Source organism: Martes martes (assembly GCF_963455335.1).
Source record: "Martes martes genome assembly, chromosome: 14".
NCBI lineage: Eukaryota > Metazoa > Chordata > Mammalia > Carnivora > Mustelidae > Martes > Martes martes.
The window spans coordinates 66,490,906-66,614,325 of record NC_137902.1 but is presented as its reverse complement, the minus strand read 5'-3'; the positions used below and the strand labels follow the sequence as shown (position 1 = coordinate 66,614,325).

Below are 123,420 nucleotides of genomic sequence, written 5' to 3'. Positions count from 1 at the left end.
TTGCATTGTGTGCTGGTCTCACATGAACTTATTCAATGTAGTTTTTTTTTTTTTTAAGATCTTATTTTATTCATTTGACAGAGAGAGAGAGAGAGAGAGAGAGCACAAGCAGGTGGAAAGACAGGGAGAGGAAGAGGGAGAAGTAGACTCTCCACTGAGCAGAGCCTGACGTGGGGCTCAATCCCAGGACCCTGGGATCATGACCTGAGCTGAAGGCAGGTGCTTAACTGACTGAGCCACCCAGTCAGTTAATGTAGTTCTTCTTGACTTCTTGACTGACCCAGTCAGTCAATGTAGTTCTTCTTGACCAATCCTGACTACCCTCTGGCACCATCATTCATCATTCCCAACCAATGCTCTGGAATCAGCTCCATACCAGACTGCTTTCTCTTCTTGGAATGGCTCTACACACCTTTTTTCTTTTTTCTGGATAAAACCAGTTTCTTCAAGAATCAAAGAATTATTTCAGATATTGCCTCCTCTGGGGGGTGATGGAGGCATCTTTAGCCCTTCGTTTAGGATTAGGTGCCCCTTCTTTGCAGCCCACAGGACTATGCTTATTTTTTGTTCAAGTCCTTATTATACTCATTATAAAACTTTTCATTTAGCCTATAAACTCTTCTGTCTCTCTGCTATCTAACATTTGTTGAGTGAGTATATGAATCAACAAATAAATGCATGACACCATTAAGTACCAGAAACTATGGTAGACACGAGGAAGTGGAGAGGGGATGTAATAAGAAGGTATGTTCTTAAAGAGTTCACAGTCCAGGCAATTCATAAGTGGTATTATCAATGGCTGAGGATGAAGGGAGAAGGAGTAAGGGGAACTGAACTGTAGGAACCATTGGCTGACACTGGAGGGAGGAGACAATAAAGGAAATATATTTGTTTGTCCCCAGTACCTACTAACACAAAAACTGAGAGCTGGTAGACCCATGGCCAAAAGAGAAACAGGCAGTTTTTATTTGTTTCTTCAAGCTAACATTAAAAAGTCAGAAGATTTTATATAATAAGATGGATTTCTGCCTCATTTGAATAACTTGGTAACATGGAACACATTTTTCAGATGTGAGGAACAGCTGGGTTTTTGGGGGGAAGGGCATTAACTCTCATTTAACATTTTTTTTGTTAAACTTATTTCAGTTAAGAAATGTGTGATTGGCAGGGGGAGCTAAGATGGTGGCATAGTAGGAGGACCCTAGGTTTGCCTTCTCCCTTGAACACAGCTAGATTAACTATCAAATCATTCTGAATACCCAAGAAATTGATGTGAGGACTGACAAAACAAACTGCACAAATAGAAGGAGAAAAGATGCTACATCAAAGAAAGTAGAAAGTGCAGAGACATGGTTTGGGAGAGAAACAGATCTTGGGTGCTGCAGAGGAAATGGAGCACTGGTTGCAGAGAAAGGTGAGTGAGTAGAATGCACAAGGGTATGCACAAAGATAACACTCCCCCAAAGCCACTAGCTGGGAAATCAAGAGGGGCTGATTTTTGTGAGTTTTTGTAACCAGCTGGGCTCAAAGACTGGAGATTAGAGGTCAAGGGTTTGGTTGGGATAGAGCCCTGAATGTACTGTCCTGCTCTTGGAGAGAAGGCACACAAGCAACCCTGGGGCAGATGACACTATCTGAAAATAGCCTAAGGCATGAAGAGAATATTAGCTCTTCTTGGAGCACATATATGAGATGTGCTGGTCACAGAGTTCCCTCTCTTGGAACAAAGGAGCCAGAAGGTGCCATTTCCCTCCCCTGCACCTCAACATGGGCACAAAAACATCTGCTAAGGGTGGCTAACCTGGACACTGGTTGTTTAGCCTGCTTTGCTCCATATCCCACTCTCCTATATCCTGATGCCACTCCCCTTCTTGGTCAAACCTGCATCAGTCCCAGCGTGGCAAGACCATCCACCAGAAGACCAGCACAGGACCCTGACTATACCACATCCCTAAAGTCTGGAGTTGTGAAAGTTAGCAGGCTTGGCTGGAATACAACCCAAAGTGTACTGTGCTGCTCCAGGCAGACAAGCAACCCAGAGACAGACAACATGAAAACAGCGGTCAAAAAAACACTTGAACACACAAGGGGAAATTATTTGTTTCTCTGGGAGCACATCCCTTAAAGCAGCAAGCATGAGATCCCCTCTCTGGGGACAAAGGAGCTGACTGGTACAATTTTTCTCCCCCATCCCTCAGTGTAAACCAACTTTAATAAACATCACAGCACCCATACTGCTGCCTAACCTGCTTATACCAAGTCCCACCCAAACCTATGCTCTCCTGATACTGCTTTTCTCAGGCAAGTGTGTCTTAGGACCAGCATAGCAGGCTCATTCCCCAGGAGACCAGCACAAACCCCTATATACATCATGTCTGCCAACCACAGAGTTCTGCAAGGCTTCAGTTCTGACAGAAGTAGCATCAGGTCTCATTTAACAAGCAAAACATCGTACCTAGTTAAAACTCACCATACTCTAGACAAGGTCCAAACACTGCCTTCTACTGGCAAGGAGAACTTCTGCAGACAAATGACCTGAGGGATATAGCAGCCAAAACACAGTAGCAGTGTCATGCAGTACACACTGGAGACACTCCCTGAAGCTCCAGGCCCTGGACATTATATGACCTCTTCATAAAGCCATTACTTTCCAGAGCAGGAAACATAACAAGATTCTCCAACACAGAGAAAAAGACAAAGACCTAGACAAAATGCCAAGCCAGAGGAATTCATTCAAAAACAGTAAGAAAAGGTTACAACTGGAGATAAAATCAAAATAGATATAATGTAATACGTCTGATGGGGAATTTAAAGCAACAATCATAAAGATACTCACTGAGCTTGAGAAAAGCATGGAAGATATCAGGGAGTCCCTTACTGTGGAAATAAAAGAGTAAAAAAAAATTAGGTCGAAATGAAGAAAATGTAATAACTGAGATTTGAAATAAACTGGATGCAATGACCAAAAGTATGGAAGAAACAGAGCAATGAATAAGTGATATAGAAGATAGAATTATGAAAGTAATGAAGCTGAACAAAGGAGAGAAAGAATTATGGATCATGAGAGTAAACTTAGGGAACTCAGTGACTCCAACAAACACAGTAACATTCATATCATAGGAGTCCCAGAAGAAGAGAGAGAAGGGAGCAGAAGGTTTATTTGAGAAATAATAGCTGAAAACTTCCCTAATCTGGAGAACGAAACAGGCATATAAATCCAGGAGGCACAGAGAACTCCCATAAAAATCAATTAAGCAGACCAACACCAAGACATATTGTAGTTAAATTTGCAAAATATAGTGGTGAAAAAATCCTAAAAGTGGCAAGACAAAAGCCCCTACTTACAAGGGAAGAACATAAGGCAAACTGCAGATCTCTACACAGAAAGTAGGCAATTTGGAAAAAAAAAATGGCATGGTTTATTCAATGTGCTGAATGGGGAAAACCTGCAGCCTATAATATTCTACCCAGTGAGGCTATCAGTTAGAATACAAGGAGAGATAAAGAATTTCCCAGACAAACAAAAGCTAAAAGAGTTTATGCCCATGAAACCAGCTCTGTAAGAAAAATAAAAGGGGACTCTTTGAGTGGGAAAGAAAGACCAAAAGAGAAAAACATTAGAAAGGAATAAGGAAATCTCCAGAAAAAATATTTAACAGAAGTACATATCTATCAATAATCACTCAAATGTACATGGTGACAAAGTGACAAAGACTAAAGAGGAACAGAAAAAATCTCCAGAAACAATGACTTAATTAATAAAATGACACTAAATACATACCTATCAATAATCACTGTGAATGCAAATGGACTAAATGCTCAAATCAAAAAACACAGGATGTCAGATTGGATTTAAAACAAAACCCATCTATATGCTGCCTACAAGAGACTTACTTTAGGCCTAAAGACAACTGCAGATTGAAACTGAGGTATGGTGAATCATTTATCAAGCAAATGGATGTCAAAAGAAAGCCTGAGTAGCAATATGTATAACCGACAAACTAGGTTTTAAACCAAAGGCTCTAATGAGAGATGAAGAACAGCCCTGTATTATAATAAAGGGGACTATCCAACAAGAAGATCTAACAACTGTAAATATTTACACCCCCAACATGAGAGCACCCAAATATATAAAACAATAACAAACATAAAGGAACTCTGATAATATTACAATAATAGTAGGGGACTATAACATGCGCCATACATAAATGGACACATCATCTAAGTAGAAAATCAATGAGGAAACAATGGTTTTGAATGACACACTGGACCAGATGGACTTAACAGATATATTCAGAACATGTCAACTTAAAACAACAGAATACACACTCTTTTCAAGTGCACGTGGGACATTCTGAGAATAGATCACATACCAGGTCACAAATCATGCCTCAAGTACAAAAAAGTTGAGATCATACCATGCATCTTTCAGACCACAATGGTATGAAACTTGAAGTCAACCATAAGAAAAATTCTGGAAGGACCACAAATACATGGAGGTTAAACAACATGTTAGTGAAGAATGAATAGGTCAACCGGGAACTCAAAGAAGAAATTTAAAAAATACATGGACCCCAATGAAAATGAAAACAGGTATGCAGTAAAACCTTTAGGATGCAGTAAAAATGGTCATAAGAGCAATACAGACCTACCTCAAGAAGCGATAAAAACCTCAAATACACAACCTAACCTTACACCTGTGGGAGCTGGAAAAAGAACAACAAATGAAGCCTAAAGCCAGTAGAAGAAGTGAAATAAAGATTAGAGCAGAAATAAATGATATAGAAACTAAAAAAACAAAAAACAAAAACAAAAACAAAAAAAACCAGGAGGACAGATCAATGAAACCAGGAGATGGTTTTTTGAAAAAATTAATAAAATTGATAAATCCCTATCCAGACGAATCAAAAAGAAAAGAGAAAGGACCCAAATACATAAAATCACAAATTAGAGAAGAGAAATAACAACAATACCACAGAAACAGAAAAATAATAAGAGAATACTATGAAAAATTATATGTCAACAAATTAGGCAACCTAGACGAAATGGGTAAATTACTAGAAACACATAAACTACTAAAACTGAAACAGGAAGAAATAGGAAACTTGAGCATACTGATAATCAATGAAGAAATTGAATCAGTAATCAAAAATATCCCAACAAACAAAAGTCCAGGGCCAGACAGCTTACAGGAGAATTCTACCAAACATTTTTTTTTTCCTTAAGGATTTATTTATTTATCTGAGAGAGAGAGTGAGAGAGCACACCTGCATGTGTGCAAGTGCAGGGGAGAGGGGCAGACAGAGAGGGAGAGAGAATTTTTTTTTTAAGATTTTATTTATTTATTGGACAGAGAGACAGACATCACAAGTAGGCAGAGCAGCAGGCAGAGAGAGAGGGGGAAGCAGGCTCCCTGCTGAGCAGAGAGCCCGAAGTGGGGCTCAATCCCAAGACCCTGAGATCAAGACCTGAGCCAAAGGCAGAGGCTTAACCCACTGAGCCACCCAGGTATCCCAAGAAAAATTTTTTTTTTTTTCCCAAGAGAAAATCTTTTAAGGAGAATACTCACTGAGTGTTGAGCCTGATGAGGAGCTTGATCTTAGAACTCTGAGATCACCACCTAAGCCAAAATCAAGAGTCAGCCACTTAACCCACTGTACAACCCAAGCCCTCCTCTATCAAACATTTAAAGAAGAGTTAATACATATGTTCTCAAAATATTCCAAAAAATAGAAATGGAAGGAAAACTCCCAAACTCATTCTATGAGGCCAGCATTACCCTGATTCTGAAATCAAAGACTCCACTAAAAAGGAGGACTACAGCCCAATATCCTTGAAAAACATGGATACAAAAATTCTTAACAAAACACTAACAAACCGAATTCAGTAGTACCTTAACAGAATCATTCACCAAGACCAAGTGCAATTCATTCCTGGGCTGCAAGAGTGATTCAATATTCACAAATCAATCAACATGCTATACCACATTAATAAAAGAAAAATGACATTTACATGCTCCAAGAGCCAATATAAACTGGAGGTGTCTTGGGCTCCTTCTCTCAGGGGAATAAGTTTGTGATTTGCCTATCTCTAGAGAGGTTGGCAAACTATTGCCCATGGGCCAAAACTGACTCACTGTTTGTTTCTGAAGATAAAATTTTATAAGAATACAACCACAGGGCGGTGCAATTCCATTGGGCAAAGACACTTGAGAAACACTGCAACAGGCCCCTCCCCCAGAAGATCAGCAAGAACTTCCAGCCAAGACTAAGTTCACCCATCAATGAGAACCATGGAACTCTAGAGCTAGGGGAAAGCAATGCATAGAATTCATAGCTTTTTCCCCATGATCCCTTAGTCTTGCAAAGTTAAATTTTAAAAATTTGTGTTCTTATTCTATTTTTTAAAAATTTTCCTCTTTCCTCTTTTAACGTTTTTAAACTATTTTATCTTAATACCTTTTTAAGGAAAAAATCTTAAAATTTTCATTGTTATAGTCATATTTTATCCCTTCATTGTATTTAACCTTATTTTTGGTATACATATAGTTTTTTTTTTCTTTAAAATTTTGGAATACAATTTCTTCTAATAGATCAAAATATACCTTAAATATGGCACATGGCTTTCTTCTAGTCTCTAGCCTGCTCATTCTCTCCTCTTTTTTTTTCTTTTCCAACCAACTTATCAATTCCTTTCTTAGAGTCTTTTTAAAATTTTCATCTTTACATATTCCATCCCTTCATTGTGTTTAACTTTATTTTTGTATATATATACGTTTTGTATATATATATAAATTTTTCTTTCTTTAAAATGTTGGGAGGTAATTTCTTCTAAGAGACCAGAATACATTCAAAATCAAGTGATGGCTCTGTTCTATTCACCAGTCTAAAAGTATATATATATATATATTTATATATATATTTATATGTGTGTGTATATATATATATTTATATATGTGTGTGTATATATATATACACATATATATACACATATATGTGTGTGTGTATATGTATATATACACACATATATATATTTTTAAATTTTTTTAATTTTAATTTTTATTTTTTTTAAATTTTTAAATTTTTAATTTAATTTTAATTTTTTAATTTTTAATTTAATTTTAATTTTTTTAATTTTTTAATTTTTAATTTTTAATTTTTTTAATTTTTTAGTTTTATTTTCCCTCCTTTCTTCTCCCCCCAGTCTCAGGTCTCTTCTCATTTGGTTAGTATATATTTTCTGGGGTCTTTGCCACACTTTTAGTATTTTATTCTCTTGTTCATATATTCTTCTCTGAATAAAATAACAAAGCAGAAAAACTCACCACAAAAAAAAGAACAAGAGGCAGTACCGACAGCTAGGGACCTAATCAATATGAACATTGGTAATATGTCAGAACCAGAGTTCAGAATGACCATTATCAAGGTGCTAGCTGGGCTCAAAAAAGGCATGGAAGATGTTAGAAAATCCCTTTCTGGAGAAATAAAAGAGTGAAAACCTAACCAAGTTGAAATCAAAAGAGCTATTAATGAGGTGCAAACAAAAATGGAGGCTCTTACTGCTAGGATAAATGAGGCAGAAGAGAGAATCAGTGAAGACCAAATGATGGAGAATAAAGAAGCTGAGTAAAAGAAAGCCAAACAACTACTGGACTGTAAGGGGAGAATCCAAGAGATAAGTGATACCATAAGATGAAACAATATTAGAATAATTGGGATCCCAGGTGTGTAGGAGTCAAGATGGCGGAGAAGTAGCAGGCTGAGATGACATTGGGTAACAGGAGATCAGCTAGATAGCTTATCTAACCATTGTGAACACCTACAAATCCAACGGGAAATCAAAGAGAAGAAGAGCAACAATTCTAGAAACAGAAAATCGATCACTTTCTGAAAGGTAGGACCTGCAGAGAAGTGAATCCAAAGTGATGGGAAGATAGACCCTGGGGGGAGGGGCCGGCTCCCGGCAAGCGGCAGAGCAATGGAGCACAAAATCGGGACTTATAAAAGTCGGCTCCACTGGGAAACATCGCTCCAGAGGCTAAACCGGGGGGAAACCCAGGCGGGGTCAGCATAACCCCAGGTCCCGTGGGGTCACAGAAGGACTGGGGGTGTCTGAGTGCCGCAGAGCTCGCAGGTATTAGAGCAGGGAAGCCGGCTAAAGCGACAAAGCCGAGAAGCGAGCTCTAAGCCCGGGGTTACCTTGTGCCAGTCACAGGCTGGGTGGGCTCAGAGCGCGGCTGGAGGCCGTGGAGACAGAAGTGACCCGGGGCTTTTCTCCGGCTCCAGCAATTGACTGCTTTCCTCAAGGTGCGACCGCAGGCCAGAGAGGCGGGGCGGTTGGGCGCTTTGCTCTGAGAGCGCACTGAGGAGCGGAACCACAAGCTCTCAGCTCCTCTGGGCCGAGAGATTGGGAGGCCGCCATCTTCATTCCCGTCCTCCAGAACTCTACGGAAAGCCCTCAGGGAACAAAAGCTCCCTAAAGAAAACCCGAGCGGATTACTTAGCCCGGCCCCTGGCAAGGGCGGTGCAATTCCACCTGTGGCAAAGACACTTGAGAATCACTACAACAGCCCCTCCCCCAGAAGATCAACAAGAAACCCAGCCAAGACCAACTTCACTCACCAAGAACAGCGGAATTCCACAGCAGGAGAAAGCAAATCCTACCTGGACAAAATGACAAGGCAGAAAAACTCACCTCAAAAAAAAGAACAAGAGGCCGTACCAAAAGCTGGAGACCTAATCAATACGGACATTGGTAACATGACAGATCTAGAGTTCAGAATGACAATTCTCAAGGTTCTAGCCGGGCTTGAAAAAGGCATAGGAGATATTAAAGAAACCCTCTCCAGAGAGATAAAAGCCCTTTCTGGAGAAATAAAAGAACTAAAATCTAACCAAGTTGAAATCCAAAAAGCTATTAATGAGGTGCAATCAAAAATGGAAGCTCTCACTGCTAGGATAAATGAGGCAGAAGAAAGAATTAGTGACATAGAAGACCAAATGACAGAGAATAAAGAAGCTGAGCAAAAGAGAGACAAACAAATACTGGACCATGAAGAGAGAATTTGAGAGATAAGCGACACCATAAGACGACACAACATTAGAATAATTGGGATTCCAGAAGAAGAAGAAAGAGAGAGGGGAGCAGAAGGTATATTGGAGACAATTATTGGAGAGAATTTCCCTAATATGGCAAAGGGAACAAACATCAAATTCCAGGAGATGCTAAGAACGCCCCTCAAAATCAATAAAAATAGGTCCACACCTCGTCACCTGAGAGTAAAATTTACAAGTCTTAGCGACAAAGAGAAAATCCTGAAAGCAGCCCGGGAAAAGAAGTCTGTAACATACAAGGGTAAAAACATTAGATTGGCAGCGGACCTATCCACAGAGACCTGGCAGGCCAGAAAGAACTGGCATGATATAGTCAGAGCACTAAATGAGAAAAACATGCAGCCAAGAATACTAGAATAATTGGGATCCCAGAAGAAGAAGAAAGAGAGAAGGTCAGAAGGTATATTGGAGCAAATTATAGTAGAGAATTTCCCTAATTGGGGAAATTCCCTAATATGGCAAAGGGAACAAGCATCAAAATTCAGGAGGCACAAAGAACCCCCCTCAAAATCAATAAAAATAAATCCACATCCTGTCATCTAATAGTAAAACTTATAAGTATTCGTGACAAAGAGAAAATCCTGAAAGCAGCTCAGGACAGGAAGTCTGTAGTATACAATGGTAGAAATATTAAATTAAAGCAGACTTATCCACAGAGACCTGGTAGGCCAGAAAGAACTGGCATGATATATTCAGAGCACTAAATGAGAAAAATATGCAGCCAAGAATAATATATCCAGTGAGGCTGTCATTGAAAATAAAGGGGAGATAAAAAGCTTCCAGGACAAACAAAATTTAAACACCAAACCAGCCCTACAGAAAATATTGAAAGGAGTCCTCTAAGCAAAGAGAGAGCCTAAAAGTAGTAAACCAGAAAGGAACAGACAATATCAGTAATAGTCATCTTACAGACAATATAATGGCACTAAATTAATATCTTTCAATAGTTATCCTGAATGTAAATGGGCTAAATGCCTCCAATCAAAAGACATAGAGTATCAGAATGGATAAAAAAAAAACAAGATCCATCGATATGCTATCTACAAGAAAGTCATTTAGGACCCAAAGACACCTCCAGATTGAAAGTGAGGGTGTGGAAAACAATTTACCATGCTAATGGACATCAAAAGAAAGCTGGGGTGGCAATCCTTATACCAGATAAATTAGATTTTAAGAAAAAGACTATAAGAAGAGATGAGGAAGGACATTATATCATACTTAAATGGTCTTTCCAACAAGAAGATCTAACAACTTTAAATATCTATGCCCCTAACATGGGAGCAGCCAATTATATAAACCAATTAATAACAAAATCAAAGAAACACATTGATAATAATACAATAATAGTAGGGCACCTTAACACCCTACTTAGTGAAATGGGCAGGTCATCTAAGCAAAAGATCAACAAGGAAATAAAGGCTTTAAATGATATGCTGGACTAGACAGACAACACAATATATTCAGAACATTCCATCCCAAAGCAACAGAATAACATTCTTCTCTAGTTCACATGGAATATTCTCCAGAATAAATCACATCCTGGGTCACAGATCAGGTCTCAACTGGTACCAAAAGACTGGGATCATTCCCTGCATATTTTCAGACCACAGTTCTCTAATACTAGAACGCAATCACAAGAGGAAAGCTGGAAAGAACTCAAATACATGGAAGCTAAAGAGCATCCTACTAAAGAATGAATGGGTCAACCAGGAAATTTAAAAAGGATTAAAAAAATACATGGGGTGCCTGGGTGGCTCGGTGGGTTAAGCCTCTGCCTTCAGCTCAGGTCATGATCTCAGGGTCCTGGGATCGAATTTCGCATCAGGCTCTCTGCTAGGCAGAGAGCCTGCTTCCTCCTCTCTTTCTCTCTGCCTGCCTCTCTGCCTACTTGTGTTCTCTCTATGTCAAATAAATAAATAAAGTATTAAAAAAATACATGGAAACAAATGAAAATGAAAACGCAACTGTTCAAAATCTTTAGGACACAGCGAAGGTGGTCAAGAGAGGAACGTATATAGCAATACAAGCCTTTCTCAAGAAACAAGAAAGGTCTCAAGTACACAACCTAACCCTACACTTAAAGGAGCTGGAGAAAGAACAGCAAAGTAAGCCTAAAACTAGCAGAAGAGAAAACATGAAGATCAGAGCAGAAATCAACAAAATAGAAACCAAAAGATCAGTAGAACAAATCAACAAAACTAGGAGCTGGCTTTTGAAAGAATTAATACAATTGATAAACCCCTGGCCAGACTTATCAAAAAGAAGGAGAAAGGACCCAAATAAATAAAATCATGAATGAAAGAGGAGAGATCACAACCAACATCAAAGAAATACAAACAAGTATAAGAACATATTATGAGCAACTATACACAAGCAAAATTGACAATCTGGAAGAAATGGATGCATTCCTAGAGACATATAAACTACTAAAAGTGAGCCAGAAAGAAATAGAAAACCTGAACAGACCCATAACCAGTAAGGAGATTGAAGCAGTCATCAAAAACCTCCCCCAAAATAGAACCTAGGGCCAGACAGCTTCCCAGGGGAATTCTACCAAACATTTAAAGAAGAATTAATACCTCTTCTCCTGAAACTGTTCCAAAAAATAGAAATGGAAGGAAAACTTCCAAACTCATTTTATGAGGCCAACATTACCTTGATCCCAAAACCAGACAAAGACCCCATCAAAAAGGAGAATTACAGACCAATATCCTTGATGAACACGGATACAAAAATTCTCAACAAAATACTAGCCAATAGGATCCAACAGTACTTTAAAAGGATTATTCACCATGACCAACTGGGTTTTATTCCTGGGATGCAAGGTTGGTTCGACATCTGCAAATCAATCAATGTGATACAATACATTAATAAAACAAAGAACAAGGATCATATGATACTATCAGTAGATGCTGAAAAAGGATTTGACAAAGTACAGCATCCTTTCTTGATCAAAACTCTTCACAGTATAGGGAGAGAGGGTACATACCTCAATATCATCAAAGCCATCTATGAAAAATCCACAGTAAATATCATTCTCAATGGGGAAAAATTGAGAGCTTCTCCCCTAAGCTTAGGAACACGGCAGGGATGTCCTCTATCACCACTGCTATTCAACATAGTAGTAGAAGTCCTAGCCTCAGAAATCAAATAACAAAAAGAAATAAAAGGCATCTGAAATAGGAAAGAAGTCAAACTCTCACTCTTTGCAGATGCCATGATACTTTATTTGGAAAACCCAAAAGACTCCACTCCAAAACTTCTAGAACTCATACAGGAATTCAGTTAAGTGTCAGGATATAAAATCAATGCACAGAAATTAGTTGCATTTCTATACACAAACAGCAAGACAGAAGAAAGAGAAATTAAGGAGTCGATCCCATTTACAACTGCACCCAAACCATAAGATATCTAGGAATGAACCTAACCAAGGAGACAAAGGATCTGTACTCAGATAATAATAAAAAATAAAATAAAAAATTTTCAAAAGTAGAAAAATAAACAAAAAGTACTCATGAAAGAAATGGAGGAAGACATAAAGAGATGGAAAAATGTTCCATACTCATGCATTGGAAGAAAAAATATTGTGGAAATGTCTATGCTACCTAAAGCAATCTATACATTTAATGCAATCCCTATCAAAATACTATCAATTTTTTTCCAAAGAAATGGAACAAAGAATCCTAAAGTTTATATGGAACCAGAAAAGACCCTGAATAGCCAGAGGAATGTTGAAAAAGAAAGCCAAAGTTGGTGGCATCACAATTCCAGACTTCAAGCTCTATTACAAAGCTGTAAGCATTAAGACAGTATGGTATTGGCACAAAAACAGACACATAGTTCAATGGAACAGAAAAGAGAACCAAGAAATGGATCCTCAACTCTGTGGTCAACTAATCTTTGAGAGACTTCATCAAGATCACAGCACAGCAAAGGAAACAGTCAAAAAAACCAAAAGATAACTGACAAAATGGGAGAAGATATTTGCAAATAACATATCAGATAAAGGGCTAATATCCAAAATCTATAAAGAACTTATCAAACTCAACATCCAACAAATAATCCAATCAGAAAATGGGCAGAGGACATGAACAGACATTTCTGCAAAGAAAACATCCAGATGGCCAACAGACACATGAAAAAGTGCTCAACATCCCTCAGCCCCAGGGAAATACAAACTAAACCACAATGAGATACCACCTCACACCAGTCAGAATGGCTAAAATTAACAGTCAGGAAATGATAGATGTTGATGAGGATGCAGAGAAAGAGGAACCCTCATACACTGTTGGTGGGAATGCAAGCTGGTGTAGCCACTCTGGAAAACAGCATGGAGGTTCCTCAAAAAGTTGAAAATAGAGCTACCCTATGATCCAGCAATCACACTACTGGGTATTTTACCCTCAAGATACAAATGTAGGGAACAAAAGGGGCCTGTGCACCTCAATGTTTAGAGCAGCAATGTCCACAATAGCCAAACTATGGAAAAAAACTAGATGTCCATCAATAGATGAATGGATAAGATGTGATAAATATATATACAATACAATACTATGCAGTCTTAAGAGAAATGAAATCTTGCCATTTGCAGTCATGTGGATGGAACTAGAGGGTATTATGCTGAGCGAAATAAGTCAGTCAGATAAAGACAATTATCATATGATATCCCTGATATGAGGAATTTGAGGGGCAGGTTGGGGATTTGGGAGGTAGGGAAGGAAAAAATGAAGGAAGATGGGATCAGGAGGGAGATAAACCATAAGAGACTCTTAATCTCACAAAACAAACTGAGGGTTGCTGGGGGGTGGGGGAGTAGGGAGAGGTTGGTTGGGTTATGGACATTGGCGATGGTATGTGTTATGGTGAGTGTTGTGAAGTGTGTAAGCCTGACGATTCACAGACCTGTACCCCTGGGGCAAATAGTACATTATATGTTAATAAAAATAATTAAAAAAATAAAAGAAAGATGAGAAGTATATGATCCTCTCAATAGAGGCAGAAAAAACATTTGACAAAATAAAATATCCCTTCATTATTAAAAAAAAAAAAACCCTAACAAAGAAGATTTAAAGAGAACACACCTCAACATAATAAAGGTCATATACAAGAAACCCACAGCTAATATCAGCCTTAATGGGAAAAATCTAAGAACTTTTCCTCTATGGTCAGGAGTACGACAGATATGTCTACTCTAACCACTGTTATTATACTACTGGATGTCCTAACCTCAGCAATAAGACAACAAACAGAAGTAAAAGGCATACAAATCGGTAAGGAAGAAGTAAAACTTTCACTATTTGCAGATGACATGCTACTCTGTATGGAAAACCCAAAAGACTCCACCAAAATATTGCTGGAACTGATAAAGGAATTCAGCAAAGTAACAGGATATAAAATTAATGTACAGAAATCTGTTGCATTTCTATACACCAAAAATGAAACAGCAGAAAGTGAAATCAAGAACTCAGTTCCATTTATAATTGCATCAAAAGCTATAAGATACCTAGGAATAAACCTAACCAAAGAGGTAGAATATCTGTACTCTGAAAACTATAAAACACACATTAAAAAAAATTGAAAATGACTCAAAGAAATGAAAAGACATTCCATGCTCATGGACTGGAAGAACAAATATAGTTAAAATGTCTATACTACCCAAAGCAATCTACACATTTAATTCAATCCCTATCAAAATACCCACAGCATTTTTCACAGAGTTAGAACAAACAATCCTAAACTTTGTATAGAACCATAAAAGACACAGAATAGCTACTGGCACAAAAACAATAGAACAGAATAAACCCAGACACATACCACAACTATAATCTCTGACAAAAAAAGGGAAAGAATATCCAAAGGAAAAAATTCTCTTCAACAAATAGTGTTGGGAAAACTGGACAGCAATGGGCAAAGGAATGAAACCAGACCACTGTCTTACACCATACACAAAAATAATTTTTAAATGGATGAAAGACCTAAATGTGAGACAGGAAAGTATCAAAATCCTGGAGGAGAATATAGGTGGTAACTTTTCTGACACTTCTTGCTAGATATGTCTCTTGTCACAAGGAAAACAAAGCAAAAATAAACTATTAGAATTCCATCAAGTTCAAAATTCCACCAGTATTTTTCAAAGAGCTGGAGCAAATAATCCTAAAATTTGTATGGAATCAGAAGAGACCCCGAATTGCTAAGGAAATGTTGAAAAACAAAAATAAAACTGGCGGCATCACGTTACCTGATTTCAAGCTTTACTACAAAGCTGTGATCACCAAGACAGCATGGTACTGGCATAAAAACAGACACATGGACCAGTGGAACAGAGTAGAGAGCCCAGATATGGACCCTCAACTCTATGGTCAAATAATCTTAGACAAAACAAGAAAAAATATCCAGTGGAAAAAAGACAGTCTCTTCAATAAATGGTGCTGGGAAAACTGGACAGCTATATGTAGAAGAATGAAACTCGACCATTCTCTTACACCGTACACAAAGATAAACTCGAAATGGATAAAAGACTTCAATGTGAGACAGGAATCCATCAGAATCCTCGAGGAGAATATAGGCAGTAACGTCTTTGATATCAGCCACAGCAACTTCTTTCAAGATATGTCTCCAAAGGCGAAGGAAACAAAAGCAAAAATGAACTTTTGGGACTTCATCAAGATCAAAAGCTTCTGCACAGCAAAAGAAACAGTCAACAAAACAAAGAGGCAACCCACGGAATGGGAGAAGATATTTGCAAATGACACTACAGACAAAAGGTTGATATCGAGGATCTATAAAGAACTCCTCAAACTCAACACACACAAAACAGACAATCATATTAAAAAATAGGCAGAAGATATGAACAGACACTTCTCCAATGAAGACATACAAATGGCTACCAGACACATGAAAAAATGTTCATCATCACTAGCCATCAGGGAGATTCAAATCAAAACCACATTGAGATACCACCTTACACCAGTTAGAATGGCCAAAATTAGCAAGACAGGAAACAACGTGTGTTGGAGAGGATGTGGAACCCTCTTACACTGTTGGTGGGAATGCAAACTGGTGCAGCCACTTTGGAGAACAGTGTGGAGATTCCTCAGGAAATTAAAAATAGAGCTTCCCTATGACCCTGCAATTGCACTACTGGGTATTTACCCCAAAGATACAGATGTAGTGAAAAGAAGGGCCATCTGTACCCCAATGTTTATAGCAGCAATGGCCACGGTCCCCAAACTGTGGAAAGAACCAAGATGCCCTTCAACGGATGAATGGATAAGGAAGATGTGGTCCATATACACTATGGAGTATTATGCCTCCATCAGAAAGGACGAATACCCAACTTTTGTAGCAACATGGACAGGACTGGAAGAGATTATGCTGAGTGAAATAAGTCAAACAGAGAAAGTCAAGTATCATATGGTTTCACTTATTTGTGGAGCATAACAAATAATATAGAGGACAAGGGTAGATGGAGAGGAGAAGGGAGTTGAGGGAAATTGGAAGGGAAGGTGAACCATGAGAGACTATGGACACTGAAAAACAACCTGAGGGTTTTGAAGGGGCGGGGGGTGGGAGGTTGGGGGAACCAGGTGGTGGGTATTAGGGAGGGCACAGATTGCATGGAGCACTGGGTGTGGTGAAAAAACAATGAATACTGTTACACTGAAAAGAAATAAAAAATTTAAAAAAAAAAAAGAATTCCATCAAGTTAAACAGCTTCTGCACAGTGAAGGAAACAACAAAACTAAAAGGCAGCTTTTAGGAGATATTTCCAAATGACATATCTGATAAAGGGTTAGTATCCAAAATCTATAAAGAACTTATCAAACTCAACACCCCAAAACCAAATTATCCAATTAAGAAATGAGCAGAAGCCACGAATAGACATTTTTCTAAAGAAGACATACAGGTGGCTGAAAGACACATGAAAAGATGCTTAACATCACTCATCATCATGGAAAAACAAATCAAAACTACAAGATATAACCTCACACCTGTCAGAATGGCTAAAATTAACAACACAGGAAACAACAGATGTTGGTGAGGATGTGGAGAAAGGGGAACCCTCTTACACTGTTGGTGGGAATGAAAACTGGTGCAGCTATTCTGGAAAACAGTATGGAGGTTCCTCAAAAAGTTAAAAATAGAGCTACCCTATAATACAGCAACTGCACTATTATTTAAGTATTTACCTAAAGGATACAAAAATACAGATTTGAAGGGATATATGCACCCCGATGTTTATAGCAGCATTATCAACAAACAATAGCTACATTATAGAAGGAACCCTAATGTCCATTGACTGATGAATGGATAAAGAAGAGATGATGTATATACATACAACAAAATAAAATCTTGCCATTTGCAATGATATGGATGAAAGTAGAAGGTATTATGCTGAGTGAGATAAATCAGTCAGAAAAAGACAAATGCCATATGATTTCACTAATATGTGGAACTTAAGAAACAAAACAGATGAACATAGGAGGGGAAAAAAGAGAGGAAAACAAGGAAACAGACTCTTAATGATAGAGAACAAACTGAGGGTTACTGGAGGGGAAGTAGGTGGCAGGATGGGTGAAATAGGTGATTGGTAATTTTTTTTAAAAAAGATTTTATTTATTTATGTGACAGAAAGAGAGAGAGAGCACAAGAATGACAGGCAGAGGGAGGGAGAAAGAGAGCAGTAGAAGCAGGCTCCCTGCTGAGCAGAAAGCCAGATGCTGGGCTCAATCCCAGGACTGTGGGGTCATGACCTGGGCTGAAGGCAGATGCTTAACCAACTGAGCCACCCAGGCACCTGTAGGTGATTGGTATTGAGGAGTGCATTTGTTGTGATGAACACCAGGTGATGTATGGAAGTGTTAAATCACTAAATTCTCCACCTAAAACTAATATTACACTGTAGGTTAACTAACAGGAACTTAAATAAAAACTTGAAAAAAAAAGGAAATGTGCCATTAAAAAATTATGGTAAATAACTAGACAGGCAATAATTGGATGTGACCTTAAAAGCAGAGTTGGTGCTTAAATGATGGTTCAAGGCCACAGAAAGCAACGCATGGGCCTGCCAGATTTTCTACCATTGCCCACTCCCAACCTCACCTGCAACTTCCAGCAATTTGAGTCAAATTGTACATATAAGCTGGACATATCATAAAACCTTCATTGTATATTGCATTCTTTATAAAGTGTCATGTTTGTAATTATTTTCCAGAATTTAATCTCATCTGACATTAATATTGCAACCCCTCTTTCTTTTTATGTATTTTCATAGAATATCTTTGTTCATCTTTTTATTTTCAAATATTCTGAGTAACTTTAATTTAGTGTTTTCTCTATGTATAGAATGTACAATATGGAATGTTCTTTGCTTTATAATTCAACCAGAGTCTTTTTTTTAATAGGTATGTTTTAGCATATTTACATATATGGATATGATAGGTATGTTTAAGTTCTATCACTTTTTATGATTTCTTTCTTATTTTTAGCCTTTTAAATATAATTTTTCACTATATGTCTTGTGTTTGTTTTATGTTGGTATATGTATCCTGAAAATCTGGGAAGTCTGTATTTTGCTTTTTGCTGTTAACTTTATTATGAAATATACTCTATCTTCTGTTTGTTAAGATAGTGCCTAGATTCTACTTCTTAAGAAATTATAACAGAATGTCTGAACTTCTTACTTCCCTCTTTGTCAGCAACTGAAATAGATATCCAAAGGAAGTAAGTTCCAGGTAGTAGATGAGCGAGTGTGAAGGCCTGTGGTAAATTATGCTAAGTGGTCTTGTTTGTGTATTTGAAGAATAGCAGGGAGACCCCTGGCACTGGAGGGAGTGGGAGTCTAGGAAGTCGGTGAAGTCACTGGGGCTGTGTGAGTATCTGTCTTTTCCTTTGAGTAAGCTCAAATGCTACCAGAGGGTTTTTGAGCAGGATGGTGACATTGATTTACATGTGTTCCACACTTTTGTATGGAGATGAACTGTAGGGACTCTAGGCCCAGAGGCAAGGAAAGCATTTGGGAGGCTACTGCAATAATCCGGATGAGAGAAATGGAGACAGCTTTGGGTAGGATGGAGCGAGAAGGGGTCGAACTCAGGATATGTTTTGAAGGTAGAATGGATCAGATTAGCTGATGGATTGTGTATAGAATGTGAGAGAAAGAGGAAGGGCATGGTGAGGACTTGACCGAAGTGTTACTGAGATGTTCTCCAGAATGCTATGGGGGGGGATAGCAAAACCTATTAAACCCCAAATTAGCAACCTTAGATTATCCAACCTATTATTAAACTACAATAATAATTGAAATGGTGTGATAAAGGAGTATGAATCTATACTAAAAAAAAAAAATCTATGAAAAAGAATAGTTTAGGAAGGACCTTAATTCAAATTGGGATTTAAAATAAAAATGACATTTCTCACCATTTAAAAAAAGGATAAATAATTCAATAATTCATAAATAAAGGAGTATGAATCTATACTAAAAAAAAATCTATGAAAAAGAATAGTTTAGCAAGAACCTTAATTCAAATTGGGATTTAAAATAAAAATGACATTTCTCATCATTTAAAAAAAGGATAAATAATTCAAATTGTGCTGAAACAACTAATAGCCAACTGGAAGAAAAAAATGTTGGATACCTGCTGCTACCTGATATCTTTCAATAATTGATAATTGTCCCCCCAAAACGTTAAGACTTGGAGACACTATAAGGTTCTGAAAGAAAGAAGAAAAGTTTTTAACTCTTGAAGTAGAAAAAACTTTTATAACACAAAACACGGAAGCATAACTTTTGAGTTCATTTTTAAAAACCAAAAAAAAAAAAAAATTCTGCATGACAAACACCCAATAAATAAAAATCAAAAGAAACAAGAAACTGGTGGAATGGAGTTATACTTGTAAGAATCATAGACATATATGCTTTTATTTGTCAAAGTTCTGAATTAATAAAAAAGTCTTATTTTTAAAATCTCATAATAAAAATACTAAGAAGAAAAATAGAATTCTACAGAGATTCAGGAATTAGGCTAACCATGAACATGGGGAAAGGAGTATGGTCCTGAAAACAAGAGGATACATTAAATATCTGACTAGGGGCTATAAACACCCCCCCACTATGAAATTCCCTGTCAGGTCCACAGGCAGTTAACTGCCTCTTTGCCCCACTCTGTGAAAGATGATTTGATCTTTACTCTGGAGAAAGGCTGTCATGGGGGGCACTGGACTTCAAGACTCTAGAATTGGCAAGGGCCTGGATTAAAAAGAGGAGGGCTAAGTTAAAAATTTGTGTATCAAGACCTGCAGCCCCTTTTCCTAATGGGTTGCTTATAACTTCTCTCTACATTTCCTTCCCACCTTATTTAGTTCAAACTACTGTAACAAGAATAACCATTAGCTGGGTGGCTTAAATAACAAACATTTATTTTTCACACTTCTGGAGGCTGAAAAATCCAAGATCAAGTTGCTCAACAGATCCTGTGTCTTGTAAGATCCCACATCCTGGTTTGCAGGTGGGCATCTTCTCATGCTGTCCTCACATGGCAGAAGGCTAACTCTCTTCCTCTATTTATAAGGACATTAATCCCATCATGTGGTCTTCATCTTCCATCTTCATGGATGACATACCTCCTAAAAGCCCCACTTTCAAGGGCCATCACAAGAATTTAGGTGAAGACACAAATATTTTGTTCATAGCACCACCCCAGCCCGACAGAATAGCCAAGGGGAAATATTGACATTTGTAACTTAAATAGATACCTCAAAAATAATACCCTTTGGTCAGCAAATCCTACTTATTCATGCAGAGACTGAAACCAGCTTTTTAAGTGCCACCCCTTAAAAGTGAAATGATAGGCAATGATCACTAGGCCTGTGTGGTAAACCTCCAACATGAAAAACAGAAACAAATAAATAACAGAGAATTTGGAAATTAATAGGTACATTATAAACTCCAAGACAAGTAAATATGATAAAAGAAAAGGAAAAGTCTTGTGTGGTTGTGCTGTGAATAATATTTATGTGGTTATGATAATTAAACCACTAGCTTTGATTTTATCAAAACTGGATAGATAGCAAAGGACAGCTGTTTTCTCTTCAGGGCCTTGTTGTACTACTTGGCTATTGAAACTATGTTCAGATGAGTCTCTGAAAGTCCTAGTCAGTTTAAGAGGTGATGGGGAAAAGAGGGAGAATAAGATACTTAAGAGACAAAAAGATTGAAAAAAACAAACACAATTCTAAGTGGTCTATTTGTTACTTGGTAATTTGAAGTCTTTTTTTTTAAGATTTTTTTTATTTATTGGACAGAGATCACAAGTAGGCAGAGAGGCAGGCAGAGAGAGAGGGGGAAGCAGGCTCCCTGTGGAGCAGAGAGCCTCATGTGGGTCTCTATCCCAGGATCCTGGGACCATGACCAGAGCCGAAGGCAGAAGCTTTAACCCACTGAGCCAACCAGGCGCCTCTGAAGAGTCTTAACTATGACATTGTAATGAATCTTGACTTTGGGATACACTTTAATGTATAGTTTGACTTTGATACTGTAAAGATTGTCAATGCGAAAATCTCGGAATAATTAGAACATATAAGATCATATGGAATTACTGAATACAAAATCATGATACCAAAATCAATCATATTCTTATAAGCTAGCAACAAATAATTGCAAAAATGCCAAGAAGTTAATTTAAGAAAAAATGCAGAAATCTTTATGGAAAAAAGTATCAAATTTAGTAAAGAAACATTTAAGAAGACCTAAGTAAATGAAGACTATAGCATGATCAAGAATGGTAAGAATTACCATCACATCGAGACCAATTTCTCCCCAAATTAATCTTTACATTTAATGCAGTTGCAACTGAAATCCCTATAAGGTCTTCCATGGACTTTGATGGGCCAATCCTAAAATTCATATGAATAAGCAACTTAGTTTTCAAGGCAAATAAGAGAAGGGCACTTGTCCTACAGGAAAACAAAACTCATTATAAAGCTAGAGTAATCGAAATAATCTGGTTTGATATGAGACAAAAATACCTTTGAAAAAGAACAGGAAGCCCCTACCAGATCTACTTACGTATGAACAGTAGCAGAGCAATTGTTTAACCGTTGGAGAAAGATAAAATTAGAGTCCTGTATCCTTCTGTTCCAGGTAAAGTGAAGAACAAAATATAAAGTAAAAATTATAAAATGTTTAGAAAAAAAACATAGCAGACCACTTTAATGACATTGAGATAGGAGAGATTTCTTAAATAAGACCTAAAAACATGAACTCTGAAGGGGAAGACCTGATTCTATAGATCCCATGATATTTGATTACACAGATATTTAAAACTTCCATTTGACTAAAAACAACCCATCTAGTATCCAGAATATATAAAAAACTTCTAAAAACTCATAAAGAAAAAAAAAGAAAAATTGACAAAAGATGTGAAAAGGCAATTCATACACAAGGACACTCAAATGATCAATAATCAGGGAGAAGATGCTCAATCTCTGGAGTAATCAGAGAAATTCAGATTTTAAAATAATAATAACTTGCCATTCATCTGATGATCAAAAAAGACTGGCAATACTAAATGTTGGGAGAGAATGAGGGAGTGCAAGTTGGTGTAAGAGTTTAGAGAGCAATTTGGCAATATTGAGTAAAGTTAAAGATGTGTATACTCTATGACCCAACAATTTCACTTCTAGAATTTAACCTAGAAAAAATGCTTAATTTTAAGATCCAAAAAGCAATAGCTATTAGGGACACATTATTAGTAATAGAAAAAATTGAAACAATCTAAATGTCCACTGACATGAGCTAATGGATAAGTTGTGGTATATTTATAAATAATATATAGTAATTAAAATTATTTAAACTGTATATGCATCAAAATAAATAAAACTCAAAAACATTTTCTTGAGCAAAGAAAGGAAATTATAGATTGATGAAGTGTGATACCATTCATGTACTATTCTAAGACACAAATATGATATACCAACCAATATTATATATAACTAATATTTTAATATCTATATAGCTATATATATAATATTACATATAGCTGTGTATTCATAAACGTGTAACCAAGTTGTTAAAACATGCAACAGCATCACACAAAACTTCAAAATAGGAGCCACCTCTCCAGAAAGAAGTAGGGGAATGAAATGCTTTAACTTTAATAGTAAATAGAGCAAAATATAAATATTCATTATATTTGGGTGGTGAGCGTAGGAGTTGGGGATCTTTACATAATTTTGACCATTTTATATGTGTAAGGTATGCTATAATTTAAAGAGAGAAAGAGAAGCAGACAAGCCTAATCTAGTACCAAAGACTGGGATTAGGAATAATTTTAAGTAATACGTGGTTTTTCTATTCATATTCTTAATTGAGCCAAGTCTCCTCTTTCCCCATGTGCTCACTCCCAAAGGTTGCTTGAGAAAATTGGAGGTGAGGAAAAGGGGGAAAATGCTTCAAATGTAAACTGAAAGTACATTCTCCTTAAAATTCTAGAAGATGTAGTGGTACAAGGCATGGTAGGGCAAACTTTTCTCACACATTTCCTTTTTGAGTCCTGGTATGTATTACGGTTATGAAAACAGAGAGAAGCCTTGGTAATGTAATTAAAACCAAGGAGATAGAAGCTAATTTTTTTTTTGAGCATAGTTGATATAGAATGTTACATTAATTTCAGGTGTACAACATAGTGGTTCCACAACCCTGTACTATGCTATTTATGCTATGTTCACCACAAATGTAGCTACTATTTGTCACCATATAACTTGATGGGAGGCTAATTTTAACAGTGCAAAATGTTAACTTTCTTTTAGGTACTGCACCATAAGACCAGAGTACTGAGTGGGCCTCTTCCCCTTTACTTGTCCTGCCTTCAGAATCTGAAAATCCCTGGTCATCCGATAACCCCAGCAATAAGAACAACTTAAGCCCTGAGAATGAGGGATTTCAAAGGACTGAAGAGTTTAAGAGAAGGGAAGAGATAGAGTGAGCCAAGTTTGGGGGCAATTATGGAGAGATTGGTCATGCAGAATGCCCCTAAGCTGGGAACTAAGACCATGTCTGAGCTGTTTGGAATCGATAAGGAGGAATACTCCACAGTCTCTTGCACCAAGCACAGTGTGACATTAGGACACAGGGCTGCAGAGAGCACATTGCAACTTAAGTGCTATAGAGATCCAGGACATGATCTGGATTCCCTTTTGAGAAGTCTGGTGAAAGCAGCAGTAGCAGGGCTCACTGCACATAACAAGTGCCCTGTGGAAGCAACCGTCCTATGGGCACTGAATGCAGCAGCAGCATGGCACCAAGCCCGCTGACAACACTAGAGTCAGGTACACACACAGTACACATACTAATGGAGAGTTTCAAAGAGAGGAGTACAGAGGAGCCCTTGGGATTTTATGATCTGGAGGTGAATGATTTCTATGCTTTTATCTATGGTGAGTCTATGCTCCTAAAAGAGTACTGGTTGTTTTCCTCTGTTATGTATGGTGTGTCTTAGCTTCTGGAGTTTGCAAATTTTGGATGGTCCTTGTGACATTTTGGTATGAGGTGGGGATACTGTGAAAGACTGATCAAAATTCATCACATAACAATTTCCTTTAAACCTGTGTGTGTGTGTGTGTGTGTGTGTGTGTGTGTGTGTGTGTTGTTTGAAAGGAAAAGTAGTGATAACATTTAAGTACTTCTCCCCAGGTAGCCCAAAAGAGAAAAGAAAACTGAAGACAGGAATTTGACCCATTGATTCTCCTTCTCCCAGTAGTAAGAACCTGAGGGGGCTCCTGGGTGGACAATGGTAAGGTTGATGTTCAGCCCAGGAAACATCAGGGTGGCTGTTCAAGATGTAAAATTATTGAAATTCCTCTGAACAAGTTGGTTAATGCTCACCGCCCATGGATGACCCCTTCAAGTGCTGCCCCAGCTTTCCTGGGTCTTCTCCCAAACTCTGCTCTCCCACCCGGTTCCCTATGATCCAATAACTAAAGGCCTCCATGATCCTGTTCCAATATTACAGTCCAAAGGAATGACCATCAAAAGTTCTCTACTATTTCTACTTTAGCTTTTGCATCTTTTCACAAAACTTGTTACTGGATAAAATCCTTTTTTCCTCCTCCCTCTTCTACTACCCATGTCTAGCTAGCACTTACTTTTTTCTCTATATCTCTACCAAGCCCATTTCCTCAAGATAACCTTGTAAGACTATGAGCCAGGAACTGCTGATGCCAGCTCTTCCATGAGAGAAACGCCCAGCATATAGACTTCATCCAGTTTCTAGGTGGCCTTAGATCATCTTATGCAGGGCTTGAGAATGATTAAGGAAAGGAAGGTGAAGTTTCTCCAAAAATGCATTTCTTTTAACCTCCTTATTTCCTTTCCTCTCATTTCTGACTTATTTTCTTTGCCAGGTAATTTATTACTTGGTTTCTCTCCACTAGTCAGGAAAAGGGACCGTCAGGCCCTGGTGTGTAGATCTGGACATGCTGGGGCACCTGGTCTTTAAACTGGCCTTTCATCCCCTGGTGGGCACCTTTTGGGAGCAGGAATACAGCCAATTTGTGTTCTTTTTTCCTTTATCTTTTTAAAAAGTATGAGGAATGTTTTTTTCCCCCTAACTTATTCAGTTACTTTCCTCTACAAAATATTCTCATATCTAGAACAGGTGCATTTTTTCAGTGTGTTTGTCCACAATAGACACTAAGAATATTCTTAAGTGAATGGTTCCCTCGGAGTCTGCTAAAATGGGGTCAATTCTCTGTTTAAAGCAATAGAAAGGTCAAACAAAAGCAAAAGCAAAATCTCCCGTTATTTTAATAGGTTGGTGAAATAATTAAATTTTTCTCCTTCCTCAAATAAATATCCAAGTAAATTTTCTTATAAGAACTAACCAGGAATTTAAATTGAATACCCAATGATATTTTCCCCAGATGACATAAGAGTGAATGGCTCCTTTAGAACCAGGAGCCTTTTTAATATTTACACTATTTGACACCAGCTGGCATTACTAAAGAGATTAGCCACTGATCCTGCTGCTATTCAGTTGAGGACACAGTATTTAGAGTTGTCTGTAGAAGCTGCAGCTTAATTACAAGCAAATTCCTGAAATTTACAGTTTCCCCTCTGGTCCTTTACTTCTGTACAAATTTCACTGGAAGCAAAGCTCAGAGAGGCTAAGTACCTTGTCCACATTCACATAATCAGACAGGTCACAATTCGAATCCAAGTCTCGGACTCTAAAAATCCAAGCTGTTGCACACAATTCTATTTTTCACTCAATCCCAGACAAAGATGAATGCTAAAGTTATTACTCACTGTATTTCAAGAGGAGAGAGAATATTCTGGACAAAGTCTGGAAGAAAGACAGCTTAGTTCCTCTCTACAACAGAGGGAAGTGAAAGGAAAGAAGATACTTCAAAATAATGAAGTTAAAAGAGAGGGAAAAAATAAACAGGAAGAGAAAAGGCATAAGGGGAGTGTATTAGTTCTCTTTTGCTGCATAAAAATATTACCAGAAATTTAACAGCTTAGAACAATACACGTTTATTGCCTCACAATTCTGTGGGTCAGGAATTCAGACAGGGCTTTACTTCAGGGTCTCCTGAGACTGAAATCAAGGTTTGACCAGATTGTGGTCCATCTCATGATTTGACTGAGGAAGGATCTATTTCAAACTCAGAGGATTGTTAGCAGAAATCAGTTCCTGTGGCCTGCGGACTGAGAGCCTGGGTTTCTAGCTGTCAGCAGAGGCTCTCTTCAGTTCCTGGCTAGTCGTTGGCTAAGTACACCCTCAGCTCTTTGTCACATGGCTGTCGTCAACATGACCCCTGCTTCATAAATGCCAGGAAGATGGGTGTTATACTTCATGTAATATGAATTACAGAAGTGACATGCGGTCACCTTTGCAGTATTCTGTTGATTAGAAGCCAGTCACAGGGCCTGCCCACATTCAAGGGGAAGGGATTTCACAGAGGCATAAGTACTAGGAGATGGGGATTTTTGGGAACTGTTATAAATCTGTCTACCATAGAGAGCAAGGAATTTTAGACCTCCAGGCAAATTTGCCCTTCTCTAAGTCCCCCCAATATCCCTTGAACCCAAAACCTCCTAGAATTTCCTTCCCGTTTCTTTAGCTACCAAATATATAATCATCCTTCAAATTGCAGATCAAATATTTGTTTAACTGTGAATGTGGGTGCTACCTTTGGTCCCCATTTGCATATTCCATTACTCTCTCCTTTGTTGCTGCATGTTGTCCTGTTCAAACCTCTAATAGAGATTCTAGCAGAGTTTCTTATTGTGCAGGTCGATGGCTTGGGGACTCCTGATTTTGTTGGAGTGGGAGACAAAGGGATCCCTGACATCTTTTCCCAACTTCCAGTCCATGACTTTATAAAGCTACTGCACTTTTGCCTCCATCTGGCAATCCAGCTATATTTTCTTCTTGAGTTTGATTTATAATGGGAATATTTAGTTGTGGGACGTGATAAAGGAATTGGAATTAGAAAGAGCTCAATGTTTGTTTTTAGCAAAGCAAACCTTAGTCTGCATCCAGATGATGGATTCATCCTACATAATACATTCTGTCTTTTGAGGTGGGGAAGGAATGCTGGAAGAAGAATTATGGTCCACAAATGAGATAGCTACCTGTTCCGGTTTGTACTAACCATTTGTGCAGAAAAAGAAAGAGGTGAGAACAGAGCAACATCACATGCTTTGGCCTGTGTCACAATGGGAAATAAAATAGGGATGATGTGAGTCTAGGTGTTAGGGACCCATTAAAATGGTTTCCAAAGTCAAAACTTGAGAGATAATGACGGGAAAGTAACTATAATGAAACTTTTCGACAAACTTCATCTCCATTCCCCACCTCCCAAATGCCACCTTTCCCTGTATAAACTACTTCCCTTTTCCTGGCCCCTAAAGTGCCCCTTGCCCCAAGATATTTTCCCTCTATTCCCCAAGAATCCCAGCCCCTCTTACTTCCTGATTCTCCCCCAAGGCCTTTGCTCTCCTCTCCATCTCCAGCCATCCAAACTTTTTCTTAGCTAATCACCTTCATTGTGTTCATTTTTCCAATGAATTTACCCAAGCTGGACTTCTGTTATTGGAGTCTCCTGCCTATCTGAAGACTGGGACAGCCAAGACTCTTGACCTTCCTGTCCCAGACTTCTCAAGGCTTTGAAAGAGGTCTAGGGAAGAACACAAAAGGCCTCCTTTCCAGACTTCCCTGCACTTTCCACCTGTGTGAAAGTAGGAGTTTTTGTGCAGTAGGACTACTTTCTTCTCTTGTGTTTGCAGTGTATCTCCTACTCTCCCTTTTTCCATTTTCTTGCTTACTATTTCAAATTTGTACACAACATAGGCTCCAATAATGTGGGATAAACTGAATCGAATGCACTTTTATGGTGAGCTGCTTTGTTGGAACCAGCAGACAGTAAAGCAGTAAGGGGTCAATCTTTTGTTTCTAAAAGAAAATAATTTGGTTCCAGTTACATTGAAAACCATCAGTGTCAATCTCTATGAAGGAGATTTTGGCACTGTCATTTTTTTTTTTTAAGATTTTATTTATTTATTTGACAGACAGAGATCACAAGTAGGCAGAGAGGCAGGCAGAGAGAGAGGAGGAAGCAGGCTCCGCTGCTGAGCAGAGAGCCCAATGCAGGACTGGATCCCAGGACCCTGAGATCATGACCTGAGCAGAATGCAGAGGCTTAACCCACTTAGCCACCCAGGCACCCCGGCACTGTCTTTAAAAATTAAAAATTAATATACCATTTGACCCAGAACTTCCATTTCTAGGAATCTATCCTATAGATTTATTCACACATAATCAAAGGATATAGTTTTAAGATTACTATGTGATGCACTGTTTGTAATAGCAAACCAAAAGAAACAACTTAAGGTTAAAAATAGTGTTCAGATTGAATAAATTATAGCATTTGGCTACAATGAAATAAAATGAAGCCATTAATACTCTCTATAATATATGTCTACAACATGTTCACATAAAAAAGCAACTTGTGAAGAGTATGTATATGCTTTATTCATCACTACCTTTTGTGTGAAAAAAGATACTTGTGTGTATATATATTTCTGTGTAATGCATATACATGGTAATTAAAAATCATAAAGTTTTAAGAAGAATCAAAAGCTTTATCCATAGCTACTATGTTCTAAATATTTGTTACATTGAATATAGTGACATTAGCTTCTGAAATCCAAGCCCAAATTTGGAAATGTTTGGAAATGGTTGGTACAATTTTATCTTAATTATTTGGGTAGACCAAAAGGACATGAATTTTCTTCTCTAAGCATGTCCTTCTAAATCAATTACATTTAGCACTTAGAGTCCTGACAAGCCAGGAGCAGACCCAACTTTGCACGTTTTTTTATACAGATTACTTTTTTTTTTTTAAAGATTTTTATTTATTTATTTGACAGACAGAGATCACAAGTAGGCAGAGAGAGAGGAGGAAGCAGGTTCCCTGCTGAGCAGAGAGCCAGACACAGGGCTCGATCCCAGGACCCTGGGATCACGACCTGAGCCGAAGGCAGAGGCTTTAACCCACTGAGCCACCCAGGCGCCCCCAGATTACTTTTCTTTTGTAGTTCTGTGTGGAAATACACTCTTACAGGCCCTGCTCTATCCTTTTCCCACAAAGCCTTTTCAACTGTGAGAGTCCCTAGTGATGATTCCCTGTCTTGATCCAATAAAAGTATTGGTCATGTCTTTATGGGTAGTTGACATATATTATTTATAGTATTTTATCTTTTTATCTTCATTAATGTGTTCTAATTTGTACCCTAAACACCTGCAGAACAATACCACTCATTGGAGGCTGATTCAAATTCACAAATTAGAAACTATGTTGCTAAACCTTGTTTACTTTGCTAAACCTCTCTTAACCTCATCTGTAAAATCAAATTAATAAAACCTGCCACATGGAGTTATTGTGATGACTGAATACATGAGAACTGCTTGTCCTAGCACCTGACACCTGTGAGTACCAGATGTGAGTACCAGATGTGAGTCATGTTTCTCCCCAGGTCCTAACAGAGTAATTTTCAGGAAGTCATTAGTATATCTGTAATTATGATAACATATGTTTTAAAAAAAGAAACCAAACATAAAAATAATTTTCAAAGACAATCAATGTAGCAGTCAAATGTCTTGCATATCTGACATTTAGATATACCCATTCTATATGACGAAACTTGTTTCAGTAATATAAAAAGCAATGAATAACACTAATGGCCAGAAAAGAAATGCCAATGGAGAAAATTTTCATACATTTAACTTCATATATATAAGCATGTTGGTAAAAATAAAAATAAAAATTGAAATATTTTGGTAAAATTTTGAAAAGCAAAACATCAATGCTTTTTAATTACATTAATGTGTTTTTTGAAAGAGGGGGATGTACCTATCTATTGGTCTGTGACAGAAATGAATAATATTTTCTAGTTTTGAGTGTTAACTTAGAAAAGTTTGTCAATGACTGTGTGTCTTAACATTATATAGATTGTATAGCCAGATTTGTTGATCTTTCTTCAGAGCAAATGACATATTTTAATAATTTTAACTTAGAAGAGTTTCTTTCATGCAAAGAAAGACATACAAGAGTCAGGGAAGGTCTTAAATGTGAGGAAAATTTGGCAGTCTTAAAAATCATATTTAACAAAAATTTCCAGAAATTACAATACTCTCCATGTCTTTGTCTAGATTCTAGAGGCTTTCAAATGTCTCCACAATGAAAATTTTTCATTGAAATGTTGTCTTTACCAGAAATTACTTTTTCTGTAATTTAGTAAAAATTTCCAGTTTTTCATCTTTTTTTAAAAGACTATTTATTTATTTGACAGAGAGAGAGAGAGAGATCACAAGTAGTCAGAGAGGCAGGCAGAGAGAGAGGGAGAAGCAGGCTCCCTGCTTAGCAGAGAGCTTGACATAGGGCTCGATCCCAGGACCCTGAGATCATGACTTGATCTGAAGGCAGAGGCTTAACCCACTGAGCCACCCAGGCACCCCCGAAGTTTTTCATCTTATTAAAAAAAATCCGGGAGAGATAATCTGCTGCTGGCCCTGAAGAAACCACCTGTCATGTTATAGAGAAGGCTACCTGACAAGGAATGGCAGGCAGACTCTAGGAGCTGAGTATCTTGGTCCTACAATATCAAGGGAGTGAGGTCTGCCGATAGGCAGTGACTCCAAACACCTAAACTTCAGATGAAATTGTGACCTGCCTATCACCTTGATTTAATCTTAATGAAACTCTGAGCAGAGAACCAAGCCCACCCATGCCTGAACTTCTTACCCAGGAATACTGTGAGGAATAAATTTATGTTGTTGAAAGAAAAAAAAAAATCTGACAAAATGAATAATAGTAAATATTGGCATTTTTTGATCCATTGCTTTAAAGAAAGTGTCCAGTGCTTAGAACTCAAACATTGAATTTTTATTTCTTCTAGCAATGTAAGAACAGCATCTTCCATTGTTTCTCCTGGCATTCTTCTTTGACCTTTTATTCTTTTTTCTTTTTTTCTAAAGGGAGGGGGAAGGCCCTAGGAAGAGGGAGAGTGAGAATCTTCAGGAGGCTCCACACGCAGTGCAAGGCCTGAACCAGGCTTAATCTCACAACCCTGAGATCATGACCTGAACCAAAATCAAAATCAAAAGTCGGATGCTTAACCAACAGAGAGCCACCCAGGCACCCCTCCTTTTCCTTAATGTAAATATCCCATTTCCTTACATTTTGTTGTTATATAGTCTTCTCCTCAATTTCTGTGCACAGATCTTCCAAGAACAATTTTAAAGCTTGTTTTACCAGATATTATTGAAGTCTGATTCTTGCTGTTTGCAAATATTTTTGTATCTGATTAACCTCATCTAAAAATTTCTTACCAGAAAAAAAGATAACTTAAAAGAAATGCTTACATCTATCATTGTTTATTTGGAAACTCTTATTTAAATGTGTGAATATGTAAATTACAAAGGCTGCCCAATGACCTGAAACAATTCTAGATCACTGGGAACTTACTTTCAAAACAAATATATGTAGCTAAAGTCCACTGGTTTCAGAGACCAACAGTATAATTGGAAATTCTCCAAATTAACTTCTGTGCAATATCCAAATCTATTAAAGTATTAGTAATAAAAATGTGCTAATTAGAAGCTTACATATGTATTACTAAAACCCAATATGTGAAGAAAATATTCTAAACTTAGATGTGGTGATGTCTGTACAACTCTGAATATGCTAAAAACCACTGAATTATATACTTTAAAAAGGGGAATTTTATGACTGGTGAATTATATCACAATAAAAATGTAAAAAAAAACCCTCAAAAAAAAAAAAAACACCTCAAGAGGAATTGAAGCGATAGTTTAGAATTTAGATCACAGAAAGATTTTTGGGACAGGAGTTATTACTGACATTGTTTAGAATTGCTGGCAGTTTATATTATGCTTAAATTTTCTATGGTGAGCTGCATATAGTCAGTACCCAGGGTTAACATCACCCTTGGCACTTGACTGGATCATTTGTGTGTCCATAATTCTATGTAATTTAATTGTTATTACATAGAAATTCTGTGCAAGACAGAAAATTCAGTATCAGAAGCAGGAAAACTGCAAAGTTGTCCCTGCATATGTCATTTAATGTTGGAGTCCACAGTAATCCAGGGGATTGTGGACTCCAACATTAAATGACATATGCAGGGACAACTTTGCAGTTTTCCTGCTTCTGATACTGAATTTTCTGTCTTGCACTTCCTCTCTGTCTCCCTCACTCATTTTCCCTCTCTCTCTGCCCCCAACCCCTAGGATTCTGTGTTGGTAATACCTGAGAATTGTTCCAAGAGGCTTAATGTTCTTAAGCCTGTCAGTTGCCTGGGGCTTTCTAACACCACCAATAGAATAAAGTGATTTTTCTTTTTTAAGGTATTAAGGCTACAGCTGCTGTGTAGTTACAACACCTAACATTCACACTAATCCTATCTCCTTTTCCTGCAAAAGTAAGAGAAACTTCAATCCAGACACCGAAATTTGCTTTGTTTAGAGGTGGATAGAATGTTAATATTAAGATGGGACTCAGTTGTTTCCCATCGCCCACAAAGGTGGTGGGCTGGAGACACATAAGAAATTAACAACATAACAGTCTCTTATGTAAGTGCACCCTTTGTGGGATGTTTTTGTCAAAATTTAGTATCTGTGGCTCTCTTTTCCATTTCTATTCAATTGCTTTCTCCTTGTTTTCCAACAAGCCAGAAGCAAAACAACATAGTTTTCCCCTAGCAAACAAAGGGCCACTGCCTAAAGTCTCACCCTTTTTCTCCTGGTCAAATACGCTTTCTCTTCACTGTTTCCCAGATAGCTGTACTCTCTCTACTTCCAAGTTTTACAAAGTAGATTGACACCCCTCATTTTTAATCTCTTCTCATTTCCTGGTCATCTAAAGAGAGGGTGTGGCCCTTTCCCCCAGAACAGCAATGGATGGAGTTCTTTGACAGATAAAAGCCAGAGAGACAGGTGTGTAAAAGGGACTGGCTCACAGAAATGAGAGTCACCCCGCCTGTCCTCTCTATAACAGGCAGACAAGTAACACTTTTGGCCTAACTGCCAGGGCCAACCATGCAGCAGTCATGTCAAATCCCACCCTCTGAGAATCCACAGTTCTTAAGAAAGAGGGATTATTGGAGAGGGAGCATATGTATTTAGACAAAATATGTTGTAGTGTAGAGTAAGGCTGTAAAGTACCATGGCTAACAGCATAGCTATTAGCTTAGTCACTTACACGCTATGTGACCTCATGAAAAATTTTTTTCTCTTTAAATTTCAGTTTCTAAAATAGAGAAAGTTAATTATCATATGGTTTCACTTATTTGTGGAACATTAGGAAGAGCATGGAGGACATTAGGAGAAGGAAGGGAAAAATGAAGGGGGAGAAAATGAAGGGAGAGACGAACCATAAGAGAGTATGGACTCCAGGAAACAAATTGAGGGTTTTAGAGGGGAAGGTTGTGGGGGGATGGGTGAGCCCGGTGGTGGGTATTAAGGAGGGCACAGATTGCAGGGAGCACTGGGTGTTGTACACTAACAATGGATCGAGGAACACTACATCAAAAACAAACGATGTACTATATAGTGACTAACATAACACAATAAACTAAATAAGTAAGTAAGTAAATAAATAAATAAATTTGTTTCTATATATGTAAAATGAAGCTAACAAGTTTATCTTCAACTGAAAAACAAAATTTTTGAATTTTAGTGTTTGTGAAATTGGGATATCTGACAATCAATGCTATTATATATTCCGTGTACTGCCTAACTCCCAAGGTTGTTAGGAGGTGGAAGAGTGATTATGTGTGTAAAGTGCACTTTACTGGTGGGAATTCTTCCATGGTAGACATATTCTCTTTGAGAACATAGGGGAAGCAAGTTAGAATCTGTGGAAATATAAGATTTTACTCGTATTTTTTGGGATATGGTTTTTATATGTATTTGAATTTATTTTGCTCACAATTCTTCATATTGGGCAGAGCTCAACTGAGATAGCCCACATCTGTTCCAAAAAGCACTTGTCCTGGCAGTGTAAACAGTCTGGAGAATCTATTTCTAAGATGGTTCACCATATGTGGGATGTGTTATTTTTAATTTTATCTTTATTATTGATCTTATTGAAGTATAATTTATATACTATAAAATTCACTAATTTAGCGGGGATACAAGCTGGTGCAGCTACTCTGGAAAACAGTATGGTGGGTCCTCAAAAAGTTAAAAATAGGGTGCCTGGGTGGCTCAGTTGGTTAAGTGACTGCATTCGGCTCATGTCATGATCCCAGAGTCCCAGGATCGGGTCCTGCATCAGGCTTCCAGCTCCATTGGGAGTCTGCTTCTCCCTCTGACATTTTCCCCTCTCATGCTCTCTCTGTCTCACATGAATAAATAAATAAATAATCTTAAAAAAAAAAGTTTCAAATAGAGCAAGCTTAGGATGCAGCAATTGTACTACTAGGTATTTATCCAAAGAATACAAAAATATAGATTCCAAGGGGTACATGCACCCTAATGTTTACAGCAACATTATCAACAAGAGCCAAACGATGGAACAAACCCAAGTGTCCATCAGTTCATGAATGAATAAAGAAGATGTGGTGTACACACACACACACACACACACACACACACACACGTATACATATACACAGGAATATTACTCAGCCATCAAAAAGAATAAGATCTTGCCAATTGCAATGACGTGGATGGAAGTAGAGTGTATTATCCTAAGTGATCCTAAGTCAATCAGAGAAAGACAAATACCACATGATTTTCATTCATATGTGGAATTTAAGAAATAAAACATATGAATAATAAGGAAGGAGGGTAAAAGAGGGGGACGAACAAATCATAAGAGACTCAATGATATAAAACAAACTGAGGATTGAGGGAGGGAAGTGGCTAGGAGATGGGCTAAATGGGTGATGGATATTAAGGAGGGCACTTGTTATGGGAATACCTGGGTGGCTCAATTCGTTAAGCACCTGGCTTCAGCTCAGGTCATGATCCCAGAGTCCTGGGATTGAGCCCAACAGTAGACTCCTTGCTCAGCAGGGAATCTGCTTCTCCTTCTCCCTCTGCCTGCCACTCCCCCGCTTACTCTCTCTCTCTCTCTCTTTCTCTCTGTCAAATAAATAAAATCTTAAAAAAAAAAAAAAAGGAGGGCACTTATGATGAGCATTGGGTTATATGTAAGTGAAGAATCACTAACTTCTACTCCTAAAACCAATATTTCACTAAACATTAACTAATTAGAATTTAAACAAAAATTTGGAAGAAAAAAATTCACCAATTTAAAATGTACATTTCAATGATTTTTGGCGAATTTATCAAGTACAACCCTTACTACCATCCAGTTTTAGAACTTTTTCATCACCCCCAAAATTTCTTTGTACTTGTTTATAGTTCATCTGCTTGTGTATTCCCATGCCAGGGCAATTGCTTTATTTGATCTGCTTTATTTCAATCTTTGTACTTCTGTGGACATTTACCTTTTTTGGACATTTCATATAATGGAATCATACAATATGTAGGTCTTTTGCACCTGGTTTTCCTCATTTGGTAAAGTGTTTTTGATGTTCAAACAGGTTTAGAATGTATCAGTCATTTGTTCCTTTATATTGTTTAATAATATTTCATTGTATGGATATACTATTCAGTTTATCTATTCACCAGTTGATAGACATTTGGATTGTGCCCAATTTTTAGTTATTAAGAATAATGCTGTTATGAACATTCATGTATATGTCTTTTTGTGAACACACATTTTATTGCTCCTGGGTAAAATCCTAAGTATAAAATCTCAGTACTTACATGGTAAAGTTTAGATTTTTTAAATTTAATTTAATTTTTTCAGTGTCCCAAGATTCATTGTTTATGCACCACGCCCAGTGCTCCATGTAATACATGCCCTCCTTTTTTCAATTTGTGAAGTTTTATTTTATTTCATTTTCATTTAGTTCTTCAAGATCCCCCACAGTTAATGTATTCATATCAATATGACTCTTTATTTTGATTAACAGTTGATGTATGTATTTGGCTGCTCCCATATTGGGGGCATAAATATTTACAATTGTTAGATCTTCTTGGTGGATAGACCCTTTAAGAATGATGTAGTGTCCTTCTATAACTTTGACTACAGGCTTTAGCTTAAAATTTAATTTATCTGATTTGAGAATCAGTACCCCAGATTTCTTTTGAGGCCCATTGGCATGAAAGATGGTTCTTCATCCCTTTATTTTCAGTCTAGATGTATTTTTAGGTTCCAAATGTGTCTCTTGTAGACAACATATGGATGGGTCCTGACATTTTATCCAGTCTGCGACCCTGTGCCTTTTTATGGGAGCATTTAGGCCATTCACATTGAGAGTGATTATTGAAAGATAAGTTTTCATTGACATCATGTTGCCTGGGAAGTCCTTGTTTCTATAGATCGTCTCTGTAAATTTCTGTTCTATGTCACTCTTGGGTTCTTTCTTCTTTTATAGAACCCCCTTAATAAATCTTGTAGTGCCAGCTCGGTGGTCACATATTCTTTTAAATCTTGCCAGTCTTGGAAGCTCGTTATCTCTCCATCCATTTTGAATGTCAGTCTTGCTGGATAAAGTATTCTTGGCTTCATGTTCTTCTCATTTAGTGCCCTCAATATGTCTTGCCTGCCCAGAAAGACTTACCAGGTTTCTGTGGACAGGTTTGACATTATTCTGATGGACCTTCCTCTGTATATAAGGAATCTCTTCCTCCTAGCTGCCCTCAGAAGCTCTTGTCTAAAATTATGATTCGTGAGTTTCACAATCAAATGTCTTGAGATCTTTCTAAATTCGTTGATCTTGGTGGGTGTTCTTTCTGCCTCTAGGACATGAACACTTGTTCCATTCCCCAGATTGGGGAAATTTTCATCCAGAATTTGTTCAATTATATCTTCTAATCTTCTCTCTTTCTCCACACCCTCAGAGATCCTAATAATTCTGACATTGGAACATTTCATGGCATCATTTATTTCTCTAATTCTGTTTTCATAGCTTCTAAGTTGTTCATTCCAGGCCTCTTACTGATCTTTTTTCTTTATCAGTTTGTCCTCTAGATCACTAATTGTATCTTCTGCCTTGGTTACTAGCTGTTAGAGTATTTAGATTAGATTGTATCTCATTGATGGCATTTTTAACTTCTGCCAGGTCCGCTCTCACTTCTGCCCTTAAGGATTCTGTGTTGTCAATAATGTTCTTCTCCAACCTAGCCATTGCCTGGATAATTGTTTCCCTGAATTCCCTTTCTGACATACTGTTTATGTCCATATACAATAGTTCTGATGGAGAGGGCACAGTGTCTGAATTTTTCCTCTATTGCATGTTCCTCTTCCTAGTAATTTTGGTGAGAGATAGTTGAGGGGATGTTTAGCTGAATATATTAACCACAATCCAGGTAAGGTGCACCCTGGAACTTTTAGAGCAATCAGAAGTCACCACCAAAGAGAAAGAAAAAAGAAAAAATGTGAGAGAGTAAAAGAGAGAGAATAAAAAGAGAAAACCTAGCCAAAACGAGCCCCAAAAGTAAGATTTATAAGGTATATAAATGAAAACGGTCAAAAAGACCAACAAAAGTAAGTGATAGTAAAAAAAGAACACAGCCAAAATGAACTCCAAGAATAAGATTTATATAATATCAGAAGAAAAACATATACACAGAAACACTGACAGAAGAAAAAGATGGGAGGGTGGTTATAAATCATTGATGTGGGCAAGGAAGGTTATTTTAGTTCTTTCTGGGTGTATCTTGATATCTTTTTAAAAGTACTCAACTTTCCAGAGATAAAGGGAGATTAAAACTGGTTTATAGGGATGCCTGGGTGGCTCAGTTGGTTAAGCAGCTTCCTTTGGCTCAGGTCATGATCCCAGCAGCCTGGGATTGAGTCCCACATTGGGCTCCTTGCTTGGCAAGGAGCCTGCTTCTCCCTCTGCCTCTGCCTGCCACTCCGCCTGCCTGTGCTCACTCGCTCTCTCTCCCTCTCTCTCTCTGACAAATAAATAAATAAATAAAATCTTTAAAAAAAAACTGAAATAAATCAAGCAGAGAGAGTCAATTATCATATGGTTTCACTTATTTGTGGAGCATAACAAATAACATGGAGGACATAGGGAGATGGAGAGGAGAAGGGAGTTGAGGGAAATTGGAAGGGGAGGTGAACCATGAGAGACTATGGACTCTGAAATACAACCTCAGGGTTTTGAAGGGGCGGGGGGTGGGAAGTTGGGGGAGCCAGGTGGCGGGTATTAAGGAGGGCACGTATTGCATGGAGCATTGGGTGTGGTGCAAAAACAATGAATACTGTTATGCTGAAAAGAAATTAAAAAAAGGGTTCTTATATGATATGAGTACAAGTTGTTTGTCAGTTACTTTTTTTAAATAAATTCTCCAGCTTAAACAAACAAACAAACAAACAAAAAACTGGTTTATATATAGGGATAGTATTGAATAGGGAAAAATGATCACCTTGAAGCTTATATCTATATGCATATCAAAAAAAAAGAGAAAAAAGAAAAGAAAAAGAAAAGCACAGGTATATGTAGGAAAAAAATTCAAGTTAAAAGAGTGTTATGGAATATTTGGTATAAAACCTCTAGTTGTAATGGTAAGTAGGTTGTAGGTAAGTAGGTTAAAAAAATTAAAAGAACAGAATTGTGACAACAAATTTAAAAAAAAAGTTTGTATTTATGAAATATACAGGTTTGAGGCCAATACCGGGAGCTTAATATATTGTTTTCCCCTGATGTTGGGGTTTTACAGTTTTTTGGGGACCCTGTAGTGGTTGTCCTCTTGTTCTTTTGGCTTGCCTTTTGTGGGCAGGCCTTGCCACATTGTTTTTCAGTCAGTCTTGCTTGGGTTTTGTTGTCCTGCCCCCTATCCAGGGGCTGGGCTCTGTGGAAACCATTTTTTCAGACTTTTGTTCTCTGGAGGTTTTTGTTCTTTGGGGGCTTTTTGCAGCTTTTTGGAGGTTTAGTAGAAAGCAAACTGCACCCAGACCTCCGCCTAAGAGAGAAGCCTCAGACTGCTCCCCTCTGGGTCATCCAGAACACACAGACTCCCTCTCTGCAAACTCCACTGAAGAGCACAACCTTCCACTATTGGTTGTGTGCTCTCCCAGCCACTATGCCAGTGGTTGACCAAAGCGCTGGCTTGTCTCTGCACCCCTGTGCCACTAAAACCCCAAGTGATATTGATCCAGGGAGTCTGCTTCCAGTGGCTGTCTTTGCTGGGACTGCTGTCTGGGGTGCAGGTCCATGCAGGGTGCACTCAGGGTGTGCTGAGACCCCGTGGTCGTGTGGGTCATGGAAGGCTGCCCCCCGAGGGATCCCACCAGAGATTGAATGGGGTTCTCTCAGGTGTGGGCTGACCCTCAGCCGGTGGCAAAAGGCCTCAGTCCTAGAGAACGCTGGCCGATGCCCACACCAAGTTCTCTCAGGCACAGGCGAGAGTGCATTCAGACCCACGGTCCACCCAGGGCTTGCAGAGTGAGGAACGCTGTGGACCTAGAGAGCTCTGGTTGGTGCCTACACCTGACTCTCTTACATGCAGCCAGGAGTGCTCCCAGCCAAGCAGTGGTGCAAGCAACGGAGAGCCAGGGGCTCTGGGACCATGTACTTGAGCCTCCAATGCACTGTCTCTGGCATAGGTTGTCTCTGGTGGTGGCCGTCCTGGGTTCTTGTGCTTAGACCCGTGCCCGTGACCACCCAATTCCACCAGTTGCCCCTTAAGATCTTTTGATCTTTTTTGAGTGCTTTTAACCAGACTTCAAGTTAATGCTGGACCCCAATGATAGGGAACTTTCGTATTGGTGTATTACTTTGCAAGGGTCACTTCTGGTGGCTCCCTCCCCCTTCTGTTTATCCTCCAATACCCGTCTGAGTATTCACACTCCACTTTACGTCTTCAATGATGTCTTCTGTCCCCGTAGAGATCCAGAAGTGTACAATCTTACATCTCAGGCTGATTTCCTGGATGTTCAGAGTATTCTGGTAGATATTTAGCTCACTTTAGGGGACCAGTTGAAACAGGGTCTCCTACTTCTCTGCCATCCTGCCCCAGAGAACTTTTTAAAAAAGATTTTATTTATTTGACAGAGAGAGGGGGAATATAAGCAGGGGGAGTGGGAGAGGGAGAGGCAGGCCTCCCCCTGAGCAAGGACCCCCTACCCCCCTCCAGAGCAGGGCTCGATCCTAGGACACTGGGATCATGACCTGAGATGAAGGCAGCAGCTTAACGACTGAGCTACCCAGGTGGCCCAAGTTTATGCTTTTGTTAAGAAACTGCCAAATTACTTCTTGAAAGTGGCTGTACCATTTTACATTCCTACCAGCAACATATAAGGGTTCCAGGTTGTCCATATCCCCTCCAACACTTTTAAAATTATGGTTAAAAAAACCCCAAATTTTATAATCTTAATTTCTTTTTTTAATATTTTATTTAAACTCAATTTAGTTAACATATACTGTATTAGTTTCAGGGGTAGAATTTAGTGATTCAACAGTTGCATATAATGCCCAGTGCTCATTACATCAAGTGCCCTCCTTAACGCCCTCCACCCAATTACACCACCCCTCAGTTGGCCTCCCCTCCAGTAACCCTCAGTTTGTTACCTAGAGATTAGAGTCTCTTATGGTTTGCCTCCCTCTCTCTTTCCATCTTATTTTATTTTTCCTTCCCTTCCCCTATGTTCATTTGTTATGTTTCTTAAGTTCCACATATGAGTGAGATCACATGGGATTTGTCTTTCTCTGACTGACTTATTTTGCTTAGCATAATACGTTCTAGTTCCATCCACATCATTGCAAATGGGAAAATTTCATTTCTTCTGATGACTGAGTAGTATTCCATCATATATATACCACATCTTCTTTATCCTTTCATCTGCCGATGGATAGCTGGGCTCTTTCCATAGTTTGGCTATCATAGACATTGCTGCTATAAACATTGGGGTGCATGTGCCCCTTCAAATCACCATGTTTGTACCCTTTGGATAAATACCTGCTAGTGCAACTGCTGAGTCCTAAGGGATCTATTTTCAACTTTTTGAGGAACCTTCACAGTTTTCCAGAGTGACTGCACCAGTTTGCATTCCCATCAACAGTGCAAGAGGGTTCCCCTTTTTCTGCATCCTCGCCAACATCTGTTGTTTCCTGAGGTATTAATTTCAGCCATTCTGACAGGTATGAGGTGGTATCTCATCGTGGTTTTGATTAGGTAGTCGTGTGTCTGTTGGCCATTTGTATGTCTTCTTTGAAGAAATGCCTGTTCATGACTTCTGCCCATTTCTTGACTGGATTATTTGTCATTTGGGTGTTGAGTTTGATAAATTCTTTATGGAATGTGGATACTAGCTCTTTATCTGATAAGACATTTGCAAATATCTTCTCCCATTCTGTAGGTTGCCTTTTAGTTCTGTTGACTGTTTCCTTTGCTCTGCAGAAGGTTTTTTTTTTTTTTTTAAAGATTTTATTTATTTATTTGACAGACAGAGATCACAAGTAGGCAGAGAGGCAGGCAGAGAGAGAGAGGAAGAGAAGCAGGCCTCCTGCTGAGCAGGGAGCCCGATACGGGGCTCGATCCCAGGACCCTGGGATCATGACCTGAGCCGAAAGCAGAGGCTTTAACCCACTGAGCCACCCAGGCGCCCCTCTGCAGAAGGTTTTTATCTTGATGAAGTCCTGATAGTTCATTTTTGCTTTGTTTCCCTTGCCTCATATGTGTCTAGGAAGAAGTTGATGTGGCCAAGAACAGAGTTTCTAATTAAAAAAAAAAAAAAACACAAACCCAAAATCTTCTCTTAAATAAAAGTTGTAGTTGTAGTACAAAATACTTTTCTTGAACAATATCAGAGTAAGTTCTCAACATGATACTCTATCACTCATGAGTAGATTAGTTTGTAATTTCAATTATAAAGGGTAATTTCCTTCATAACCACAATACTAGAACCAGGATCAACAAATTAATATTGACATATACTACCAACTAATTCTTAGACCCCAGTCAAATTTTGCCAATTGTTCCAAGAATGCCCTTTATAGAAAAAGGATCCATATCAGAATCTTGTGTTACCTTTAATTGTCTTTCAGCCTTCTTTAAGTTGAAATTGTTCCTTGGTCTTTCCTAACTTTATTGACTTTGATTCTTTTGAAGATTACAGGCCACTTTTTAGGATATCATTCAGTTTGATATCTTGTCGCGATTAGATCCAACTTATGCATGCTTGGCAGGAAGGAAGTGATGCTGTACTATGACTCAGTAAGTTTGAAATACAGTCTGATCCATTAATGATGATGTTCATTTTAATCATTTGATTTAAGGTGGTGTCCAGGGGCTCCTAAGAGAAAAGTTACCTTTTTTAGTTCTGTTTAATAAGTGTTTTATGAGGAAGTACTTTGAGACTAAGTAAACTCTTCCTCCTTAAACTGCTAATTTACTCATTTATGTATTTACATCATCACTATGGACTCATGACTTCCTTGTTTATTCAATGGGATATAGTCTATTACTATCATTAATTTTGATGCTTCAATTATCTCAGATTTGGTGAGTTGTAGCCCCTTCAAAATGATGTCTTTGCCTTTCTGTCTTTTATGTCTTCTCATTGTTTGAAATTTTCTTTACTTTTTGACACAAAAAACTAGCTCCAGGCTCATCTCCTACTTTTTTTTTTTTTTTCATCTCCTACTTTTTATCTCCCAGTTTTGGAGCCAGCCATTTCCCCCAAGGAATTTTATTTCCTTTTAATAGTAATATTATTTAGAAACCAAAATCTGGGCATTTGGTGTGTCATTGTTATTGGATGTAGTTATTCCCAGACCCTCTCAGCGGACAAACTTGGTAAATATATGCATGTGTGTATATGCATATACAGAGATATTTACATTTATAGCTAGTTCTTATATTATCTAGGTAGAGTAAAAAACAGGAATTTACATCAGCATCTTTTTTTTTAATTTTTTTTTTAAGATTTTATATATTTGCCAGAGAGAGAGAGAGAGAGTACACACAAGCAGGCAGAGAGGCAGGCAGAGGCAGCGAGAGAAGCAGGCTCCCCGCCGAGCAAGGAGCCTGATGTGGGACTCGATCCCAGGACCCTGGAATTATGACCTGAGCCGAAGGCAGCAGCTTAACCAGCTGAGCCACCCAGGCGTCCCTACATCAGCATCTTTAATTCAATTCCAATTCTATAAAGTTCATTCCAATTTTTTCCTTTTCATATTTTAAACTCACTTCTCTGGCAATAAAACTGTGTCTCTCACTATTTGCTTATTTAGTCAATTCCTTTGATATAATTAAGCTATGACCAATGATATATCCTCTGATATATCATTATATCATTTGATATATATATCCTTTGATATAATTAAGCTGTGACCAATGTCCCCATCTCCTAAACAAATTTTCTGTTTATCTCACTTGGTCTCCAACACTCAGCACTGGGCTGCCACACCCCTCAAGCCTCATATGGATGCCCCTTTCATCCTATTCTTGTTCCAATTCTCTGTTCTGGTCTACCTCAACACATGAAAGCCCTCCTTAGCCACTTGGTCTCTAACACATTGTATCAGGTTACTTTCCCCCCAACATGGTCACTTTCCTTACTGTGCTTAGATCTGGCCCCCCAGGTAGGACTGTCTTTCCTTGTGAATATTGTCTTCTATCCCCTGGCTCTGATACCCAACCCCAGGCAGCATTGCCATCAGAGCAATTTCCTCACTCCACTTGCTTTCCGACAATCCAACTAGGCTTTCCTTTTCCATGGATGTCTTCACCCAACTTAGGCTCTCTCACATAGCACTGAGCCACTTATTACACAGAAGTCTTCTTCACAGATAAATAAGCACTTCTCCAAAGAAGACATACAAATGGCTAACAGACACATGAAAAGATGTTCAACATCACCAGCAATCAGGGAAATACAAATCAAAACCACAATGAGATACCACCTTACACCAATTAGAGTGGCCAAAATTAACAAGACAGGAAAGAACAAGTGTTCGTGAGGATGTGGAAAAAGAGGAACTCTCTTATACTGTTGATGGGAATGTAAGCTGCTACAGCCACTCTGGAAGACAGTATGGAGGTTCCTCAAGATGTTATAAATAGGGCTGTCCTATGACCCAGCAGTTGCACTACTAGGTATTTACCCCAAAGATACAGATGTGGTGAAGAGAAGGGGCATATGCACCCCAATGTTCATAACAGGAATGTCCACAATAGCCAAACTGTGGAAGGAGCTGAAATGCCCTTCAACAGATGAATGGATAAAGAAGATGAGGTACATATATCCAATGGAATATTACTCAGCTATGAGAAAGGATGAATACCCCTAATTTGCATTGACATGGATGGAACTAGAGGGGGTTATGCTCAGTGAAATAAATCAAGCAGAGAAAGACAATTATCATATGTTTTCACTCATATGTGGACTATAAGGAAAAGTGTGGAGGACTATAGAGGAAGGGAGAGAAAACTGAACGGGAAGAAATCAGAGAGGGAGACAAACCATGAGAGACTCTGGACTCTGGGAAACAAAGTGAAAGTTACAGAGCAGAGGGGGCTGGAGGGCTGGGGTAACCAGGTGATAGGTGTTAAGGAGGGCACATGTTGTGATGAGCACTGGGTGTTATATGCAACTAATGAATTGTTGAACACTACATCAAAAACTAATGATGTACTATATGCTGGCTAACTGAACATAAAAATAAAAAGTAGCACTTAAATGTTGCCCAATAAACTTCAGTTTCTTTTCATATATATATATCTTCACCAGCTCAGGTTCTCATAACCTGCACTGGTCACTCTGCTCTGGGCCACCTCCCTCCAACAAGGATGCCTTTCCATCCTGGTTAGGCTCTTACAAGTCACCAGTGCCACCCTCCTACACTGAAGCTCCTTTCACCCAGTCTGGTTATGATACTCTGTGCTAAGCCACCCTTCCGGATAGACACCTCCTACTTTCACTTGAATTCCAACACCCCAATTTTGGATTCCTTTTATGAGGATGCCCGCCTCACCCCACTACAACTTGCAACAGACAGCCTTCCTTTGCAGATACCCCCTGTTTTAGTTTTCTACCACTGAGTAACAAATTACCACATTTTTAGTCTTAAAACAACACCCATTTATTATCTCATTGTTTCTGTAAGTCAGAAATCCAGGTATAGTGTAGATGGATTCTCTGCTCAGGGTCTCACAAGACTGTAAAATTACCAGGGGGTAGAATCCTTGAGGGATGCCACAGGTTGAATAGTATTACCCCCAAAAATCATATCTACCCAGAACCTCAGGAGGTGACCTTATTTGGAAATAGAGTCTTCGTAACTATAATTCACTAAGGATTTCAAGATGGTATCATCCTGGATTTAGGGTGGGCCCTAACTTCAAAAATTTGTGTCTTTATAAAAGGAAAAAGAGGGAGATTTAGGTACAGAGGAGACAGAAACAGAGAAGATGGCCACACGAAGACAGAGTCAAAGATTGGAGTTATGCTTCCACAAACCAAGGAAAGTCAAGGACTGCTGGCAACCACCAGAAGCTTCAGAGAGAAGCAGGGAAGGGTTGTTCTCTCAGAGCTGGCAGAGGGAATCAAACCAGTCAATCTTGATTTTGGAATTCTGTCCTCCAGAACTATAAGAAATTAGCTTCTGTCATTTTAAACCACACTGTTTGTCATACTTTGCTACAGTTGCACTAGGAAAATAACACCAAGGCATATTAGAATTCTGCTGACCACACCCTCCTTACATCATCCCCATGTGGACATCCTCCTCAACCTAGCTGGGCTCTGATATAACACTGGGCCACTATATTTCTCCCAGTTCTGGCATAGACACCTGCCTTGGTTGGCACTACCTGTTGACTTTAGTTCTGAATTATTTAGGAAGGGAAAGGAAAAGATATGGAAGGGGGAAAGGAAGAAAATGAGAAAAATCTTCTATTAGAATTTTAGCTAGTCCTTTTTATGTTTCTCTGTGTTATTTACTCTAGGAATTAAAATATGCATCCTAAATTTATCACAGCCTATCCAGAGTTAGCATTGTATCACTTCATGTAAAATATGAGCTTAAAACGGCACACCTGCCTGCTCTTTGTGCTATTGCTGTCTTATATTTTATATCTACAAACACTATAAATATAACAATACATGTTGTGATTTTGAATTAAATATCCAGAAGAAGGACAGTTTTTATATCTGTCCACATATTTACAATTTACTTGCTCTTTATTCCTTCATGCAGATCTGAAAATTTTTTAAAGATTTTATTTATTTATTTGACAGAAAGAAACACAGCAAGAGAGAGAACACAGGCAGGAGGAGTGGGAAAGGGAGAAGCAGGTTCCCTGCTGAACAGGGAGCCCAATGTGGGACTTGACCCCAGGACCCTGGGATCATGACCTGAGCTGAAGTCAGATGCTTAACAACTGAGCCACCCAGATGCCCCACAAGGGGTATTATTAAGGACTAGAGAGTAGAGAAATCTTTGTAGAAATAACAAAACTTGAATGGAGTGAAGAATTTAGATTAGAGAGGACTAATTGAAGAACTTTCTAACAGGACGCCTGGGTGGCTCAGTGGGTTAAGCCTCTGCCTTCAGCTCAGGTCATGATCCCAGGGTACTGGGATTGAGCCCCACACCACACTCTCTGCTTGGCGGGGGGCCTGCTTCCGCCTCTTTCTCTGCCTGCCTCTCTGCCTACTGATGATCTCTCTCTCTGTCAAATAAATAAATAAAATCTTAAAAAAAAACCTTTCTAACAAAAGGAAATGCACATGGAAATGAGCATGAAATGTTCCACATGGAGGCCAGGTTTCCTGTTGGGGACTAGCAAGGAAATACATCTAGCTGTATCTATGATAGGATCAGATAGTGAAGGATGCTGACTGCTAGGTCTAGAAACATAAATTTGAGCCTAACTGTAACAAGGGAAGGTTTTTGATCATGGGAGTGACAGTGTTACAGTGATATATTAATAACAAAATTAGTCAGTAGAAGGACATAAAATGGACTAGATGATGAGAAAATAAGGGAAAGAAAACAAGTTCAGTTGCTACTGCAGTATTTAGGGCCAAGATAATAAGAGACTATACAAAGATGACAGCACTAGAGACACAAAGAAAAAACTTTTGAAAAAAGAAGCCATAGAATTTGACTACTACTAGATAAAGAAGTTGGAAAAAAAAGAAGAAATTTGAACTCTGGTCATTCAGTGAGTGACTGAAATAAAAGGTGCTAACATTGATAATCATTTGGAAAGGGGATGGTAAATTGAATTTAGGACATAAACAATTTGAGGTTTTCAAACGTATGAGGTATCCAAGGTGAATTGCCTCAGTGGTAAATTGAGGTATGGACTGAAAATACAGATCTGAGAGAAATCATGTGAGAGGATGGACTTGAAACTAGAAAATATAAATTGCTCCCTAAAAGAGTAGAAAGAACAGAAAAGAGTATCACACTAGAAATTGAACTCTGGGAAATAGCTATAGTAAAGGAGTAAGGGAGCAAAGAAGGATTGGTGGTAGAAAAGTAGATAGAAAGCCAAGAAACTTCTGTGTAGTGGGAGCCAAGAGAAGTGAACAAAAACCAGCTGACTGTTTCAGAAATGTTCAGATAATGAAACTCCAGTTCTTGGAAGGAAAAGGTAAAGGTAAAGAATTGTGAAAAGGGGATTGAAAGTTTGTATAGGGTCTGTGTAAGTAACAGTTGGAACCTTACCTTACACCATATACAAAAATGAACTCAAAATGATATAAAGATCTAAATGTAAGACATGAAAGTATAACATTTCTGGAAGAAAACAGGGGAAAACCTTCATGACACTGGATTTGGTGATGATTTCTTGAAAGGTGCAGGCAACAAAGGCAAACATAGACAAATGTATCTAATCAAACTTAAAAACTTCTGTGCAGGGGCACCTGGGTGGCTCAGTTGTTAAGCATCTGCCTTCAGCTGAGGTCATGATCCCAGGGTCCTGGGATTGAGCCCCACGTCAGGGTCCCTGCTCTGTGTGAAGCTGCTTCTCCCTCTCCCACTCCTCCTGCTTGTATTCTCTCTCTCTGTGTCAAATAAATAAAGTCTTCAAACAAACAAACAAACAAACAAAAACCCCCCACAAAACTGTGCATAAAAGAAAATAATCAACAGAGTGAAAAGGCAACCTACAGAATGGCAGAAAATATTTGCAACACATATATGATCAGGGATTAATATCCAGAGTAAAGAACTGTAAAGAATTCCTTTTTGCAGAAATTCCTATTTGCATCCACATATATGACTAAGGTTAATATTCAGAATATATAAAGAATTCCTATTTCAACAACAAAAACCAACTAACCCAATTATAAAATAGGCAAAGGACTTGAATGAACATTTCTCCAAACAAGATATACAGATTGTCAACAAGCATATGAGAAGATGCTTAATATCACGAATCATCAGTGAAATGCAAATCAAAACCAAATGAGAGGGACGCCTGGGTGGCTCAGTGAGTTAAAGTCTCTGCCTTCGGCTCAGGTCATGATCTCAGGGTCCTGGGATCGAGCCCCACATGGGGCTCTTTGCTCAGCAGGGAGCCTGCTTCCCTTCCTCTCTCTCTGCCTGCCTCTCTCCTTACTTGTGATCTCTGTCTGTCAAATAAATAAAAATTAAAAAAAAAAAAACAAATGAGATGTCATCTCACACCTATGAAGGTGGCCACTATGAAAAAAAATCAAAAATAACAAGTGTTGGCAAGAATGTGAAGAAAAATGAATCCTTGTGCACTGTTCATGGGAGTGTTTATTGATGCAGCCACTGTGGAAAACAATACGGAGGTTCCTCAAAAAATTAAAAATATAACTACCATATGATCCAGCAATACAACTTCTGAGTATATATCCAAGGAAATGAAAATAAGATAACAAATAGATATCTGCAACTCCCATATTTGTTGCAACATTAGTCACAATAGTCAAGATATGGGAACAACCTAAGTGACCATCAATGGATGAATGAATAAACAAGATGTGGGACATACAATGGAATATTATGGAGCCACCAGAAACAAGGAAACCCTGCCTTTTGTGACAGAATGGACATTGAGGGCATTATGCTTAGTGAAATAAGCCAAACAGAGAAAGACAAATACTTCATGGTATCACTTATAAGTGATATCTAAAGGATATCATTTAGTGTTATCTAAAGGATAAAAGTCAAACTAGTACAGACAAATAGTAGGAAGGTGGTTGCCAGAGGCTAGGGAGCAAGTGAAATAGAGAGGTTAGTAATAAGATATAAAATTTCAGTTGAGTTAAATAAGTTCTGAGGATCTAATGTACAACAGGGTGACTACAGTTGATAACACTGTATGTATAATTAAGTTTTGTTAAGAGAGTAGAAATTGTTCTCACCAAAAAAAGAAAAGAAAAAGATAAATATGTGAGCTGATGGGTGTGTTAATAAACTAGACAGGAGAATCCTTTTACAGTGTGCATGTATATCAAATCACAACAATGTACACTTTAAATATCTTAGAATTTTGTCAACTATAGCTCAATATAGTTGGGTGGAAAATGAATGAATTTAATGGAGCTAACTGATTCTTACCAGACTTTGAAGAAGTTTGCTGGTGAGTGAGAAAGAAGTATAAAATAGGAGCTAAAAAGGGGCCTGGTGTTTGTTTCCAAATAAGATCTTTTTATGCTTGAAGGTAGACCTGAAAGAGTTAGTAGGTCTATTATTCATTGCTCCCAAACAAATTAACCTAACACAAAGCTGCTTAACTGAATAATCAACATATATTATCTCACAGTTTCTTTGGTCACGAATTTGGGAGCCTCTTAGCTGGATGGTTCTAGATTGAGAACTTTCATAAGATTACAATTTAAAATATCAGCTGGAGTTGCAGTCACCTAATAGAAGATGGTTCATCCAAGGTGGCTCACTCACATGGGTAGCACTAGTCTTTGTTTTCACCATCTGGACTTTTTCATAGAGCTGCTTAAGTGTCCTCACAACATGGCAGCCAACTTCACTTTATTCCTTCTTCCAAGGAAAGAGCAAGGTAGAAGTCACAATGGCTTTTATAAGCAAACCTCAGAAGTCACATGGTCAACCTTATTCAATGTAGAAAGGAACTACACAAAGGTATGGACACAAGAAGTGACAATCATTTGGAAGCATCTTGGAGGATGGCCACCTCAGGGAAAAAGGAAAAGTAAATAGAAAAGGCATTAAGGGAGGGGTCTAAGCCATTTCTATTTGGAGCATGGTTCATAGAGTGTCATCATTTGAGAGACTGTCAGAAATATAGAATCTCAGGCCCTATCGCAGGCCTGCCAAATCAGAATTTGTATTTTATAAGATCCTCGGGTGACTCATTTGCATATTAAAATTTGGGAAACATTGATCCAGAATACAGAGATAGGGATTGACTTTAAAGAAGTAGATTTCATCCTCCACAGGAGAAAAGAAGTGTGGAAGTAAGTTTTATGACAGAGGTGAAGGGGAGAGTAATTGAGAGTGCATATAATAAAATGACTGCCACATTGGCATAGTTCACTGAAGGCCTACTGGCAACTAAATTAGGAGACTTAATGTAAATTAAGTCTGCTTTCTTCAGGAAGTAATATAATGCAGTGGAATGAACATAACCTTAGAATAAAAAACTTGAATTTATATCCTGATTCTAGTACTAATTAGTTGTTTATCTTTGGGTAAGTTTCTTAACCTCTCCAGTTCTTTCTTTTTTTTAAGATTTTATGTACTTACTTCAGAGAGAGAACACAAGCAGGGAAGAGGGGCAGAAGGAGATGAAGAAGCAGACCCCCTGCTGAGCAAGGAGTCTGCTGTGGGGCTCCAGGCCAAGTCAGACACTTAACTGACTCAACCACTCAGGAGCCTTTAAGCTCTCCAGTTCTTAATTTTTTTTTTCCAGATGTAATATCATGATAATACCAATCCCATAGAATGAATGAAATTTTTAAAAATTATACAAAGGACCCAATTCAGAGTAAGTATCTGAAAAGATCATTTTTACTCCTTTCCCTCTCTTATTTTAACTCTTTAAAATCTCTATTTAGTCCTATCTTTTGGCCTTTCAATTATAGTTGTTACTTGAGGGAAATTTCTCCTGGATTCTCCAGATTCTCCAAGCTCAATCTTTATAATTTTATAAACTTTATAATGCTATCATATAGACAACTCAATTTAAAAGATAGGCAAAGATTGGAATAGACTTTTTTCTTTCAAAAAAAATACAAAGATGAGTGATATCCCACATTGATAAAAGAAAGGACAGGAATCATATGATCCTCCCAGTAGATGCAGAAAAAGCATTTGACAAAATACAGTATCTTTTCTTGATAAAAACTCTCTGCAGTGTTGAGATAGAAGGAACATACTTCAATATTGTAAAAGCTATATATGAAAAACCCACAGCGAATATCATCCTCAAAGGGGAAAAACTGAGAGCTTTTCCCTTAAGGTCAGGAACACAACAGGAATGTCCATTCTCACCACTCTTGTTCAACAGAGCGCTGAAAATCCTAACCTTAGAAATCAGACAACAAAAAGAAATTAAAAGCTCCAAATCAGCAAAGAAGAAGTCAACCTTTCACTCTTTGCATGACACTCTATGTAGAAAACCCAAAAGACTTAACAAAAAATTGCTAGAACTGAAACAGGAATTCAAATATAAGCATAAATACATGCAGAATATAAAATAAATGCACAGAAGTCTGTTGCATTTCTATGCATTAAAGATGAGGTAGAAGAAAGAGAAATAAAGGAATTGATCCCATTTACAATTGCACTGAAACCCATAAGAAATCAAGGAATAAACCTAAACAAAGAGGTAAAGGATCCGTGCTCTGAAAACTATAGAACATTTATGAAAGAAATTGAGGAAGACACACAAAAAAATGGAAAAATGTTCTTTGCTCATGGTTTGGAAGAACAAATATTGTTGAAATGTCTATGCTACCCAAAGCAATCTAGACATTCATTGCAATTCCTATCAAAATACCACCAGCAGTTTTAACAGAGCTGGAAAAAACAATCCCAAAATTTGTATGGAACCAGAAAAGATCCTGAATTGCCAAGGGAATGTTGAAAAATAAAACCAAACCTGGAGACATCACAATCCCAGACTTCAAGCTATACTACAAAGCTGTAATCATCAAGACAATATGGTACTTACACACAAAAAAAGACACATAGATCAATGAAAAAGAACGCAGAAATGGACCCTCAACTCTATGGTCAACTAATCTTCAACAAAGTGGGGAAGAAAATCCAGAGGAAAAAGGACAATCTCTTCAATAAATGGTGCTGGAAAAATTGGATAGCCACATGCAGAAGAATGAAACCGGACTATTTTCTTACACCATTCACAAAAATAAACTGAAAATGAATGAAAAACCTAAATGTAAGATAGGAATCCAACAAAATCCTGGAGGAGAACACAAGCAGCAACCCCTTCAACCTTGGCTGCAGCAACTTCTTCCTAGACACATATGAGGCAAGGGAAACAAAGCAAAAATGAACTATCAGGACTTCATCAAGATAAAAACCTTCTGCAGAGCAAAGGAAACAGTCAACAGAACTAAAAGGCAACCTACAGAATGGGAGAAGATATTTGCAAATGTCTTATCAGATAAAGAGCTAGTATCCACATTCCATAAAGAATTTATCAAACTCAACACCCAAATGACAAATAATCCAGTCAAGAAATACGCAGAAGACGTGAACAGGCATTTCTTCAAAGAAGACATACAAATGGCCAACAGACACACGACTACCTAATCAAAACCACGATGAGATACCACCTCATACCTGTCAGAATGGCTGAAATTAATACCTCAGGAAACAACAGATGTTGGCGAGGATGCAGAAAAAGGGGAACCCTCTTGCACTGTTGATGGGAATGCAAACTGGTGCAGTCACTCTGGAAAACTGTGAAGGTTCCTCAAAAAGTTGAAAATAGATCAACCTTAGGACTCAGCAGTTGCACTAGCAGGTATTTATCCAAAGGGTACAAACATGGTGATTTGAAGGGGCACATGCACCCCAATGTTTATAGCAGCAATGTCTATGATAGCCAAACTATGGAAAGAGCCCAGCTATCCATCGACAGATGAAAGGACAAAGAAGATGTGGTATATATATGATGGAATACTACTCAGTCATCAGAAGAAATGAAATTTTCCCATTTGCAATGATGTGGATGGAACTAGAACATATTATGCTAAGCAAAATAAGTCAGTCAGAGAAAGACAAATCCCATGTGATCTCACTCATATGTGGAACTTAAGAAACATAACAAATGAACATAGGGGAAGGGAAGGAAAAATAAAATAAGATGGAAAGAGAGAGGGAGGCAAACCATAAGAGACTCTAATCTCTAGGTAACAAACTGAGGGTTGCTGAAGGGGAGGCCAATTGAGGGGTGGTGTAATTGGGTGGAGGGCGTTAAGGAGGGCACTTGATGTAATGAGCACTGGGCATTATATGCAACTGTTGAATCACTAAATTCTACCCCTGAAACTAATACAGTATATGTTAACTAACTTGAATATAAATAAAACCTAAAAATAATAAAAAAAAATTAGAAACTCTGTAGACTAGCTAGTCTGCCCATATTCTGATACCAGTTCAACAATTTATGAGCCATTAGACCTTGGGCAAATTACTCCTATGTATCTTATTTTCCTTATCTGTGAGAAAGTGAAATGTGTACCTACCTCATAGGATTGTTAGAGGATTAAATGAGATAATACAAGTAAAACAGTGTGGAAAAAGAAAAGGAACCATTCAAGGAATTATAATAGGATACTGACAAATATTCAACTAATAAAAAAGAAATTAGAGAAGAAAGAAAATAGAAACAAAGAAAAGATAGCATAAATGGAACACAAAGAGCAAAATGGTAGACCTAAATGTGGTGATATCAAATATAAATGAGTTAATATTCCGGTTAAAAAGCAGAGATTGTCAGACTGATTGGAAATAGAGTCCAATTGTATGTGTCTAAAAGAAACTAACTTTATTTTTTTGAAGAGTTATTTACTTATTTGAGAGAGTGAGAGAGAGAGAGAGAGCACACCCAGGGAGAGGTACAGAGCAGAGCAATGGGAGACAAGCAGATTCCCTACTGAGTAGAGAGTCCACATGGGGCTCAGTCCCAGGACTCTGAGATAATGACCATTAGCTAAAATCACGAGTCAGTGGCTCAACCAACTGAGCCACCAGACACTCCCACCAAAAAAATTAACGTTAAATATAAAAACACAAATGAATTGAAAGTCAATGGACAGAAAAAAAAAATCAAATAAATAAACATTATATATATATATATTCATCACAAAGATGATGTGACTATCCTTTTTTATATATATATTCATATATATAAATATTTCATATATATATAAATATATATAAAAAAGGATAGTCACACCATCTTTGTGATGAATATATATATATTATATGTATAAAAAACATATATTATATATACACATAATAATATACAAAGTATACAATATATATTATATATATACATAATGGACAATGGACAGAAAAAAAATACCAAATAAATAAACCTTTTTTATATATATATGAATATATATATGAATATATATGTATTATATATATGAATATATATGTATAATATATATATGAATATATATATAAAAAAGGATAGTCACACCATCTTTGTGATGAATATATATATATTAAATATGTATAAAACATATATTATATATACACATAATATATATACATATATACATATATATTATATATACACATAATAATATACAAAATATACAATATATATTATATATATACATAATGAAATAAAGTAAAATATAAATATACATTTATATAGATGTAAATATATATTTATATATAAAATCTTTGCTTTCCTTGTGATTTTGGGATGTAGTGTCCTTTAACACACAGACCAAAATTCAGTCAGAAACAAGATCACCCTACTTTGTCCACCCTGTGAGATTATAGTCTCTCTTCCCCCCTTCCCTTTTTTTATTGTTTTGGTTTATTCTGGCTTTGTTTGCTTTTCTGTGGTGGCTTCCAACCACTTAAGATTTTTTTCTATGGTGCATTTTGCTTGGGTCATAGTTGATCATTTCATTCAGTCATTCATCCTTTCTTGGGCAGAATGATAAGGAGGAACTAACAACGTTCTCTGCCACAGAGCTAATCAATTTGGATAAAAGCAAGATGGCAGAGATAGAATTCAGGATAGCAATTATAAAGTTACTAGCTAAGGTTAAGCAAGCATAAATGACAATACAGAATCTCTAAGGGTCGAAATGAAATCTAATCGGGCTGAACTTAAAAACGCAATGAAATGAGATGCAGTCTAAATTGGATCCTCTAACACCTAGGGTCAATGAGACAGAAGACAGAAAAGGTGATCTGTAAGACAGGCTGATGAAAAAGAAGGAAACTGAAGAGAGAGAGAGAAACAACTAAAAACCCATGGAGTAAGGCTTCAGGAATTTAATGATGCATTGAAAAGAACCAATGTCAGAATCATTGGGGTCCAAGAGTGGGGTGGAAAGAGAGAAAGAGAGATAGAAGGTATATTAGAGCAAATCATGGATGAACTTCCTTAATCTGCAGAAGGAAACAAGCATTCATGTCCAAGAGGCAAAGAGGACCTCTCTCAAAATCAATAAAAACAGATAAACACTCCAACATATAATAGTGAAACTTGCAAATCTTAGAGCCAAAGAAGCTATTATGAGAGCAGCAGGGGAGAGGAGATTCTTTAAATATGGACGGAAGAACATCAGAATAACATCAGACTTATCCACAGAAACCTGACAGACCAGAAAGGACTGGCAAGATATATTCAGGGTACTAAGTGAGAAGAACATATAGCAAAGAATACTTCATTCAGCAAGGCTGTCATTCAAAATGGAAAGAAAAATAAAGAATTTCCAGGACAGACATAAACAGAAAGAACACATGACCACCAAGCCAGCCTTGCAAGAAATATTAAGGGGGATATTGTAAGTGAAGAGAGACTCCAAGAGCAACATGGACTAGAAAGTAACAGAGACAATTTGTAGAAACAGGGACTTTGCACACAATACAATGGCACTAAATTCATGTCTTTCAATAGCTACTGTGAATGCAAAGGTATCAAAAGACACAGGTTATCAGATTGGATAAAAAAGCAAGACCCATCCATATGCTGTCTAAAGAAACTCAATTTGAACCTAAATATACCTCCAGATTGAAGGTGAGGGGATGGAGAACCATTTATCATACTAGTGGGCCTGAAAAGAAAGCGGGGGTAGCAATCCTCATATCAGACAAATTAGACTTTAACTCAAAGACTGTAGTAAGAGATGTAAAGGGACACTATATCATACTTAAGGGGCCTATCTAATGAGAAAAATCTGATATTATAAATATCTATGCCCCCAATGTGCAAGCAGGCAATTACATAAACCAATTAATAACCAAAAAAAGGAAATATATGGAAAACAATACATTAATAGGGGACTTCAACACCCCACTCACAGCAATGGACATATCATCTAAGCAGAAGATCAATAAGAAACAAGGGCTTTGAACGATTCACTGGACCAGATGGACTTCACAGATATATACAGTATAACATTCCATCCTAAAACAACAGAATACTCATTCTTCTCGAGTGCACATGCAACTTTCTCCAGAATAGATCGCATACAGGGTCACAAATCAGGTCCCAACCGATACCAAAGGATTTGGATCATTCTCTGCATATTTTCAGACCATTATGATTTGAAACTGGAACTCATCACAAGAAGAAATTTGGAAGGAATCCAAACACTTGGAGGTGAAAGAACATCCTGCTATAGAATGAATGGGTCAACCAGGGAATTAAAGAACTAAACAATTCATACAAGCCTACGACAATGAAAACACGAACTTGTTACCAGCAGCTATATGTCAACAAACTAGACAATCTGGAAGAGATGGATGCATTCCTGGTTACTCATAAACTACCAAGACTGAAACAGGAAGAAATAGACAATCTGAACAGACCAATAACCAGCAAGGAAATTGAAAGTCATCAAAACCTGCCAAAGATCAAGAGTCCAGGGCCAGGTGGTTTCCCAGGAATTCCCAGTTTGGGAATTTTGCCAAACATTCAAAGAAGAAATCATACTTATTCTACTGAAGGTGTTCCAATAAGTAGAAATGAAAAGAAAACTTTCAAACTTGTTCTACGAGGCCAGCATTACCCTGATCCCCAAGCCAGACAAAGACCCCAACAAAAAGGAGAATAACTGACCAATATCCCTGATGAACATGGACACCAAGGTACTCAACAAGATCCTGGCCAATAGGATCCAATAGTACCTTAAAAGGATTATTCACCACGACCAGGTGGGATTTATTCCTGGGATCCAAGGTGGTTCAACATTCACAAATCAATCAACATGATAGAGCACATTAACAAAAGAAGAGACAAGAACCCTCTGATCCTCTCAATTGATGCAAAAAAAATCTTTTCCTGATTAAAACTCCTTCAGAATACAGGGATAGAGGGAACATATCTCAAAACCATAAAAGGCATCTATGAACAGCCCACAACAAATGTTCTCAGTGGGAAAAATTGAAAGCTTTTCCCTTCAGGTCAGGAACACAGCAGAGATGTCCACTCTTATGACTTTTGTTCAACATAATACTAGAAATCCTAGCCTCAGCAATCAGACAACAAAAAGAAATAAAAGACTTTCAAATCAGCAAAGAAGAAGTCAAGTTCTCTCTCTTCACCAAGATGACATGATACTTTATGTAAATAACCCAAAAGACTTCACCCCAAAATTGCTAGAACTCATACAGCAATTCAGCAATATGGCAAGATACAAAGCCAATGCACAGAAATCAGTTGCTTTTCTATACACTAACAATGTGACTGAAGAAAAAGAAATGATGGAATCGATCCCTTTTACAATAACACCCAAACCCATAAGACACCGAGGAATAAACCTAACCAAAAAGGTAAAAGATCTACACTTTAGAAAACACAGTACACTTACAAAAGAAATTGAGGAAGACACAAAGAGATGGAAAAGCATCCCATGCTTATGGATTGGAAGAATAAACATTGTTATAATGTTTATGCAGTCCAGAGCAATCTACACATTCAGTGCAATCCCTATCAAAATCCCATCGACATTTTCACAGAGCCAGAACAAACAATCCTAAGATGTATATGGAACCAAAAAAGATCCCAAATCCCCAAGGGAATATTGAAAAAGAAAACAAAAACTGAGGGCATCACATCAAAAGAAATGAAATCTTGCGATTTGTGACAACGTGGATGGAACTAGAGGGTATTACGCTTAGTGAAATAAATCAATCAGAGAAAGACAACTATCATATGATCTCCCTGATATGAGGAAGTGGAGATGCAACATGGAGGGTTTGAGGGGTAGGAAAAAAATAAATGAAACAAGATGGGATCGGGAGGGAGACAAACCATAAGACACTCTTACTGTCACGAAACAAACTGAGGGTGGCCGGGGGGAGGGGGCAGGGAGAAGGTGGTGGGGTTATGGACATTGGGGAGGGTATGTGCTATGGTGAGTGCTGTGAAGTGTGTAAACCTGGTGATTCACAGACCTGTATCCCTGGGGCTAATAATACATTGTATGTTTATAAAAAAATTTAAAAATTAAAAAAAAAAACTGAGGGTATCAGAATGCATGGCTTCAAGGTATATTACAAAGCCGTGATCATCAAGATAGCATTGTATTGGGGGACACCTGGGTGGCTCAGTGGGATAAAGCCTCTGCCTTCGGCTCAGGTCATGATCCCAGGGTCCTGGGATCGAGCCCTGCATCGGGATCTCTGTTCCGCAGGGAGCCTGCTTCCTCCTCTCTCTCTCTGCCTGCCTCTCTGCCTACTTGTGATCTCTGTCTATCAAATAAATAAATAAAATATTAAAAAAAAGAAGAAAAAGAAGATATCATTGTATTGGCACAAAAACAGACACAGAGATAAGTGGGACAGAATAGGGAACCCAGAAATGGACCCTCAGCTCCATGGCCAACTCATCCTTGACAAAGCAGGAAAGAATATCCAGTGGAAGAAAGACAGTCTCTTCAATAAATGGTGCTGGAGAAATTGGACAGCCATATGCAGAAGAATGAAACATACACAAAGATAAGCCCGGAATGGATGAAAGACCTAAATGTGAGACAGGAATCCATCAAAATCCTATAGGAGAACACAAGCAGTAACCTCTTTGACCTTGACCACAGCAACTTCTTCCCAGACACATCCCTAAGACAAGAGAAACATAAGCAAAAATGATCTACTGGGACTTCATAAGAGAACATGCTTCTGCACAGGAAGGGAAACAGTCAACAAAACTAAAAGACAACCTATGAAATGGGAGAAGATATTTGCAAATGATATAACAGATAAAGGTCTGGTACCCAAGATGTCTAAAGAACTTCTCTAACTCAACCCTCCACAAAAAAATAATCAGGTCAAGAAATGGCAGATGACATGAATAGACTCTTCTCCAAAGAAGACATGCAAATGGTTAACAAACACACGAAAAAATGATCCATATCGCCATCAGGATCAAAACCACATTGAAATACCACCTTACACCAGTTAGAATGGCCAAAATTAACAAGATAGGAAAAAACAAGTGTTGGCAAGGATGTGGAGAAAATGGAACCCTCTTACACTGTTGATGGGAATGTAAGCTGCTACAGCCACTCTGGAAGACAGTATGGAGGTTTCTCAAGATGTTACAAATAGGGCTGTCCTATGACCCAGCAGCTGTAGTACTAGGTATTTACCCCAAAGATACAGATGTGGTGAAGAGAAGGGGCATATGCACCCCAATGTTCATATCAGCAATGTCCACAATAGCCAAACTGTGGAAGGAGCTGAAATGCCCTTCAACAGATGAATGGATAAAGAAGATGAGGTACATATATCCAATGGAATATTACTCAGCTATGAGAAAGGATGAACACCCATCATTTGCATTGACATGGATGGAATCAGAGGGTATTATGCTGAGTGAAATAAGTCAATCAGAGAAAGACTGTTATCATATGGTTTCACTCCTATGTGGAATATAAGGAATCGTGCAGAGGTCCGTAAGGGAAGGGAGGGAAAACTGAATGGAAAGAAATCAGAGAGGGAGACAAACCATGAGAGACTCTGGACTCCAAGAAGCAAATTGAGAGTTGCAGAATGGAGGGGGCTGTGGTGATGGTGTAACTGGGTAATGGGCATTAAGGAGGGCATGTGATCCTGATGAGAACTGGGTGTTAGATGCAACTAATGAATCATCCAGCATTACGTGGAAAACTGATGATGTACTATTTGTTGGCTAATTGAACTTAATAAAGAAACAATAAATAAAAGATTGCATGGGGCGCCTGGGTGGCTCAGTGGGTTAAAGCCTCTGCTTTCGGTTCAGGTCTTGATCCCAGGGTCCTGGGATTGAGCCCCGCATTGGGCTCTCTGCTCAGCGGGGAGCCTGCTTCCCCCTCCCTCTCTGCCTACTTGTGACCTCTCTCTCTCTCTGTCAAATAAATAAAAAATATCTTAAAAAAAAAAAAGATTGGGGACGCCTGGGTGGCTCAGTGGGTTAAACCGCTGCCTTCGGCTCAGGTCATGATCCCGGAGTCCTGGGATCGAGTCCCGCATTGGGTTCTCCGCTCCGTGGGGAGCCTGCTTCCTCCTTCTCTCTCTCTGCCTGACTCTCTGCCTACTTGTGACCTCTGTCTGTCAGATAAATAAATAAAATATTAAAAAAAAAGATTGTGTGATTGTATTAATATCACACAATTAGACTTTAAGACAACGTGTACAATCCCAAATGAAAACTTAGTCAGAAAGTTAAAAATGGTCAGTTATTAGTAGACATAATAATCATAGATGTACATGAATCTGACACTGGAGCTTCAAAATACATGAAACAAAATTTGAAAGAACTGAGGGGAGAAATAGACAAATCTATAGTTAGTTGGAGACTTTTATCATTCTTCTGAGTAATTGGTAGAACAACTGGATGAAAATTACTAAGGACAAAGATTTGACCTGAATGATTGTTCATGAAATCTATACCCAATATTTATAAAAGTCACATTTTTTTCAAGTGCATATGGAATTTTTTTCAAGACCAACCACATGCCTAGAGCATGAAATAAGAATCAATTTCAAAAGACTGAACTTATAGAGTATGTTCTCTGACATAGTAAGTTAGAAATTAATAAAAATATGATGTCTAGAAAAACCCTAAATATTTAAAAATTAAACAAATATAATTCTGAATGACCCTTGGAAAGTCAAAGAGAGATCAAAAGTGAAAACTGGAAATTATACAACCACTTGGGAAAACTTTTTGGTAGTTTCTTATATTACACATATACTATTCCATAACCCAGTAATTCTAATTCTAAGGTTTTATCTTAGAGAAATGTAAACAATTCTTTATAAAACAAGATGTACAAAAATATTCATAACAGCTTTATTTATAATAAACCCCAGCTGGAAACAACCCAAATGTTCATCAACCTGAGACAGGAGAAAAAATAATTTAGTATATCCATACCATGAATACTGTTCAGCAATTAAAAAGAATGAACTACGGATGTATATAACAAAATAAGAGAATTTGGAAAACATTATGTAAGCTTTAAAAAGTCAAACACAAAAGAGTATTATTGTATTTTTCTATGCACATGACATTGAACAACGGACAAAGCTAATCTATGGTGACAGAAATCAGAACGGTGGTTCCAAATTGGGGAATGAGTAGAAGGGGTGACAAGAGTACTTTCGCTGATGATAGGTTTGCAAATGCTATCATTTTGAGAAAGAAACTTCCCAAAGCAGCTAGTACCCAATTCCAGACTGTTTCTCCCTTATTTCCAAGGACACTCTCATATTTGCCTTATAAAAAAAGAAGAGTAATGTGGGTGTTGGGTCCCACTTTCTAGAGCACAAAAATGATGCATCAAAATGCCCAAATACATCTATCTTGCTGGTGTGCTTCAGAATGCTTTTTGCCCAGAAATACTTCAAACTTTCCATAGCTCGTTGTTAGTCAACCTATACTTTGTTCACCAGCTGACAATTTATAGCCTAGAGTAAAAAGATGATTTACGTCAATGAGAGTCTTCCTTTTAGGGAGATGAAATAGGGAGTACCAAAAGTACGTGAACATTTAGCAGCGCAGCAGTTGCTGGAAGAGTGTCAAAAGTGAGTTTCAAAAAGTGCGAGCTCAAGCCATGTATAAGAGAAGCAAAGGAGGAGCTGGAAAAATGCACATGGGCCGATGGGCGAGAGAAGGGAAACCTCAGGAAAGGGAAAGTAAGAGTAATCGGGCTCCAGAACTGTCTTAGGGTTTTTGCCTGCGGAGGATGGTTGGGGGATTTCCAATTTAATGTTCACATCCCATAAATTATTTTTATCATTATTCCAATATTCTATTCCTTTGGGCATTTTCTTTTAAGTTAAATGAGTGGATTTTTGTTCCTTACTCTTTGTAAGCCTTTAGAATGCTATGGTAGCTATTGTTTTGGGCTTCCAGAAAAGCTTTCCTCCATCCTGACCTTGTAGTAAACAGACTCTGATCCCTGGCCACAGGGAAGAAAGATGGACATATTCAATACGCTTTTGGAAATATAAGGCTGAAACTGGACTGACGGTGGGGGCTGGAAAGAGATCATTATCATACAGATAAAAACAAGGAAGTAATTTTTTTTTCTATCTTAACTTATTTTAATTCCAGTTAGTTAATATACAGTGCTATCTTAGTTTCAGTTATACAATATAGTGATTTAGTGCGTCCATACATCACCCTGTGTTCATCAATACAATCCCCACCTCCTATTTAACCCTTCCCCCTACCCACCTCCCCTCTGGTAACCATTAGTTTGTTCTCTATAATTAAGAGTCTGTTTCTTGATTTTCTCTCTCTCATTTTTTCCTTTTGTTTGTTTTTTTCTTAAATTCCACATGAGTGAAATCATATGGTATTTGTTTCTCTCTGGCTGACTTATTTCCCTTAGCATATACACTCTAGCTCCATCCATGTCATTGCAAATGGCAAAATTCATTCCTTTATAGCAGAATAATATTCCACTGTATACATATACCACCTCTTTTTCTATCTACTCATCAGTCAATGGACACATGTATCCCTCTGAATTAGTGTTTTTGTATTCTTTGGATAAATACCCAGTAATGAGATTGCTGGGCTATAAGGTAGTTCTATTTTTTTGAGTTCTTTTTTTTTTTTTTGGTGGACCTCCATACTGTTTCCCACAGTGGCTGTACCAGTTTGCATGTCCATCAATAGTGCAAGAAGGTGGTTCTCATGGTTCCAGTAGGGAAAGAAGAAGGAAGCAGGGAGCAAGGGGGTTATCCGCGCCCCCCCCCCCCCCCCCCGCGCCGTTGCTGTGGCTTCTGCCACTGCTCCTGCCACTGCCTCTGTGCTCCTGTTGTGGGAAAGTAGGTGCGATTCCCAGCTGGAGCAAGTAGTGGTGCTGCTGAGGGAGGGTCCGCTGAGAGTGGGAAGACAGTGGCAGATATAGATAAACTCAACATGGACAGCATCATCCAAGGATTGCTGGAAGGGAGAGGGTCCAAGCCTGGTAAGAACGTCCAGCTATAGGAGAATGAAATCTGAGGACTGTGCTAAAGTCCCAAGAGATCTTTCTCAGTCAGCCTATCCTACCAGAACTTGAAGTACAATACAAAATACATGGTGATATCCATGGGCAATACTATGGTTTGCTTCAGCTTTTTGAGAATGGTGGTTTCCCACCAGAAAGTAACTACTTATTTCTTGGGAACTACATCAAGAGGGGGAAGCAGTCCTTGGAGACTGTCTGTCTCTTACAGGTTTATGAAAGCAAATAGCCTGAGAATTTTTTTTTTTCTTCTCAGAGGAAACCATGAATGTGCCAGCATCAATAGAATTTATGGATTATGATGAATGTAAAAGAAGATATAACATTAAACTATGGGAAACTTTCACAGACTGCTTTAACTGTTTACTGATAGCAGCCATCGTGGATAAGAAGATATTCTGCTGTCATGGAGGTTTATCACCAGATCTTCAATCTATGGAGCAGATTCAGGGAATTATGCAATCAACTAATGTATCAGATCGAGGTCTTTTTTGTGATCTTTTGTGGTCTGACCCTGACAAAGATGTCTTAGGCTGGGGTGAAAATGACAGAGGAGTGTCCTTCACATTTGGTGCAGAAGTGGTTGCAAAGTTTTTCCATAAGCATGATTTGGATCTTACATGTAGAGTCCACCAGATGGTTGAAGATGAATATGAATTTTTTGCAAAGAGGCACTTGGTCACTCTGTTATCTGCACCCAATCATTGTGGAGAGTTTGACAATGCAGGTGCCATGATGAGTGTGGACAAAACTCTAATGTGTTCTTTTCAGATTGTAAAGCCTGCAGAGAAAAAGAAGCTGAATGGGGCACCTGAGTGGCTCAGTGGGTTAAGCCTCTGCCTTCAGCTCAGGTCGTGATCTTAGGGTCCTGGGATCAAGCCCCGCATCGGGCTCTCTGCTTAGCGGGGAGCCTGCTTCCCCCTCTCTCTGCCTGCCTCTCTGCCTACTTGTGATCTCTCTCTCTCTCTCTCTCTCTGTCAAATAAATAAATAAAATCTAAAAAAAAAAAAAAAGAAGCTGAATGCTATGAGATCTTTAACACCTCCAAGGGGTATGATCACAAAGCAAGCAAAGAAATAGATGTCATTTTGACACTGTCTAGTTGGGACTTGTAACATAGAGTATATAACCTTCATTTTTAAAACTGTAATGTGTATTGATCAGCTTGCTCAAATATTGTGTTTGTAAGGCCCCTCTTTCATTTTTTGAATTAGTGAATGGCATTTGCTGGTTATAACAGTAAATTAAAGACTCTCCACTCCCAAGAAATAAAAATGTTGTTTTTTTTTTAAAGATTTTATTTATTTATTTGACAGACAGAGATCACAAGTAGGCAGAGAGGCAGGCAGAGAGAGAGGAGGAAGCAGGCTCCCCGCCGAGCAGAGAGCCCGATGTGGGACTCGATCCCAGGACCCTGGGATCATGACCCGAGCTGAAAGCAGAGGCTTTAACCCACTGAGCCACCCAGGTTCCCAAAAAATGTTTTGTTTTGTTTTTTTAAATTCTGTAGTCCTTTTACAAGCAACTTTAATGATGGTGTTAAAGCTGTACACCTCAGAAGAGTTTATCCTGTATAAGGGATAAGTATACAATTGATCTTTTTAAAATTCAGTTCATGCATGACGTAAATTCTTGTTTTCTTTAGGATATAAAGAGAGCCCTAGGGTGCGTCATCTGTACATGTCATAAAATACATACTGTTGATGTAAACCACTATGAACACTTTTTAAAAATTTTGTTTGAAAAGGGATTTTTTTTTTCTCTCATTGTCTCGTCATGTACAAACTAGTTTTTATAGCTATCAACCTTAGGGTTAACTCAACATTGCCAGCATCACTGGTATGATGTATATTTAACTACACTTTCCTCTCCCATATACTCAAAATGACAAAGCCATTCTTTTAAAAAAAAAAAAAGTGCAAGAGCGTTCCTTTTTCTCCACATCCTCACCAACATCTGTTGTTTCTTGAAGTGTTGATTTTAGTCATTCTGACAGGTGTGAGGTGATATCTCACTGTAGTTTTGATTTGCATTTCCCTGATAACTTGATGATGAACATCTTTTCCTTTTTTCCCAATTTTTATTTAAATTCCAGTTATTTAACATATAATATAATATTGATTTCAAGAATGTAATTTAGTGACTCATCATTTACATACACCACCCAGTGATGAGCATCTTTTCATGTGTTTGTTGACCCTCTGGATGTCTTCTTTGAAAAATGTCTGTTCATGTCTTCTGCTCATTTCTTAACTGGATTATTTATTTTTGGGGTGTTAAGTTTTATAAGTTCTTTATATATCTTAGATACTAACCCTTTATTGGGTATGTCATTTGCAAATATCTTCTCCCATTCAGTAGGTTGACCTTTAGTTTTGTTTACTGTTTCCTTCACTGTGCAGAAGCTTTATACTTTGATATAGTCTCAGTAGTTTATTTTTGCTTTTGTTTCCCTTTCTGGAGACATATCTAATAAAGAGTTGCTGCAACTGATGTCAAAGAAGTTGCTGCCTGTGTTCTCCTCTAGGATATTGATGGTTTCCTCTCTCACATTTAGTTTTAATCCATTTTGAATTTAATTCATGTTGAATTTATTTTTGTGTATGATGTAGGGAAGTGGCCCAGTTTCATTCTTTTGCATGTGGCTGTCCAGTTTTTCCAGCACCATTTGCTGAAGAAACTGTTTTTTTTTTTCCATTGGATATTATTTCCTGCTTTGTTGAAGATTAATTGACCATAAAATTGTGGATTTTCTACTTATCTATTCTGTTCTATTGACCTATGTGTCTGTGTTTTTGTGCCAGTACCATAGTGTGTTTTTTTTTTAAAGATTTTATTTATTTATTTGACAGAAAGAGAGAGACAGTGAGAGAGGGAACACAAGCAGGGGAAGTGGGAGAGGGAGAAGCAGGCTTCCCACTGAGCAGGGAGCCCTATGCAGGGCTCAATCCCAGGACCCTGAGATCATGACCCCAGCTGAAGTCAGACACTTAATGACTGAGTAACCCAGGAACCCCAGTACCATACTGTTTTGATTACCACAGCTTTGTAATACAACTTGAAGGTGGAATTGATGCCTCCAACTTTGCTTCTTCAGCATTGCTTTGTTTAGTCGGGGTCTTTTGTGGTTCCATACAAATCTTAGGATTGTCCTAGTTTTCTGAAAAATGCTGGTGGTATTTTGATAGGGATTGAATTAAATGTATAGATTGCTTTGGGTAGTATAGGCATTTAAACAATATTTGTTTTTCCAAAGGGAAGTAATTTTTATAGAGAACTTCTGACATGTTAGGTACTGTGTTTGGCACTATATATTTTAATACCAATTAATTTTGATATATCCAGGAATTATTATCTCTATTGACAGGTGAAGGAACTGAGGCTTAGTTTAAAGTGTCTTAGCCATGGTTAAACAGTAGGAAGTGGTCAGACAGATCAGTCTACAAAGCCCATGCTCCTCCAATCACCCTGGCCAGTCTCCCAGTTTTGGGAAGCCAAGAGGTTTATCTTCTAGGAAGAAATCAATGATGAGATCAAGGCTTGGAATTCTGGGGCACTCTATCTCTTGAGAAGAGGAGCTAGTGACAGAAAAAGGAAAGTCAGAGAAGTTTAAGACCCAGCTACCAGGAAAGTTACCATGGAAGATAGTGTCCCTGAGTGCTTTGAAAAGCAAAGGGATGGCCAGTCATCAAATGATTCAAAAACATCAGGAAGAATGAGGAGTGAATTGGATTTGGTAATTAGAAGCTCAAGCCTGACCATGGTGAAAACCGATTTTGTTTGTGCTGAAAGTAGAAGCCAAATTTTAAAGAGCACACAAGTTCATAAGAATTGAGAGGAGTAGATTGTAAATTCATGAGAATTGTGGGGAGTAGATTGTAGGTACTGTGAAAGGAAGAGAAGAGCCAATAATGATGGCAAATCTCAGAATTTGGAGTTCCAAGGAGGAGACATGGGAGATTAGCCGTGGATAGAGGTGCTTTTTGAAATAGGAATTAAGGAGGTAAGTAAGGAGTCATAACGGGTATGTTTGTGCATGTTTGAGAAATTTGGGCAATTTATATATGTTTGAGAAGAGAGATCACTCTACAAAAGTAAAAATAACAGGATCTCTGTATTGGAAATTCCTGTAAGTGCTTTTCGAGCTAATTTGTTATTCCTATTTTACAGATTGGGAACTTTAGGTTCATAAATTGATCAAAATCAAACTGCAGAGACCAACTCAAGACTGCGCAGTTCTAAGTCCGGGCTTGGGTTGAAGTCAGCAGTGAGTAATCCGGCTTTGCCCAGGGAAGACCGCAGAGGACAGGGCTGGAACTACACTTCCCAGTGTGCCAGGCGGGGCGGGGCGCGGGCGGGGAGGGCGCAGGCTCCTTCCCAGAAGCAAAAGCGGAAACAAAAGAGTCTTGCCGGCGTCCCCGCCCGCACACTCGCGCACACTCGCGCTCGGGCGCACACTGAGCAGGCACTGGCGCCCGGAGCGAGCCAGCGAGCAGCGAGCAGCGAGCCGGGGACCCCGGGCTGAACCAGCAGAGCAGCCAGCGAGTCGAGCCCGCGAGACCCTACGCCCCCGCGCCCCGTAGCTGCCGCCAGCCGGCCGGTGTCCCCGCCGCCCTCCCTGACCCATGGCGCTGAAGAGGATTCAGAAAGTGAGTGCCCGGGCCAGGCCTGGGGCGACGGGGCGCGCTTCGGCTCCCTGCCCATACTGGCCCCGGCGATGGTCCCGAAAGACGCGCCGGGAGGGCACGGGATGGGAGGGTGCGCGGGGATCGGGGGCCAGAGATGACGGTGGGGCCAGCGGGCACTGGACAGGTGAGGTGGGAGCAGGGACAAGTCCCGGATAGCTTGGAAGCGGGGGCCCCGCTGCGCGCTAGCGCCGGAGCTGCGCCGGGAGTCCCTGGGTGGAGATCCTTCTGTGGCTCCAGACCTTCCCCAAATCTGTGCTTCACGGTCACGGCTGGATTTTGCCCTACACTGGTCTAGTTTTGGCCCCTGTCATGCTGTTTTCTCCACACCCGTTCTTTTCTGTTCTTGCTTCCCCGGGCTCCCTGCGAGGGCAAGGAAGGTGTGGTGGGCCTGCAGGCTGTCTCCTCGATGCTCTGGGTTTGTTCCGTTTCTCCTCTGCGGTTGGCTCCTGCTCAGATCCCTGAACGGGCTGGAAAAGCCCATTTGGGGCCCAGAAGCCAGGAGAAGCCTCTTGCCTCTTCTATTTTGGTACCTCTTCTGCTGCCACTTCAGGTCACATAGCTGTAGTGAAAACATAGTTGCTGATACACAACAAGATGACCTCCTGGCTGTGATTCATCGTGAGTCAAGCCAAACTAGGGCCCCCCCCCACCCCATGATAAACTTACACGTAAAGTTCAAGTCACAACAAAAACTGCCACAATATAAGTTGTTTGATGCTTTGACACATGAGTATAGAATGAAGAAGAAATGTACATATTCATTCAACAAATATTTACCCATCCCAACTCTGTAAGGAATTGCCTTCCCTTGCATAATACTGTATTTATTGCTACTGTTTCAGATGTGAACATCTTACAAAATTGGGGTTGGGCCATTTTTTGTTTTTCTGTTCACTTTTATTTCTTATTGGGTTATGGGTCTGTTCACTGACACAGGTTTTAAGAAGGTTTTACAGTATATGGAGAACGTGGAGAATTTATTTTTAAATGGGGGGTGTTTCAGTAAGTTAAGCCAACAGCATGCCGTGTAAATAATTTTAGAAGAAATCAATGCTACAGAAAAATTTTATTAACTTGTTAAGACATGAAGTAATGGAGTTATATACATTTATTCTCAGTCATAACTGGTGGCATCTTCTGGTACAGAGGACAGCAACTTTCAGGTCCAGCCTTTTTTGTTGTTCAGACGCTGAATGTGTAGGATACTGTTTTTGTGTGTGTGCCATTTGAGGGTCTTCTCTCTATAAAACATAAAGGTAACTGCATTTATTGATTCATGTTTTCTGACTTGAAGGTAATGCAATTACACATTCAAAATTACCCTAATTTCGAAACCCTAACCAGCATCTTTGTCATGACTGGTATGCTTATTAATAATGTGTAATATTGGCTTACATTTGAATTAAACAATACGCCTGTTCCAAGGAAGTTTTAAATTCCATTTCCTTCTTTCCTACTTGTGAGAATTCTTCACAAGACTTTGCATATACAATAGATTTTAAATAATGTAGAATTTGTCCACAGTAAGTAGACAGTCAAAGAAAATGGACATTATTTGTAAATACTTTACTGGGCAATTGTCAGTCACCATGCTGAATATTTGTAATACGGAATACACCCAAATCATATTTTTTTAGCTATTAGTTATTATTGGTTTATAACTGAGTTTTTTGGATTAAAAAAATCACATAGAATTGATGATAGGCCTGTAACAAACTGATATTTTGAGAATATATTGGGTGGGTCACATAACATCCCATCTCTGTGTGCCGGTCTTTGGCTTTCCTTTCCTGTTATCAGGAAAGTTGACTTGCACAAATCTCCTTTCCAATAATCATATGTTCATATCATTCCCTCGTACTTTAAGGGGTGTTATTTTGTTTGATTCTCCACTTTTCTTACTGTTTACACCTCCTTGATTAGAAGCCAGTTCCAAGTAAGGTGTGTGTGCTGTTTACCTTATGAACAGTTACAGAGTCATCTTTGATATCATCCTTATATAAATCCTTACTTGAATCTTGCATGTTCCAACAAAAGAAGATACATATTAACTCTTGGCCTTTCTTTTTAGCTCTGTTGAGGTAACACTGTCAGATACCTTCCAGGTCATTGGGTTGTACTTTTTCTGTACCCAAAGTGGCAGACTTAAAGCTGTGCAAAACCTCAGAAAACTTCAGTTCAGAGTTGAGTGGAGGACAGAGGCTAGAGCCAGCATCAAGGGTAGTGTATCAGAAATTTTTGTGGGACAATTTCAGACTGTCCCCACTGCTGTAAATGGAAAGATATGGAATCCCCCAGATGGGCTGGGGTGGAAAGAAGGTTGAGAACCACTGATGTTCTGGTCTATTATTATTCAAAGAAGGAACCTGAGACCAGGAGTGAAGGAGTGCTTTGTCCAAGTTAATCTCTGAAGAAGTGACTTGGCATATTTGAGAGTGTTAAAAAAAGTTCATGACTTCACATTTTTTCACTTCGTATGAAAAGATTAAACATGGTTGAATTAAAATTGTATGTATATGCAAAGCATGTAGATATCAACGCTTAAAATATATTTTTATATTAGAGTATGCTGAATGATTTCATACTCTTATTTAGACATCCAGTGCCAGTTTTGCATTTCAGCTCATAAATTTACACACCCATGCCCTATTTTTAGATATAGTGGAAGATGTTATCAGTCACCTAAATCACTAAAGGGAAAATTTTCGAACAAAATCTGAGGAAAGACACCTAAAATATGTTTGAAAAAAGAGGATAGTTTTTCAGCTGGGCATCTGTTATTTTCTAGAATTATTTCTAAGTGTTTCTTTTGTCAATGCTACTTTTAATCCTTGATAAACTTTTTTTGGAAATCACTTTTAAAATTATGAATGTTATATCATAGTACTGAATGTTTTGAAAACCAAGAAAAAAAAAAGGAGATCCTAATATAGTCATTATTATCATCTTAGTATGTTTCCTTCTAGACTTTTTAAATGTGATAAATTGAAGTAATGATCATCAAAGTAACATAGGCTTTATTGCCTTTTTGGTCTTTGGAAAAGTGAAGCAAAAGAGTTTTGTTTTACAAATATAGCAACACAAGTAACTACTCCTTAGTGTACAGTTCTGTCCTCAAAATGGAATATTTGCTTTTTTAATAAGCACTTTAACTTAAAATGTATATATAAATAGATTATAGTACAACTTTATAAATGTTTTGAGCTGCTGCGTTTTTTGATTTGTGCAATTCCACATTAAACACTTTATATCAGTCTAGAAAACCTTTAGGATACTTAAAAAAATATCCTAGCCCTCTGTGGATAGAGCATCAAATAGAGGAAGATCTGGTTTTTATTTCTGGCCCTATTACTTACTAGCTCGTTTCCCTATCCATACAATGATATAGTAGTAAGTACAATCAGCATACATAATATATAAAGGTTACTCTGTGATAGATTCAGTTCTGAGTGTTTGACATATATTGATTGATTTGGTCTTTAGTGGGCCCAAGAAGTAGATGTGATTGTTATCCCTATCTTATAGATGGTGAAACTGAGTCACAGAAATGTTGAGTAATGTACCTGAGTAATGTACCTGAATCTCGTATCTAGTAAGTGGTAGTGCTAGGATTTGAAACCAGACAGAGGTCTTCAGATTCCATGCTCTTAACCATTTTAGTACATGGATTTTCTTAACCAAATGGACTCATATCTATTATATTTAAATTGATAGACACATACAGTTAAATGAGTGTATGGATGTAAGTGCTTTGCAAACTGAACTGTTCTGTACACATGTATTATAATTAAGACTTCGGGATATTTAATCATGCATCACTCTGTGTGTTGATTGTGCATTATAAATCTCTGCTCTGAAGTAATGTACACTGGATCATTAAACATGGTAAATGAATAATATAACTTTGTTTCTTTTTGTTCCATCACTTAAAATTGTTCTCCATAAGAATTTAGAAAAACTGTAATTTATAAATGTTCTGTCAAAAGTATCATTTCACTTGAGAAAACTGTTTATGAACTGATACAGCGATTTAGTTCCTCCAGTGGCTGTGAATAGCAGTCGACTGTTCAGATTGCACAAATACGTTAGGAAGACTTGCAGATTACAAGATTTAATCTAAGATTCCAGATTCTTTCAGTAAAAAAGGATGTAAGTTCAACAAAAATTTTTTAAAAGAAGAACACAGTATTTATGCTCCATGATAAAGTGGTTTGCCTTGATATGAAAGGAAGACAGTGTTCTTTTTCTAAAAAGCCACCATGTGAATTTTTCTTTTAAATCTTTGTAATTAAGCTCAATCTTCTTTTGCCCCAGGTATCATGTATTTTTCCTTCTTCATCACAACAGAGGTGTAAAAAAAGAAGATAACCCATTAAAAAGTTCTGAGGTTCCTTCTCTGTGGAAATAAATAGCATAGATCTAAATAAAGGCTGTTTATGCCTATTTTGGAAGCCAAACACATATTATAAAAACCAGCTTAGCAGGATGTGGGATTGCCCCTAGTAAAGCAGAGTAGCATCCTCACTTGCTTTAGTTCCCTGAAATACATATCAAAAACATATTTAATGAGTGACACTAATCAAAATAATAAGCCTGATACTCTCCACTAAGCTGAATTAATGGTTGTCTGTAATGTATTGGCTCTCTTCACTTCTTTTTTTTAACAGTGGAAGAACTGATACTGTGTTAATTAAAAACAGATATTGAGATACTTGCCCTCTCTCCTCTTAACCCTAAGATGCTGGACTAAATGATGCTCTGGTATATAATCCAGATTTTTAGGCATTTGGAAGGATCCTCAGATCACCTCAGAACATCTATCTGAAGGCAAAACTTGTTCTGTTTCTAGCTTGTCTTGGTCAGATGGCCTGAGGTTTTTCTGCTTTTAATTGGTTCTGGGATGAATCCGTGAAGGTTCAGTTACAATATTAGGCAGTATGTTCCAGGAGTTGTCCTTAGTATGGGGAGGAAACTACCATCCTGAAGCTTACAGTTTAGTGCTACCCATCCTCTTTCTGAATGTTTCCTCCACTTCTCTCTATTCATATTATTCTGGTTTTTTTTTGGTGGCTCTTCTCCTTCAGTGATACCACATTGAAAATGGAAAATCCTTTCAGATTTATGAAAACCTTTCCAGCAGGGATGAGGTTGGGATATTGCTTTGTTTACCTCAAACTTCCTTAGTAGTGCAAATCTGATGATTCTCAGTCCAGGTGACTACCCTCCTTATGTGAGCAGAATTTGGATTTCCTTAGAGGGAACCAAAGAGACCTGATGGCCTGGGCTCAATGTTCTTCTGTAAACTAGTAAAACTCTGGCTTGTGTTTATGCTTCCCTCAAATTTTGATGTGTTGTATTTTCAGTTAGTTAAAAATATTTCCTAATTTCCCTTTTGATTCTTCAACCCTTGAGTTATTTAGCAAGTTTTATTTATTCTCCTGATATTTGTGATTTACAGATAGCTTTTGATTATTGATTTCTAAGTTAATTCCATTGTGAACAAAGAACTTGTTATTTGACTCCTTTTAAATTTTTGGGACTTGTTTTATGGCCCAAAATATGGTCTGTATTTTTTACTTACATAATAATGATGCCATTCTAGTGCTCAACATAGCTTTTGAATGAAGATGTTTAATAATTTCTAGCCTTAAGTTTTGCCAGTTTCTGGTTGATGTTCATAAAGCCTAGGTTATTTCTAAGGAATGAATGCCAGACTAAGTCTTACACCTTCCCAGTGTCTTCTTGTACTTTTATGAGTTTCCAGAACAGGGGTGATGAAACTAGTTTAGTGGGTCAAAAACAGCATTTTTAAAAAAAGGTAATACAAAATATTAATGCTTTAGGTGTAGTAGGGTGATAATTGTTTCATGAAACTTTTAATTATATATTTGTGTCCCTGTGATTGTGTATATGTGTACTAGGTTGTGATGTATGTATCATGTTTTTCTTGTTATGAATTGCTGTAAGGAAAGTTTGGAAATCATAGCATGAGATCCTTAGATAAAATCAATATTATCAAAAATACATGCCTCACATTTATATGTATACATATATGTGTATGTATGTATAGAGAAAGCAGGTGAGTATATATACACAGAAACATACACATATACACACATACACAGTGTCAAATGTTGTAGTCTTAGAAACAGTTCTCTTTGATATAAACTTCAGTGCTCATTGTTTTTTGCTAAAAGTTGTAGCATTTTATAGTCACTGATGTACAACCACAATATTGAAGAATAGTGCTGGGTGATACAAAGATTAATTGATTTATTATGCAGATACTTATTAAGTACCTGCTATATACCAGTCATTTGGGATAGAAGTATAAGAAGTGATGTTTAATAACAAATATTTGGTAAATATTGAAAGGTATTTAAGTAGGTTTTAAGAAATTGGCTGCTAGCTTTTATCATTTTATTTTGTCTTTATTTTTTCCTGAAGCATCATCTTTCTTCATGACTCTGAAGTAAATGTACTTTATGATTACTTGTACTTTATGTACAAGTAATGTACTTTATGATGTACTTGATTACTCTGAAGTAAAAAAACATTATGAAGTAACTTTTCATAATGTAGCATTGAAAATGCTCTGTGTTGTATGTTCTGTTATGTGTCAAATTCTATTATGTATTTTGAAAAGTTGTATGTAACTTCTTATCATGTTTTTCTTACTTCTCAGTGTCTTTGGACACAAACACTCCTCCTCAAAGCTTGTGGAGTGGTATTTATTTCTAACCTTTTATAAAATATAAGCCCCTGGGAAAAGATAAAAAGAACCCTTTTCATTCCCTCACTCGTCACACTTTTGTTTCTCTCGAGCATGGCTGAAACTGTGCAAATGGCCTTAATTCAAGTACTGGAGCATTGTTGGCTCCAATGTTGATTGAGAATAATGGGCTGTAGTTACTACAGCCTTGAGGTGAATATTGTTTTGAGTGGGGAGAGTGCTGGAGTGGAAGTCAGATGGTCGGACCCCTTGTTATAGCTTTGGCCAAGAAACCTCATAGTCTTTATTTTCTTTATCTAGAAATGTTATGCATTGAACTAGATAATTTCTATGGTCCTTTCTGATTTATAACTTTAGGCACACCTAAAGAATGTTATTTGCTGTTTGTTTTGTTCAACTAACAGTAGAAATGGTCACAAAAACAAATACTAAGCATGGCACGGTACTCTGCTGCTGTATGAAACTTGAATTAAAATTCTATTTGCTTTGAGATGTCAGAATTGAAATAAATGTTGGCATCTTAATGTGTAAGATTAATGAGTCTTTTAATATGTCTTATTCTTTGATTAAAAAGCAGTTATTTGTGATACAAATAAGATACATTTCTGTTTTTGTATCAGTATCCTTATAAGCTTTTCTAATTCCATTTAGCTTCCATCTGTTTCACAGGCATCTTTATACTTTAAAGATTGTTTTATCCACATATTTAGAAAATTGCCATACTGCTACCTTATATGTAGTAGATTTTTTGGATTCTAGTGAATGCATTTATGGAGCACCTTCTGTATGTAAGGCATATACAAAGTGAAATAAGGAGAAATATGGAAAAGTGACATATACCCAGCATTATCTAGGAAATTTAAAACTATTAAGAGTAAGAAAAGTGCCATTAAAGATTAGGTAGACTTAGGAAAGTACCATAAGGAAAATATAACATAACTGAAAAGAGAGTCAAAGTAGGAGAGGCCAAATTTATTTAGGGAAGATCAGGAAAAATTCTATGGAGGAGATGGAATTGGATGTAAGTTTGGAAGAATGGGTAGCATTTTCAAAGACAGGGTTCATAAAGGAAGCTACAGAAATGAAGGCACCAGAAAGTACTTATCCTGTTCTGGAAGGAACAGATAATCCTGCTTTTGTGAAGCATTTGGGGGAATAGTAGACATTAAAGTTCATACTGTGCAGGGCCTTGAAGACCCACGCTGAGAAACATGTCCTTAATGCAGAAGTTTGGGGAAGCCGTTGAAGTTTTTTGAGTAAGGAAGTAATATTCTTAATCATATTCTTAGGTATGCATTCTTGCCCTCATAGAATATAAGATTGTTTACCATTTGTAATTACAAATCTGTTGAATGTCCTGAGAAGGGGAGTATAGGGTACTATGAGAAGATAGCAGGAACCCTTTGAAGGGTTCAAGAAAAATCTTACGGAAATGTTTAAGATGAGATAAAGCAAATCAGTGTGTGTTGGGGTGGGGGAGGTGCTTAGGAGTCTTCTATCTAAAAGAAAACTACGGACAAGATAGCATTTGGGGGACTTTAACGTTATGACTGGTACAGAGAACATTGGTGTAGAGTTTGAATTACTGGAAAAAGTATATTTTTATCTTAACACTTCATAAAGTAGATTGAAATACAATTTTTACTGGGATGCCTTGGATTTGTCTAAGATACATTTTTATTTATGTACTTCCTATGATGGAAATATATATAAAGGAGGTGGCCGGGAGTCTTCTCTTTAAGAGGAAGCCATGTTTTAAACTAGAGGCAAGATAGTATTTTGGGAAATTGAAAGTCATTATGGCTGCTGTTGAAACCACTGGGGAAAAGTAGTTGCAGATCTGAGGCATTGGGTAGATAATGCACCTAATCTTTACCTCAAATGTTTATTCTAAATTGTGCTGTTTATAGCTCTCATGCATTAAATACTACTTGGATGCAGCAAAATCAGTAGTGTCATTGCTTTATTCATCTTCTTCCTTTTGTGTAGAATTTGGCATCATCATCATCATCATCATTATTATTATTATTATTATTTTAATAGCCTTTACCAGAGATACCAGATCCAAAGAGTGAAGCAGCTAGGGCCAGTTTGTCGAAGCGAGTTTGGTTCCTATAACTTAATTAATTGGATATCATTAGCATTTTGAAGTGTTCCAGGAAGAATCTACATGGTTAAATATAAAGCTGTTTTTTAATTCAAGGGCTTAAAGAGGTTCTGTATTTGGAGACCATTCTGACAATTGTTTGATATCTCTCTGTTGAAATAGCTCTAGTCAACTGGATAAGGAGATCAGAGTCTGAACTGTAAGTCCATGAAATATTTATTTACAGACAAACCAAATATAGCTCATATATCCCTTTAGAGACAACATCAGAAATGCAATCCGGTAAGAATCACTGTCTTGTTTTAGGAGTTTTTAGGTAAAGATGGTTGTGTCACATGACTTAATAGCCTTTTGAGCCAGGATTTTTGAAATGCTTTCATATGTTCTGGATTCAGTAATTTAGATTTTTGACTGTATATTAGTCCCTGTGCACAGGCTATTTAATGTCCTTTACACACATCCAGTGGGATATATATTCTATCTGTTACAGAGATTTAGACCTTCTGAATGTTGAAGCTAGAGAACAACAATGCTTTTTCAGTCTGGTCAGCATAATTTTTTAGAGAATATTTACTGCATAGTGTCATATTAGGTTTCATGGTAAAGAAGGCAGCTCTGACTGTTCATTCTCTACTGTTCAGATTGGACTGTTACCCTTCTGGGAGCTTAGAGATTAATTTGGGCTTCTCTTCTACATTCCCTTCTTTGTTTCCTTTTATTTGTTTACTTTCTTTGAATTAGGCTGCCTCATCTACTTTTAGATTTTAAGTTCCCTAGAGGCAGGGACTTGTGTCTAGGTCGGTTTTATGGAGAACACTCAGCATATTGTGGGGGTGTTATAAATGTACCATCTGTGCCAATTTAAAATTCAGTTTCAGACCTCTTAGTACTTTCTTTGTGTCTCTTTGGTTATAGAAGTCTGAACTAGAATAGAGCTGCTTAGCCATGTAAGGCTATGTAAATCCATTAAGTACACATTTTTGTGGACTTATAATGCTTCTATAGTTTTAGTCATAACATAGGGACAGTATCTTGTAATCTGTCTTTCATTACTATATCTTATACTTTTATTTTAAAATGTAGATATCCTCATTAGTTTTCTTTCTTTAATTTGAGTGTTAATTACACTGGAATAGAAAATTGTTTCACTGACACAGAATGCTTTTGTCTGGGGCATGCTTTAAACCAGTTTGATGATATTTATTGCCTGATTTGTGTCTAGGTATAGGGTTGGTTTGTTTTAAGCTTACTTTGTCTCAAAGGAGGAAAAGGGTATTGGATCAACTATGTATTTCAATTTTAGCTTTTAAAAGTTACTGGAAATGAAATATACGTTGACACATAAACACAGCGTGTTTACTATAATGAGTTATTTTTGTATATGGATTTATAACTAGTCTCATTGATAGGCATCTGTTACATTATAGGATTTCTACATATTTCTCTTAGGTATATTCCTGGCAGTAAACTTGCTAGGTCATTGAGTATTCCAGTGTTCACCTTTGGTAGTGAATGTCAAACTTTCCTTCATCTACCAGCAGCATGAGAGTTCTAGTTGCCTCACATCTTTACCAACCCTTATACTTTTTTTCTGGCTTTTTCATTTTTTTTTTAAAGATTTTATTTATTTATTTGACAGAGAGAGATCAGAGTAGATAGAGAGACAGGCAGAGAGAAAGGGAGAGAGGGAAGCAGGCTCCCTGCTGAGCAGAGAGCCCGATGTGGGACTCGATCCCAGGACCCTGAGATCATGACCTGAGCTGAAGGCAGCGGCTTAACCCACTGAGCCACCCAGGCGCCCCCTGGCTTTTTCATTTTAACCATTCTTTTGAGTTTGTAGTGGCATTGCATTTCCTTGATGCCTAATGAAGCCAAGAGCCCCTTCTCATATGTATATTGGCCATTTGGGTAGCCTTTCTTTCTTACAGCCTCTTTTGCCTTATCCAAGTCTGCCTTGTAAAAATTGATCTGTAGGTAAAGTTTTTACATATTCTGGATGTGGGTCTTTTGCCAGATATATGTACTGTAAGTATTTTCTCCTATTAGTTGCCTTTTAACACTTTTAGTGTATCTTTAATGAACAAATGTTCTTGATTTTAGTCAAGTCCAAATTTTTCATTTTTTTTCTCTTATGGGTAGTGCTCTTTGCATCCTGTTTAAGAAATTTCTGCCTCCTCTAAGGTCATGAAGACATTTTATGTCTTCTTTTAAAAACACTGAGACACCTGGCTCAGTAAGTGAAGCATGGACTCTTGGTCTCAGGGTTTGAGTTTGAACTCCATGTTGGGTGTAGAGATTACTTAAAAATAAAATCTTTAAAAAATACGTAGAAGTGTTATTTTATCTTTCATATTTAAAACTATGATCTATTTAGAATTGATTTTTGAATAAAGTTTGAGGTAGGGGAGGTCAGGGTTTATTCTTCCTCCCATATGGTACCCAGATGACCATCTACTGAGAAAAATTTTCTTTCCCTCCATTAGAGTGCCACTGACTTCACTTTTAATTTTTGAGTACTAAGTTTGCCATTGTTTTCTTTCCATTTGCAGCTCTATTTGATAAAGTAAGTGCTCATGATCCCACTCAGATGTTAAACACCATCACTTTTACTTCTACATCAAAAGGCTATTTGTTTATCAAAAACAGTGATAATATCCTAAGTTGGGTTTAAAGGATATGTTATCCATTTCTTTCGAGTATAACTGTCTGTAGTGAAGCTTTGTAGAGCCCTAGTGAGGCACCACCCCATTGAAGTGTGTGAAAGACACCCCTTGGTTTTGGCTCACTTCCTGTGTGGCAAAATGCAGCAGCCCCAACTGCTACTTGTAATAACTAGTACATACAAAAGAAAAAGAAACAACAACAACAACAACAACAAAAATTAATAACTTTTCTGTGCTCCAGCAATCCACTCTTTTTGCAAATAAGGGTTATATATATTTTAAGTACAGTATTGTAGGGTGACACAGGTTTAAAGGGGTGGAGGAGGAAGTAATCTCTGAAGCAATATATGTGGCTTTTCAGAATTTACCAGATCTTACAACCTTATTTATTAATGTTTCATATCTGTGTTTATTTTTTATTTAGAACGTAGTTTGTGTCAGTTAAGATATTTTATAACAGTTCCTTAGTAGATCACACTTCTGTCTTAGGAAAAACTTTCTAGAACTTCTTAGAGTATTCTGAACTTGAATAAACACATTCAGAAGGTGACCCTTGAAGTGGAAAGCTACTCTTACATATATTTTCTTGGCGATACTACTACTTTTAAGTTTCTAAGAATCCAGAGGACTGCTTTCCTATACTTTTAAAACTGTACCTTAGGAAGTTCTTTTTCTCCACAAACCAGTTCTCCTTGAATTTCATGGGTCAGTATAATCATCAACAAATATGTCCAATGATTTAGGAGGATTATAAGCATCATAATCTGATACCATTAATTCTTTAAAACATTGGGAGGATAGATTTGGGATGAGAGTACAAAAACTGAGTCATGGGGCACCCGAGGGGCTCAGCTGGTTAAGTGTCTGCCTTCAGCTCAGGTCATGATCTCCTGGTCCTAGGATCTAGCACCACACTGGGCTTCCTGCTCAGTGGGGAGTCTATTTCTCCCTCTGCTCCCCCCCACCCCGACTCATGCTCTTTCTCTCTCAAATAAACAAATAAAATCTTTAAAAAAAAATAAAAACAGAGTTGTGATCCCTATTAGATAGGATATGGAGACGTTTAATAAACTTCTGCTGTGATTAGTCCACTGGTTAAACTGATCATGGGACAAAAAACAAAAATAAAAAATTATCCATGCCCCCAACTGCAGCCCTGTTTCTGGGCAGCTCTGTTACCAAGGATTGCCAGTGGTTGGAAGACAACTTTACTTTGAGACTGGTCAACTCAGCACAAACTCCTAACTCCTCTTGGAAAAGCAACCAAAAGCTGTATATCCTGATAGTAGGTCAGCAGCATCCTAAGTAAGGTATAAGGGTGGAATGTTTAGAGTTTTGAGGTCTTCTAAACCAGAAAAACCAAAACCAAAATTTGTAATGAGAATTTTGTGTGGCTTTGGCTACTTTGTTAGAATATCATACATTCTGTAAGTTGAAAATAGTTGTGGCAGTAGCATGAGTTTTTAATATTTTATGATTAATATTCTCTTGAGATTCATTTTTAGGTAAGATTATATATTACTTAAAAGGCTACCCCTGTGTTTTTAAGTAAACTGCATTATTCATTCAACACCTGTTATTATATTTTATTAAATGCAGTCTACATATATGCATAAGGGAGTAATTGATTTTGATTCTGTTGTCAAATCTAATGATTTGTTTTCCTAAGAAGATTGAAATATGAGATGTCTGTTCCCTGCTGATCATGTTATTCCTTAAATTTTATTGGTTAACTCAGATAATATCACACGCCTTATAAAAAAGGTATTGTGCTGAGTATTGTGGAGGAATCCATGAATAAAATGCATAAAGCACTGGATTTTAAAAAAAACATTCTGGTAGAAGAGGAAAGCGAGGGAAGATTAGCATTTATTTATTTATTTATTTATTTAAGATTTTATTTATTTGAGAGAGACAGAGAGAGCATGAGAGGGGAGAAGGTCAGAGGGAGAAGCAGACTCCCTGTTGATCTGGGAGCCGGATGCAGAACTCTATCCCGCAACTCCAGGATCATGACCTGAGCCAAAGGCAGTTGTTTAACCAACTGAGCCACCCAGGTGCCCCCCCCCCCCACTTTTTAAAAAGTTTTTATTTATTCATTTGTCAGAGAGAGAGTGCACACAAGCAGAGGGAACGGCAGGCAGAGGGGGAAGCAGGCTCCCTGCTGGGCAAGGAGCCTGATGCAGGACTTGATCCTAGGACGCTGGGATCACGACTTGAGCCAAAGGCAGCTGCTTAACAGACTGAACCACCCAGGCATCCTGAAATTTAACATTTCTTTCTTTCTTTCTTTCTTTTTTTTTAAGATTTTATTTATTTGACAGAGAGACATGGTGAGAGGGGGAACACAGCAGAGTGAGTGAGAGGGGGAGCATCTTTTATACATGTTAGGTATTAAGCTAGGTACTTCCGTGTTTTGTTTTGTTTTGTTTTTAAGACTTGCTTTCTTTATTTTTTAGAGAGAATGAACAAGCAAGCAGGGGGGAGGGGCAAAGGGAGAGGATCTCAAGCAGACTCTGCACTGAGTGTGGATCCCATGGCAGGACTCCATCTCAGACCCTGAGATCACCTGAGTCCAACACTTAACTGACTGAGCCACCCAGGTACCCCTGTACTTTTGTGTTTTTATGCAGTGGTCTGCATAGTTCTTCAGGATTACCAGTGATGCCCCCACATGAGGTACTTGAGACTCAAAGAGGATAAGTTGCCCAAAGCCACACAGATAGTAAGGGTTAGTGCAAGGCCAGGTTTGATCCAAGTCTGACTCTAAAACTTATGTTTTTAAAGTGGCTGTTGAGAAGACCACTGTTAAGGAGAGTGGGTATAATTTGGGCATCGGGAACTAGAAAAAAAGGTTATTTTAGAAGAAAGAAAGTTATGACGGCCAGGAGACTTAGCCATGTAACATCCAGGTAATCAGTTGAAACCATACTATATGGTTCTCAAATTTTGGGTCTTAGGACCTCTTTGTGTTAAAAGTATTGAGGGGGGTGCGTAGGTGGCTCAGCACATTAGGTATCTGACTCTTGATTTTGGCTTAGGTTGTGGTCTTGGGTTTATGAGGTGGAGCCCTGTGTTGGGCATGGAGCCTGCCTGGGATTCTCTCTCTTTCCCTCTGCCCTTCCCTCTGCTTGTGTGCTCTCTCTTTCAAAAAAAAACAGAAAAAAAGTATTGAGGGCTTCAAAGAGCTTTTTTGTTTGTATGGTTATGTCTAATAATATTTACCATATAATCTAAAACAAATTTAGGTATATTTATTTAGAAATAACAAAGCTATTACATATTAATACAAATAACATTTTTATTAAAAATAACTTTTCCAAAACAACAAAAAAGTGGCATTGCTTTTTTAAAAAAATAATTAACTAATTAATTAACTAATTTGACAGAAATCACAAGTAAGCAAAGAGGCAGGCAGAGAGAGAGAGGGGAAGCAGGCTCCCCGCCAGTCAGAGAGCCCAGTGCAGGGCTCAGTCCCAGGACCCTGAGATCATGACCTGAGCCAAAGGCAAAAGCTTAACCCACTGAGCTACACAGGTGCCCCGACATTGCTTTATAAATGTTCAGATCTCATTATAGTCAGGCTTATAGATAATAGTTGAATTTTCACATCTGCTGAGGAATTCAATCTGTTACAGTATCACATGTCATATAACTGGAAAACTCCACTGTATACTCATTAGATTCTGAGAATGAAAAAGACAAATAGCATCATAGTTTTATTGCAAAATTAATGTTGATGTCATAGACCTCTTGAAGGTGTTCTGGAAATGCAAGAGTGTTCTTTGGAATATTACTGGGTGAATTTGTGAATGGGAACCCAATTGAACATGTAGGCTTGGGACCAGATAATGAAAAGCCTTCATTGGTTGAGTTTGATTTTAATAAGCAGTAGGGAGCCACTGAAATTTTCTAATGGAAGATTGAAATAGAGCTGTGCTTCTAGATTTTTCTACAAACAATGCATAGAGTTTTGGGAAACAATTCAAGTTGTATTATAACTGTTTTTTGAGTTAACTGTAGGAAGCAGTATAACAGGTATTGAGAGTATGTTGTATTTTCATCTGACTATAAATGAAGGAAAAGAGAAAGAAAGGAGTCAAAACAATGCTGAAATTTTGAACCTGGTGGCTGGTAGACTAATATTCTATTAATAGATGTAGGAAACACAGGAAAAGAAGCAAGCTTGAAAAAGAAAGCAGATTAGATTTTGGAATATATAAAAAAAGTTTACAGTATTATGTTGAAATACATTTAGTCTTACAGAAATGTTATAAAAAATAATAAAATTCACATGTATTCTTCACATAATTTTCCTTAATATTTACAACTTACAAAACCAAAACGAAGAAAGTAGCATAAAGTACAATACTATGAACTAAACTACAGACCTTATTTGGGTTTTACCAGTTTTTCTACTGTCCTTTTCTTGTTTGAAGATCCAGTCTGGGATCCTACATCGAATTTAATTGGTATGTCTCCTTAGTATATGTATTCTTAATCTGTGACATTTCCTCCATCTTTCCTTGTCTTATAAAAATTATGTAGTGAAAAGAGAAGATGCTTATTATAGGTGTAGTGGAAAATACCAGAGTCCTTTAATTTTTAAAAAATGCCTAAGAACCTGAGTGTAAAAAAAATCACTAATTTTTATTTAAAAAGTTACAGAAGTATTATTAAAAAGTTGAAACAAGAGACGTCTGGGTGGCTCGGTCAGTTAAGCAGCTACCTTTGGCTCAGATCAAGATCCCAGGGTCCTGGGATCGAGTCCCGCATCAGCCTTCTTGCTCAGTGGGGAACCTACTTCTCCCTCTCCCTCTGCTGCTCCCTCTGTTGTGCGCTCTTTCTCTCTCCCCCTCAATTAAATAAACAAAATCTTAAAAAAACAAAAAAGGTTGAAACAATATAGAAGATATAAAGGAAAAATGACAACCCATTCCCAGAAATAGTAGCTAATAGTTTGGTGTGTATTCTTCTATTTATTTTCTATGCATATATGTATCTATGTTATGGGATTTAATGGGCTTATCCTTCTGTAACTTGTATTTTTCACTCAAAAACTGTATTATAGGCACACAACATTTTTTAATGTAGCATATACAGATTTAGCTCATTCTTTTTAATGGCTGCACAGTGGGTCATAATGTGGCTGTATCATGAAACCATTCTCATATTGATAGAATTTTAGGTTATTCTTGGTTTTTCATTGTTACACAAAATGCCTCACTGAACATCCTAATATATGTATCTTTGGGATTTGGAAAATTATTACTATGGGGTGGAATTACTGGGTCAGAGGCTATATGAATTTTCCACTTTCACAGTTGTTACCAAATTTCCCTTCAAAAGGATTTTTTTTTTTTTTTAAGATTTTATTTATTTGACAGAGACACAGAGAGGGAACACAGCAGGGGGAGTGGGAGAGGGAGGGCTTCTTGCCGAGCAGGGAGCCTGATGTGGGGCTTGCATGACCTGAGCCAAAGGCAGACACTTAACGACTGAGCCACCCTGGTGCTCCCAAAAGGATGTGTCTTAACTTTAAAGTCCCTCCAACAGTAAATGACATGTTTATTTTCCACCAAAGCTATGGATGAAGTATTCTAACAGGTCAACAGTGGTTTGGTTTCGGTAATGGTCTTATGGGTGTTTGCACGTTGCTCTCTGTTTTTTTAATTTTTCTTTACAAAGCATTGCTTTGCTTTGCTTTGCTTTTGTAACACAAACACACACTCATATATACCTCTTAATTAAAAATAAATGGTTTCAAATGCTTTGTCTTTGGATTTTTTTTTTTTTTTTTTTACTTTTAATCAGTGTGAGGTAAAAGCATGGCCATGAAGAAGCCTCTGTGGGGAGCTAATGAAACAGTTATTGGGAGGCTACATATAGAGTGCATCCTAGATTTCAGGGGAGTTGGTGGAGTAGGACGAAGTGTTCAAAGGGTGAGAACCAGGGTCAGGTCATAAACTGTACTTTAGAGTGGCTTCCTTGAGCATCAAGAAATGTGGAGTTAAGTTTTGGCTCTTATGTGAGTATCTTACAGACTTGAGCAATTTGTATAATTCAGTGTTAATTCTTATAAAGACAGTGGAGAGAAGAGCAAAGGAAGAAATTACTAATCCTTGAAATAACATAGGAATCACTAAATTATTTTTAATACTCCATATGTGGCTATGGAAATTTCCATATGGAAATATGGAAATAAGAATGCCAGTTAAAACAGAGAAACCATGAATCAGATTATAAGACTGTTTCTGAGAAACTTGGAGTAAACTAAGTTGAATTTAAAGAATTATAAGTAGTTCTTAGTTTCTTGTGTCTTATCTAAAAGTATACTAGCTGGGGTGGAGGTGGGCAAGGTGTTGACAGAGTGGGGGACCTCGTTTCATTTGGTCCCTCGAATTTAGCTGGATATCTGTCAAACCATTCTGAATACACATGAATTTAACCTGAGGTGTAAGAAGATTTATCTCGATCTCTACAAGCAGAAAAACAACTACTTTTTGCAAGGTAGGAGGTATGGAACCTTGAATCTTCAGGGAAAATATCAGAAGATAAATGGAGGGGGTAGGGAGCCTCCATAAGCCAGTCACCAGAAAATGATATAACACCAGAGCAAAAAATCAGGACCCTTGGAAATCTGCTCTAGTGAGAGACACCCCTTTCAGAAAAGGGCACAGGAGATGAACAAGGCAGAATTTCAGGTGGATCATTGTGGTCTCAGGATTCCAGGAGACTAAGAAAGAATGGGGGAGCCTGAACCAATAGAATGCCCAAGCAGTTGAGTGGGTAGACTGGTTATGGTCAGTGAGCCCAGAAAGGACTCTCAGCTCTGGTCACGTAAACCGTGAGCCAAGCCTGTAGGGAGAGCTCTGTCTGGACCACCCTGAAAAGGACTAGAAGGTGTGGGCTGTTTAATATTCTAAGGGAGATATAAAAACAGCTTGCATCCAGGACATAGCAATAGATTTCAGGGCAGTGTGGCTCATGAAAGAACACTGGGGTAGCACCCACCATGACCTGGGAGCTGCAGAAGAGGGTGCACACACGAGACCAAGGCCACTGCAATTACAAAATCACATTGTGCAGAGACGCTCACGGGTATCCATAACTCCTCTGGGAAAGGAGCAATGGGCAGGAGCTGTGGGATTCGGCAGTTTGGCTCACTAAGAGGCTGCATCCATGATTGGGCATCAGCTTTTGGGGTAGTGTGACTGCTGAAGGGACACTGGGATACCTCCCAGAATGACCTGGGAGCTGCAGAAGAGGGTACACGTGTGAGCCCATGGCTGCTAGCAATTGTGAAGTCACAAAGCACAGAGAGGTTCAGGGGTCCCCGTATCTCCCCCTGGAAAGATGAAGCAGGCACAAATAGTGAGAGTCTGTGGAGTTTGGTAGACAAAGAAGTGGAGATGGTTTGACCTGAGGATTTATTGAAGAGAGGGGACCACAAACCTGTGCTCTGGACCAGCGATTTCTGCATGGCCATATTTGCTCTGACCCTCTATAGAGAAGTGGAAAGCCACCGTAGAACAAAAGCCACACGACCAACCAGCTCACATTAAGGCCATCCCACTGACAAGGGGTGGGGCAACTCCACCCAAGCAAAGACACCTGAGAAGCTGAGCAGCAGGTCCCTCCTCCAGAAGACAGGAAGAATAGGTGAATCATAGCTTATTTCCCACAGGACTGTAAAACTCCAGCTCTAGGGGAAAATAATATAGGGAGCTCCACTTGTTCCCTCATGACTCATTTATACTTCAGGCTAAAATTTTACATCTCTCTGTTTCTTTTCTTTTTCTTCCTTTTCGTGTCTTTTTTTTTTTTTTTAATCCTGTTCCCATTTCAAATAAATTCTTATTTGCCAACTTGTTTTTAAGTCACTTTTTAACTTTTATTTTTTCACATCTACATTTTATAAATTTATGCCCCATACAAGCCCATTTTCACTCTATTCATTTTATCTTGATATATGAGTTCTGATTTCTTTGCAATTTTGGGATATAGTATCTTCTAACACAGAATCCAAAAATCCGTCTGGAACAGGGAAGACCACCCTGCTTTGTCCATCCTGAGAAATTATAATCTGTCACTCTTCTGCCCCACCCTTTTTATTGTTTTGGATCATCTTGGCTTTGGTTGCATATCTGTGGTAGTTTTCCACCTCTTAGGATTTTTTGCATGGGTTGTGGTTGATATTGTGGACTCTATTCAGTCACTCAACCATCCCTCAATAGAATGACTAGGAGGAGGAACTCTCAACAAAGAAAAGAACAAGAGACAATGTCCTCTGCCATAGAACTAATAGATATGGATATAAGCAAGATGTAAGAGATAGAATTCAGGATAGCAATCATGAAGTCAATAGTTGGGTTGAAAAAAAGCATTAGTGACAATATAGAATCTCTAAGAGCAGAAATGGGATCTAATCAGGCTGAATTTTAAAAATGCTATGAATGAGATGCAGTCTAAACTGGATATTCTAATAGCCAGCGTAAATGAGACATAAGAGTGAATCAGTTATCTAGAATATAAGGTGATAGAAAGGAAGAAAGCTGAGGAAGATAGGAATAGGCAGCTAGTCGCCCATGAAAATAGACTTAGATCAACGATGCCATGAAATGTTCCAATGTCAGAATTATTGGGATCCCCAAGGGAGTGGAGAAAGAGAGGATTAGAACATATTTGAGCAAATTATAGCTAAGAACTTCCCTAATCTGGGGAAGGAAACAAACATTCCTGACCAAGATGCAGAGAGGACCCCTAAAAATAAAAATAGATCAACACCCTGACATATTAGTGAAGCTTGCAAATCTTAGAGCCAATGAAGCTACTTTAAGAGCAGCAAAGGGGGCGAGATCTCTTATGTACGGAGGGAGGAACGTCATAATAACATCAGACCTATCCACAGAGACCTGGCAAGCCAGAAAGGGCTGGCAAGACATATTCAGGGTACTAAATGAGAAGAACATCCAGCCAAGAATACTTTATCCAGCAAGGCTGTCATTCAGAATGGGTGGAGAGATAAGGAGCTTCCAGGACAGGCAGGAACTGAAAGAATATATGATCACCAAGCCAGCCCTGCAGGAAATATTAAGGGGGAATACTGTAAACAAAGACCCCAAGAGTAAGATAGACCAGAAGTTAACAGAGAAAACCTATAGAAACAGGTACTTTATAGGCAATACAATGGCACTAAATTCATATCTTTCAATAGCCTCTCTCAATGTAAGCAGGCTGAATGCTCCCATCAAAAGACAAAGGGTTTCACATTTTATAAGAAAGCAGGGCCCACTCATATGCTGTCTACAAGAAACTCAATTTGACCCTAAAGACACCTCCAGATTGAAGGTGAGGGGATGGAGAACCATTTATCATACTAGTGGGCCTGAAAAGAAAGCGGGGGTAGCAATCCTCATATCAGACAAATTAGACTTTAACCCAAAGACTGTAGTAAGAGATGTAAAGGGACACTATATCATACTTAAGGGGCCTATCTAATGAGAAAAATCTGATATTATAAATATCTATGCCCCCAATGTGCAAGCAGGCAATTACATAAACCAATTAATAACCAAAAAAAAAGGAAATATATGGAAAACAATACATTAATAGGGGACTTCAACACCCCACTCACAGCAATGGACATATCATCTAAGCAGAAGATCAACAAGAAACAAGGGCTTTGAACGATGCGCTGGACCAGATGGACTTCACAGATATATACAGTATAACATTCCATCCTAAAACAACAGAATACTCATTCTTCTCGAGTGCACATGCAACTTTCTCCAGAATAGATCACATACAGGGTCACAAATCAGGTCTCAACCGATACCAAAGGATTTGGATCATTCTCTGCATATTTTCAGACCATTATGATTTGAAACTGGAACTCATCACAAGAAGAAATTTGGAAGGAATCCAAACACTTGGAGGTGAAAGAACATCCTGCTAAAGAACGAATGGGTCAACCAGGGAATTAAAGAACTAAACAATTCATACAAGCCTATGACAATGAAAACACATCAATTTAAACTTATGGGATACTGCAAAGGCAGTCCTAGGAGAGAAGTATATAGCAGTCCAAGCTGCTCTCAGAAAATTAGAAAAATCCCAAATGCACAAGCTAACCTTACACCTAAAGGACCTGGAGAAAGAACAGCAAATAAAGCCTTAACCAAGCAGCAGAAGAGAAATAATAGAGATTAGAGCAGAAATCAACGAAATAGAAACCAGAAGAACTGTACAATGGATCAATGACACTAGAAGCTGGTTCTTTGAAAGAATTAATACGATCGATAAACCTATGCCAGACTTATCTAAAAGAAAAGAGAAGAGATTCAAATTAATAAAATCATGATGAAAGGGGAGAAATCAGGACTAACGCCAAGGAAATAGAGACAATTATTAGAACTTGTTACCAGCAGCTATATGTCAACAAACTAGACAATCTGGAAGAGATGGATGCATTCCTGGTTACTCATAAACTACCAAGACTGAAACAGGAAGAAATAGACAATCTGAACAGACCAATAACCAGCAAGGAAATTGAAACAGTCATCAAAACCTGCCAAAGATCAAGAGTCCAGGGCCAGGTGGTTTCCCAGGGGAATTCTGCCAAACATTCAAAGAAGAAATCATACTTATTCTACTGAAGGTGTTCCAATAAGTAGAAATGGAAGGAAGACTTTCAAACTCTTTCTATAAGGCCAGCATTACCCTGATCCCCAAGCCAGACAAAGGCCCCATCAAAAAGGAAAATTACTGACCAATATCCCTGATGAACATGGACACCAAGGTACTCAACAAGATCCTGGCCAATAGGACCCAACAGTACCTTAAAAGGATTATTCACCACGACCAGGTGGGATTTATTCCCAGCATCCAAGGTGGTTCAACATTCACAAATCAATTAACATGATAGGCACATTAGCAAAAGAAGAGACAAGAACCCTCTGATCCTCTCAATTAATGCAAAAAAGCATTTGATAAAATACAGCATCTTTTCCTGATTAAAACTCTTTCAGAATACACAGATAGAGGGAACATACCTCAAAACCATAAAAGGCATCTATGAACAGCCCACAACAAATGTTCTCAGTGGGAAAAACGGAAAGCTTTTCCCTTCAGGTCAGGAACACAGCAGGGAAGCCCACTCTTACCACTTTTTGTTCAACATAATACTAGAAATCCTAGCCTCAGCAATCAGACAACAAAAAGAAATAAAAGACATTCAAATCAGCAAAGAAGAACTCAAGTTGAAAAGAAACCGATGAAGACACAAAGAGGTGGAAAAGCATCCCATGCTTATGGATTGGAAGAATAAACATTGTTACAATGTTTATGCTGTCCAGAGCAATCTACACATTCAGTGCAATCCCTATCAAAATTCCATTGACAGGGGCGCCTGGGTGGCTCAGTGGGTTGAGGCCTCTGCCTTCGGCTCGGGTCATGATTCCAGTGTCCTGGGATTGAGCCCCGAGTCGGGCTCTCTGCTCGGTGGGGAGCCTGCTTCCCCTTCTCTCTCTGCCTGCCTCTCTGCCTACTTGTGATCTCTGTCTGTGAAATAAATAAAATCTTTAAAAAGAAAAAAATTTCATCGACATTTTCACAGAGCCAGAGCAAACAATCCTAAAATTTATATGGAACCAGAAAAGATCCCGAATCCCCAGGGGAATGTTGAAAAAGAAAACAAAAACTGAGGGCACCAGAATGCATGGCTCTAAGGTATATTACAAAGCTGTGATCATCAAGATAGCATTGTATTGGCACAAAAACAGACACAGAGATCCGTGGGACAGAATAGGGACCCCAGAAATGGACCCTCAACTCTATGGTCAACTCATCTCTGACAAAGCAGGAAAGAATATTCAGTGAAGAAAGACAGTCTCTTCAATAAATGGTGCTGGAAAAATTGGACAGCCACATGCAGAAGAATGAAACTGAACCATTCTCTTACACCATACCCAAAGATAAGCCCAAAATGCATGAAAGACCTAAATGTGAGACAGGAATTCATTAAAATCCTAGAGGAAAACACAAGCAGTAACCTCTTTGACCTTGGCCACAGTGATTTCTGTCCTTTTATTTTAGGCCTTTTTAAAATTTATTTTTTAGAGAGAACATTTAAGGAAGGAGGGCATCATGCAGAGCAGGTGGAGGGAGAAGCAGGCCCCAGGCTGAGGAAGGAGCCCAGTGCAGGACTATCCCAGGACTTGGGATCATGACCTGAGCTGAAGGCAGATGCTTAATCAACTAAGCCACCTACGTGTCCCTACAGTGACTTCTTTCAAGACACATCTCTAAAGGCAAGGGAAACAAAAGCAAAAATGAACATTTGAGACTTCATCAAGATAAAAAGCTTTTTCATAGCAAAGGCAATAGTCAACAAACTAAAGAGGAACTCACGGAATGGGAGAAGATATTTGCAAATGACATTACAGATAAAGGGCTGGTGTCTAAGATGTGCAAAGAACTTCTCAAACTCAAGACCCAAAAAACAAATAATTCAGTCAAAAAATGCGCGGAAGACATGAACAGACCCTTTTCCAGAGAAGACATCCAAATGGCCAATAGACACATGAAAAATGCTCCACATCACTTGCCACCAGGGAAATACAAATCAAAACCACAATGAGATACCACCTTTGATCCGTTAGAATGGCCAAAATTAACAAGACGGAGCAACAAATGTTGGCAAGGATGTGGAGGAAAAAAAATCTTACACTGTTGGTGGGAATGCAAATTGGTGCAGCCACTTTAGAAAACAGTAGGGAGGTTCCTCAGATGTTAAGAATAGAACTGCCCTGGGCGCCTGGGTGGCTCAGTGGGTTAAGCCGCTGCCTTTGGCTCGGGTCATGATCTCAGGGTCCTGGGATCCAGTCCCGCATCGGGCTCTCTGCTCAGCAGGGAGCCTGCTTCCCTCTCTCTCTCTCTGCCTGCCTCTTTGCCTACTTGTGATCTCTCTCTCAAATAAATAAATAAAATCTTTAAAAAAAAAATAAGAATAGAACTGCCCTATGACCCAGCAATTGCACTACTGGGTATTTACTCCAAATATACAGATGGCGTGAAAAGAAGGGGCACCTGCACCCCAGTGTTTGTAGCCACAATGTCCACAATACCCAAACAGTGGAAGGAGCCATGATGTTCTTCAACGGATGGCATGGATAATTAAAATGTAGTTCATATATACAGTGGAGTATTAATCAGCCATCATCAGAAAGGTTGAATACCCATCATTTGCATCAACATGGGTGGAACTGGAGAGTATTATTCTATGTGAAATATGTCAAGTAGAGACATATCATCTGGTTTCACTCTTATGTGGAATATAAGGAATAGTATGGAGGACCACAGAGAAAGGGAGGGAAAACTGAATGGGAAGAAATCAGGGAGGGAGACAAACTATGAGAAACTCTGGACTCCGGGAGACACACTGAGGGTTGCAGAAGGGAGGGGAATTGTGGGATGGGGTAACCTGATGATGGGTATTAAGTAGGGCACTTGTGATAATGAGCACTGGGTGTTATATGCAACTGATGAATTGTTGAACACTACATCAAAAACCAATGATGTACTATAAGTTGGCTAAATGAACATAATTTTTTTTTATCGTGTTATGTTAGTCATCATAAAATACACCTTTAGTTTTTGATGCAGTGTTCCAAGATCATTTAAATGGATATAATTTAAATAAAATAAGATAAAATAAAAAGGTTTAAATAAAAAAATAAAAGTATACTGGCTGCTGAATAGGTTAAGAAGAAAAGAGTGTGGATTTGGTTTGTTTGCTTGTACTTTTGTTGTTACATATTTTCACACTCTTAGCACATCTCAGAATTCCTCATTTTTCTTTTTTCAGATTTAAGGTCTGTATTTTTGTGGGTGAGGGAGGGTATATTTTGAGCCTTTTGTTTTCTGTTGGTCATTCTGTCTGTACCGATGTACCATAGTTTCAGTCATGTATTTCCAAATATAACAGGGTCTGAGAAAGGGATAGATCAGTAGGCATTTTAGACTCCTAAAGAGTCTAGGATGTTTAACTCTCTTCACCTAAGCATTAGTGTCATTATTAGTAAGTAATGACCAGTCTCACTCTGAAGAATGTTTGAGGTACTGTCAGCTGCCACTTTCCTATAATAAGTGAGCTTTAAATAGACAACTTAAGAACCTGACCTTTGCAGTTCAGTTGTGAGGTTTTTGTCTCTCATCCTGAGCTCTAACTGCTCCTAACAGAGGAGGAAGAAACAGGGCACAAAAACATAAGAACAAGAAAACCTTGAGTTTTCTATATTATTTTAAGGGATTTGAAAACAGTCTAACATTTGAAATTTGAACATGATTTAAGGCCATTACAAATTATAATTTGGGGTTTTTTGTTAGTATACAAAATAAATGTGTATTTATGCATAGGTATGACTTATTCACATATATATTAGCTCTGTAAAATATATACATGCAAATAAATTCCAGTTTTTTAACTACAGAAATTGATTTTCAGAATAACTAGTTTTCTAGTTAAAATAAGGGCAAAGTAGTCCCATTTACCCATTTATACTAATGTTTAGAAAACTCAACATGATTAATATTTTCAGAAGCAATCTCCTAAAAGCCCAGTTTAGAAAACTATTAAATAAAGCACAGTCACTTCAAATGGGTATGTGACTTGGGAACTCCTCCCCCAGTCATTTAAACTGGTTGAATAATTGCATCCTGCTACTGGAGAATTGGGTGGTTATTATCCATTCCATATTAACATTTACTTGAATGCTTACTGTATGTCAGAGATTGCTGTACATTTCACATGTATCATTTCTCTTGTTATAGAAACTATGGATAAAAGTAGTAATGCCACTTTACATTAAATGAAGGTTTGGAGGGTTAAAAAAAGAAAACAATGTTTTGCCCAAGATCATGTGGCAGTGGAGTAATGGTACCATTATCACATTATCACATTAACCATTATCACTAAGTTAAAGGACTGAAATATTCCTCTTTATTTTTTAATTATACCTGGACCAAAGAAGCTGCTCTGTTAGTTAATTATTATCAGGAAGAAGAGTACAGCATTAGCTGTAAAGATAACAGCAACGAAAACAAATGAAAGGACCAAGATATATACTGGAGAAGACTTGGAAGAAGGAGACCAGAGTTTGTACTTGGCTCTGTTTTTAGCTTATATATCACTTTCTTAGGAAAGCTTTCCCTGCCACATCCTATTCCTTATCTGTCTGTCAGAACACTAAACTCATTGTTGTAATTACCATATTGCAATGATTCTAAGGTGCACATATTTTTCATTTTAGCGTTTCTAAAATCTGGATGCATCTTATACTTGATGTTGTCTTAAAATTAGTTGTCAACATTTCTCCTTAATTATTGGTACAAAAAATAAGGATGTGATTTATGGTTGATGGCATCTTAGATTTGATGATATACAATATTTACATGTGTTCCCATGAAAAAGTTTATATCATCCCAACAGTTTTAAATACCAGGTATATACAGTGATTTTCCAGTTTCTAGTCTAGTCCTCTTCCAAGCTTCAGACTTGTATGTTGAACTACATTTTCCTTCGAAACCACAGACATCACCAATTCAATATGTCTACTTTCTGAACAAACTTGTCTTTTAGTATTCCCCCATGTCAGTAAATGGAATCTACGTTTGTACATTTGTGAAGCTGAAAAGCTACCAGTTTGACTGCCAAGGTGTGAATCCCACTTCCACCTTATACTAGTTATGTGAGGACACCGAGACATGTGTCTGTCTTCATATGTAAAATGGGGAGCATAATAACACCTATCTCTGAGAGTTGTTGGGACATTAAAACAAGGTGTAAATGTTAACTGTCACTGACCTTCATGATATATCTGTGACCTCTCTCCTTAACTCTGGACATGTAACTCATCCTCAAATCCTGTGAGAGGTAGGCCCTTTAAAATATTTATGTCCACTTTTATCTCATCGCTGCTTCTCCACTCCAAGCCCTCATTTTTCTCACCTATAGTAACTAATAGTTTCTACTCTTTCTCATCTCTAATCTATTCAATACAGAGATCAGTCAATAATCTTTTAAATCAGATCATACAACTTAAAAATCCACAATTCTTAGTATGGTATGTATTGTTCTCAGCTGTCTGCCCAGCCTCTGCCTACTTTTTCAGCCTCATCTTATGCTGCTCTACCTCATAGTGTCACTCATTTCTCCCAAAATGAACTCCCACTCATCCTTTACTTTTCTTCTTAGCTGCCACTGCCTCAAAGACATGTCCTGATCTTCAACACTAAAGTAGTTACTTAAGTCCTAGTGTATGATCTTTTATGTTGAATTTATACCTTTTCATATCTGGGGTGAAGATAAGGAAGTCGAGTGATTTCCCCAAGGCTTGTCATGCTGATTATGGTAGAACTGGAATGCCAGCCGAGGACGGGCCAACTCTAAACTGTCATTTCCATGGTCCTTCCTTTGCTTCCTTGAGAACAGAAGAAAGCATATGAATCAATGTGCTAGGCTGCCAAATATGGCCTGACTTCTCTCCTTTCTTTCCATTTAACCTTCAGGTAGGTTGTTCTCTCAATATCCATTTCTTTGGAAGCCATCCCTCCCAAATTAGATTGTAAACCTTTGAAGATGTTCATCTATTCGTATGGTATTAATATAACATTATTCTAGTAGTTCTTATATATCCCTAGCGGTTATGTAAATTACCTTGTGTACAGTAGATAATAATTAAATATTTTTGTCTTAGGGATGTTAGAGAAAAACAGTATTTTAATCCATTTAATTTATTCAGGGTTTGGTGATATTTCATGAAGGGATTTAGTACTTGCCATACTCTTCTACCAATCAGTAACAGTACATTTTCTGTTTTCATATTTTGAATAGAACTGCCTCAAATTTAAAGTAAATAGTTGGTGTCTTCATAGATTATTATGCTTGTTTCACTAGAAAAACAATTAACCTTAAGTATTTTTGCTTTGCTTCAGGAATTAAGTGATCTACAACGAGACCCACCTGCTCATTGTTCCGCTGGACCTGTGGGGGATGACTGTAAGCTTTGCTGTCTTGCTAGGATTTTGCTACCATTAATAATATATGTTTGAACGTTTGTTAATGACTCCAAAACTTCTTTGTTTGTTTCAGTGTTCCACTGGCAAGCAACTATTATGGGACCTGTAAGTATGATTCATATATATGAAATTAATTCCCTCAGCCATACCTCATTCTTACCATTTCACCTTTGATGAGATGTTTGTGGCTAAGGTTGAGTTTTCATGTTTTCTGAACACTCAGGAAGCAAAATACAATGAAAGGATTTTTGATGATTTTCTGGAGCACTGGTGGCAAATCACTTGTTTGGATCACTTTGATGTTTCCCTTTGACAAATCCTTGGTCATTACACATAGTCATGGATCACCCACAATTTGCACCCAGGCTATATGTTATACATTTGCTTTATCTGTTTTTAAGCACAAAAGTCAATTGTTCAGAACCCAACATAATTATCCTCACATCAACAATTTTAGTAAAAGAAAAAAATAATAATTGTAGTAGGTTAGAAATGAATCCAATTAACTCAGCAATGGAATACCTGCAAGCAACAAGCACCAGTTTGCAATAACTCTTCACGGTTCCCGTGTGTGAGAGGGAACTGGTGAGATAATTGCAACAGATCTATCTTTGCCAACTCCTGAATTTGTTGTTTTTAGTTTTGTTGCATTGTACTGAACTCAAAATTACCTATTTTATGACTGGCTTTACTTAACACTACCCTTGTTAAGATTATTTCTTTCTGTACCAAGAGGCAGTTATGACTTGAAACAGACTTTTCTTTTTGTGCACAAAAATCTGATAGCATAGGAATGGTCATTGACGACTTTCTGGGTGAGAATATACATACTAGTAACCTGTTTACATGAACATCATTCTCTCCCTCCCCTGAAAGAATTTTATCTAGTAAGGCATAGAGGTTTTAATCATATTACTTGTGTTTCACTTTTAAAAACAAATACTGAATTTTCAGAGCAGGAGTCCTGGGCAAATGTCTCAAATTACTAAACTGTTATGTTAACTTAGTTTTTTTTAAGGGTAAAATGCAATATATTTATAGAACAACTTGAAGAATCTAGTTATTTGTTTTTCATTGCTTACTAAGAACCTTCAAAATACTATTATTTATTTATGTATTTATTACAGATTTTATTTATTTATTTGGCAGACGGAGATCACAGGTAGGCAGAGAGGCAGGTAGAGAGAGAGGAAGGGAGGCAGGCTCCCCACTGAGCAGAGAGCCCGATGCGGGGCTTGATACCAGGACCCTGAGATCATGACCTGAGCCGAAGGCAGAGGCTTTAACCCACTGAGCCACCCAGGTGCCCCATAATACTATTATTTAAAGGCCCACCCTTACCATTTAAATTATAGCCCTTCACGGATATTCCTTAGATGAATCACATGTAGCAAATGGTTACAATTATGTTACTCATACCCCCTTTATTTAGTAATGCAAACATGCCACTCTCTAATATCATTTGAATTTATTTACATTTTCTACATTCTTTTTAAGTTTTGAAGAACTAGAATTAAACTATATATAGTTAGAATAATTATACAGTATAGTCCTCTAATGTATATGCAGAAACTTGAGGAAGTAATGATAGTTTTGCTGTTATTACCAAAGTGGTAATATAACATGATAACATGAAAAATTTAATTAAATATTACGGAGGGGCACCTGGGTGGCTCAGTTGGTTAAGCATTTGACTTTGGCTTAGGTCATGATCTCAGGGTCCTGGGATTGAGCCCTATGTTATGCTTGTCCCTCTGCTCCTCCCCCTGCTCATGCCCTCTTTCTCAAATAAATAAATTATATATATGTAAGTAGATATATGAATATACGTGTGTGTGTGTGTGTATATATATATATATATATATAGGAATATATGTGTGTTTGTGTGTGTGTGTATATAAAGGAATTAAAATAGATTTTACCTTTGTTCTTTATCATTTTTTTCTTGCTTGTAACATTAAATGTATTTTCTAACTGCCATAAAGAAACATGGCCAAATTTAAATTCTTCCTATAAAGTTGGTTCCTAATTTGACTCACTGACTATTGAATTTATCTAGTTTTATTTTGAGCTTTTTTGTGTTTTCCACATTATGTTGTAAACTGTTACTAAGTGAAGATTGGAGGTCTGAATTGTGTGTCATGTAGCCTTTCCTTTTTATAACTTGGTCTTTTTATTTCATTTCTATTCTTGCCCCTTAAAGGACGACCATTGGTGCCCCTCCGTAGCTCAGTCAGTTAAGCGTGCTGACTATTGATTTCAGCTCAGGTCTGATCTCAGGATCATGGGATCAATTTCCATGTCAGTTTCCCTGCTCAGTGAGGAGTCTGTTCAGGATTGTGTTTCCCCCTCGGCCCCTCCCCCTGCTTGCACTCTCTCTAAAATAAATAAATAAATCTTAAAAAAAAACTATGACCATCAGATCTTAAGTTTTATAAATAAGAAGGTAAATAAATACTAGCCCAAACCCTGTTTCCCATACTGATTACTGCTGCAGAAAATTCTTCTTTTCTCAAAGCAATCTTGTGTGTATACTAATCTATAAAACTCTAGACTCATAAAAAGATCTGTTTAGGTACGTCACACCACAGTGTGTGTCCTATTTTTGTGTTTAACTTTGATGTCATCATGATTATTGGAGATTCTTCCTTCATACCTGCAAAGGGAAACCTGTTTTCAAGGTAAATGATTTGAACTTAGGACAGAATGATGGTTTGTTTGTTTGTTTTTTTTCCCCAAATCAATTTGGGGGGAAATCATCTTAGGTTACTAAATAAATACAGTAATCACCAAATAAATATAGTAATCACTAATGCAAATATTTGTAATTTCAGCCTGATAGCGCCTATCAAGGTGGAGTCTTCTTTCTCACTGTACATTTTCCGACAGACTATCCTTTTAAGCCACCAAAGGTATTTTCATTTTTATGATTGATTTGACTCCTTGTCAGGGATTTTACTCGCTACCTAAGATATGTACATGATGTCAAAGACTGTGGGTAGTTTAGCATGTTTAAACTGTTCTGTAAAATCACTGAATTTAAAATATACTTACTCAAATATTGGACTATATCTGTAAAACAAAAGGCAGTATGTTATATGATAAATTAGCTTCCTTACCTTTTTTCGCCCTCCTCATTAGATATATGTAGTTTGGGAAATTTTTTATGGTCAAGAATCCCACTTTTGTATTCAGGGGATTATCTTTGAAAGTTGACCCTATTTCTCAGTTCTTAAGTTGTTATTCAACAAAAATTTATTGAGAACCTCCAGTATTCTGTTAACATTGGGGAATACAAAAATAAATGTGACACAGTCCCTTTATTAAGTGTGGTAAGAAAAATAAAAACATTTCCTTATTACGTTAAATTTAGGCTGGATCTGAAGAGGAAATAAATGATGGCGACATCAAGAAGGGAGAAGTTTATTAACAAATACTTCCACTCAGAGTAATTATTTTAGATTTTTAAAAATACCTGATTAATATTATATATATGAAACAATGTAAAAACAACTCTTGTGGAAGATTAAAATTCTAGCAGATCCCTGAGAATAGGTAACAGGCTGAGGCCCCTCAACTTTCTTCTGGAACAGGGTCGGCACTCTATTTTTAAATTCATTGTCATTTATAGGTATCAATGATAATCAAATTGAGAAATGGATTACTTTGAGGAATAATGAAAGCCATGGTTAATTGCTCCAGGTACTACTCAGGCAGTCATATCAGCTATTATAGATTTATTTATTATATTCCAAAATACTTCTCAGTTCCAGGGGGCCAAGGGGAAACTGACTATTTGCTTTCACACTCCCAGTAGCTAAAACTATGTGTGCACAAAGTAGATGCTCAATTTGTTGTTGAATACATTTCTCCTCTAAGGTCATGTAAAGTTGAGGACATTTTACCCTAGAGCATATTGGTTCTGTTTTGTTCATAGTTTGTGGGTTGTCACATTTTTGTTTTATTTATAGATTGCTTTCACAACAAAAATTTACCATCCAAACATAAACAGTAATGGAAGTATTTGTCTTGATATCCTGAGGTCGCAATGGTCACCAGCTCTGACTGTATCAAAAGGTAATTTTATTTACCAGATTTATAACTATTGATAACAGTGAGACAAGAAAAATATAGCAGAACTATCTAGGGACTAAAGTTTAAAAAAAAAAACAATTTACTGTTTTCTCCTGCTTTGATTTTGCTTTGCTTTCATAGCTCTTCTATTACTCTTTTGCTTTTGTCAGTTAGCGTGATGTGGTTAATGGTCAAATCTTAATAATAAAATGAGACAAATTTAAATATGTTAGAACTAGAAATTTGGTTGAGCCTACTGACATTTTACCCCTTTAGTTTGGGCTTTAAAGAGAGAGACAGAGTGAAAATAAGATTTTAGGACCAGTTGTCCCATTTATTTTATTTTTTTTTAAAGATTTTTTTAATTTATTTGACAGAGATTACAAGTAGACAGAGAGGCAGGCAGAGAGAGGAAGGGAAGCAGGCTCCCTGCTGAGCAGAGAGCCCAATGCGGAGCTCGATCCCAGGACCCTGGGATCATGACCTGAGCCGAAGGCAGAGGCTTTAACCCACTGAGCCACCCAGATGCCCCCAGTTGTCCCATTTATTAAATAGTATTGTTAATGTAATGAATAAAGCTTTACATCTCTTACTTCATCTAAGAAGACACATGTCACACTTTAGAATTATACAGTTTATTTATTAGGATGTTAGTCTAAACTTTTAATAACCAATAGCATTATTTATGACTGATAACATAATCCGTGTGGATTCTCAGCTTTAACAGATACATACTTTTTTCTTGCTAAATTATCAGGTGTGTGTGTAGACCTTCTAGTACCTAGCCAATCGTTCCCTCTTAATTCATGTCTTGTTTCTCCAGCAGAAGAGAACCCAACCATTGGAAAATACTGTTTTGAGTTAGAAGCTTCTGCCCCTGAAGTAATTTGGTAGTTTTCCCTTTTTATAAAATTTAAGAAAATTATTTCTCTTGAAGGATTCAGGGGAGGAATGAATCTGTGCTCATTTAAAAAAATCTTTTTAATAAATGCTACCTGCATGTTTAACTTATTTTTAAAAGTGATTAGGTTTATAGGAAACAGGGTCCACAGCGATAATATTTCAAATATTAGGTAAGTAGTAGCCCTTCATGTCAGCTAGTTACTATGAATGGCAGTTTTTCTGACCTAAAATGTTTGTATAAAATGTTCATGTTGATTCTAGTGTCTTTTTAAAAATCACATAGTATAACCGTTATGTACTAGATGCAAGAAAGTTTTTGTGTCACAGGATTATTCAAATTAATATACTCTTTCCTGGAATGGAAATGGAAATGTAATTCATTTGGTGTAAGTGGTTAAGTACTTACACATACAAAAGAAATGGCAGACTGCCAGATGTTGAGCACTAATTTTCTAACATCGGTAGCTTTTTATAAATATTAATTAGGATTCTTGGCTTCTGGACACTGCCCTTGAAGAAGAATTTCAAGTAGCCTCACTATCCTCATATGTAAAATGAGGATTATAAGAGTATTACCATGTAAGGTCACTAATGCATCTGGCACATAGAAGACATTCGCCTGAATGTTAACTATTATTACCTTTTTCTTTATCTTAAAACATTTGATTTGTGTACATTGTAGTGAAATCAGGGAGGAGCTTCCCTCTTGCCTTATTTTATAAAGTAGCTTATACTTTGCTTATTTGTACATTTTCTACTTTTTTATATTTTAAATGTCTTATTTTACTTTCTATTGTGAGTTTAGTCTGGAAACTCTGGAGATGTGAGCCTAGATAATCTACCCTACTAGTTTAATATAAAAGGCTTTTAAAATTTCAGTAGGCAGATGGAAGATAAGGAAGATGAATAAAATACTAATTTTTTTCATTAGCCCTTAGCAACTCCCTTTCTGTGTTATTTAAGAAATTAACTCTGCTTTATAAATATGCTTGTGGATTTGTAAGAGTAGGAAAAGATAAAGGAACATAGTAGAACATCTTGAAATGTTCTTCCAAAGATTCCTCGTACATCCTCAGAAGTCATGGCATGCCGTCATAACAGACAAATCAGGAACCAGAGTCCTTGTTCCTTACCTTTTCAGATACTTAAATTGTTTTTAAGAATGTAGCCATTTGAATTAGTATTTTGATGTGGGAAGAAACAACTACTTTTATAATGTTCACTTATATTTTAAATCATACAAGTTATGTATTGGTCATTGTTACATTATTTTTAAATGAGTGTGATACAAATAATGTACATGGAATAAAAGATTCATTGAAAAAAACCTGACAAATATTTCTTCTTTGTAGGCAGACTGTAGCACTAAGCCAAAGTAAAAAAAGTGCATAAACATGAGTCCAAAATGGTTTGGACTGTTAACTGCAATTTGTTTGCTGTACTTTGAATTGATTAGAACATAGATTTTCTGCATTAAAATAAAATAAAAAATGGATGGTTTCCTTATGAAAGTACAAAAGTGTCTTTAAAAAATACCTAGGGATGCCTGGGTGACTCAGTTGGTTAAGCATCTGCCTTCAGTTCAGATCATGATCCCAGGCAGGGTCCTAAGTTTGAGTCCCTCATTGGGCTCCTTGCCCAGCAGGGAGCCTGCCTCTCCCTCTGCCTGCTGCTCCCCTGCTTGTGTGCTCTTTTCCTCATATCAATAAATAAAATCTTTTAAAAAAATACCTAAAGTTAGGATGCTGTTCTAAAAATGTTTTGATTAGGTACCATATTTGGTATATGTATGTGTTACCTAAAATTATTTTTATAGAGAACTCTTCAGATTAAATGTTTAGTTACTTTATAAATGTACATTTTTTAAATAAGTGGAAATTCAAATAAAATTCAAAACTTCAAAAGTTATAGTGATTTTATATTATATGCATTGTATGCTAATTTTAATTTCTAATTTAAAAATTAGAAATATTTGCTCCTTGCAAAGTTAGTCTAAAAAGTAATTTAACATGCTCATTTGATTTTGTTTTCTTTATAAGTTCATTGTCTATATTCAGTAAAAGCATTTTCATTTATGTAATTGTTACAAAGCAGAAAGATCATTATCTGATGTGATGTTCTTTTTTCAATCTAGTTTTATTGTCCATATGTTCTCTACTTTGTGATCCTAATCCAGATGACCCCTTAGTACCAGATATTGCACAAATCTATAAATCAGACAAAGAAAAGTAAGTGTTTACTTATATTAGTTTCTGCCTGGGTGTACTTCTGTGTAGTCTGCCAAAACATAAGTATTATCAATATATTTAAGTACCTTTAATTGTGTTAATTGTACTAAGTTTGCCTATCTTTATTAGTCTTTTTACAAACTTTTTACAATCTTGTACTAAGTTTGCCTATCTTTATTAGTCTTTTTACAAACTTTTTACAATCTTGTACTAAGTTTGCCTATCTTTATTAGTCTTTTTACAAAAGATATTATTCCTTCCCACACAGTGTTTAGTCCTTTACTATTTAATAGTACATGTTCTGCATTTGTGTAATATGTCTGTTTTTTGATAGGAGAAGAACCATATATATAGTTCTGGGTAGTAAATTTAAAATTAAAGAATTTGATAATTGGAAAGCCTTGAATATTGTATTCCTTATCTTCTCCCAGGAAGAAAAGTTATCCCTAACCCCCTCCAAACTGACCCAATTTTCAAGCTGTTTCATCTTGCTGGAACCATTGATTCATTTGCATTTTATAGATGATGCCCATTCAGGGTTGGCTTTTATAGACTTCTGTTAGAAATTGATTTCTTATTTTGTTGTTTATAATTTAGGCATGTTTCTGTATTGGTTGTAGAGAAATCCATTAGTTAAAAAAATCACTTGTTTTCTGTTTTATTTAATATATGAGCCTAAGTCACATTGACTCAATAATTGGCGTATGAATAATTATTGCAATTAAGTGTAAAAAGGTAGAGTGTACAGTTTTATATAAATAGTTCTTCTAAAAAATTCATTTTGTCTGTTTTTATTATATCCCTTTTGTATGCCTACAGATACAACAGACATGCAAGAGAATGGACTCAGAAATATGCAATGTAAAGTCAAAAAAATTTCATATATACCAGAGTACTGTAAAATCTAGGTTTTTTTCAACATTAGCAGTAAATTGAGCACTGTTTACTGTTTCATTGTATCATGAAATCCTTTGATTTTTACCCATTTTACATGTATTTCTGAAGCAAGACAAAACAAACTTCCAAAAATACCCTTCAGACTGTGATGAGAGCATTTGTCATTTTGTATGCATTGAGAAAGACATTTATTATGGTTTTTAAGATTCTTGGACATCTGCATCTTCAGCTTACAAGATCTGCAATGCATCTGAAAAGCAACCAAATTATTTTTTGCTGAAACTAAATGTTTTTACATGAGAAATGCTATATGTGTTGTCTAAGATGTCATCAGTTTTATAAATCTGTATTCAGATTCATTCTTTGTTAGCTCACTTTATAATTTGTATTTTTTTACTGTATAGACTAAATATATTCTATTTACATGTATGTCAACTCATTACCTTTTTCCTGTGAACAGTATTGAAAAAACCCAACAGCTGGTAATTAAATGAATTAACTGTCTGTCCCCCTTGTCTTAGGGTAATCGGTAGATTGATTGCAGATTTCTTAAACCTGAAAGGATCTCTACACTGTAATTCTCAGTATCCTGATTATGGAGAAACACTTGTTTTGATTTTGTTATACTTGACTTAACTTTATTGCAATGTGAATTAATTGCACTGCTAAGTAGGAAGATGTGTAACTTTTATTTGTTGCTATTCACATTTGAGTTTTTTTCTGTATAGGCAATGTTATATTGACACCTTTTACAGATATTAATGTAGCTTTTTCCATATAAATAAAATGCTTTTTCTACTATCTGTCTTGATTACTTAAAGAAATAAATTATCTATAAGTAAGGATCAAATCTATAAAATTTTGCATGCAAATTAATTCCAAATTGTGCAAATGAGGTCTGTTGTATTTGATATTCATTGCCATTAATTATATAAATTTTATTGCTTTAGGTTTGTATTTGTTTACCATATTATTAGTCTAGTGGATGGAACACATTGGACCCTTGTTATAGAAGAGAATTTAGAATAAGTTGGGGTTTGTCTTGGATCACATTTTAAGTGAATCATTTACTAAGGTACTGTGATGAATATAAGGCAGTGTCACCCACACTGAAGAAAGTATTGACCTGAAAAATAGTTTAATTATTAAAATGCCCCTCTAGGTAGAATGAACATTGTAATTTCTTAACATTTTAAAATCTAGAATTTTTAAAATAGTAGTTTAGTGCCATCACAGTTTGAAAGAGGACATCCATTTTTTACTATAGATGTTATAAAGAAAATTCTAAAATGATGCTTTCCTCTGTTTTTATAAATTTCCAGTTAAAAGTGGCTTAAATAAGCAGGTTATCTTTGCAGATTTTAAAGAAAGCTAGAAAGTTCTAATGTTCTAACTTGGAAAACAATATACATTTCTAATTATTTAGCATGCTTACCAAACTTTGAGTGAGTGTCATTTTTAAGAAGAGTTGTAGCTCTTTGGATTATTGCAGTAGTTTTGTAAGTGTGCAAGAATCTGTGATGGATGTAGTCGTTAGTAAAGCATTTAAATCACTTAAGTATTTTGCCATGGATCATTATTATTAAAGCACAAAATAACCCATTGTTAGAACATGTGTTTTTATAAATGAGTGTAAAAATAATTAAATGAATTGTGAAATGGATGTTTAAGAAAATATAGGTTTTAAAAGTAACTATATTAAGTAATGTCTTGAAACAAACATATCATGAAAAACACTGCTTTACTAGGTATATGATTATAAGCTACATTCACCCAGAATTTGAACACTCAAGTTCATTAGATTTAAATATTTAGTATATTTTGATAGTAAAGGATTTTGTTTCTTGAATATCTTTCACTTTTTTTAAAACTTTGATTTGTGTGACATTTATTTTTGGAAGTGTCTTTTTTTTCCTTTATTAAAAGTTTTGAAACTCACCTAATTCTTGTTTGCCTTTGCTTACACCTGAATTGTGTGACCAGACTCCAGAGGAGTGAGCACAAGTTCTCATATTAAATAAAAACCTTAAGAATTCTGTGGTGGCATAATGATGAGCCAAGTCACCATTTCAGCTCTGTCATTTTTGCTTAATTCTGAGAAGGATATATCACTTACCTTTTACAACTGCAAGTCCGAAGTCAGGGGCCTTCCTCCATAAAGTAACCATTGATTTAGGGACCCTTGGAATGAGAAAAACAGGTAGTCTTTTGGAGTTTTGGACAGTACCTCTTGAAGTCTTGGGTATTTCAAGACAGTTAAAAACGATATTCAAGTTGAATTCTGGGCACTTGTAAATGTCACATACAGTAAGTCAGAGATACAAGTTGTAAGGGCAGCCTCACCCTCATCTCCCATATTTGCGTATGATTCCTGAAGTACAGACTTTCTACTTGCCTATGTCAACCATATATAATTATTCATTTTTGATTTAAGTTGTCCCTCTCATCCCCTTATCCTTAAACTGTTTAGGGAAAATTTAAAATTTACTTTGTAGATCAATTACTTACCAGTTGGAAAGGATCATAAGGTATCAAATGAGAAATACAGAGCACAAGGGCAACCTAAGACTTAATATTCAAAAGCATAACTTTTTAAAAAATTTTGATAAAAATACCACATGTAGTTTTTCATTTCTTTTATTACTTTATTCCATGATCAGCTTGTACACGATTCAGCCATTGATTTTTTTTTTTTTTTCCCAGCCATTGATGTTTCCAGGATCTTGCTTTCACAGTTCTGTATTTTGGAGGAATTAATTTTTGTCTCAGATTAAAAGAGATTCTTGGTAATGAAACTATTTATATCATGTTTATTTGTTGGTAGTCAATTTGAACTGGACTCAAAGTCCAGTTCAGTCAATGTTTTGAGTTCTGCTGTAGAATCATCAGTCCTGTTACACGAGGACCAGCCATGGCAAATGTGATCAATGCTTTAGCCATGGCCATATAAATAGAGCTTCAGTGTATTCAAATTGTCGGATTTAGTCTGTGAAAATATAAGAGTACTGCTTATCTTTTTAGTTTAAATCTTTTAAGTGACTGTCATCAATAAAATAATAACAAACCTGAACTTCAGAAGTTCAGTTTTATTACTTATCAACTGTAAACTAGGACTTTCAATTTTATTCCCTTTAAACAGGGGCTTAGGGGCGCCTGGGTGGCTCAGTGGGTTAAAGCCTCTGCCTTCGGCTCAGGTCATGATCCCAGGGTCCTGGGAACAAGCCCCGCATCGGGCTCCCTGCTGAGCAGGGAGCTTCCTCCTCTCTCTCTGCCTGCCTCTCTGCCTACTTGTGATCTCTGTTTGTCAAATAAATATATAAAATCTTTTTTTAAAAAAATGCTTAAACGGGGGCTTAAATGCAATCCATTAGCCCTAAAGTATAATGCACGTCATTTGTGGAAGTTCTCATTTTTAAAATATGCTTCTCTTACTGTTCTACAGATAAGAAAAGATTCATCTAATTTCAATTGTAAAAATTGTAAAAATTGTAAAAATTGCTATGTGTGGATAATTAGTCATTCCTACTTCTTTTTTTTTTTTCTTTTTCCTGTACTGAATGATGTCGGCAAACTCTTCTTAAACAATTGGCATGCTTTCACCAGGAGTTTTTTCAGTAATAGTGCCAATTAAAAATTTGTAGACAGCTGGTATTTTTTTGGTTGTAGAAATAATCTGTAATGTAAAAGTATGTTCATGACAACTTAATAGCATTACATCTCTTATTTGTATTATATTACATTGTCCTGTTATAGATAAGAAGGTGGTTTTAAATTGTACATAAATTGAATGAATAGAAGGAATATTCACCTAAAATACTAGCATTTGAAAGGATTTTTGTATAATAAGATATAGTTCTTTAAAAGCTTACTTTAGCACTCTTCTGCTTTCTACTGTAGAAGAAGGGATGCATCTTTCTTACCTCAGGAGAACATAAGTTGCTTTTATTATGCTGACAAATATGTAAGATCTGAGCTATGCTTTCCCCATATAATTCTCCTTTTTGATGGGGTCTTTGCCTGGTTTGGGGATCAGGGTAATTCTGGCCTCATAGAGAGTTTGGAAGTTCTCCTTCTGTTTCTATTTTTTGGAACTGTTTCAGGAGAGTAGATATTATTTCTTTGAATGTTTGGTAGAATTCCCCAGAGAATCCATCAGGTTCTGGACTCTTGTGTTTTGGGAGATTTTTGATCACTGCTTCAATCTCATTAGTTATTGGTCTATTCAGCTTGTCAATTTCTTCCTATTTCAGTCTTGGAAGTTTACAGGTTTCTAGGAATGCATCCATTTCTTCTAGGTTCCTTAAGTTATTGGCATATAACTTGATAATAATTTCTGATGATTGTTTCTATTTCCTTGGTGTTAGTTGTTACCTCTCCCCTTCATAATTTTATTCATTTGGGTCCTCTCTCTTTTCTTTTGGACTAGTTTGGCCAGTGGTTTATCAATCTTATTGATTCTTTCAGAAAACCACCTTCTAGTTTCGTTGATGTGATCTACTGTATCTCTAGTTTCTTTCTCATTGATCTCTGTTCTAATCTTGATTATTTCCCTTCTTGTGCATGGAGTTGGCTTAATTTGTTGTTGGTTCTCTAGTTCTTTAAGGTAAAAAGAGAGTTTGTGTATTCAGGGATTTTCTTTCTTTCTTTCTTTCTTTCTTTCTTTCTTTCTTTCTTTCTTTCTTCTTTCTTTCTTTTTAATGAGGTTTGGATGGCTATGTGTTTGCCCCTTAGGACTGCCTTTGCTGTATCCTGTAGATTTTGGACTGATGTGTTTTCATTCTCATTGTTTTCCATGAATTGTTTAAGTTCTTCTTTGATTTCCTGGTTGAGCCATACATTCTTGAGCAGGATGGTCTTTAGCTTCCAAGTGTTTGAATTTCATTTTCTTTAATTTAATTTTTTTCAGTGTTTTGAGATTCATTGTTTATGCACCACAACCACTGCTCCATGCAATACATGCACTCCTTAGTATCCATCATCAGGGTCACCCACCCTCCCAACCCCCGCCCCTCCAAAACCTTCAGTTTGTTTCTCAGTGTCCACAGTCTCTCATGCTTCATCTCCCCCTCCGATTTACCCCAATTCACGTTTCCTTTCCTTCTCCTAATGTCCTCTGTGTTATTCCTTATGTTCCACAAGTGTAACCATATGATAATTGACTTTCTCTGCTTGACTTATTTCACTCAGCATAATCTCCTCCAGTCCCATCCATGCTGATACAAAAGTTGGGTATTCATCCTTTCTGTCAGAGGCATAATATTACGTTGTATATATGTACCATATTTTCTTTATCCATTCATCTGTTGAAGGGCATCTTGGCTCTTTCCACAGTTTGGCAATTGTAGACATTGCTGCTATGAACATCAGGGTACAGATGGCCCTTCTTTTCACTACATCTGTACCTTTGGGGTAAATACCCAGTAGTGCAATTACAGGGTCATAGGGTAGCTCAAAAATATGTTTTTATTGGGATCATGTTGCCTGTGAGGGCCTTGTTTCTATAGATTGTCTCTGTAAATTTCTATTCTATATCTCTCTTGGGGTCTTTCTTTTTTTATAGAACCCCCCTTAGTATTTCTTGCAGGTGCCAGCTTAGTGGTCACATATTCTTTCAGTTTTTGCCTGTCTTGGAAGCTCTTTATCTCTGCATCTATTCTAAATGACAGCCTTGCTGAATAAAGTATTCTTGGCTGCATGTTCTTTTCATTTAGTACCCTGAATATGTCTTGCTAGTTTCCTGTGGACAAGTCTGACGCTTTTCTGATATTCCTCCCTCTGTACATAAGGAATCTCGTCCCCCTAGCTGCTCTTAAGATGTTTTCCCTGGTTTTAAGGTTTCACTATCACATGCCTGTGGTCGGTCTGCCCTCCTTGATCTTGGGGGTGTACTCTCTGCCTCTAGGACATAAGCACTTGTTTCATTCCCCAGATTAGGGAAATTCTCAGCTAGGATTTATTCAACTATATCTTCTAGTCCTCTCTCTCTACCCACCACCCCCCAACCAAGGATCCCAATAATTCTGACATTGGAATGTTTCATGGTGTCATTTATTTCTCTAATTCTGTTTTCATGGATTCTGAGCTGTTGCTCCAGGCCTCCTCCTGATCCTTCTTTTCTGTCATTTTGTCTTCTAGATCACTAATTCAATCTTCTGCCTCATTTACCCTAGCTGTTAGAGTATATAGATTAGATTGGATCTCACTTACAGCATTTTTAAGTTCTGCCAGATCAACTCTCACTTCTACCCTCAGAGAATCTATGTTGCCATTAATGGTTTTCTCCATCCTAGCTATTATCTGCATAAGTGTTACCCTGAAGTCTTTCTGACATCTTGCTTATATCCATATCCCTTAGTTCTGTGACAGAGGTCACAGTCTCTGAATTTTTCCTGTGTTGGGAGTTCCTCCTCCTAGTCATTCTGCTGAGAGGTGTTTGAAGGAATGTACAAAGTCCAAACTATTGACCACAACCCAAGCAAGATGCACCTGTTTTATAGGGACCTTAGGGTTGTTGGCCTCTTGTTCTTTCAGCCTGTCTTCTGGGCGGGGGGGGGGGGGCAGGGGGGGTCCTGCTGTGCTATTACTCAGGCAACACAGTTTGGACAGAATGCCCTTCCCCCTGTGGGGGGGCAGGATGGGCCCAGTGAAAACCGTTTGTGGGGGGGCTTTTGTTCTCTGGTGGCTTTCTATGTCTCTTTCGAGAGTCAGAGCAGAACTGATGGTATCCAATCTTGTCTTAGAACAGAGAGATTTCAGTCTGTTTTCCAGAAACCCCTCCAGGCCAGACCGACTCTGTTTTTGTCTGTGCTGCTAAGAACCACATTGTCTTGGGTTGTGCACCCCACAGCAGCACTCCCATCTCTTGCTTCCAGATCCAGGCATGTCTCTGCCCTTTGTGCTTCTAAAACTGCCAGCTGCCCCCAGTTCACATGCATGCCCCTGCAGCTCCAGGTTTCAGTCCAGGGGCTGCCTTAAAGCCCTTTCCCCATGGCTACAGGTCTGCAAGTCTGTGCCTGGTCCCCAGAGGGGGATGCTTTTGCACTCCTGTGTTATTTCACCTTCCCAGGGCCAGTGCTTATGGTGGCTCCCTCCCCCTTCTGTTTATCTTCTGATATCTGCCCCAGAATCATGGCTCCCCCCTTCATACCTTGAAACAAGCCTTTGGAGATATTCTGTTGGTATAGACCCTGATATATCTTCTTACATTTCAGACTGATTTCATGGATGTTCAGAGTGGTCTGGCAGATATCCAGCTCAATTCAGGGGATCAGTTGAAACAGGGTCCTCTACTCCTCTGCCATCTTGGCCCCCCTCCCTTATTTTTTGTAAGATTTTATTTTCTTTTAGAAAGACAGAGTGTAAATGGGGAGGGGAGGAGGGACAAGGAGAGAACCTCAAGCAGACTGTGCACTGTGCTGAGCATGGAGCCCAATACGGGGCTTGATCCCATGACCCTGAGATCATGACCTGAGCCGAAACCAAGAGTTGAATGTGCAACCCACTGAGATACCCAGGTGCCCCCTGACCCACTCATTTTAACAGCCCACAACCACCCACATATTCAGTGTATGAAGATGATTTATAAGACTAAGCATATGGTCATACACATAGGTAAGACTTAATTATAGTGACACAGCAAAGATACCTAGCTGGATCAGAAAGAGGAAAAAACTACAGGAATTAGTCTAGAGCCTAGAGGAACCCATATGCAAGCTTTCTGTGCTGTCCTTGAAGGGTCTACACAGAGCATACTCCCTCCAACAGTGAAATGCATTAACATGGGCATAGTATTTCTGCCCAGGGAAGCCTGTTTAAAAAGCCCAGGGTTTTTAAATTTTGCCCACCAAAATTCTAATTTCCCGGAAGAAAATCAAGTGTTCACCATAAATCACATGGTCTTTAAAACAGTCTGGTGAAGCTAGCACAGCCAATACAAACATATCAAATAGAGAAAATTTCAAAAGCCAAGTTTTTAGATGCCAGCTGAGGACCAACCCTATAAACAAGCCCTTCTAAAGATTAGACCACATCACTTATTGAAAAGACTATTTTTTCCCTTGGGATGATCATGGTATCCTTGAAAATCTGCTGAACATAGAGGCTTATTTCTGGATTCTATATCCTATTGATCTACATGTCTTATGTTAATACCATACTATATTGATCACTGTGGCTTTGTAGTAACTTCTGAAATCAGGAAGTATGGGTCTTCCAGATTCATTAGTTTGTGATCTTGTTTTGATCTTCATGCCCCTTGTGATTCCAAATGCATCTCAGGACCAGCTTTTCCATTTTTTCTGCACTTATTAAAAGTCTATATGACTTGAGCTTCTCACAACATGGTAGCTCAGTTCTAAGAGAGAGCATCTGGGGACAAGTGTTCTAAGAGAAAATGGAGAAAGCTCCATGACCTTTTATGATCTCACCTTAAGTTACAAAGTGTCACTTCTGTAGTTTACTGGTTGAAGCAGTCATAAGCCATTTCAAAGGGAAGGGGACATAGACTCCCATCTTTCCATGAGAAAATTTGGGGTCACCACCAAATTCATCTTATGAATTCATTCACGATTTCCTCCATTTCATAGATAGATGATAAATAGATATATATAGATATATAGATCAGTAGATATATACTGTTTCATAGTGTTCTGTGTAGAGGTCTTGCATATTTTGCATTGGATTTATTCCTAAGTATCTAATTTTTAAAATGTATTAAAAAGTTTTTTTCTTCTCATTTTCTGTTCTTACTGTACAGAAATCAATTTATAATATTTGCCTTGTATCCTGCAACTTTGCTGAATTGACTTTTTAATGGCTTATAGAATTTTAAGGTTTTCTATAATCATAATCATGTAACCTGTGAATAATGATAACTTCCTCATTTCCAATATATATATGCCTATTATTTCCTTTTCTTTCCTTGTTGCATTAGCTATGACCTCCAATATCATGCTGAATGAAAATAGTGACAGTGATAGCAACCGTCCTTTCTTGATTTCTGAGGGAATGCTTTCATTATTTCAATCTTAAGTATGGTGTTTGTTTATGATCACATTTCTTTCTATTCCTAATTGGTTGAGCATTTTTATCACTGTTGCATTACATGTTAAATTTCACTGAATACTTTTTCTACATCAGTCAAGATTATTATTGTGTTTTAATCCTTTCCATTAATGGAGTATGAATTACATTAACTGATATTCAAGTGTTAAATTATCTCTACATTTCTGGACTTAACCCCCTTTGAGATGCACTCTCCTCTTTCACAATCACTATCTTCTCAGGGAAAGCTAAGATTATGGCATAGGAGAGGGATGCTAAGCTTGACTCATCCTCAAACACAACTAGATAAGTATCAAATCATTCTGAATACCCAAGAAATTGACCTGAGGACTGACAGAACAAACTGCACAACTAGAGAAAAAGAAGAGGCTACATGGAGGAAGATAAGAAGTGCAGAGTTATGATTTGGAGTAGAAATGGATTGAGGGTTCTGCAGAGGTGAGGGAGCCCTGGTCAAGGAGAAAGATGAGAGAGAGAGTGGAGTACACAGGGATATGCACACAGAGAACACTGCCCCAAAGTCATTGGCTGGGGAAATGACTGGCTGATTTTCATGAGTTTTTGCTACCAGTGGGACTCAAAAGACTAGAGTTTTAGAGGTCAGCAGGCTTGGCTGAGATAGAGCCCTGAGGGTGCAGCCCTGTTTCTGAAGAGAGAGTTTGCAAACAACCCCAGGGCAGATGGCATGATCTAAGGATACCCTACGGTGCAGAGGAAATGTTCACTCTTCCTGGAGTGGATCTGTGAAGTGGTATTCACAGAAATGCTTCTCCTGGGACGCCTGGGTGGCTCAGTCAATTAAGCATCAGCCTCAGCTCAGATCATGATCCCAGCGTCCTGGGATCGAGTCCCGCATTGAGCTCCTTCTTCAACGGGGAGCCTGCTTTTCCTTCTGCCTGTGGCTCCCCCTGCTTGTGCTCTCTCTCTCTCTCTGACAAATAAATAAATAAGATCTTTAAGTGAAAAAAAGGAAGGAAGGAAGAAAGAAAGAAAGAAAGAGAGAAAGAAATGCTTCTCCTGGGACAAAAGAGCCAGCAGGCACCATTTCTCTCCCCTGCTCCCTCAGCATAGGTACAGAGACAACTGCTGAGGGTTGCTAACCCAGATGCTGGCTGTTCAGCCTGCTTTGCTTCAAATACCACGATCCTGCACTCTGGTGCCACTTCCTTCAATTGGTCAAACCTGCATCAGTCCAAGTGCAGTGAGACCTTCCCCCAAAAGACTAGCACAGGTCCCTCTGCCACACTGGGTCCCTAAAGCCTGGAGTTTTCAAAGCAGGCTTGGCTGGGATAGAGCCCAAAGTGCACTGTGCTAATCCAGGCAAACAAACAACCAAGAGACAATGTGAAAATAGTGACTGAAAATACTTAGGACATGCCCAAGGGGAAATTACTTGCTCTTCCCTGAGACCAGCAAGCATGAGGTCCTTCCTCTGGGACAAAGGAGCTAGCTGGTGCCGTTTCCCTCCACTGCCCATCAGTATAAACCAGCTTCAATAAACAGTATAGCATCAACAATGGTTGCCTAAGCTGCTTACACCAACTCCTGCCCTCCTGTGCTCTCCTGATACTGCTTTTCTCAGGCAAGTGTATTTAAGGACCAGTGCACTGGACCTCTTCTCCAGAAAACCAGCACAAACCCTTCTATGAACTTCATCTACTAACCATAGACCTTTGCAAGGCTTCAGTTCTAGTGGAAGTAGCATCAGGTCTTATTTAATAAGCAAACCAGAGCACACCTAGTTAAAACTCACCATACTCTAGCCAAGAACCCAACACTGCCCACTGCAGGCAAGGAGAATTTCTGCAGATGACTGACCTGATGGGTAGTGCACAACTGAATGCACAAAGCACACACCAGAGACACTCCCTGATGCACCGGGGTCTGGACACTATATGACCTTTTCTTCATAAAGCCATTACATTCAGAAGCAGGAAACATAACAGGATTTTCTAACAGACAGAAGAAGACAGAGACCTATACAAAATGCAGAAATGGAGGAATTCATTCCAAAAGAAAGAACAAGAAAAGGTCTTGACCAGAGATCTAATCAAAACATATATAAGTAATATGCCTGATGGAGAATTTAAAGCAACTATCATAAGGATACTTGCTGGGCTTGAGAAAAGCACAGAAGACATCAGGAGACCCTTATCACAAAGATAAAAGAGTTAAAAACAATCAAGGAGAAATGAAAAATGCAAAAACCGAGATTTGAAATAGACTGGATGTAATGACCACAAACATGGAAGAAGCAGAGAGGAATGAATAAGTGATATAGACATAGAATTATGGAAAATAACGAAGCTGAACAAGAGAGAAAGGAGAATGATGGATCATGAGAATAGACAAAGGGGACTCTGACTCCATCAAATGTAATAACATTAGTATCATAGGAGTCCTAGAAGAAGAAAAGAGAGAAAAGGAGACAGAAGGTTTATTTGAGGAAATAATAGTTGAAAACTTCACTAACCTGGGGAAGAAAACATATCCAAATCCAGGAGGCACAAAGAACTCCCAACAAAATCAATAAAAGCAGGCTGACACCAAGACATATTGTAGTTAAATTTGCAAAATATAGTGATGAAGAAAAAAATCCTAAAAGCAGCAAGACAAAAGGAGTCCCTAACTTGCAAGGGAAGACCATAAGGCTAATAGCAGATCTATTCACAGAAACTAGGCAAGCCAGAGGAGAGGGGGCTATATATGTATTCTTATATGTATTGAATATATACTGAATATATAAATATATTCAGCATGCTGAATGGGCAAAATCTGAAGTCATGAATATCCTATCCAGTAAGGCTGTCATGCACAATACAAATAGAGATAAAGAGTTTTCCAGACATGAAGTGTCTGGGTGGCTCAGTTGGTTAAGCATCTCCCTTCACCTCAGGTCATGATCCCAGGGTCCTGGGATTGAGCCCCATGTCAGGATCCCTGCTCAGTGGGGTCTGCTTCTCCCTCTCTGCCCACACCCCCATCTCATGCTCTCTCACTCTCTCTCAATTAAATAAGTAAAATCTTTAAAACAAAACAAAACTGAAGGTGTTCATGACCAATAAGCCAGTCCTGCAAGAGATATTAAAAGGGACTCATTGAATGGGAAGAAAAGACCAAAAGTGACAAACACTATTTTTCTGGAGAAAATCTCCAGAAACAATGACAAAACAAGTAATAAAATGGTAATAAATACATCTATCCATCTATCCATAACTACCTTGAATGTAAATGGACTAACTTCTCAAATCAAAACACACAGGATTGGATTAAAAACAAGATGCATCTATAGGCTGCCTACAAGTGACTCGTTTTAGACCTAAAGACATCTGCAGATTGAAAATGAGGGTAAGGAGAACCATCTATGATGCTAATGGACATCAAAAGAAAGCCAAAGTAGCAGTACTTGTATCAGACAAACTAGATTTTAAACCAAAGACTGTAATGAGAGATGAAGAAAGACATGATATCATCATAAAGAGGACCATGGAACAAGAAGATTTAACAATTGTAAATATTGAGGCTCCTAACTGGGGAACACCCAAACATATAAAAGAATCAACAAACATAAAGGAACTCATTGATAATAACACAATAATAGTAGGGGACTTTAACACTCTACTTTCAACAATGGACAGATCATCTAAGCAGAAAATCAATAAGGAAGCAATGGCTTTGAATGACATACTGGAACAGATGGATTTAACAGATAAATTAAAAACATTTCATCATAAAGCAACAGAATACACATTCTTTTCAGGTGCATATGGGACATTCTCCAGAATAGATCATGTACCAGATCACAAATCAGGCCTCAACAAGTACCAAAAGATTGAGATCATACCAAGCATATTTTCTGACCACAATGATAGAAACTTGAAGTAAACCATAAGAAAAAATTTGGAAAGACCACAAATCCATGGAAGTTAAATAATATGCTACTAAAGATTGGCTAGCCAGGAAGTCAAAGAAGAAATTAAAAAAATACATGTGCACCAAAGAAAATGAAAACATGATGGTCCAAAACCTTTGGGATGCAGCAAAAGTGGTCATAAGAGGGAAGTATATAGCAATACAGGCCTAACTCAAGAAACAAGAAAAAAATCTTAAGTAAAAAAACTTAACCTTGTGCCTACAAGAGCTAGAAAAGAACAATAAGTGAAGCCAAAAGCCAGCAGAAGAAGGGAAATAATAAAGAATAGAGCAGAAATAAATGATATAGAGACTTAAAAAAATTTTAGAACAGATCAATGAAACCAGGATATGATTCTTTGAATAAATTAATAAAATTGATTGACCTTTAGCCACACTTATCAAAAAGAAAAGAGAAAAGACCTAAATAGATAATATCACAAATTAGAGGGGGAAAATAATAGCCAAAACTGCAAGAATACAATGAGAAGAGAATACTACGAAAAATTGTATGCCAACAAATTGGACAATCTGGGAGAAATGGATAAATTTCTAGAAACATATAAACTACCAAACTGAAACAGGAAGAAATAGAGAACTTGAACAGCAAAGAAATAACCAGCAAAGAAACTGAATCAATAATCAAAAGTGTCTCAAAAGCCCCTGTGTGGCTCAGTTGGTTAAGTGTCTGACTCTTGATTTTGGCTCGGGTCATAATCTTGAGGTCATGGGATTGAGCCCTGTCTTGGGCTCTGTGCTCAGCAGGGAATCTGCTTCTCTCCCTCTTCCTCTCTCTCTCTCTGCCCCCCTCCACTCTCTTTCTATCTAAAAAAGAAAAAATAAAAATAATTTTTTTTTCTCCCAACAATCAAAAGTCCAGGTCCAGAGACTTCACAGGGGAATTCTATCAAACATATAAAGAAGAATTAATACTAATCTTCTCAAACTATTTCAAAAAATAGAAATTGAAAGAAAACTTTCAAACTCTTTCTATGAGGCCAGCATTCCTCTGATTCCAAAATGAGACAAAGACTCCACTAAAAAAAGAACTATAGTCCAATATCCCTGAGGAACATGGATACAAAAATTCTCAACAAAATACTAGCAAATCATTAAAAGAATCATTCACCACAACCAAGTGGGTTGCATTCCTGGGCTGCAAGGTGATTCAAGATTTGCAAATTAATCAGTGTGATATACCACATTAATAAAAGAAAGGATAAGAACCACACGATCCTCTCAATGGATGCTGAAAAAGCATTTGACAAAGTACAACATCCATTTATGATAAAAACCCTCAACAAAGAAGATTTAGAGGGAACATACCTCAACCCAATAAAGGCCATATACAAAAAGCCCACAGCTAATGTCATCCTCAATAGGGAAATATTGAGAGCTTTCTTCTATGGTCAGGAACAGGACAGGGATATCTACTCTCACCACTGTTATTTAACATAGTACTGGAAGTCTTAGCCTCAGCAAGCAGATAACAAAAATAAATAAAAACATCCAAACAGGCAAGGAAGAAGGAAAACTTTCAGTATTTGTAGATGACATGATACTCTATATAGAAAATCCAAGAGTCCATAAAAACATTGCTAGAACTGATACACAAATTCAATAGTCACAGGATACAAAATCAATGTCCAGACATCTGTTGCATTTCTACACACCAATAATGAAGCAGCAGAAAGAGAAATCAAGGACTCGATCCCATTTTCAATTGCTCCAAAAACTGTAAGATCCCTAGGAATAAACCTAACCAAAGAAGTCAAAGATCTGTACTCTAAAAACTATAAAACACTGATAAAAGAAATTGAAGAGGACAAAAATGGCAAAACATTCCATGCTCATGGATTAGAAAAACAAATATTTTTAAAATGTCTATACCACCCGAAGCAATCTCCACATTCAGTGCAATCTCTGCCAAAATACCAATAGTGTTTTTCACAGAGGTAGAACAAAAAATCCTAAAATTTGTATGGGACCACAAAAGTCCCTGGATAGCCAAGCAATCTTGAAAAACAAAGCTGGAGGCATCACATTTCTGGACTTCAATTTACATTACAAAGCCATAGCAATTAAGACAGTCTGATACTGGCACACAAACAAAGACATAGATCAGTGGAACAGAAGAGAAAACCCAGAAATGAACCCATAACTAAATGTTCAGCTAATCTTTGACAAAGCAGTAAAGAATATCTAATTGAGAAAAGACAGTCTCTTCAGCGAATGGTGCTAGGAAAACTGGAGAGAAATGTGCAGAACAATAAAACTGGACCACTTTCTCACACCATACACTGAAAATAAATTCCAAATGGATGAAAGACCTAAATGTGAGGCAGGAAACCATCAAAATCCTGGAGGAAAACACAGTCAATAAGCTTTTTGACATTGGCCATAGCAACTTCTTACTAGATGTGTCTCCTGAGGCAAGGGAAACAACAACAACAAAATAAATGACTGGGACTTCATCAAGACGAAAAGTTTCTGTACAGTGAAGGAAACAATCAAAACTAAAAGGCAGCCTTCAGAATGGGAAAAGATATGTGCAAATGACTTATCTGATAAAAGGTTAGTATCCAAAATCTATAAGGAACTTATCAAACTCAACACCCAAGAAACCTCTAATCCATTTAAGAAATGGGCAGAAGCTATGAATAGACATTTTTCCAAAGAAGACATACAAATTGTCAACTGGTATATGAAAAAATGTTCAACGTCACTCCCCATAAGGGAAATACAAATCAAAACCACAATGAGATATCACCTCATACCAGTCAAAATGGCTAAAACTTATAACACAGAAAACAACAGGTGTTGTCAAGATGTGGAGAAAGGGGAACCCTTTTACACTGTTGATGGGAATGCAAACTGGTGCAGCCACTTTGGGAAACTGTGGAGATTCCTCAAAAAGTTAAAAACAGAACTACCTACAATCCAGCAATTGTACCACCAGGTATTTATCCAAAGGATTCGATTGGATACATGCACCCTGATATTTATAGTAACATTATTAATAATAGTCAAATTACAGAGAAGTCAATTGTCCATTGACTGATGAATGGATAAAAAGAGGTTATATATATAAAACCTCTTTTATATAACCTCTTTTTATCCATTATACACACACACACACACACACACACACACCCCAGAATGTTAGCCATTAAAAAGAGGTCATATATATATATATATATATATATATATATATATATATATATACAGAATTTTAGTCAGCCATAAAAAAAAGAATGAAATCTTGCCATTTGCAATGACATAGTGGAGGTAAAATGTATAATGCTGAGTGAAATAAGTCAGTTAGAGAAAGGCAAATACCATACAATTTCACTCACACATGATATTTAAGAAACAACAGAAATGAACATACGGAATTAAAAACAGAGATTGGTCAACCAGGAAACAGACTTTCAACTAGGGAGAGCCTGAGGGTCCTGGAGGAGAGGTGGGCAGTGGGGATGGGTTAAATGGGTAATAGTTTAAAGAGGGCACTTGTAGTGACGAGCACTGATTGTTGTATGTAAGTGATGAATCACTAAATTCTACACTTGAAACTAATATTATAGTGTATGTTAACTGGAATTTAAATAAACCTTGAAGGAAAAAAATCACTGGCTTCTATTTACTAATATTTTGTTGAGGATTTTGCATCTATATTTATGGCCATAATTTACTCTTTGAATATATTTGTCAAATTTGCTGTTGTAAATTTTGCTAGCCTCCAAAAAAGATTTGGGCAGTATTCCCTCTTTATTCCTCTTGAAGAATTCATGTAAGATTTGTGCTACTTCTTCCTCAAATATTTTGGAGAATATTTAGAAGCCATCTGTGCATAGACTTTCATTTTGGGGAAGATTTTAATAACAAATTCATTATCTTCTACTATTTAATAGACACATTCTATTTGTTACTCTCAGTTTTATTAAGTTGTGGTTTTCAAGGAATTTGTACATTTTATCTAAATTTTCAATCTGGTTGGCATGGAGTTGTTCATGGTATCCTCTATTTTTTTAAGATTTTTATTTATTTAAGAGTGAGAGAGAGAGAGAAAGAGGGAGCACGAGTTGGGGAGGGGCAAAGGGAGAGGAACAAGCAGACTTCCTGCTGAGCAGGAAGCCTAACTCAGAGCTCAACCCAGTACCCTGGGATCAAGACCCAAGCCAAAGGCAAAGCCTTAACCAACTGAGCCAACTAGATGCCCCCATGGTATTCTTTTTCATAGTCATATCTCTTACATTTTATAATTTTTCTTTTCCTAATGATTATTGCTAGAGGATTACCAGTTTTTTAATCTTCCAAGGAATTCACATTTGATTTTAAAATATTTCTCTTATACATTTGTTCTCCGTTTCATTTATGTTTACTATTTTCTTTTTCTTCCTTTAGTTTGATTTTTAAATTATTTTAGCTTCTTGAGATGGAAACAGATTTTAACCTTTCTTCTTTTGTAATACATGCATTTAAGACTATATGTATATATATATGTGTATATATATACACATATACATGTATATGTATATATATATACATGTATATATATATGTGTATATATATTTATATATATAAAATCTCCTCCTAAGTTCCACTTAAGCTGCATCCTACCAATTTTGAAATATTGTATCTTCATTTATCATTAAATTAAAAATATTTCAAAGTCCTGTTTTGATTTTTCCATTTACTCTTGA

The 123,420-nt window shown here is 37.5% G+C and overlaps 1 protein-coding gene and 1 pseudogene across 2 annotated transcripts; both read left to right on the top strand.

The window, feature by feature from the left end:
• The first annotated feature begins 39,811 nt into the window (after window positions 1-39,811).
• LOC308355029 (serine/threonine-protein phosphatase PP1-gamma catalytic subunit-like) lies at window positions 39,812-65,447 on the top strand (annotated as a pseudogene). Its single transcript has 4 exons — window positions 39,812-40,173; window positions 62,901-63,042; window positions 64,190-65,182; window positions 65,399-65,447. The product of its transcript is annotated as a serine/threonine-protein phosphatase PP1-gamma catalytic subunit-like (transcript).
• A 3,299-nt stretch (window positions 65,448-68,746) lies between these two features.
• UBE2D1 (ubiquitin conjugating enzyme E2 D1) lies at window positions 68,747-107,676 on the top strand. Its single transcript, XM_080822613.1, has 7 exons — window positions 68,747-69,016; window positions 97,554-97,617; window positions 97,711-97,742; window positions 100,472-100,549; window positions 101,609-101,714; window positions 104,749-104,842; window positions 105,662-107,676. Exons 1-7 carry the CDS (start codon window positions 68,993-68,995, stop codon window positions 105,705-105,707), a joined length of 444 nt encoding a protein of 147 aa, XP_080678739.1. The 5' UTR covers window positions 68,747-68,992; the 3' UTR covers window positions 105,708-107,676.
• Window positions 107,677-123,420: the final 15,744 nt, after the last annotated feature.

Coding starts and splice junctions, on each gene's coding strand:
- UBE2D1 (XM_080822613.1), top strand. CDS start 68,993: ATGGCGCTGAAGAGGATTCAGAAA. Junction 69,017..97,553: donor CGCTGAAGAGGATTCAGAAA/GTGAGTGCCCGG, acceptor GCTTTGCTTCAG/GAATTAAGTGATCTACAACG. Junction 104,843..105,661: donor TATAAATCAGACAAAGAAAA/GTAAGTGTTTAC, acceptor GTATGCCTACAG/ATACAACAGACATGCAAGAG.